This window comes from Entelurus aequoreus, linkage group LG01 (assembly GCF_033978785.1).
Source record: "Entelurus aequoreus isolate RoL-2023_Sb linkage group LG01, RoL_Eaeq_v1.1, whole genome shotgun sequence".
NCBI lineage: Eukaryota > Metazoa > Chordata > Actinopteri > Syngnathiformes > Syngnathidae > Entelurus > Entelurus aequoreus.
In genome coordinates this window covers 26,789,129-26,904,164 of record NC_084731.1, presented here as the reverse complement: position 1 = coordinate 26,904,164, position 115,036 = coordinate 26,789,129, and the positions used below count along the sequence as shown (strand labels likewise).

Genomic DNA, 115,036 nt, shown 5'->3' with positions numbered 1-115,036 from the left:
CTGTTTTTAAATCTCTCTTAAAAACATACTTTTATTCCATGGCTTTTAACACTGAGTGATATCCATCCTGCGATGGCGCCCCATAATACACCTGCTGTAAACCTGTTTTTATGTTTTATTTATTTATTTTTTATCGTGTTCTGTTTGTGTTGGGTTGTGTTTGCTCGGTACTAGTATTATCTTTTAACCTGCCCATTGTACAGCACTTTGGCTACCCCTGTGGTAAATTTTAAATGTGCTTTATAAATAAAGTTGATTTGATTTGATTTGATTTGATCTGGTGTTTTGTTTTGCAATATTATGCAAAAGCAACGTTTCTTACCTTCTGGTACCTGCTGATCTGTATTTGGGATCTGCATAAGTCCTGAAAAGTTGTAGTCTGTGCCAACGCCGTAGTCGATAAGCTTCTTCTTTTTCTCTATCTTCTTGTTATGGGACATTCATCCTTTGCTGTTGCCATTTCTAATATAAAGTAGTGTAAAGTTCTTACTTATATGCAGTGTTGGGACTAACGCGTTACAAAGTAACGTTACTATAACACCGTTAGTTTCGGCGGTAACTAGTAATCTAACGCGTTATTTTTTATATTCAGTAACTCAGTTACCGTTACTACATGATGCGTTACTGCGTTATTTTACGTTATTTTTTATGTAGTATCGGCTAGAAACAGAAGATCTGAGTGTGTTTTATTGGAGCGCTGCAGTGTCATCCTTCTGTGTCACAAGGAAAAGAAGAGGCGTACAGATAAGAGGCGTGCTTTGTGTGGGTGGGGGTGAGTGGGGGGGCACCCAGACCGTAGTTGAGGAGCGCAGGGGAGAAGTTCCTCCAGGGCCTATGTACGTTTGTACTTCGGGGCTAACAACCTTCACTTTACCCGGCAGTGGGTCTTTACAGCTCCGGACTCGAGGGTGAATGACAAGGCCGGCGGTTTGTTGCAACTTTGTGACTTTATTGGTGTCTTGCACGCAACCATCCACCAAGCTAGAGCACCTGCACGCACTCACTGTTGCGCTCCCTCACCTCTCTCGCCCACTCACTCACTGACGTCACTCACCTCACATGCTGTCATATCTTAAAGGGCCACACACACACACACACACACACACATACGCTACTCTCATAACAACTAACAAAACATCATGGCGAAGCCAGAAGTCGAGTTTCTTAACATGGAGACATTCTCAATACTTTTCTATTGTCGAGCACAAAGAAAATAACATTTTAGTTAAATGTAAGTTGTGTCTTGGATCCAAGATCCTATCTACTTAATGTTAAAGTTAAAGTGCCAATGATTGTCACACATACGCTAGGTGTGGCGAAATTATTCTCTGCATTTGACCCATCACCCTTGATCACCCCCTGGGAGGTGAGGGGAGCAGTGAGCAGCAGCAGTGACCGCGCCCGGGAATACTGCCCAAAACAGCAATTCAAATCTGCTGAAACAGCTACAAAAGCAACATGCTTCGACGAAGCTAGTAAAGAGAGACACAGACTCCAATGCAACTTCAGCTCCACTTAAGGATTTTAACGTAGGGACTGCTAGCCAGGACAACATTGATAGAGCCATTGCAGTATGTGCTAGAAGACATGCAGGCTATTTCTACAGTGGAGTCACCCACTTTCAGGCAACTAATTAGCATGATACCGGCGTCAAACAGCTAATGGCACGGAAAACATGTTCCAAGTACCAAGTGTGTTTCTGTATAGTATTTTTCAAGCCGTGGTCATGTGGCGACATAAATGATTGCATTTTGAGAGGTGTTTATTGAAGTTGGACTAAGTAGGACATCACTGAAGGCCGAGGTGGGAAACGCACGGCCCGCTACTGGTAAATTGACTGCATTACCATAACCCACCCTTTTAAAGGAATAAAACAAAAATCGGTATGGATCTAAAAAAAAATGGCCATTTCTTGAAAGAGCCATCAACTTGACTCTGAGGAGCATTTGATGAAAAAACAATCAACTATATCTGCATAAATGGACAAAACCACCATTTGAAACCACTATGTAGAATTACACTGTAAAATACATTTACAAACCCAGAATTAGGTTAGAGAATTAGGTTACAGATGCATAGCCTATACTTTATTTTTCATGTAGACCTCTTACTACAAATCAATGTTGAATTGATGCTTTTTTTGACTCTTTAGGTCAGGGGTCAGCAACCCGTGGCTCTCGAGCCGCATGTGGCTCTTTAGCGCTGCCCGAGTGGTTCCCTGGAGCATTTTTTAAAACAAATTTTTATGGTTTTAGTATGTTTTTTGTTTGAGGACAAACATGACACAAACCTTCCCAATTGTTAGAAAGTCCACTGTTTAATTAATTGTGTATGCTTCACTGATGAGAGCATTTGGTGAACATCGTTTTGTCCTACTAATTTTGGCGGTTCTTGAACTCACCATAGTGTGGACTGTGACGCAACAGTTTGTTTCCATGTAAAATCTTCCACTCCTTCTTAGTCTCATTTTGTCCACCAAATGTTTTACACTGTGTGTGAATGCACAAAGGTGCACTTTGTTGATGTTATTGACTTGTTGGAGTGCTAATCAGGCATATTTGGTCAGTGCATGACTGCAAGCAAATCAATGCTAGCATGCTATTTAGGCCAGCTGTATGTACATATTGCATCATTATGCCTCATTTGTAGCTATATTTGAGCTCATTTAATATCCTTTACTTTTATCCTCTTCGTATATAATTTTGTGTTGCATGTCACATGACACATATGTATGTAATATTGGCTGCATTTCTGATAGTTGTCTGTGTGCCATGTTGTTCCAGACCACAGCAAACGTTACCCAGCTTGCAAAGATTGTAATAAATCCATTAGAAGCCTGCCGTTTCCTTTAACTTGGACACACACATCTATACCTTTGGCCATTAAAAGCCAGTAATTTACAGGAGTTATCTCACCTTCTGAGTAGCCTCTGATTTACTCATGTTTTCTAATGTTGTAAAAATGTGTAGAATAAATATTACATTTCAACATTTCTGTCAACAAAGATTTGCTTCAGCCTGCAACAAATTGTCATTTTGATAGTAGGCTATTATAGCTAATATAGACACTTACATCATGTGTTGCCTTCATTATAAGACTTGTGTATATGGCTTTTCATTTTTTGCGGCTCCAGACAGATTTGTTTTTTTGTATTTTTGGTCCAATATGACTCTTTCCATGTTTTGGATTGCTGACCCCTGCTTTAGGTCAAATGCACAACTGCAATTGAGGGAAGTGTTTATTTTTAATTTTTTTTCATGTTTTTTATCTATTTATTTATTTATTCATCATTATCATTATTATCATTATTATTATTATCATTATTATTATTGTTGTTATTATTATTATTATTATTATTATTATTATTTTAGGGAGCTGTTTCATGTGTGGAAATAAATTCTTTAACCAAGAACAATACCACCCCCTTGTGTAGATCTTTGTACATTTTCCACTTGCTGCAGTCTGTGGAGTAGCCATTGGGAGGGCCTGCCTGATTTATGTTGTGTTTTATGTTGGTTGTTTACAAAATGGGAAGACAGTAAGGGTTGAATACAACTCAATGCCAGTTGAGACATAATCACTCATGCTTTAGTTATCTAATGGGAGGAACTTACCTATATGCTTAGTTAAATCCATTTTAAATCATTAATAACATTAGTGTTGTTGTATCAGAACCCTTTGAATGCCCATTTGACCTAAATATGTCCGTTTTTATTTAGAAACAAATTATAGAGCTGGGGTAAAAAACAGTATACCAATATATGTAAGATTTGTTGCATTGTTGCCGTTTCTAATTTAGGGTGGTCATTTTGGAGAAAAATAGTACAATTTATTAATTGGAATAACGTGGACTCAAATATTTATGGCAGACAAATGACTTTACTAGTGGTTTCTAACAGGTGATTAATTATCTGTGTGTAATTACATACATGGTTCCAGAATGTATTGTTTTTTTTTCCAGAGGAACAGAGTCAAACATAAAAGAGCCAAATAAAAAGCAAATATAAGATGACCTTTGATTTAAACTCTGGACTTTGTTTTTAGAACATTTTCCCAAAACTTTTTGGCCAGTCTACCCCTGGGGTACCTTGTTTCTTTTACCCATACACTTAAATATCATGAAGTCAGGGAGGTCCTTTAAAAAGTATTTTATCCCGAATGCCGTTACCATTCTTAAAGTGAACAAATCCACATTGGACCTGAACCGCTTTACTTTCATGTTTTATTAGATCCAAACTCATAGTTACTTTTATTCCTGTTTTTACCGAACCTCTGTTCTTATTGTCTGTTACATGTTTTATAAATGACATTGTTTGTGTTTCAGTACTGTCTGTTGCCTGTGTTGGTGAGCCAAAAACAATTTTCCACCTCGGTGGGCAACAAAGATTTATTCTTCCTCTCACACCCCCACAGAAGTCCAAAAAGTCAATTGAAACTGATTTCTCCACACGCAAAGTACTGATAGGAGAGTCAATTTATCTTTGCATTATTTTTACATTATAATCTCCTGCCCTTCATCCCAGAATATATTCTTTATAGCTCTTTCTGTCAATGGCATGTTTTTTCAAATAGCACTGAAAATGACCCCATCAGTTAGCACAAGCTTGTAACCATGGCGACTGTATCCACTGTATCAGAAGGGCTTCTGCAGAACACATACAACAATGAGCATGACTTACTGACATACTTTCATAATGTCATATTTTCATATTTGCACAATTGGCCATGATGCGGTCAAAAGTTGACATACACTTGTAAAGAACATAATGTCATGGCTGTTTTGAGTTTCCAATCATTTCTACAACTCTTGTTTTTTTGTGATAGAGTGATTGGAGCACATACTTGTTGGTCACAAAAAACATTCATGAAGTTTGGTTCTTTTATGAATTTATTATGGGTCTACTGAAAATGTGACCAAATCTGCTGGGTCAAAAGTATACATACAGCAATGTTGACAAAATTGGTGCAGTTCCGCTAAATCTGTTGGTTTTCTGACATGGACTTGTTTCTTCAGCATTGTCCACACGTTTAAGTAAGGACTTTGGGAAGGCTATTCTAAAACCTTAATTCTAGCCTGATTTAGCCATTCCTTTACCACTTTTAACGTGTGTTTGGGGTCATTGTCCTGTTGGAACACCCAACTGCGCCAACACATTTAGCTGAACTGCACCAATTTTGTCAAGAGGAGTGGTCAAAAATTCAACCAGAAGCTTGTGGATGGCTACCAAAAGCGCCTTATTGCAGTGAAACTTGCCAAGGGACATGTAACCAAATATTAACATTGCTGTATGTATACTTTTGACCCAGCAGATTTGCTCACATTTTCAGTAGACCCATAATAAATTCATAAAAGAACCAAACTTCATGAATGTTTTTTGTGACCAACAAGCCTGTTTTCATCCCTACAAGCCTGTTTCGCAGGTGTCCCTGCTCTTCAGGCAATTTTATAACGGATTGTATAACAGATAAACCACAGAAACCTCGACTATATATGTATTAGGGCTGCAACAACTAATCGATTAAATTGATTAAAATCGATTATAAAAATAGTTGGTGATTAATTTAGTAATCGATTCGTTGGATCTATGTTATGCGCATGCGCAGAGGCAATTTATTTTATTTTATTTTTTTATATATTATTTTTTGTATAAACCTTTATTTATAAACTGCAACATGTACAAACAGCTGAGAAACAATAATCAAAGAAAGTAAGTATGGTGCCAGTATGCTGTTTTTTTCAATAAATTACTGGAAAGGATAGAAATGTAGTTTGTCTCTTTTATCCGATTATTAATCGATTAATCGAAGTAATAATCGACAGATTAATCGATTATCAAATCGTTAGTTGCAGCCCTAATATGTATATATATATATATATATATATATATTATATATATATATATATATATATATATATATATATATATATATATATATATATATATATATATATACATATACCGTTGTTATTATTAGTTATTTGTATCAACATTTTAGCTTTTTCATATTCCGTCACGCCTTTTTGGCCCTATTATGTAATTTTTGTTGTTTTTTTGTTTGTTATTTTAGTTCCACAATGCTCCACCCCACCCCACTCCCCAAAATAAAAATCTTTGGACTGCTTTGTGTATTTCACTGGGAAGACAAAGTGTAGTGTTTTCAGTACTATGACTATGACTATGACTTCCTGGCTACAAGCGTAGCCAGGAAGTCAACGGCTACGCTTGTGGAGTTTGTGCGGCACGATTCCACACCTCACCTTTTACATCCGTGTCCCAGGGCTTGTGGAGGTGCTCGAATGTATGGATCTCCACTCCTGTTGTCTTTACAGTACTACTACTAGTCATGACTCCCGCTAGTCAATGGCTAAGCTTGTGGAGTTTGTTCGGCACGCTTCCACACCTCACCTTTTACATCCGTGTCCCAGGGCTTGTGGAGGTGCCTTGAATGTACTTTCACTTTTCGTGATCGCTTGTATTTGATTCAACACCTTCTGTTTTTCCCTTTTAATGTGAATGGCGTGGGAGTTACAATGCAAACCGCCACCTAACACGCAGCGCCCAAATCAATTTGTGGAAGTTAGAATTTGTCCTCTTTATTTAATTCTTTTTCTTCTACTGCTGCTTCATTGTTCACTCGTATGCCTCGACGTTACCCCCTGCAGACCGGAGGAAGTACTGCATGAGTGAGCACTTATTTCATGAGACAGAACGGTGTCATTATTTGGTTGATGTTTGGCGGGCCAAATAATTGAGAGCCCCCAAAGAACTTGAGGTCTTTTCATTCACACACATTATTAGTTACAGTCTTTGCAATGCATCAAGTTGCCGTACACCTGACTTGGTCCAGCTGGTTTGTTGAATGCCTGTCCAGAACTGTAAAGCTTGAAGTTCTGCTTTTATCCGGATAAGATCTTCTTCAGTCCTTCCAGAACACAATGTGCAGATCGCTGATTAAAAGTTCACAAAGTGGCCAATGCATAATCATTTTGATTTGGAATGGTCACAACTGAAATAGAGACGCGGTATCTGATCCAAACAGTAATGTTTAATCCAGTTCAAGTATTCCTTAGTGCAGTGTTTTTCAACCTCTAAAGAGCCAAGGCACATTTTTTTTGCTTAGAAAAAATCCAGAGGTACACCACCAGCAGAAATCATTAAACAACGAAACTCAGTTGACAGTAAAAAGTCGTTGCCGCAATTGTTGAATATGACTTTAAACCATAACCAACCATGCATCACTATAGCTCTTGTCTCAAAGTAGGTGTACTGTCACCACCTGTCACATCACACCCTGACTTATTTGGAGTTTGTTTTGCTGTTTTCCTGTGTGTAGTGTTTTAGTTCTTGTCTTGCGCTCCTATTTTGGTGGCTTTTTGTCTTTTTTTGGTATTTTCCTTTAGCAGTTTCATGTCTTCCTTTGAGCGATATTTCTCGCATCTACTTTGTTTTAGCAATCAGGAATATTTCAGTTTTTATTCTTCTTTGTGGGGACATATTTGATTGTCATGTCATGTTCGGATGTACATTGTGGACGCCGTCTTTGCTCCACAGTAAGTCTTTGCTGTCGTCCAGCATTCCGTTTTTGTTTACTTGGTAGCCAGTTCAGTTTTAGTTTCGTTCTGCATAGCCTTTCCTACACTTCAATACCTTTTCTAAGGGACACTCACCTTTTGTTTATTTTTGGTTTAAGCATTAGATACCTTTTTACCTGCACGCTGCCTCCCGCAGTTTCCGACATCTCCAAAGCAAATAGCTACTGGCTGCCACCTACTGATTTGGAGGAGTATTACACGGTTACTCTGCCGAGCTCTAGACAGCACAGACACTCAACAACAACACATCATTTGCAGACTATAATTACTGGTTTGCAAAAAGTATTTTTAACCCGAATAGGTGAAATTAGATAATCTCCCACGGCACACCAGACAATATCTCACAGTGGTTGAAAAACACTGCCTTAGTGCATATTTCCAAGTTGCTCTGAAGAAGGCAAAAATAGACAGAATAAACAAAGCATTTTGAGTAAACAGTGGTTCTAATTGCTCAGCTCCAGGTCATAAATACAGTCTCATATATAAAAGCCGAAACTGCGACAGGTAGTAAATCATTTCTTGTCTCTAGGTCCTCCACTTTCTTCTTCTTGAAAAAACCTTGCGTTAGAAATGACCTCGTACAACGGACGAGCAGCTGTCAGTGGCAGCCACAGGATCTGACCACCATGTTGCGGTACTTCTTGAGGATGACGTTGGAACTGTCGTCAAAGTAGAGCACGGAGATCCCGTGGAGCTGTGTGGGAGCACAGCAGGGCTTAGGCACTGTTCCCGGGTTGATAAAGTGCACCTGCGGTTGGAAAAAGTATAAATCAGCAGACACACTCGTCACAGACCATGAAGTCTGCATAAAAAAAATGGCTTCTGCAGGACTTACCAGAGTTTGCACAATAGCGTGATTCGTGGCATTCATGTAGGAGTTGAGAGGGAAGGCGCACTCTCCCTCGCAGTAGTATGCTGCATAGCCCTCTGGTGCGATGATCCAGTCCTAAGCAGACAAACTCAGTTTTACTTGTCAACTCAAGTACATAATAGTTTGATATTATGTAAAGAAAATAACAAATATTCAACATACCTGCCATCCTAAATCTCTGAAACTGACATACAGCTCGCGTTTTTTGCATCCATCCCTAGAAATGCCCAGAGTTTCTGAAATTGAAACAAATACTAAGAATTAAAAGTGTGTAGGACTAGTTCCAGTCCTTATTAGGTTATATTTGATTCTAAAATATTAGAGCAACACTGAAAAAATTAGTTATAGGTCATATACTTCTGATAAAATATTGGTAACATAATAAGGTCGAAAAAAAGAACACAAATATAATTTGAATATTAATAATTCTGCTATACATATCATGAGAGTAATGTGGTGGTTCTAATTACGAGAAATAAAATAGAATAATAACATTTAAAAAAATGAAATAAATAAAAAAAAAAAATATATATATATATATATACATATATATATATATATATATATATATATCTGTGTGTGTATATGTATATGTATATGTATGTATATACAGTATATATATATATATATATGTGTGTATATGTATATGTATATATATACAGTATATATATATATGTATATATATATATATATATATATATATATATATATATATATATATATATATATATATATATATATATATATATATATATATATATATATATATATATATATATATATATATATATATATATATATATATAGTCAAGCTTTCTGTGGTTTATCCGTTATACAGTGCTCAACACCGGGGCAGAGCGGAATATACGTTAGGTCAGGAAAAAACAAAGAGGCTATTTCATCCCTACAAGCCTGTTTCGCAGGTTTCCCTGACAAATCCCTGACAAATCCCCTGAAGAGCAGGGAAACCTGCGAAAAAGGCTTGTAAGGATGAAATAGACTCTTTGTTTTTTTCCTGACCTAACGTATATTCCGCTCTACCCCGGTATTGAGCACTGTATAACGCAGGGGTCCCCAAACTTTTTGACTCGGGGGCCGCATTGGGTTAAAACAATTTGGCCGGGGGCCGGGCTGTATGTATATATATATATATATATATATATATATATATATATATATATATATATATATATATATATATATATATATATATATATATATATATATATATATATATATATATATATATATATATATATATATATATATATATATATATATATATATATATATATATATATATATATATAGTATATATATATATACACTACCGTTCAAAAGTTTGGGGTCACATTGAAATGTCCTTATTTTTGAAGGAAAAGCTCTTTAAACTAGTCTTAACTTTAAAGAAATACACTCTATACATTGCTAATGTGGTAAATGACTATTCTAGCTGCAATTGTCTGGTTTTTGGTGCAATATCTACATAGGTGTATAGAGGCCCATTTCCAGCAACTATCACTCCAGTGTTCTAATGGTACAATGTGTTTGCTCATTGGCTCAGAAGGCTAATTGATGATTAGAAAACCCTTGTGCAATCATGTTCACACATCTGAAAACAGTTTAGCTCGTTACAGAAGCTACAAAACTGACCTTCCTTTGAGCAGATTGAGTTTCTGGAGCATCACATTTGTGGGGTCAATTAAACGCTCAAAATGGCCAGAAAAAGAGAACTTTCATCTGAAACTCGACAGTCTATTCTTGTTCTTAGAAATGAAGGCTATTCCACAAAATTGTTTGGGTGACCCCAAACTTTTGAACGGTAGTGTATATATGCATATATATATCTATATCTATATATCTATCTATATATATATATATATATATATATATATATATATATATATATATATATATATATATATATATATATATATATATATATATATATATATATATATATATATATATTAGCTATATATAGCGCGATGATGTCACGTTATCGATGAGAAAATGCATTTTTAGACAATATGATTTGCCTGAGCGGCTAGGAGACACCGTGAGTAGCAAGCGGTACAAAGTGGATAAGAAAAGACAGGGGGGGGAAAAAATGATTTTATTCATTTATTATTGATTTCCTGATATATATATATATATATATATATATATATATATATATATATATATATATATATATATATATATATATATATATATATATATATATATATATATACATGGGAATCACTTAAAAGTTACTATCGGAAGGTTGTATTCTTAAGAAAAATATAGGGTTTTAAGGCATGCACAACATAAGCAAGAAGATTATGTAATCGTTGCAGTCAGTCAGTTAGTTTCCCGATGTTTTTTACCAAGTTACCCTAAGATTACGCTATGAGCCTCAACTGTGACGCAATAGATAACTCAAAAACTTATGGCCGGATTGTAATATAACTTTCAGGAAACGTCAGAAATTAGACAAGGAAAAGTCACTATGTTTGCGGCTGATCAGTATCTTTTCTGCTATGTTGCCTTAAGTTTACATTACGAGCCTCAACCATAACTGTCAACATTTGCATTTCAAAATATTGAACTAATACAAGGGAATTTCATTTTCATCAAAAATCTCTATTGAATAAATACAAAATAAATGGACCCGATCACTGTAGTAGCGGTCAATCTGGTGTGGCTCGGTTGGTAGAGCGGCTGTGTCAGCAGCTTGAGGGTTCCAGGTTTGAGCCCCGCTTTCGCTATCCTAGTCACTGCCGTTGTGTCCTTGGGCAAGATACTTTACCCACTTGCTCCCAGTGTCACGCACACTGGTTTATATGTAACTTAGATCATGGATTTCACTATGTAAAGCGCTTTGAGTCACTAGAGAAAAGTGCTTTATAAAATATAATTCACTACACTAAAGATTTTTTTTCATTTAGAGCAAAATCTGTAAAAAGTTTTTAAAAAATACAGGACTGGGAAGTTGCCTGGAAAGAATAACAAAAAACTGATTCCCCAGCAAAAACGGTTGACAAATATGGCCTCAACTTCTGATGCCTGACTAGAGGGTTTACTCCATTTCTTTCATTCTGATACAAGTAGCTCAAAAAGTTCAAATCCAATTCAGATTACCATCTGGATTCAGGACTTTTTTTCTTTTCTGTGTGAATTTTGTAGGCCACAACCGTTACAGGTAAAAAAAAAACATTAAAAGTGGTCACCTGTGGCGGCCTCGACTGCCTTGAGTGCATCCTGGACGGTCCTCTGTGGTTTTGAGCGGCTCGAATGGCGCCCCTTGTGGCCGTGAGCGGAGCGGGTGTTGCGAAAGCGAACCTCGTTGGATTTGAAGAAGGAAACCAGGAAGGGCTGCTTGTCTCGCGCCCCGCTGCCTGTTGACAGTCCCGCCAGTCGGGGGTTCCTCCTGTGGCCTGCAGTGGGATAGAGTGATGCATCAAAAATTCATTCAATGCGTTTTCTTTATTTTCATGACTATTTACACTGTAGATTGTCACTGAAGGCATCAAAACTATGAATGAACACATGTGGAGTTATGTACCAGTACTTAACAAAAAAAGGTGAAATAACTGAAAACATGTTTTATATTCTAGTTTCTACAAAATAGCCTCCCTTTGCTGTGATTATTTTTTTTACACACTCTTGGCATTCTCTGGATGAAATCCCTATGAGCAGAACTCACTCTTCCAGAGGCCCGTTCGGGACATTGTTTGTTACTGATACGGACTGACCTGTAGATGCTTTTGCAATATTGATACCAAAGCTGTAACTTCTACCTCTAACAGTTTTTGAATACATTTTGTTATAATCTACCTGTCGACTTGACCTTTGACTGTTCAACAAAATAATATAGAAATATATATATATATATATATATATATATATATATATATATATATATATATATATATATATATATATATATATATGTATTAGGGCTGCAACAACTAATCGATTAAATCGATTAAAATCGATTATAAAAATAGTTGGCGAATAATTTAGTCATCGATTCGTTGGATCTATGCTATGCGCATGCGCAGAGGCAATTTTTTATTTTTATTTTTTTTAAAACTTTTTTTAATTTTTTTTTATAAACCTTTATTTATAAACTGCAACGTGTACAAACAGCTGAGAAACAATAACCAAAATAAGTATGGTGCCAGTATGCTGGGGTTTTTTTTCAATAAAATACTGGAAAAGATAGACATGTAGTTTGTCTCTTTTATCCGATTATTAATCGATTAATCGAAGTAATAATCGACAGATTAATCGATTATCAAATTAATCATTAGTTGCAGCCCTAATATGTATGTATGTATATATATATATATATATATATATATATATATATATATATATATATATATATATATATATATATATATATATATATATATATATACAGTGGGGCAAAAAAGTATTCAGTCAGCCACCCATTGACAATCAATGGGTGGCTGACTAAATACTTTTTTGCCCCATATATATATATATATATATATATATATATATATATATATATATATATATATATATATATATATATATATATATATATATATATATATATATATACATATATATATATATATATATATATATATATATATATATATATATATATATATATATATATATATATATATATATATATATATATATATATATATATATATATATATATATATATATATATATATATATATATATATATATGTATATATATATATATATATATATATGGGGCAAAAAAGTATTTAGTCAGCCACCCATTGATTGTCAATGGGTGGCTGACTGAATACTTTTTTGCCCCACTGTAAAACACAGAGGCTATTTCATCCCAATACAAGCCTGCAGGGAAACCTGTGAAACAGGCTTGTAGGGATGAAATAGCCTTGGTGTTTTTTCCTGACCTAACGTAAATTCCGCTCCACCCCGGTATTGAGTACTGTATAACAGCATTCTCTGGATGAGCTTCGAGAGGTGGTCACCTGAAATGGTTTTCACTTCACAGGTGTGCTTGAAGCTCATCTAGAGAATGCCAAGAGTGTGCAAAGCAGTAATCAGAGCAAAGGGTGGCTATTTTGAAAAAAATAGAATATAAAACATGTTTTCAGTTATTTTACCTGTTAAGTACATAACTCCACATGTGTTCATTCATAGTTTTGATGCCTTCGGTGACAATCTACAATGTAAATAGTCATGAAAATAAAGAAAACGCATTAAATGAGGCGTGTCCAAACTTTTGGCCTGTACTGTATATTGACCTGATTTTTTATGATGCGCTGGTAAGGTTTACATGATTTTCTCATTACATTTTGGTCACATATTGATCACATGCTTTTTTTGTTTTTTTAATGTTTGTATCTAATTTATGAAGTTCTGCCCTCTTTGGTCTTGTTCATGTAGATAAGACGTAATAAACACGGTAAACTTTTTTAAGAAGTTGTTATCTTTGGAGGTTAATTAATGTCGTATACTAACTGACCATGGCTGTCTTCCAGGACCAGATGCAGGCCAAAGTTGTGCTCAGGGTTGGCCAGCCAAAGATTACTGGTGGCAGTGAGGTCAAAGATAAGCCAGCCCTCCTCTGCAGTCCACACTTCTCTTTGGTCCACCAGCAGCAGATCCCCTTCACTGGGGGTTGGGGGTGGGAGATAACACAAAGGTAATGTATCAGACTGATAATGTTCCATAGGAAATTCACCAGTAGAAAAACTTGTAATTATTGTATTCCTGTAAAGACAACATCAGGGAAAATAGCAACTGTCTTTCTAATCACTGTCACCGCCTGGGTAAACTGAAATTAAAATATTCAAAGAATATATATTTCCTGTATTGAACAACTTTGGAAGAATAACTTAATTGATTCACTTCATCATTAACTCCTGCCTCATCAATAACACATCTTCGTGGAAATGTGTTTACCAAGGTCATGCCTGGAACTAATTGGGAGGACTGTACCAAAGAGGTGTGTGGTCTCCCTGCAACAACGAGTGTTTGTCATCTTAAAGGCAAATTTCACCAACAATAGCTTTGTTTACAGAAACGATTTTTAGACGTCTGTCTTTTGTCCTGACGCCTTCTCGTCTGTGCCGAGTCTGTGTGTCTGAGTGGGTCTTTGAATGACAATGGTCTTGCCCTCATCAGGGTCATCAGCCCTACTGTCACCGTTGAAGGACCCCTCCTCCATATCTCACCGACACATACTGTAAGTAAACCAACAGTGGAGTAGTTTTAAATGTGGGTAATCATTTAAAAAAAAAAGATTGTTTCCATTTCGTACAGCTCAAATCTTGTTTGGAATTACAAAAACCCAAAACCAGGGAAGTTGGCAATGTTGTGTAAATCGTAAATAAAAACAGAATACAATGATTTGCAAATCCTTTTGGACCTATATTCAATTGGATAGACTGCAAAGACAAGATACTTAACCTTCGAACTGGTAAACTTTGTTATTTTTTCTGAAAATATTAGCTCATTTGGAATTTGATGCCTGCAACATGATTCAAAAAAAGCTGGCACAAGTAGCAAAAAAGACGAAGAAAGTTGAGGAATGCTCATCAAACACTGTAAATAATTAATTTCGCAACGTATCTGTGGCTAACAGTCCAGTGTGGCTAATATATGGAATAAAAAAGTTTTATAAAATTTTGTGGGTGCGGCTTATATACCGGTACGCTCTATAGTCTGTAAAATAAGGCTTTTTTTTTTATTTTAGCAAAAAAAAGGTTTAACATTATATTTACATGATTAGATTCTACAAACCCTGTTTCCATATGAGTTGGGAAATTGTGTTAGATGTAAATATAAACAGAATGCAATGATTTGCAAATCATTTTCAACCCATATTCAGTTGAATATGCTACAAAGACAACATATTTGATGTTCAAACTGATAAACATTTTTTTTTTTTGCAAATAATGATTAACTTTGGAATTTGATGCCAGCAACACGTGACAAAGAAGTTGGGAAAGGTGGCAATAAATACTGATAAAGTTGAGGAATGCTCATCAAACACTTATTTGGAACATCCCACAGGTGAACAGACTAATTTGGAACAGGTAAGTGCCATGATTGGGTATAAAAGCAGCTTCCATGAAATTCTCAGTCATTCACAATCAAGGATGGGGCGAGGGTCCCCACTTTGTGAACAAATGCGTGAGCAAATTGTTGAACAGTTTAAGAACAACATTTCTCAACCAGCTATCGCAAGGAATTTAGGGATTTCACCATCTACGGTCCGTAATATCATCAAAATGTTCAGAGAATCTGGAGAAAACACTGCACGTAAGCGGCAAGGCTGAAGAATTCGACCCCACAGGCGGTACTGCATCAAAAACCGTCATCAATGTGTAAAGGATATCACCACATGGGCTCAGGAACACTTCAGAAAACCACTGTCAGTAACTACAGTTGCTCGCTACATCTGTAAATGCAAGTTAAAACTCTCCTATGCAAGGCGAAAACCGTTTATCAACAACACCCAGAAACGCTGTCGGCTTCGCTGGGCCTGAGCTCATATAAGATGGACTGATGCAGAGTGTAACAGTGTTCTGTGGTCTGACGAGTCCACATTTAAAATTGTTTTTGGAAACTGTGGACGTCGTGTTGTCCGGAAAAGGACCATCCGGACTGTTATAGGCGCAAAGTTGAAAAGCCAGCATCTGTGATGGTATGGGGGTGTATTAGTGCCCAAAGCATGGGTAACTTACACATCTGTGAAGGCACCATTAATGCTGAAATGTACATACAGGTTTTGGAGCAACTTATGTTGCCATCCAAGCAACGTTACCATGGACGCCCCTGCTTATTTCAGCAAGACAATGCCAAGCCACGTGTTACAACAGCGTGGCTTCATAGTAAAAGAGTGCGGGTATGGGACGGCGTGGCGAAGTTGGTAGAGTGGCTGTGCCAGTAATCGGAGTGTTGCTGGTTACTGGGGTTCAACTCCCACCTTCTACCTTCCTAGTCACGTCCGTTGTGTCCTTGGGCAAGACACTTCACCCTTTGCCTCTGATGGCTGCTGGTTAGCGCCTTGCATGGCAGCTCCCGCCATCAGTGTGTGAATGTGTGTGTGAATGGGTAAATGTGGAAATACTGTCAAAGCGCTTTGAGTACCTTGAAGGTAGAAAAGCGATATACAAGTAAAACCCATTTATCATTTATTTACTAGACTGGCCTGCCTGTAGTCCAGACCTGTCTCCCATTGAAAATGTGTGGCGCAATATGAAGTGTAAAATACCACAACGGAGACCACGGACTGTTGAACAACTTAAGCTGTACATCAAGCAATAATGGGAACGAATTCCACCTGAAAAGCTACAAAAATTGGTCTCCTTGTTCCCAAACGTTTACGGAGTGTTGTTAAAAGGAAAGGCCATGTAACACAGTGGTAAAAATGCCCCCTGTGCCAACATTTTTGCAATGCGTTGCTGCCATTAAATTATAAGTTAATGATTGTTTGCAAACAAAAATTAAGATTCTCAGTTAGAACATTAAATATCTTGTCTATTCAATTGAATATAGGTTGAAAAGGATTTGCAAATCATTGTATTCTGTTTTTATTTACAATTTACACAACGTGCCAACTTCACTGGTTTTGGGTTTTGTACATATTGAACAATTATGAGAAGCTCCTTCCGCCCGAGTGCAGCTGGGATAGGCTCCAGCACCCCTCGCGACCCCAAAAGGGACAAGCGGTAGAAAATGGATGCATGGATGGATGGGTGTCTCGGACATCATGGACACATAGCCAGAACAGTTATATTTGATAACCAAGAAGTAACACGTCTATCTCATACATATTGATCTCATTTTGGCACAGCAGATGGAACAGTAGTTGCATTATGCAGATACAGTCAAACCTTGGTCTTCGTTCGTAATCCGTTACAAAAAGTAAAAAGTTACGAAGCGATTTACCCCAGCACACCAAAAATTGTAAATCTAACGAATCTGTTTCAAACAACGAAAAATATTTTTTAACACACTTTTGAATTTAGACTAATCACAATCACTTGCATAATTTTAAATTAACTTAAAAAAAGACCCTAGTATTTGGACAAAAATTATATTGTCAGAATGTCACACAGGAATATATTTTTTTAACTTTTAACTTGAATACATGTCGATTATTTGCTCTAAACTTGGTAAAGGTTTTATTAAAAGTCCAGTCAGGGTGTATTTTGAAGTGAAATTTTCCAGCTCGCACAACAGTTGAAGTCTCCTCACTAATCTTTGCACTGATGTGATCACGGGCCGTATAACAACCCACAGGTAACCATCAAAGCAGTGCTTCTCTATTCATTTATGTTACCCCTCGTCCCCCAAAATGAAGGAAACATTGTTTGATTGTCTAAAAAAGTTCTTATAAGTACACCTCTGCATAACATTGTATCCTTAATAACATTAAAGACAACAACAAAATAAATTCAGATTGACATACAAAAAATAACATTATTAACATTTTTTTTTAGACTGTAACAGAAAATATATTTTAAAAAAGTATCCTTTAAACTAGAATTTTTTTGACCAACTTGAACAATTTGATACTGAAAAATAAAATTAAATAAACTCAATAAGTAATACTGGTAACACTTTAGTATGGGGAACACATATTCACCATTAATTAGTTGCTTATTAACATGCAAATTAGTAACATATTGGCTCTTAATTAGTCATTATTAAGTACTTATTAATGCCTTATTCTGCATGGCCTTATTATACAACCAGTAAGCCATTAACTAAGAGTCTTCCCTCAATAACCTCAGAATTATTGCTTATTAGTAACCCTAACCCTAACCCTTACCCTTATATGTTCCCCTAGTTTCCAAATAACTCTAAATTAAGTCTTTGTTACTTTAATAAGCAACTAATTAATGGTGAATATGTTCCCCATACTAAAGTGTTACCGTAATAATAAATTTAAAAAAATTGTCAGCAACATTAATTCAGGAGCCCAATGTATAAAACACTTTAACCTCCACAACAAAAATTAATAAAACCATTTGTGCCTCACTATTTGAGAAGAACTGGGTTCAACATAAATTGCATAAGTAATCTGCATTACTGATGTAATATTTTCTTTGTGGTTAATCACATGAGTTAACTAGTTATTTTTGATAGCTCTACAAAAAACATATTTTAATGAGAATGATTATAATTTAACATGGCACGCAAATCCATCTATCTTCTTCTGTTTTCATCCAAGGTCGGGTCGCGGCGGCAGCAACTTAAGCAGAGAAGCCCAGACTTCCCTCTCCACAGCTACCTCGAATAGCTCCTCCCGGGGGATCCCGAGGCGTTCCCAGGCCAGCTGGGAGACATAGTCTCTCCAACATGTCCGGGTCTTCCCCGTGGCCTCCTACAGGTCAGACCTCCCCAAGGAGCATTCTGACGACATGCTCAATCCACCTCAACTGGCTCCTCTCGATGTGGAGGAGCTTTACTTTGACCTCCTCTCGAATGACAGAGCTTCTCACCCTATCTCTAAGGGAGAGCCCCGCCACCCGATGGAGGAAACTCCTTTCGGCCGCTTGTACCCGTGATCTTGTCCTTTCGGTCATAACCCAAAGCTCATGGCCATAGGTAAGAACGAAGATCTACCGGTAAATTGAGAGCTCAGCTCCTTTTTTACCACAACGGACCAATGCAGGGTCCGCTTCACTGCAGACGCCGCACCAATCCGCCTGTCGATCTCACGATCCACTCTTTCTTCACTAGTGAACAAGACCCTGAGGTACTTCAACTCCTCCACCTAGGGCAGGATCTCCTCCCCAACCCTGAGATGACACTTCACCATTTTCCGTGCTAGAAACATGGACTCCGATTTGGAAGTGCTGATTTTCATCCCAGTCGCTTCACACTCAGCTGCGAACCGATCCAATGAGAGCTGAGCATCCTGGCCAAATGAAGCCAGAAGGACCACATCATCTGCAAAAAGCAGAGACCTAATCCTGAAGCCACCAAACTGGATCCCCTCAACGCCCTGACTGCGCCTAGACATTCTGTCCATAACAGTTGTAATCAGAACCGGTGACAAAGGGGAGGGGAGGCCTGGCGGAGTCCAACCCTCACTGGAAACAGGTGGACCAAGCTCGGACACTGATCAAATAGGGAGCGGACTGCCACAATCAGGCGGTCGGACACAACCCACTCTCTGAGCACTCCCCACAGGATTTCTCGAGGGACACGGTCGAATGCCTTCTCCAAGTCCACAAAGCACATGTAGACTGGTTGGTCAAACTGCCATGCACCCTCAAGGACCCTGCCTAGAGTCTAGAGCTGGTCCCCAGTTCCACGACCAGGACGAAAGCCACACTGTTTGGCCACCTGTTTCTATGGAATGATAAACAGGCAAATTGATGAGTTTGTTATTTATTCAAGTTTAATGTTTGGCTGTATGATAACTAAGACAGTTAACGAATGATAACTGATACAAAAACTGGGGTTAAATTATGTCGAAAACCAAGATGTATCTGATGAGTGAGGAGATTCCAACTGGTGTGCTCGCTGGCAAATTTCACTCTAAAATCCACCGCGATTGGACTTTAGTACAACTGTCAACATGTTTTGGGGGAAAAAAGATTTGTATTCAAGTAAAACATTTAAAAATGTACCTGTATCATATTCTGACAATAAATTGCATTGTCTCAATAATAATGGGGTCTTTTTCAGAAGTTAATTTAAATTATGCAAGCAAGTGATTTACTGCAATTAATCTCTAATAATCAAAAATCACAAGTGTGATTAGTCGCAATTCATCAAAAATCACAAGTGTGATATATCATGATTCATCAAAAAGCACAGGAGTGATTAGTCATGATTAATCAAAAATCACAAGCCTGTTTAAAACATTTAATCGTTTGACAGCTCTAATTCAAATATTTCTACGGACAAGATGCTGTCCAATAAGAAGCTTTAAAGTACCAGTAGAGTGGAAAAACAAGTTGCCTTCTTATTGAAGTTATTATCATACATATCTGATGTATGACACCGAAAGACTTACAAAGTTTGTGAGTAAATAGATATGATCAAAATAGTATCAATCTTGCAGAGATTCCAGAGCCAGTCATGTGACGTATAGGTAGGAACCGCAGATCCCTTCCCTACCAACAACAATGCAAATCATGCAGACTTTGTGACAGCCAACAACAATTAATTTGGGAAAAATGATGATCCAGAAACATATATTGTTGGTCTTGAATAAAAGGATGAGCTACAAGTTTTAATAGCTCTGCTAAACAGATCTAGCCTGAGTGAAACACCAGGCATCAAGTAGCAGTATTGTTAAGTGCTAAACAAGAAGTACAAACTACAAATGTCTGCTCTTACTTTGATGATGACTGATAGGATGTCCGTATCTTCCCGTTTATATGACAACGAAATCATGATGCACATGAAGGGTTAACAAGGAAAAGTCTCCCTGTAGACACCGTCTTTGGTTGTGTGTGTTTGTCTCCATCTCCGGGTTTGAATTGAATGTCACAGATGAACAATGTCCAGATTCATGGCTAAATCTGCCTAATGTTCAGATGAGAGGCATGATTTATCAACTCGAATAACTTTGAAGAGTCGAGACGGAATGATGCAGGAGCAGCAGGACTTTGCGGACAGCTCACAGTAAAGCAGCAGAGGGCTAAAAAATAGTTTCTTTGCGTTACCGCTTATAACAACAACATTACTAATATTTGGTTAATATTCAGGCCACGATATGTATAAAGCATATTGTTGGCGAATTGTGGATGTTTTTTTAGAGGCTTTCGTGGGCGAAATAGAGAGCCCCCATTGACTACACTGTTAGCTGACTTTTTATGTATTTATTTATTTACGACTTAGAATACAAGAAAAAAAGAAAAACGTATGTGTTCAGGATTGTGAATGATAGACATCACATCTCTCAAATTTTTGCGTATTTTCAGTATGAATGATCTGATATTATGGTCAGAGTGCAGAAGCGTTACTCCAGTGACGTCAATCTATAGAAATTACAGAAGAGGTTCGAAAATGCGGAATATTCACAATGGTTGACTGAATTTGTGGCATTTTCTCATACTTTGCGGATTGTAAATACAATTGGATGTCGTGTAATGGATACAACGAAACACAATTAAGCATATAATGTCAACTTGTTTTTCCACTCCACTGGTACTTAAACCAAGACGATGGAAGGAAAACTGTTTACCTGTTTGCTGCCTCCTGCAAGGCCTGGTAGATGCTGACTCGGAATGTCTCATTCTCGTAGCGCTCCTGGATAAAATCCTTAAAAATCCTGAACTCTGCCGCCGTGACAGCCTCTCCCTCTGGAATACGGGAAAGGTCAAATCTGAATTCCCTGTGGTGCTTCTGGTACAGAAGTTCTTTATCCTGGTCCACTGTTAGGACAAGAACAAACAGACAAATTGTGTATTTATTAGCGCTAACTAGGGTTGTACGGTATACCGGTATTAGTATAGTACCTCGATACTAATGAATCCTTTTCGGTACTATACCGTCTCTGAAACGTACCGGTTGAATATGACCAATGTATGATCCTGTTACTACTTGGTATCGGATTGATACCCAAATTTGTGGTATCGTCCAAAACTAATGTAATGTATCAAACAACAGAAGAATAAGTGCTTATTACATTTTAACAGAAGTGTAGACGGAACATGTTAAAAGAGAAAGTAAGCAGATATTAACAGTAAATGAACAAGTAGATTAATAATTCATTTTCTACCACTTGTCCTTAATAATGTTGACAAAATAATAGAATGGAAAATGACACAATATGTTACTGCATATGTCAGCAGATTAATTAGGAGCCTTTGTTTGTTTAGTTACTACTAAAAGACAAGTTGTCTTGTATGTTCACTATTTTATTTAAGGACTTAACTGCAATAAGAAACATATGTTTAATGTACCCTAAGATTTTTTGTTAAAATAAAGCCAATAATGCAATTTTTTGTGATACCCTTTATTTAGAAAAGTACCAAAAAGTACAGAAAAGTATCTAAATAATTTTAGCACTGGTACCGGTAACAAAATATTGGTATTGTTACAACACTAGTGCTAACAAAGGATTAAGAATGGCAAATAGATTAATCACACTTTCATTAAAATGTTTGGTAATTATTTTATCCTTAGTCCAGTCAGGGTGTATTTTGAAGGGAAATTTGTCATGGAGCAACTTTTTCACTAATCTTTGCATTGGCGTATGCATTGACCTGATAAAATATATGAGCCGTTAAAGGCCTACTGAAATGAATTGTTTTTATTTAAACGGGGATAGCGGATCCATTGTATGTGTCATACTTGATCATTTCGCGATATTGCCATATTTTTGCTGAAAGGATTTAGTAGAGAACAACGACAATAAAGGTCGCAACTTTTGGTCGCTGATAAAAAAAAAGCCTTGCCCCTACTGGAAGTAGCGTGACGTCACAAGCTGGAGGGCTGCTCACATTTCCCTATTGTTTACAATGCAGCGAGAGAGATTTGGACCGAGAAAGCAACGATTACCCCATTAATTTGAGCGAGGATGAAAGATTTGTGGATGAGGAACGTAAGAGTGAAGGACTACAGTGCAGTGCAGGACGTATCTTTTTTCGCTCTGACCGTAACTTAGGTACAAGGGTTCATTGGATTCCACACTTTCTCCTTTTTCTATTGTGGATCACGGATTTGTATTTTAAACCACCTCGGATACTATATCCTTTTGAAAATGAGAGTCGAGAACGCGAAATGGACATTCACAGTGACTTTTATCTCCACGACAATACATCGGCGAAACACTTTGGCTACGGAGCTAACGTGATAGCATCGGGCTCAAATGCAGATAGAAACAAAATAAATAAACCCCTGACTGGAAGGATAGACAGAAGATCAACAATACTATTAAACCCTGGACATGTAAATACACGGTTAATGCTTTCCAGCTTGGCGAAGCTTAAAAATGCTGTTGCTAACGACGCCATGGAAGCTAACTTAGCAACGGGACCTCACAGAGCTATGCTAAAAACATTAGCGCTCCACCTACGCCAGCCAGCCCTCATCTGCTCATCAACACCCGTGCTCACCTGCGTTCCAGCGATCGACGGAAGGACGAAGGACTGCACCCGATCATCCGTACGGTCGGCGGCTAGCGTCGGCTAGCGTGTCTGCTATCCAAGTCAAAGTCCTCCTGGTTGTGTTGCTGCAGCCAGCCGCTAATACACCGATCCCACCTAAAGCTTTCTTCTTTGCAGTCTTCATTGTTCATTAAACAAATTGCAAAAGATTCACCAACACAGATGTCCAGAATACTGTGGAATTTTGAGATGAAAACAGAGCCATTTTGTATTGGATTCAATGGTGTGCTAATACTTCCGTTTAGCTAGTGACGTCACGCGCTTACGTCATCATACATAGACATTTTCAACCGGAAGTTTAGCGGGAAATTTAAAATTGCACTTTATAAGTTAACCCGGCCGTATTGGCATGTGTTGCAATGTTAAGATTTCATCATTGATATATAAACTATCAGACTGCGTGGTCGGTAGTAGTGGGTTTCAGTAGGCCTTTAAGGGGATTAAACACATACATATAATATGTATAATGTCTAGCAGGAGGCATAAATCATCGTTTGATCGAGGCTTTTATGTGCCTTAAATACTGTTGTTATAATAAACGGTATTACAATAACAGCAGGATTTGTGGTTAAGTGCTTAAAACCAGTCGCCAGCTGCCATTGTGACTCTCAAAGAAAAAAAAGTCAAGCATTTGAGAGATGGCGAACCAGTCTATGATGTCAAGCGCTGTCAAAACTGTTACAGGCTCGAGCAATTCTCTGATGTGTGTCGCCTCTCACCACATCTCGGAAGCACCACAGCAGGAATAGAAAAACTCTCGCCTCAGACTGCGACACAATTGCTCTAAATATCACTTACGTCTCTCATACAAGCCAATATGGGGGGATAAAACACACCCTGCACCCAGTTTGGCTCGCACATGCGTCGACCACAAGAAAAGGCTCGTTAAGGCACTGCCCGGAAAACCACAGCTGCCAGGGCTGCTTTTACAAACACATTAGAAATCCACACAATTCCTACCCGTGTCAGAATGTGTACCACATACACCTCCCCGCTCATTTTCCCATGTATCACTGCTGCAGGATTTCATTCTGATTGTTGAGGATAGACGTCAAGGCGGTAGTAGTAGTTGGTGGTGTTGTGGTCTTCGCCTTCCCAACACTCAGATTTTCCAAAAGAAAGCTGCTTTAGCAAAGTCCACCGCGCTTCCTGACATTCGCAGAATGGAAAGAGAGTCAAAGGTGTAGATTATATATATATATATGTATGTATATATATACATATATATACATATACAGGCCAAAGGTTTGGACACACCTCATTTCAATGGGTTTTCTTTATTTCCATGACTATTTACGTTGTAACGGTGGCATTGTTGTGTGTGGACACGGATAAGGTTAGGTGAGATTTACCCTTATTGTAATCAGACACAATGGTCGTTTAAAGACCTACTGAAACCCACTACTACCGACCACGCAGTCTGATAGTTTATATATCAATGATGAAATCTTAACATTGCAACACATGCCAATACGGCCGGGTTAACTTATAAAGTGCAATTTTAAATTTACCGCTAAACTTCCGGTTGAAAACGTCTTTGTATGATGACGTATGCGAGTAACGTCACTAGTTAAACGGAAGTATTGGTACACCTTTGAATCCAATACAAAAAAGCTCTGTTTTCATCTCAAAATTCCACAGTATTCTGGACATCTGTGTTGGTGAATCTTTTGCAATTTGTTTAATGAACAATGAAGACTGCAAAGAAGAAAGTTGTAGGTGGGATCAGTGTATTAGCGGCGGACTACAGCAACACAACCAGGAGGACTTTGAGATGGATAGCAGACGCGCTAGCCGCCGACCTCACCTTGACTTCCTCCGTCTCCGGGCCGCCGACCGCATCTATGATCGTCGCTCCGTCGATCGCTGGAACGCAGGTGAGCACGGGTGTTGATGAGCAGATGAGGGCTGGTGGAGTGCTAATGTGTTTATCATAGCTCTGTGAGGTCCCGTTGCTAAGTTAGCTTCAATGGGGTCGTTAGCAACAGCATTGTTAAGCTTCGCCAAGCTGGAAAGCATTAACCGTGTTTAATAGTATTGTTGATTTTCTGTCTATCCTTCCAGTCAGGGGTTTATTTATTTTGTTTCTATCTGCATTTAAGCCCGATGTGCTATCACGTTAGCTCTGTAGCTAAAGAGCTTCGCCGATGTATTGTCGTGGAGATAAAAGTCACTGTGAATGTCCATTTCGCGTTCTCGACTCTCATTTTCAAGAGGATATAGTATCCGAGGTGGTTTAAAATACAAATCCGTGATCCACAATAGAAAAAGGAGAAAGTGTGGAATCCAATGAGCCCTTGTACCTAAGTTACGGTCAGAGCGAAAAAAGATGCGTCCTGCACTGCACTCTAGTCCTTCACTCTCACGTTCCTCATCCACGAATCTTTCATCCTGGCTTTAATTAATGGGGTAATCGTCGCTTTCTCGGTCCGAATCTCTCTCGCTGCTGGTGTAAACAATGGGGAAATGTGAGGAGCCCTTCAACCTGTGACGTCACGCTACTTCCGGTACAGGCAAGGCTTTTTTTATCAGCGACCAAAAGTTGCGAACTTTATCGTCGATGTTCTCTACTAAATCCTTTCAGCAAAAATATGGCAATATCGCGAAATGATCAAGTATGACACATGGATCTGCTATTCCCGTTTAAATAAAAAAAATTCCTTTCAGTAGGCCTTTAAGGTATTCATGTGTGATTTCCACAAGCGTCTGTACATGTAGAAGAATGAGAAACACGGGCATGTCTGGATGAATCATTAGTCGAAATGGCATATAGATACTGAAGTATTAAACCTCCTCATGCTCTCTCAGGGAGAGCATGTCCCAAATTCCAAGCTGCTGTTTTGAGGCATGTTAAAAATAATCATGCACTTTGTGACTGAAATAGTAAATAAATATGGCAGTGCCATGTTGGAATTTTCTTCCATAACTTGAGTTGAAGTTGTTCTCTTATTTTGGAAAACCTTGCTACATTGTTTAATGCATCCAGCGGGGCATCACAACAAAATTAGGCATAATAATGTGTTAATTCCACAACTGTATATATCGATATCGGTTGATATCGGTATCGGTAATTAAGAGTTGGACAATATCGGAATATCGGATATCAGCAAAAAAGCCATTATCGGACATCTCTAGCAAAAGGGTATATAGTCGGAAATATCCCAACAGTGTGCAAAGCCGAGCAGTGCAGCAATCAGCCTGCTTCAAGCAGCCTGTTGACATCATCGTATAGCGTCACACGTTACAATACTATTTTAATGTCACAGCCCGAAAGGTCTCACAGTTGACTCAGTATTCTAAAAACACTTCCAACGGCCACAAAAAAACATGCGGCCCACTCGCTCTTAAGAACCGTGCATTCTGAGCCCTGCTAGTCATTTGTGTGACCGCAATTAAATGCTCGAAAAAGGGAACAGGGGGTATTTTTATGAAAGCAATAATTGCTTGTAAGGACTTGGTGTGTTTATGTTAGGGACCATTAGCTGCAAAGATCAGACCTCAGATATGCAAACTTCCCTCTGGGAGGCATTTCAACACTTCAGCTTGCCCCTGACACCGCAGGGCCACACAGACATGGGGCTTTCATTAACCATTTGTGATTTTATGAGGAGTTTTTTTTCTTGTTTTTTTTTTAAGGATCAGCTTGGGTGGTTTTTAGAGTGTTAAAGTGGCCGTAAGATAGAAGAAAAAAATGTCAATGACTTCTGAAGATATAAAATATCAACTCCATCACTTATAGTTTTTCTCAGCAGGGGTTTGTCCTGTGATGTCTTTTACTCGGCAGAACACTTTGCCTCATTCACACCGTTGCATGCCTGCGTGTTGAGCTGTTTGACAGCATTGCACAGCTCAACTGTTTTCTTATAGATTATCACAGCTACCAAAAGGACCTTGTCTAAACAGATATTACCCTCGTGCTTATGTCTGCCCCAGACAATGTCTGCTTGTTTAGAATTTTTGCAGAGCTTAATAAAGTTTGACAAAAATCTGCAAACTACTGCAAGGATGAAAGCCCACAGTTAAAGCAGGTGTGATCAAGCGTTGTCTCACTTTTTAACAAAATAACAATCGTGTACATTTAAGATGCTGAAACTAGGGCGTTAATACGGTTTAATCCATCATCTTTATTGATAGGGGTGTCCCAATACAACTTTTTCACTTCCGATACGATACCGATATTGGAGCCTTGAGTATTGGTCGACCCCATATTGATCCGGCACGAATCATACATACATATTATTTTGTAGTTAGTGTGGAATGTTACAAAAGGCTTGATCAAGGGAAATTAAACAGAGGACATTGGAAGGTATGAAAAACCCTAACCTATTTATTATTAATAGGGATGTCCGATAATATTGGACTGCCGATATTATCGGCCGATAAATGCTTTAAAATGTTTCAAAATTATCGGAATCGGTTTCAAAAATTAAAATGTATGACTTTTTAAAACGCCGCTGTGTACACGGACGTAGGGAGAAGTACAGAGCGCCAATAAACCTTAAAGGCACTGCCTTTGCGTGCCGGCCCAATCACATAATATCAATGGCTTTTCACACACACAAGTGGATGCAAAGCATACTTGGTCAACAGCCATACAGGTCACACTGAGGGTAGCCGTACAAACAACTTTAACACTGTTACAAATATGCGCCACACTGTGAACCCACACCAAACAAGAATGACAAACACATGTCGAGAGAACATCCGCACCGTAACACAACATAAACACAACAGAACAAATACCCAGAACCCCTTGCAGCACTAACTCTTCCGGGATGCTACAATATTCACCCCCGCTACACCCTACCCCCCCGCCCCACCTCAACCTCCTCATGCTCTCTCAAGGAGAGCATGTCCCAAATTCCAAGCTGCTGTTTTGAGGCATGTTACAAAAAATAATGCACTTTGTGACTTCAATAATAAATATGGCAGTGCCATGTTGGCATTTTTTTCCATAACTTGGGTTGATTTATTTTGGAAAACCTTGTTACATTGTTTAATGCATCCAGCGGGGAATCACAACAAAATTAGGCATAATAATGTGTTAATTCCACGACTGTATATATCGGTATCGGTTGATATCGGAATCGGTAATTAAGAGTTGGACAATATCAGAATATCGGATATCGGCAAAAAAGACATTATCGGACATCTCTAGTTATTAACCCTCTGAAATGCACTCATTCTGTCTTTAATTAGGTTGAAGTGAACTGGTAATGGACGCTTCCGACTTTGCCCGTAAAGACACGCCCCCTTGGTTACTTTTGCTATGTGCCACACACTTTCCTCAAAGATGGCGGAAAATCAGCAATCGCTAGCTGGAATTTCCGACAAAATTAGCATATCTTTCCTTTCCGATGCTGAAAATCTGTCACAGTGATCACTGAAAGGGGCCCAGTCATGCAAAACCAGCTTTTCTTACCTATTGGTAACTGCTGTTGTTCATTTGGGATCTGCATAAGTCCCGCAAATTTGAAATCAAAGCATTGAGAGAAGGATATTTAAAGAGAAACTACATCTTGTGAGACCATCTCGGCCAACTCCGGAAGCTCGAATTTCTACAAATTGTAAGTTCAGATATTTTAATTATTTATTTTGTCACGTTTAATATGTTTTTTGCAGTTTTCATTTTGACAGTACCACATAAGATACGTTTTAATTGCTGATGTGGGTTTATTGATTTTTAAATGCCCCAGAAAATAACCAGTTTTGTACACAGTTGATGTGGTTCAATGCCCAGTAGGGCGTAAATGTGTTCCTGTATACTATTTCTCCAGCAATGGTCATGTGGCGACATAAATTATGGTATTTTGAGAGGTAATCATTGAAGTCGGACATCACTGAAGGCCTAGGTGGGAAACGCACGGCCCGCCACTGAATTTCAATGTTAATAATGTGCATTTATTAGGGAAAAAAATAAAAGGTTATGTCAAGCAAAAAAATCTAACTATTAAACTATTTTAAATAGTTTTCCTAAAATACGCATCAAGGCTATGAAGTGGGTTTTATACGATTACTTGATTAATCAAACAAATTAACCAATAGATTAAAGTAAAGTAAAGTACCAATGATTGTCACACACACACTAGGTGTGGCGAAATGATTCTCTGCATTTGACCCATCACCCTTGATCACCCCCTGGGATGTGAGGGGAGCAGTGGGCAGCAGCGGTGGCCACGCCCGGGAATCATTTTTGGTGATTTAACCCCCAATTCCAACCCTTGATGCTGAGTGGGAGGTAATGGGTCCCATTTTTACAGTCTTTGGTATGACTCCATTAATAACAATAATCGATAGCTTCAGCCCTACTTTTAATGATGTTTAGTAGCTAAACTTTCTGAAATCCTTATTACTAGCTAACAACAAACAAAGCTAACGTGTGTGTGTGTGTTACGTGGGGCGTACTTTACGCCCTCAAAGCCGGATATAATGCCGACAACAGTTTGGAAAGTTACACTGCAAAAAGTCAGTGTTCAAAAACAAGAAAAAAAAATACAAAAATTAGGGGTATTTTACTTGAACTAAGCAAAATTATCTGCCAATAGAACAAGACAATTTGGCTTGTCAAGACTTTCCAAAACAAGTAAAATTAGCTAACCTCAATGAACCCAAAAATACCTTAAAAAAAGTATATTCTCACTAATAACAAGTGCACTTTTCTTGGTAGAAAAAAAACAATAGACCTTTTTGCTCAATATGTTTAAAAATATTCTTAAATAAGTAAATGCTAGTGCCATCATCTTGACATAATGATATGTGCTCGACATCATGATTTTTTTTTCATGCTTGAAGTAAGAAATTATTACTTTGAAAAAGCAGTTTTATACTTGTGAGTGTTAATGACACAGCTTTGCACCAGTTGATATTCTAGTTTCAAGCATGTTTTACTCAATATAGGTCATAAAATCTCATCTACGAGCTGTAATATCTTACTGAGATCATTTTGGACCAAAACCCTTAAAACAAGTAAAACACTCTAACATGAAATCTGCATAATGAGAATAATTATCTTATCAGACAGAAAATAAGCAAATGTCACCCTTATTTGAGATATTTAATCTTACTTACATTTCAGTTTTTGCAGTGTAGCGCATAAAGGTTAGAAACATCCACTTTAATACAAGCACAGTAGATCATGATGATCTGCTTATCGCCTCTAAAATCTCATTGACTGATTGAAAAATACTTCCCTTGAATTGACTGAGGCTAATAAAATGAACACTTGTGAGCACAGCCCACCTGCAGGATATACCTTCATCTGCTGGAAGCTGTGATCTTTGCACGGGAAATACCATAATCCGTTTAAGTCTTGAAGTCGTCATCTGGAGACCACCAACACAATGAGAGGGGCCCCAGCTAAAAAAAAAAAAAAACAACCTCCAAATAAATGTTTAGCAAAAACCCACTAATCATGTCTGCCTTCATGCCTAGTCTTAAATCACACACCTTCTTTCAGACTATATTCACTCAGATGGCCTGAATTTGTAGTTTTCAACTCTTTATTTATTGAAGTTGGAACTGAGTGATGCAAGCAAACAAGAGTATAAACAGTTCATCTTTTGCACAAGTGACCTTTAACCTTTCTCCGTGCCCCCGAGGCAGCATTGCTATACATGATGAAACGGAACATCCGCATAGGCACCAAGCTGTCTATACTCTTCTGTCATATAGACGCCCTTGTAAACGCCACAGAATGTATCCAAATAAATGCGATTAAAAAAAAAATAACTTAAGACAAACACAAGTAACTCACACAGTCTATTGAAATCATACTCCCCTCCAACCTCATATAAAAGCCATTATATATTGTCTATAATCTATATACAATCGCGATCAAAAGTTGACATACACTTGTAAAGAACATAATGTCATGGCTGTCTTGAGTTTCCAATCATTTCTACAACCCTTATTTTTTTGTGATTGGAGCACATACTTGTTGGTCACAAACACATTCAGGAAGTTTTGGTTCTTTTATGAATTGATTATAGGTCTACTGAAAATGTGACCAAATCTGCTGGGTCAAAAGTATACATACAGCAATGTTAATATTTGGTTACATGTCCCTTGGCAAGTTTCACTGCAATAAGGTGCTTTTGGTAGCCATCCACAAACTTCTGGCAAGCTTCTGGTTAAATTTTTGACCACTCCTCTTGACAAAATTGGTGCAGTTCAGCTAAATTTGTTGTTTTTCTGACATGGACTTGTTTCTTCAGCATTGTCCACATGTTTAAAGGCCTACTGAAATGAAATTGTTTTATTTAAACGGGGATAGCAGATCCATTCTATGTGTCATACTTGATCATTTCGCGATATTGCCATATTTTTGCTGAAAGGACTTAGTAGAGAACAACGACGATAAAGTTCGCAACTTTTGGTCGCTGATGAAAAAAAGCCTTGCCTGTACCGGAAGTAGCGTGACGTCACAGGAGGAAGGGCTGCTCACATTTTCCCATTGTTTACAATGCAGCGAGAGCCATTCAGACCGAGAAAGCGACGATTACCCCATTAATTTGGGCGAGGATGAAAGATTTGTGGATGAAGAACGTGAGAGTGAAGGACTAGAGTGCAGTGCAGGACGTATCTTTTTTCGCTCTGACCATAACTTAGGTACAAGGGCTCATTGGATTCCACACTTCTCCTTTTTCTATTGTGGATCACGGATTTGTATTTTAAACCACCTCGGATACTATATCCTCTTGAAAATGAGAGTCAAGAACGCGGAATGGACATTCACAGTGACTTTTATCTCCACGACAATACATCGGCGAAACACTTCAGCTACGGAGCTAACGTGATAGCATCGGGCTCAAATGCAGATAGAAACAAAATAAATAAACCCCTGACTGGAAGGATAGACAGAAAATCAACAATACTATTAAACCATGGACATGTAAATACACGGTTAATGCTTTCCAGCCTGTCAAAGCTTAACAATGCTGTTGCTAACGACGCCATTGAAGCTAACTTAGCAACGGGACCTCACAGAGCTATGCTAAAAACATTAGCTCTCCACCTACGCCAGCCAGCCCTCATCTGCTCATCAACACCCGTGCTCACCTGCGTTCCAGCGATCGACAGAGCGACAAAGGAGTTCACCCGATCACCGATGCGGTCGGCGGCCCAGAGACGGAGGAAGTCAAGGTGAGGTTGGTGGCTAGCACGTCTGCTATCCATCTCAAAGTCCTCCTGGTTGTGTTGCTGTAGTCCGCCGCTAATACACCGATCACACCTACAGCTTTTTTCTTTGCAGTCCCCATTGTTCATTAAACAAATTGCAAAAGATTCACCAACACAGATGTCCAGAATACTGTGGAATTTTGGGATGAAAACAGAGCTTTTTTGTATTGGATTCAATGGGGTCCGAATACTTCCGTTCTCTCCGTGACGTCACGCGCATACGTCATCATATCTAGACGTTTTCAACCGGAAGTGTCGCGGGAAATTTAAAATTGCACTTTATAAGTTAACCCGGCCGTATTGGCATGTGTTGCAATGTGTAAGATTTCATCATTGATATATAAACTATCAGACTGCGTGGTCGGTAGTAGTGGGTTTCAGTAGGCCTTTAAGTCAGGACTTTGGGAAGGCCATTCTAAAACCTTAATTCTAGCCTGATTTAGCCATTCCTTTACCACTTTTGACATGTGTTTGGGGTCATTGTCCTGTTGGAACACCCAACTGCGCCCAAGACTCAACCTCCTTTCTGATGATTTTAGGTTGTCCTGAAGAATTTGGAGGTAATCCTCCTTTTTACTCTTTGTAAAGCACCAGTTCCATTGGCAGAAAAACAGGCCCAGAGCATAATACTACCACCACCATGCTTGACGGTAGGAACCATGCTTGACGGTAGGAATTGGTGTTCCTGGGATTAAAGGCCTCACCTTTTCTCCTCCAAACATATTTCCGGGTATTGTGGCCAAACAGCTCAATTTTTGTTTCATCTGACATCACATGGACAAAGATAAGACCTTCTGGAGGAAAGTTCTGTGGTCAGATGAAAGAAAATTTTTTTACAAGTGTATGTAAACTTTTGATCGCGACTGCATGTGCTCAGGTATATCATAGGAGCAATGACAAGTTGAATTCTTAAAGGGGCAGGACCTATATTTATTTACAGAGAAAGACACAACACAACAAACAAAGAATGATTTGGTCTGAATGAACAATCCACTGCAACCATGCTACAATAATAAAAACATGTATCGGGACACTACAATATTTGTCACCTCCAGAAATAACTGTTTTTACTACATGCAACAACTTAACTAAGAATAATTCAAATACACTTTTTATAACAATATTAAATAACGTACTTCATTAATAATTGGGTGAAAACGCCAAGGCATTCACACATTTGGTTTTCAACACCAAAATTCATCAACTTATTACTATTCTTCTTCTCCAGATTTTGGCGCGCTCTACCTTCCACATTTTTCACCCGATTCAAACCGTTCCAACTTCAAACTGTTCAGCCTATTCGGGAATCGCGGGCTTTTCCTTGACAAATTCCAAAACTTTGCCAGATTTCCCAGAATTCCAGGTTTTCCGGAACATTTTTCCCATTCAAAATGAATTGGCCATTTTTCTAACTTTCACCATTTCCACATTTTTCAACCTATTCAAACTATTCCACCTTCAACACATTCTACCATTTTGGAAATTCAAACTACTCTTTTTCCAAGTTCCAAAAAATTTCAGGATTTTCCAGAATTCCTGGTTTTCCAAAGCCCTATTTTCACCATTTTTTCTGGCGACTACTCCTCCCACATTTTTCCATCCACTTCAACCGTTCTACCGTCAAAACAATTCTCTTAATCAGGAAAAAAAACAAAGTTGTTTTTTAAACAGGAAAAATTCCCGGTTTTCCTGTAATTTTAGGAATTCCGTAATACCATTTCTCAATTGAATATGTTACTACTTCAACATTTCTCAACCCATTTGAAAAAATGTAACAACAACCATTTCAACTCATTCAGACCATTCAAGTGTTTTACCATTTTCAAAAAAATTCCCGCTTTTCCCGAAATTCCCAATTTATTGGGAAATTCCCATTGAAATGAATGGAACATTCTTCAAAGTTCCACAATTCCCAAATTTTTTATCTGTTTCAAACTGTTCCAACTTCAAAATATTCAGCCTGTTTGGGAATTGTGTACCCTAATCAACAATTTCAAATTTTTTTCCAGGATTTCAGTTGAACTTCAGCATTGGAGCATTTACACGCAATTCTTTCAGAAATTGCCTCTTCTAGTTGTCTTATATTATTCGAATTTATATCTGAATGATCATTTTATGTATTATTTTGTATTTATGATTAACAATTTATTTCCGTTTATTCATTACTTTGAGAAAATAACTATTTTATAGTCCTATTTTTAACATTTCACTAACTATACTGTCATTTATTTCAACTTCTAATTACTTACTGGTATTTGTTTCCGCTTTTTTCTTAATATAAATGGTAAAATGTAAGCAAACTAAACATTGTAAGAGTCAACATGGAAAAGTTACGGTGGTTTTAGATTATTTCGATATAGTTACATTGTGATGCACTACTTATTTCCAGTTTCTCATGACATGTCCGAATAGCAGTAGGAAGAAGCAGAATTTATTTAATCCTATACCCCTATTCCATTTCAAAGCAATGTCTTACACATGTGTTGGTTCACTTCCTGCGCTTAATTTGTTACACAAATAAATTAAATACATAAATAATAAAGTTATCATGAATAAACAGTTAAGTTATGGTGTAAATTAGTATGAGTAGATATAGTAGAAGGGGTATAGGTTTAAATAACATGTGCTTTTTACTACTCCTTTTGGGATTTGTTGAGTTGTGGAAATGTAACCAATGGTTCCTAATGCAAATTGTTAAGCATGTCTGAAACAAATAAACTATACAATAGCATCCATTGATTATTATTAATAGGTCAATATTAATAAAGGCATATTATTCTACCTTAATTCCTTTTATAGTATTTATTTATTCAAACTTTTTTCAAATGTATTTACATGCATTATTTCGAGTCACCTTTTTATTCTTCTTGTCTTTTCCTTTATCACTGGATTTTTTTAATTCCCATTTTATTTTATTTATTTTGGATTCTTTCAACACCATTTTCCCATTCCTGGTAAAACTGTAAATGATTTACTGTGTTGTTCAAAGACATGGAGGAAGGGTATAGGCAGAGGCGTAGCACCATGTCCTGGGTCCCCAATACACAAGAGTCTTAAAGGGCCCTCAAGCCCAAACCCAATGACGCCGCCCCATACATACACTTGGTATGTTTACATGCACCTAAAAACTCATTACTGCATGAACCAGCTTTTTAAAACACATGTAAAAAATGGGATTTACATCCATATCTATATTTAAACTAACCCCCCTAAAAAATGTAGTTTAAATAATTGTAGTTAAAAAAAAAAAACAATATATAAAGTGGCCAGAATATGAATCTAAATATTCATATAACAGGAAATTATTCTCTTAAATATTAGTATGAATATAAATCTGTCAAGTTTTCCTTTACACCCGAGTGCACATCATCTGTAAATTATACAAATCATAATAACTAGAGATGTCCGATAATATCGGCAGTCCGATATTATCGGCCGATAAATGCTTTAAAATGTGATATCGGAAATTATCGGTATCGGTTTCAAACAAGTAAAATTTATGACTTTTTAAAACGCAGCTGTACGGAGTGGTACACGGACGTAGGGAGGAGTACAGAGCACCAATAAACCTTAAAGGCACTGCCTTTGCGTGCCGGCCCAATCACATAATATCTACGGCTTTGCTCTGATTAGTTTTTTTGCACACTCTTGGCATTCTCTCGATGAGCTTCAAGAGGTAGTCACCTGAAATGGTTTTCACTTCCCAGGTGTGCTTGAAGCTCATCCAGAGAATGCCAAGAGTGTGCAAAGCATTAGTGCTTGCACACCAGAGGTGGGACCAAGTCATTGCTTTGCAAGTCACAAGTAAGTCTCAAGTCTTTGCCCTCAAGTCTCGAGTCAAGTCCCGAGTCAAGACAGGCAAGTCCCGAGTCAAGTCCAAAGTCAAGACTGGAAAGTCTCAAGTCGAGTCCCAAGTCCTGCATTTTGAGTTTCAAGTCCTTTCAAGTCCTTTTAACCACAGACTAATATTTTTACACATATTGTGTATGCTTTTAAAACGCTGTATGTATTTATTAAAACAAGTGCATTTGAAATTGCAGGAAAAAAAATAGTGCTGACATTGCAATTCCTAATAGCACTATTAACCAGTCATTTTAATAGTTTAAACAATTTTAAACATTTAACTCATTCCTTTACAGAATAAACACATTTGCAAAAACAAACATTAACATACTATTGGTTGTATTTTATGAAAATAACATTACCACAGAGTTGAGAAGGAGCAAAGATCTTCAATATTTGTATGTGAAAATCACAAATAAATCTTCTGGGGGAGGATGACGCCCCTACAGGGGTTTGGTTTACAAACTTTCAGCCCCACCTAAAACAAAATTCACCAGCCGCCACTGATTATGATGCATTCTCATTTTAGGCAAAATATAAGACAAAACTTTCTTAACAGTATATTTGTAACCAGGAATAAGTCTTCAAGTACCAATATTCAAATACTAACATTGTTGGGTAAGACAGCATTTGGTTTTATTCTGAATGTAGTGAAAGAGATTGGTGGTTTTAGCTGATATAAAGACTTTCAGGTGTTTATATATGTTTAAGTATTTGGCAGACGCTTTTATCCAAAGCGACATACATAAAAAATACATACATAACAATCAGTGTAAACATGATCATTTAAGGGAAGAATGTAATACAAAATATCAATACAGTGTCAAGACAGAATAAACTCTCTGCTGCTGCAGCAACAGAGTTACAGTCTATAGGTCCATAAACTATATAGATATCTAATGTATTCATACATTGTTTATGTAGGATATACGCATGTATATATAACCTAATCATATTGTTTCTTCAATTTAAAAATAGCTTACAGTTTTTCCCCCCTACTCTGGGATTATATTCCCAGTTTTGATCTCGGACGTCTGGTCACTTATAGCGTATAAGAATATTATATTACTGTTAAGCAAACTATGAATAATAAAACATGTGTCCGTTATCATAGCTACACGTATGACAAAAAACCGCGTGAAAATCAGTGGTATTCAGTGAGGTAAAATGAATTAAATGCGCTGACAGTTCATTGCTCCTGCCAAATGAATTGCACTGAGTGGAGCGGATCACCACTCCAAGATGGCGGCCCCGCGTCTCGTCTGCGCCAGTAGGCAGTAGCGCTCGATGCTGCGTACCCTTAAAACATGTCTATGGTTATAACGTTAGCAGTGAGTTTACAGCCTCACTGATTTAACTACACAGCAAATAAAAGTCATGTTACTTAGCCAATAAACGTTATCTTACATTCAAAACTTACCCTTCTTTGTGCAACTTCAAATGTCGAACGAAGTTGGAAGTTGTTGCGTCTCCGTCTGTAATATTCAAACTGCGTGATTTGCATACGCAATTCGTTTTTTGTTGACCAAGTCGTAGTTTTTATACCCGAACGAAACCAACTTTGGCATAATTGTTTCTCTCTGCCGCGTTGTTTGACAACTCTTGTTCGGTGGTTGTCCTGCAATTGGATTGGATGAATGCTGTGTGATGAAAACAACGTAGAACTAATTTGATTGGCTGTTGTACTGACAGCACACCAGCTGACAGGCAGCACACACGCTGATAGACACACACGTACAAAATGAAAGATACGGAGCGCTCCCAAATAACTTTTTAAGCTTTGGGTTTTGGGGAAAGTAGCAAGTCATGTCAAGTCAAAAGGCTCAAGTCCAAGTGAAGTCACAAGTCATTGATGTTAAAGTCTAAGTCGAGTTGCAAGTCTCTTTACATTTTGTCAAGTCGAGTCTAAAGTCATCAAATTCATGACTCGAGTCTGACTCGAGTCCAAGTCATGTGACTCGAGTCCACACCTCTGTTGCACACAATATAAAACATGATTTCAGTTATTTAATTTTTTACATAGTACATAACTCCACATGTGTTCATTCATAGTTTTGATGCCTTCAGTGACAATCTACAACAGGGGTCCCCAAACTTTTTGACTTGGGGGCCGCATTGGGTTAAAACAATTTGGCCGGGGGCCGGGCTGTATATATATATATATATATATATATATATATATATATATATATATATATATATATATATATATATATATATATATATATATATATATATATATATATATATATATACATATATACATATATACATATATACATACATACATATATATATATATTTAGTATATATATTATATATATATATATATATATATATATATATATATATATATATATATATATATATATATATATATATATATATATATATATATATATATATACATATATATATATATATATATATATATATATATATATATATATATATATATTAGATACATGTATATATTAATATATATATTAGATACATATATATATATATATATAATTGGTTCACTTCCTGTTCTCAATGTATTCACAATATACTGCATAAGTAATAACAATAAAAATAAACAAATAAATAAATAATTAGTTATATTTCATACGGTGAGATAAATATGATTATCTAGAAAATGAATGGATGGATGAAATAAATTCAGAATATTTATCATGGTTCTTCTTCTTTGTACTTTGTAAACACTTTAAGTTTGAAGAGTTTCTTGAAGTGGATCATATTAGTACATTGTTTGATTTCTTTGCTTAATCCATTCCATAATTGAATTCCACATACTGATATACTGAAGGTTTTAAGTGTTGTACGTGCGTACATACGTTTTAAATTAGAAATGTTTTAAGTTACATTTTTCTCTAAGATTTTTTCTCGAAGAGTTTTTGCAACCTGTAACCTGTTTTGAAAAAGTTTTATTTTGATTTATATACCAAATAATAGCTGTGTCCCAATTCAGGGTCTGCATCCTTCGGAGGGCCAATTCGAAGGCCGCTTACTTTGCAACGCTGCGCGAAGACTGTCCCAATTCATTCAAATTCGAAGACTCCCCCAAATGCAACCGACGAATGCGCCCTCCTTTTCCGTGTATGCGGAGGATGCACTGCGACTATCCTTCGTGGTCTCCCATATCCCAAGATGCTTTGCGCGCCTTTGTTAAACCCGGATCTTTTTGACGACGGCGGCAAACACAAGCAGCGGCACCGGCAGCGGCAGCGAATACACTTTCAAATGTATCCATCCATCCATTTTCTACCGCTTGTCCCTTTCGGAGTCGCGGGGGATGCTGGTGCCTATCTCAGCTGCATTCGGGCGGTAAGGCAGGGTACACCCTGGACAAGTTGCTACCTCATCGCAGGGCCAACACAGATAGACAGACAACATTCACACTCACATTCACAGGGTTCCATGTAAGCTCTGACGGTAGGGCGGTAAACGTCACAAACTTGAGCACCGAGACTACCAAAGTGAATTGGCTCTAATCGTTTACCTGGGTGGCCTAACCCTAACCCTTACTTTCAAATGTAAGTAGCGGATTTTAGGGTTAGGTTTAACCGGATTGTAAATAATGTAAATACAAACCCCGTTTCCATATGAGTTGGGAAATTGTGTTAGATGTAAATATAAACGGAATACAATGATTTGCAAATCATTTTCAACCCATATTCAGTTGAATATGCTACAAAGACAATATATTTGATGTTCAAACTGATAAACATTTTTTTTTTTGCAAATAATCATTAACTTTTAGAATTTGATGCCAGCAACACGTGACAAAGAAGTTGGGAAAGGTGGCAATAAATACTGATAAAGTTGAGGAATGCTCATCAAACACTTATTTGGAACATCCCACAGGTGAACAGGCAAATTGGGAACAGGTGGGTGCCATGATTGGGTATAAAAGTAGATTCCATGAAATGCTCAGTCATTCACAAACAAGGATGGGGCGAGGGTCACCACTTTGTCAAAAAATGCGTGAGCAAATTGTTGAACAGTTTAAGAAAAACCTTTCTCAACCAGCTATTGCAAGGAATTTAGGGATTTCACCATCTACGGTCCGTAATATCATCAAAGGGTTCAGAGAATCTGGAGAAATCACTGCACGTAAGCAGCTAAGCCCGTGACCTTCGATCCGTCAGGCTGTACTGCATCAACAAGCGACACCAGTGTGTAAAGGATATCACCACATGGGCTCAGGAACACTTCAGAAACCCACTGTCAGTAACTACAGTTGGTCGCTACATCTGTAAGTGCAAGTTAAAACTCTCCTATGCAAGGCGAAAACCGTTTAACAACACCCAGAAACGCCGTCGGCTTCGCTGGGCCTGAGCTCAACTAAGATGGACTGATACAGAGTGTAACAGTGTTCTGTGGTCTGACGAGTCCACATTTCAAATTGTTTTTGGAAACTGTGGACGTCGTGTCCTCCGGACCAAAGAGGCAAAGAACCATCCGGATTGTTATAGGTGCAAAGTTGAAAAGCCAGCATCTGTGATGGTATGGGGGTGTATTAGTGCCCAAGACATGGGTAACTTACACATCTGTGAAGGCGCCATTAATGCTGAAAGGTACACACAGGTTTTGGAGCAACATATGTTGCCATCCAAGCAACGTTACCATGGACGCCCCTGCTTATTTCAGCAAGACAATGCCAAGCCACGTGTTACATCAACGTGGCTTCATAGTAAAAGAGTGCGGGTACTAGACTGGCCTGCCTGTAGTCCAGACCTGTCTACCATTGAAAATGTGTGGCGCATTATGAAGCCTAAAATACCACAACGGAGACCCCCGGACTGTTGAACAACTTAAGCTGTACATCAAGCAAGAATGGGAAAGAATTCCACCTGAGAAGCTTAAAAAATGTGTCTCCTCAGTTCCCAAACGTTTACTGAGTGTTGTTATAAGGAAAGACCATGTAACACAGTGGTGAACATGCCCCTTCCCAACTACTTTGGCATGTGTTGCAGCCATGAAATTCTAAGTTAATTATAATTTGCAAAAAAAAAAAAAAAGTTTATGAGTTTGAACATCAAATATATTGTCTTTGTAGTGCATTCAATTGAATATGGGTTGAAAAGGATTTGCAAATCATTGTATTCCGTTTATATTTACATCTAACACAATTTCCCAACTCATATGGAAACGGGGTTTGTAATTCAATGTATATACTCTGATGATTAAAGGCCTACTGAAATGAATTTTTTAAATTTAAACGGGAATAGCAGATCCATTCTATGTGTCATACTTGATCATTTCGCGATATTGCCATATTTTTGCTGAAAGGATTTAGTAGAGAAAATCGACGATAAAGTTTGCAACTTTTGCTCGCTGATAAAAAAAAGCCTTGCCTGTACCGGAAGTAGCGTGACGTCACAGGAGCTAGTATTCCTCACAATTCCCCGTTGTTTACAATGGAGCGAGAGATTCGGAGCGACAAAGCGACGATTACCCCCATTAATTTGAGCGAGGATGAACGATTCGTAGATGACAGTGAAGGACTCGAGAGGCAGTGATGGACGTATCTTTTTTCGCTCTGACCGTAACTTAGGTACAAGCTGGCTCATTGGATTCCACACTCTCTCCTTTTTCTATTGTGGATCACGGATTTTTATTTTAAACCACCTCGGATACTATATCCTCTTGAAAATGAGAGTCGAGCACGTTTAAAGTGACTTTTATCCCCACGACAATACATCGGTGACACACTTAGCTACTGAGCTAACGTGATAGCATCGTTCTCAAATGAAGATAGAAACAAAAGAAATAAACCCCTGACTGGAAGGATAGACAGAAGATCAACAATACTATTAAACCATGTACATGTAACTACACGGTTAAAAATTCTCAGCCTGGTAAGGCTTAACAATGCTGTTGCTAACGACGCTAAGGCTAATTTAGCAACTTAGCAACCGGACCTCACAGAACTATGATAAAAACATTAGCGCCCCACCTACGCCAGCCAGCCCTCATCTTCCCATCAACAGCCGTGCTCACCTGCGTTCCAGCGATCGACGGCGCGACGAAGGACTTCATCCGTGGGTTTGGCGGCAAGCATCGGCTAGGCGTAGTAAGTAGTCCTTGTTGTGTTGCTGTAAGTATTGTACTTAGCCGCTAATACACCGATCGATCCCACCTACAACGTTCTTCTTTGCAGCCTCCATTGTTCATTAAACAAATTGCAAAAGATTCACCAACACAGATGTCCAGAATACTGTGGAATTTTGTCGAAGAAAACAAGAGGCTTTTGTATCGGGTCGATGGGGTCCAACCACTTCCGTGGATTTTGTGACGTCACGTGCATAAATCATATCCAAAGGAGTTTTTCAACCGGAAGTGTGGCGAGAATTTTAAAATTGCACTTTATAAGTTAACCCGGCCGTATTGGCATGTGTTTCAATGTTAAGATTTCATCATTGATATATAAACTATCAGACTGCGTGGTCGGTAGTAGTGGGTTTCAGTAGGCCTTTAACTGTATTATGCTGATAGTATATATTTGTACCATGACATGATTAACGTCGACCCCGACTTAAACAAGTTGAAAAACTTATTGGGGTGTTACCATTTAGTGGTCCATTGTACGGAATATGTACTGTACTGTGCTAAAATAAAATAAATAAAAGTTTAAATCGATCAATGAAGCGGAGGGCCACATTTGGCCCCCCGGCCTTGACTTTGACACGTGTGGTGTATAATAAGATTAAACAAAATCTTATTTTTCCCAATCTTTTTTGGGCAGGTTGAATCTTACAAGTGGGCGAGTGTGGCAAAGACTATGTCTGAAGAAATATCGACATGAAGTACACAAAATAGGCAAACTTGCCTGCATCTCCCAAACTCACCCAGGTTGACGAAGCTCATCACCATATCCGCGTCGTCCAGGAAGCGGCTGTCCTGCAGGGTGACCACGGAGGCCAGGTGAGGGTTGAACCTGGAGTATCTGCTGTGCGGAGCGTCGGCGGCCGCCGTGTTGTACAAGTCCAGCATGAACATCGGGGCGGCGGCGTTGTGTCGGCTGTGGACGTGGGAGGGTCGCGGGCGCTGAGGCAGCCCCAGGATGGAGAGGATCTCCCGCTGCATGTCCCTGCGCTCCTGGCTCCTCAGTCGGCGCTGGATGAAGCTGGAGCGCACCTCGTTGTCCGTGGAGAAGTTGGAGAAAGAGACTCCGTAACTCCAAGTCATTAAGAAAAGCATCATCGTCTCCAAGGCGCCGGAAACCATATCAACCATTTTTTTTTTTTTTTTTTTACGCACGTCTCTGAAAGGTACTACGGAAGTGAAAAGTCATCCATAAATATCAGCGATGTGCAGATATCGAACAGAATATTCCTCCTTCAATGTCTATTAAGTCTGCTGCTACTGTGCTGTTCTGCGTCTTTTCCTTTGGCATTTTTTTTTGGAGCGGGTTTAGAGAGTCGGGGGTGGGTCGATACATATGTCAGTCGTGTCGATACCACGAGAGGCAATAGTATTGGGTCAATACTAGCCTGATAATATCGATACTTTTTACTTGTCTTATACCGGGGGTCAGCAACCCGCGGCTCTGGAGCATTTTTAAAAAGGATTGAAAATGGATAAAAGATGGGGGGGACAATATATATTTTTTTGTTTTAGTATGTTTTTTGTGTGAGGACAAACATGACACAAACCTTCCCGATTGTTAGAAAGCCCACTGTTTAATTTGTTTGTGTGTATGCTTCAATGATGAGAGTATTTGGTGAACATCATTTTGTCCTACTAATTTCGGCGGTTCTTGAACTCACTATAGTGTGGACTGTGAGGCAACAGTTTGCTTACATGTTTGATTGATTGATTGAAACTTTTATTAGTAGATTGCACAGTACAGTACATATTCCGTACAATTGACCACTAAATGGTAACACCCGATTAAGTTTTTCAACTTGTTTAAGTCGGGGTCCACGTTAATCAATTTATGGTAAAATGTAAAAAAATTTAAATCTTCCGCTCCTTCTTTGTCTCATTTTGTCCACCAAAACTTTCATGCTGTGCGTGAATGCACACATCAATATGGAATGCACTCCCAACAGGTGTAAAAGAAAGTGCATCTCTACCCTCCTTCAAAACCGCACTAAAAGAACACCTCCAGGCAACTACAACCCTAGACTAACACCCTCCCCCCACCACATCCCACCTCCCCGAATTGTAAATAATCAAATGTATATACTTGTTCTTGTGCTTTCTGAGCTCACTATGTTCACCGCTCACTGCTCGCTGTACATATCCTACGAAGTGAGACCTGCACTGTTACAATGTCCATTTCTCAGATGATATTATTGTTGATGACTGAAATATGCTGATAGCAACCCAACCTAACCCGACCCCCTCCACATCCCACCCCCCGGATAGTAAATAATTCAATGTATATACTCTGATGATTAACTTGTGTGATGACTGTATTATGCTGATAGGATATATTTGTACCATGAATTGATTAACGTGGACCCCGACTTAAACAAGTTGAAAAACTTATTCGGGTGTTACCATTTAGTGGTCAATTGTACGGAATATGTACTGTACAGTGCAATCTACTAATAAAAGTTTCAATCAATCAATCAAACATGTAAGCAAACTGTTGCCTCACAGTCCACACTATGGTGAGTTCAAGAACCGCCGAAATTAGTAGGACAAAATGATGTTCACCAAATACTCTCATCATTGAAGCATACACACAAACAAATTAACAGTGGGCTTTCTAACAATCGGGAAGGTTTGTGTCATGTTTGTCCTCACACAAAAAACATACTAAAACAAAAAAATGATGGTGAGCTTTGTTGGTGTTATTGACTTGTGTGGAGTGCTAATCAGGCATATTTGGTTCTGTGCATGACTGCAAGCTAATCAATGCTAACATGCTATTTAGGCTAGCTGTATGTACATATTGCATCATTGTGCCTCATTTGTAGGTATATTTGAGATCATTTAATATCCTTTACTTTTGTCCTCTTTGTATATAATTTATATTTGCATGTCTCATACACATTATCTGTATGTAATTTTGGCTGCATTTCTGATAGTTGTTTGTGTGCCAGGTTGTACCAGACCACAGCAAACATCACCTAGCTTGCCAAAGATTGTAATAAATCCATTAGAAAAAGACAGCCTGTGGTTTTCTTTAACTTGGACACACACATCTTTGGCCATTAGAAGCCAGTAATTTCCAGGCGTGATCTCACCTTCGGAGTAGCCTCTGATTTACTAAAGGTTTCTAATGTGTAGAATAAATATTACATTTCAACATTTCTGTCACCGAAGATTTGCTTCAGCCTACGACACATAGTCATTTTGATACTAGGCTAATACAGACATGTACATCATGTGTTGCCTTCATTATAACACTTATATAAGACTTTTAAAGTCATTTTGATAGTAGGCTATTATGGCTAATATAGACACTTACATAATGTGTTGCCTTAATTATAACACTTATATTAAACATTTAAAGTCATTTTGATAGTAGGCTATTATAGTTAATATAGACCAGGGGTCACCAACGCGGTGCCCGCGGGCACCAGGTCGCCCGTAAGGACCAGATGAGTCGCCCGCGGGCCTGTTCTAAAAAAAAAAAATTTCAAAAAAAAATTAAAAACATTTTTTTTTTTTTTTTTTTAAATTAAATCTACATAGAAAAAACACAAGATACACTTTCAATCAGTGCATCAACCCAAACAACCTCCTCCATGCACACTCATCCACACCCACTCACACAAAAGGGGTTATTTCTTTCTGCTACCAATATTCTGGTTCCCACAACATAGACAACACATCTGCGAGGGACACAGTCCCTGAAGCACACATGATTGTATAGGCTGCTGGTCCACTAAAATTTTCATTAATTACTATTTTTTATGTAATTATTTTTATATTGTTTTACTTTCTTTTTTTATCCAAGAAAATGTTTTTTATTTATTTATCTTATTTTATTTTATTTTTTTTAAAAAGGGCCTTATCTTCAACAGACCAGATTGTCAATGAAATTAGATTTGTTTAAAGGGTTTTTTAAACCAGGCCCAGTCCAGATAATGTCCAAGTCGGACTCAGCAACACACACCTTCATTCATGTACACAGAAAAAAATTAGGGAACACAACAGATTGCATATAATTTATAAACAAAATTACATTTTCAAAATAAGCATTTATGTACAGTCCAGATTATGTCCAGGTCACTCAAATTAGGGAACACAACAACAGATATCATATAATCTATAAACATAATTATACTTTCAAAATAAGCCTTTGAGGACTTCTCATCTTTTTTTAAATGTTTTTTGGCATCATTATCGTTTTCAACCATGTAACTTTCTAAAGTTAGAAAATACTGAACAAATGTTTTAAAGAAAGTATAACTAAGTGAATATCTGTTTTTGGCCTTAAAAATAAACATTTTACCGAGTACTATAATTAAATTGACTAAATCATGATTGTCAATGAACTCTCCTAAAATAACAGAAACCACATTAAGCTTCATAAACAAACCAATCCTTAAACAAATTTTTTCAACTTCCACCCAAAACAAAGACACAATATGACAATACCAAAACAAATTCAGGCTCCTGAAAACAAAATCGGCAATCATCTGACTCTGTCATATTCCATAATTTTAACATTTTCCCTGTGGGTAAGAAGTTATAAATAATTTTAATTTGAAAATAACGATTTTGCACATCGATAGTGGTTTTATAGATTAGTTTGAATATGGCATCCCATGGCAACGGGCAGTCAAAAAAGTCCTCCCATTTTCCATATGTGTTGTATGGGGCAGCCTTCAAAGATTTCTTTATTAAATAAAAATTATATATTTTTCTATTTATTTTAGTTCCTTTTTGCCAACTAGAATTTCTTATTAGAGGTTTACAAACTAATCATTTAGTAGTTCCATAATTAATTATTTGTTTCCATCTTTTCCCAATTACTCCAGTTAGTTGATAAAATGAAAAGCTTGAGCAAGCATCACCATACACAGCTCTAAATTCATCATACTTCATAATTTTACCATTCTCATTGATAATATCATTGACAAAAATGATTCCTCTTTCAAACATATTTTTCCAAAAGAAAGGCTTTCCATCTATTACAATATTAGAGTTCATCCATATTAACTGCTGCAAAATATCGTCTCTTTTTTCTGGCACATAAAATTGAAAACACCACTATGAGTGGATTGTTTCCTTTATGAACCCCGTCATGTTTCCCAGCAGACTCTCTGGGAGGGGATCACTTGTAAAAAAGGATACAATTTCTTTTGATACAGTACATGTTTTTTGTCCAACAGGACATTTGTGTACCACTCAATGTTTAAATACATCTTTGGAACAATTGATGCTTTTAAAGACAGACACATAGCTTCAAGGTTGAGAAGTTTCAGGCCCCCATATTCATACTCTTTGTACAAAACCTTTCTTTTAATCTTTTCTGGTTTGCCGTTCCAGACAAAATCGAAGACCCTCCGCTCATAAATCTTAAAAAAGTTTTGTGATGGAGCTGGTAATGACAAAAACAAATAAATAAATTGAGGAATAATTAACGAGTTGGCAATAGACATTTTACCATACAAGGTTAGGGATTCCCCTTTCCATAATTGCATAATTTTGTCCAGCTTTCTTAGTCGATTATCATAATTTACTGAGCCTAGATCTTCCAGATTTTCTGGGACAACAACACCAAGTATGTTAACTGGTCCATCTGTCCACAAAACAGGCACTTTTCATTCCATTCGAAAGGACGTTCCCTTTAGATTTCCGATCCTTAACATTTTACATTTATCATAATTAAGCTTAAGGCCAGATTGCTGTGAAAATATGTCCAAAAGATTAAGAAGGTTCCGCAAACAATGAGGAAAAATCTTATCTTTGTGAATCAGCCTTTTCTGACATGAACTTCATCAAGAACAAACACAGAACACGCCTCACTGATGCACATCTGCAAGACTCACTCAGAGTTGCAGTGTCAAGTTACACACCAGAGTACAACACACTAGTTAACAGCATGCAATGCCAGGCTTCCCACTAACTGACAAAGAAACAGATAACAGATTTGGTGTCCAGTTCAAAGTGTGACAGGATTTAAAAATTTGAGAGTTTACTTTTGTATTTTACATGAGTTATTATTTGTACAAACATGGTGCAAAGTAATTCATGATTTGTTAAAAAATGTTAGTGGCTAGCTAGTTAAAATGGGATATTGTGATTTCACAAGACTGTCTTAGAAGTGATCATTTGAAAATGTTCAATTTGAAAAATGTGCACTTAGAGAAAATATAAAAATAAAGTGTTGCATATTGATGTTTATCTGTTTCTATATATATTTATTGTGAGAAATCATTAAGATGATCAGTGTTTCCACAAAGATAAATATCATTAATTATTAATAATAACAGAGTTAAAGGTAAATTGAGCAAATTGGCTACTTCTGGCAATTTATTTAAGTGTGTATCTAACTGGTAGCCCTTCACATTAATCAGTACCCAAGAAGTAGCCCTTGGTTTCAAAAAGGTTGGTGACCCCTGATATAGACACTTACGTCATGTGTTGCCTTCATTATAACACTTATATAAGACTTTTAAAGTAATTTTGATAGTAGGCTATTATAGCTAATATAGACACTTACGTCATGTGTTGCCTTCATTATAACACTTATATACAGCTTTTCATTTTTTGCGGCTCCAGGCAGAATTTTTTTTGTATTTTTGGTCCAACTCTTTCAAAGTTTTGGGTTGCCGACCCCTGTCTAATACAGTCGTGAATTGTAATAAATTGTTTGTTTTGGTTGTTGTCTTCATTTCATTGCATTGTTGATATTGTTGCATTCATTGTTGTTATATATATTGCACTGTATAATATGTCCATTCATCCATTGACTCGGGGTCGTATTATACTATATGCATGGCTGTCAAAAATATCAAGTTAACGCTTGTGAATAACCACAAAAAAATATCACGTGAATCATGTATCTATGCAGATTAATCGCTTAATTTATTTTGACCGTACATGCTCCTTTACCTTAACCGTGGATGGTTCACATTCTAAGTGTCAAAGTCAAGGCCCGTGGGCCAGATGCGGCCCGCAAATGAATTATCTATGGCCCCCGGGATGATATTTGATTAGTATTAGAACAGGCCCGCAGGCCACAGCCGCCTGCTGCTGTTTTGCACACACCAATACTCCATCAGTGTTGGCGCTAGGAATTTGCTTACTGGGGTCCCAGGGACCCCATCAATTCATAAAAATGGGGTACCACAGTACATTTTTGGGGTCCCACTTTTTTGTAACCGTTTTTTTTTTAAATTATAAATGTAAGCATTATCCTGTTATATCTCACATTCCATATTGTGTTTTGGAAAAAGGTTGTCATAAACGTTACTTAATTCATTAAAAAAAAATAATACAAAAGAAAACAAATGTTTACGCATATGTAAATGTATTCAGTTATAAACATTCATTCACTTTCTTCTTTCCTTCATGGATCTAAACTTTACCGCTGCCGGTATTTTTTTCTGTATTTTTATTGTAATATTTTCAGAATTTGTTTGTTTTATTTTTGGCCAAAGTTAGACAAAGAGAACAATTTGAAGTTGTCTTTATTTTTTAGTTTTAATGCCATGATTTTAATAGCCCGGCCCGCGTGTGCACAGATTTTCCTCCATGCGGCCCCTGAGCTAAAATGAGTGTGACACCCCTGGTTTACATGAAAGGCGGCACAAGATTTTAGATAAAACTGTATACCAAGTTCTAGTAAAACGTTTACAAAATGTTCCCCTATGATATTCTGAGAATTGCATTTGTGTCCAAATATTGAGGTCTTTCTTATGTTAATTTGAATTATGCAAGCAAGTTATAACCTGTGATTATTCATGATTAATCCAATAATCCATAATCCAAATTCAAAAGTATGATTAATCTGATTTTTAAAAATGTGTCATTTGACAGCAGTAATTATTTTTTGTATTTTAATATATTTGTAACCATGCAAACCCTTTAATTAATGTAATTCTATAGTCTTATTACATTTGATCACTTTTGTACAGTTAGTATTGTTTGTGATAGTTTATTCTACTTAATGTTTTCCTCTCTGGAGCTTTTCAGAGTGTTGTTTTTATATGTGCTTCTTGTAACTGAGCTGTTGTGATCAAACAGTTTTCATTGGTGAACAATAAAGTTTGTCTATAGTGTTTATAAACTCAGAGAATACTGTTGTTTGGGACACAGGACGGCCATCGGGGGGAAAAGTGAAAGGATTTGAAAAATAGTATGTTTTTGATTTTGTTGAGTTATGTTGCACTAATGACTTTATTTTGCTCAAACACTCGTATGTAATGAGAAAAAAAACATGTTTATTATTTGGTAGATATTGTTATAGTGTCTGATATAGTTGTGATAATGCAGAGACAGTTTTTCGTAAGTAATCCGGTCCAAAAGGTCTGACGAAAACTGTATTGCATGAAAACCAATGTGATTTTTCCCATAACAAATCATGCTAATCCAATTAATCCAATCACATTTTATAGACTTACACAAACTTTATTGATACTTAAGGGAAATGGTTTATCACAATACCTCATGTAAAAGCAGAAAATATATCCAAAAAAACATTTTCAAAAGCACTAGTAAAAAAGAGGGGAAACAATCAAATGAAATATAATTATATACAATAGCTGCTATTCCTTGGTTGATAATACCAACTATACGAAAATGATAGAATACAATAACAAGATAAGGGAATAGGTAAACTAGAGTAAAATAAATTAAACAGGGTTTGCGTAGTTACGAATACAACAATACTTAATTTAACATACAGGAAACAATACATATACAGTAAAAGAAAAGGTTACCTTTGTACTTTGCTATGACTTCTTTATTGGGTTTCTCACCTTCTTTATCGAAGTGCTGGCACTTGCAACTCTTTTTGGCCCTATGGTCGCCTATTTTGCAGTTTTAGTCAATAAAAAACTCACAGAGCCTAAGTCACCAATTAGTATGGATTCTTTGTTTAAGCAATCGAGTGATACATTGCTAACGAACAAGTTTGTTAAGGGCAGCTTTGGCTGTACGATAACATCTATATCAGTGGTTCTTAACCTGGGTTCGATCGAACCCTAGGGGTTCGGTGAGTCGGCCTCAGGGGTTCGGCGGAGGTCAAAACACACCCGACTCATCGTGTAAATAAAAACTTCTCTCTATCGGCGTATTACGGATACGGAAACAGCAGAAGTCAGACTGATTTGCAGGTGTGTAATTTGTTGTGAGTTTATGCACTATGTTGGTTTTGTTGTTTGAACAAGGTGATGTTCATGCACGGTTCATTTTGTACACCAGTAAAAAAACATGGTAACACTTTAGTATGGGGAACATATTCACCATTAATTATTTGCTTATTAACATGCAAATTAGTAACATATTGGCTCTTAACTAGTCATTATTAAGTACTTATTAATGCCTTATTTGGCATGGCGTTAATATAACCCTAACCCTGGCCCTAACGCTCCAACCCTAACCCTAACTCTAACCAAATAACTCTAAATGAAGTCTCTGTTACTTAGAATATGTTCCCCACATTAAAGTGTTACCAACAACATATAACGTTGTCTTGAATTTGAAAAAAAATGACAATCTACAAGGTTAAAAAAAAAAAAATTCACTAAAGAAGGGTTCGGTGAATGCGCATATGAAACTGGTGGGGTTCGGTACCTCCAACAAGGTTAAGAAACCACTGATCTATATACTAGATTGTCACTGAAGGCATCAAAACTATGAATGAACACATGTGGAGTTATGTACTTAACAAAAAAAGGTTAAATAACTGAAAACATGTTTTATATTCTAGTTTCTTCAAAATAGCCAAACTTTGCTCTGATTACTGCTTCGCAAACTCTTGGCATTCTCTCGATGAGCTTCAAGAGGTAGTCACCTGAAATGGTTTCCACTTCACAGGTGTCATAGTTTGGATGTCTTCAATGACAATATACAATGTAAATAGTCATGACAATAAAGAAAATGCATTGAAATGAGAAGGTGTGTCTTTTGGCCTGTACTGTATATATATATATATATATATATATATATATATATATATATATATATATATATATATATATATATATATATATATATATATATATATATATATATATATATATATATATATATATATATATATATATATATATATGTGTGTGTGTGTGTGTGTGTGTGTGTGTGTGTGTGTGTGGGTGTGTGTATGCATTGTCATTTTTAAAATTGTGATTTTTTTTTAAGATAATGAATCAATTTTAGAATCAAAATGAATAAAAATTGCAATTCGGATGTGATTTTATTAGCACCTCTACACTGTATGCATAAGTGTACATTTATACAAAATATGTACTACTTAAATGTATAAAAATGGGGCCAAATTTTGGTGATTTTTTTTTTTCAATTGGGAACAGAATTATACAAAAATTGGCACAGACAAAAACTGCATCGTTGTATTGCTGGTACACTTTTTTTACACATTTATATTTGTTACCCAAAACCTTTGCCATGCGTTTTATTCTGATTTCAATAAAAAAATGACAAAATCATTCAACAGTCTTGGAAAGTTATAACTTATAAGTAAAAAAAAATCATTGGTTTTGGCAACACTGGTTAATTGGTATCAAATTGATACCGACATTTGCTGTATCGCCCGACACTGTTAGATACCCTATTTGAGGGCTGGGGGAAGCAGAGGGGCGTGGGGGATTAACAAGAGTGGGAAGAGTGGAGATGAAAATGTCTCAAAGACCATGAAAGAGGCGTTTTGAATCCACTGTCATTCCACCATGTTTGTGTGACATGTATCTTATGTTTATTTTAAAAAATGTGAGCATCCAGCATCAAAGTAATGTGTAACATAATTGACATATCATTACATTGTCAATGTACTCTATGGCTATCTCTATAAACTACTCAAAATTATCATTACAAGGTAAATAATGATTTTATTTATTTTAAATCTAATCCCCTCATCAGCCCAGACATCATTGAACTCAGACAATAGACTGGGTCCCACCCTACCTATTTGGGGCTGATCAGCTGCGCTTCAGGGACGTGAAGAGACTTGCCAATGGCCCAAGTGAATTAGAGCAACAATGTGCAAGGCACTCAGTTACTTTAATAGGAGGGGTAATGGCTGAGGGTGAGTGATTAATGACAACAGAGACATTCGGTGCAAGTTAGACATTATTTGAGGGTGGTAATTAAATTAAATACTACTTGTGAACTTGAGTGGCAGCCACACAAATCTAATACAGTATATAGATTCTGTTTTTAGCACATTTACTGAAATGCATGTGTCTTATTTGCCTTAACTGAAATAATAATAATGATTTATCAGAACCATTATTGTTTTTTTGCCGGGTAGAATTTGTCTTGATGTATTGGTGCAAAAACAGCTAGCATAAGAAATAAGGCCAAAATAGCAAAACCCAAAACCAGTGAAGTTGGCACGTTATGTAAATTGTACATAAAAACTAAAGATGTCCGATAATGGCTTTTTTGCCGATATCCGATATTCCGATATTGTCCAACTGTTAATTACCGATTCCGATATCAACCGATACCGATATATATAGTTGTGGAATTAACACATTATTATGCCTAATTTTGTTGTGATGCCCTGCTGGATGCATTACACAATGTAACAAGGTTTTCCAAAATAAATCAACTCAAGTTATGGAAAAAAATGCCAACATGGCACTGCCATATTTATTATTGAAGTCACAAAGTGCATTATTTTTTTTAACATGCCTCAAAACAGCAGCTTGGAATTTGAGACATGCTCTCCCTGAGAGAGCATGAGGAGGTTGACGTGGGCGGGGTTGAGGTGGGGGGGGGGAGGTAGCTGGGGGGTGTATATTGTAGCGTCCCGGAAGAGTTAGTGCTGCAAGGGGTTCTGGGTATTTGTTCTGTTGTATTTATGTTGTGTTACAGTGCGGATGTTCTCCCGAAATGTGTTTGTCATTCTTGTTTGGTGTGGGTTCACAGTGTGACGCATATTTGTAACAGTGTTAAAGTTGTTTATACCGCCACCCTCAGTGTGACCTGTATGGCTGTTGACCAAATATGCATTGCATTCACTTGTGTGTGTGAAAAGCCGTGGATATTATGTGACTGGGCTGGCATGCAAAGGCAGTGCCTTTAAGGTTTATTGGCGCTCTGTACTTCTCCCTACGTCCGTGTACACAGCGGCATTTTAAAAAGTCATACATTTTACTTTTTGAAACCGATACCGATAATTTTGAAACCGATACCGATAATTTCCGATATTACATTTTAAAGCATTTATCGGCCGATAATATCGGTCTGCCGATTTTATCGGACATCTCTAATAAAAACAGAATACAATGATTTGCAAATCCTTTTCAACCTATATTCAATTGAATAGACTGCAAAGACAAGATATTTAACCTTTGAACTGGAAAACTGTGTTATTTTTTGCAAACATTAGCTCATTTGGAATTTGATGCCTGCAACACGTTTCAAAAAAGCTGGCACAAGTGGCGAAAGAGACTAAGAAAGTTGAGGAATGCTCATCAAACACTTATTTGGAACATCCCACAGGTGAACAGGCTAATTGGGAACAGGTGGGTGCCATGATTGGGTACAAAAGCAGCGTCCGTGAAATTCTCAGTCATTCACAAACAAGGATGGGGCGAGGGTCACCACTTTGTGAACAAATGCGTGAGCAAATTGTCAAACGGTTTAAGAACAACATTTCTCAACCAGCTATTGCAAGGAATTTAGGGATTTCACCATCTACGGTCCGTACTATCATCAAAAGGTTCAGAGAATCTGGAGAAATCACTGCAGTAAGCGATGATATTACGGACCTTCGATCCCTCAGGCGGTACTGCATCAAAAAGCGACATCAGAGTGTAAAGGATATCACCACATGGGCTCTGGAACACTTCAGAAAGTTTACTGTCAGTAACTACAGTTGGTCGCTACATCTGTAAGTGCAAGTTAAAACTCTACTATGCAAAGCGAAAGTCATTTATCAACAACACCCAGCAACGTCGCTGGTTGCACTGGGCCCGAGCTCATCTAAGATGGACTGATGCAAAGTGGAAAAGTGTTCTGTGGTCTGATGAGTCCACATTTCAAATAGTTTTTGGAAACTGTGGACGTCGTGTCTTCCGGAACAAAGAGGAAAAGAACCAACATGATTGTTGTAGGCGCAAAGTTGAAAAGCCAGCATCTGTGATGGTATGGGGGTGTATTAGTGCCCAAGGCATGGGTAATTTACACATCTGTGAAGGCACCATTAATGCTGAAAGGTTCAAACAGGTTTTGGAGCAACATATGTTGCCATCCAAACAACGTTATCATGGACGCCCCTGCTTATTTCAGCAAGACAATGCCAAGCCACGTGTTACAACAGCGTGGCTTCATAGTAAAAGAGTGCGGGTACTAGACTGGCCTGCCTGTAGTCCAGACCTGTCTCCCATTGAAAATGTGTGGCGCATTATGAAGCCTAAATTACAACAACGGAGTCCACGGACTGTTGAACAACTTAAGCTGTACATCAAGCAAGAATGGGAAATAATTCCATCTGAAAAGCTTCAAAAATTGTTCCCAAAAGTTCCCAAATGTTACTGAGAGTTGTTAAAAGGAAAGGCCATATAACACAGTGGTAAAATTGCCCCGGTGCCATCCATCCATCCATTTTCTACCGCTTATTCCCTTCGGGGTCGCGGGGGGCGCTGGAGCCTATCTCAGCTTTTTTGCAATGTGTTGCTGCCATTAAATTCTAATTTAATGATTATTTGAAAAAAAAAATAGTTTCTCAGTTTGAACATTAAATATCTTGTCTTTGCAGTCTATTCAATTGAATATAAGTTGAAAAGAATTTGCAAATCATTGTATTCTGTTTTTATTCACAAATTACACAACGTGCCAACTTCACTGTTTTTTTTTGTTTTTTTTATAAAATAACATTGAATTATGTTTATTTATCATATTTATATAGAGCTTTTCCAGTGACTCAAAGCGTGTTACTCTGAGAATCTACAGTCACACCTTGATGATGTTAAGCTCCATTTCCACAGCTGCCCTGGTGAAGACTAACAAAATTAGTTAAACAGTGTGTATGGGTTTACATGACTTTGTTTTTATAGTGTGAGGTGGGCCTCCCGTAGGAGCGTTCAGAGGACCACAGCGGCTTGAGAAAAATTATGAAAAACAACTTGCTAAGGTAACTTGAGTGATGTCAAGGGCAACATTAATAGGGTTTTTTTGTTCCTGGAGAGTGAACGAAAATAAGGTAACAAAAATTATAAAACACTTTTAGCGAACAAATTGATAAAATATGATTCAGGGGCCCTCATTCACTGTACGTACACTTAAAAAAATTACTGTGTAAACTACGGCAAGCAAATGTTAAAGACCAACAACCGTAAAATCCAAAATAGTTTATTAATAGTAAATGCAGTGGATTCCTGCAAACCAAGAAACAGTAGCTAACCTAAATAACTATGGTTATATTATGTAGAAAACTAGAGATGTCCGATAATATCGAACTGCCGATATTATCGGCCGATAAATGCTTTAAAATGTAATATCGGAAATTATCGGTATCGGTTTCAAAAAGTATTTATTTATTTATTTATTTATTTTTGTCCTGTCCAGCTTCTCAGGCAAATCATATAGTTGATGTAGATGCCCATATCGGCTGTTCAGATTGAGCCTAGTTTATAATTTCCTGTCATACAGTATGCCAGGTAGTCTTGCACTAAAGGAGTACTATGTTATTGTTTACTTTATGACTCTAGTATACTCTGGACTGAAGCTGTGTGCCTTCATTGTTTTTGAAGCTATTTTTTTGAGGCATGTTTAAAAAAAAATGTAATTAATGCACTTTGTGAAAGTCAAAGTATAGTATTTCCCATAGTTGTAGGGGGTATCAGGATTATCTCAGGGAGAGCATGTCCCAAATTCCAAGCTGCTGTTTTGAGGCATGTTAAAAAAAAAAGCACTTTGTGACTTCAATAATATTTTATGGCAGTGCCATGTTGGCATTTTTTTCCATAACTTGAGTTGATTTATTTTGGAAAACCTTGTTACATTGTTTAATGCATCCAGCAGGGCATCACAACAAAATTAGGCATAATTATGTGTTAATTCCACGACTGTATATATCGGTAACGGTTGATATCGGAATCGTTAAATAAGAGTTGGACAATATCAGAATATCGGATATCGGCAAAAAAGCCATTATCGGACATCTCTATAGAAAACACATGATTTTACTGTGCAAATAATGAATAATTGTACAATGCATTTGCAAATACTGTAATGTCACACGCATGCAATTACCCTAAAATGTACGGTATTATTCTGTCTAAATTAAAGATTATGCAGATTGTACATTTCACATTTACATCATACCTTAATTGTTTTAGGGGTTTGCATTAAAGCATTAGCCTAATTAACTTTAGGCTAACAACATGTTTTCTTGTATTTTTGTGGCAAGTCGTTTCAAACACTGAGGGCTTATGTCTGTGCTTCATTGTAAACTGCATCCAAATGAACCACGCTGTGTGTTTGAGTGTGTTGGAACTGGTTGCAGGCAGCTATTTAACAGATACGGAGAATTTAAGGCTCAATTTTAATAGCCCACTTGAAGGAACATGTTGTGGAAGGCCATGTTGTGAGCTGTCCAGTCCATTAAAGGTTGAATTCCTGGCAAACACAGTTGCCAGTATTTGAGTGTAAATTCTTTAGGTTTTTTTTGTAAACAGGTTAACAATATATCAGTTTTTTTCATAGCAATTTACCGTAAGCAAAGACAGTTATCAACTGTAAAATTCATGGATTCAACATCAACATACCGTAATGTTCTATACATCGTGACTGTATATTTTTACTGTGAATTTCTGGCAACCACGGCTGCCAGTATTTTACCGTGAATTGTGCAGATCCGTGGGTTTTTTCAGAAAGAAGTGCACGTAAAATGGCAATCCAATTTTCAGCCCCTTCCTGCTCCATCACTGATGAGAATATAATGTTACATTTCCCCAGATATTCCACTGATTGCCGTGGTGTGCGCAGCGTTTGAAATACATTTTTGAACAATTTCTTTCCCCATTAATTAATTTCAGTAAAAAAATTAAAAAAAAACATGTATCGAATTAAAATGTAATATACTGTTGATTGAGACTTTTATTAGTAGGTTATGTATATGTACATGTATATGTATATGTATATGTATATGTATATGTACATATAATAATATACATTCACTGTACAAACATACATATACACATACTGTACATATACAAGTACATATACATACATACACTCATGCATATAATCACGTTTCATCAAACATATATTAACGTTGTTGCCCTAGGGGAAACTGGGTAACACATGGCACACTGACAAAGCTTAACCTATTTACACTATAACAATCTACAAGGTTAATATAGTTGGCTTCTCTTTCTTCCCCTCCATTTATCTGCTTTCTTTTGTATTTCAAGTTATCATTACATATATGTATTGTTGCATTTCAAACAACTGTATTGTTGATAATAGAGGTAATTATTGTTATTATTCATCATCAATAGTGCTATTTCTATTGGCATTTGTATTGCTCCATTTGTAGTGTCCATCCATCCATCCATTTTCTACCGCTTGTCCCTTATGGGGTGGCGGGGGTGCTGCAGCCTATCCTAGCTGCACACGGGCGGAAGGCAGGGTACACCCTGGACAAGTCGCCACCTCATCGCACCATGTGTAGTGTAATAATGGTTATTGTCATTTCTGTATTATTAAGTTTTATTTCTGCTTCTTTGCTATCACTTTTACCATCAAATTTGTATAAATCCTATTTGCTGATGTTGTTCTGTTGTTGTTGTTGTTGTTGTTGTTCTGTTTGCTGTTGTTGTTGTCTCTCTGTCTTATCCCCCTCTTGTCCCCCTCTGTCTTCCATTTTTTCCTCTTTCTATCCCCTCCTGCTCCGGCCCGGCTGCACCAAATGATAATATAAATCCATTTAATAAAGTCAAATACAAATAAGGCAACAAGAGAAGTATCCCACACTTCTCTGTTGTAAAGTAAATCTGTACAGCCGATACGGGCATCTACATCAACAATATGATTTGCCTGAGTAGCTGAACAGGACAAACAATTAAAATAATAATAATAAAAAATAAAAAAAAATAATTTGATTTAAAAAACTATAAAAACTATTTCACATAAATAAATAGGTGTGAAAATCAATTGTAATCTGGAGGCACCCAATCAAATCCTGCTAAGAGCCTCAATTTAGCCTTGCTGAGTATAACTTTGGAAACCCCTGATTTCAAATAACGAACGAGTCGGTTTGCTGTCGTTGTGCCGTTTTTATTGAGTACGACAGCAACATAGCCAGCCATGGCATCAAAAAAAGTTGCAAGTGCCAGCACTTTGATTAAAAAAAATTGTGATAAACACTATTGAATTGAAGGAATAACTTGTACCAAAGAATAAAAAGTATGGCATCCGCGTGGCTCCACCTCTCGCACCCTCCTCCCTGTGCTCCGCCAACAAATGTTCATTGAACTATTTCATAAGTATTTTGCATTTTTTTCTGCATGTATTTTGTGTTAAAATGTTTGCCCATTGATTGGATTTACATAGTTTGATATAAAGTGAATGCTAACCAAAAGCACCACTGGTAATATTGGTGATTATGACTAGAAATGTCCGATAATGGCTTTTTTGCCGATATCCGATATTCCGATATTGTCCAACTCTTAATTACCGATTCCGATATCAACCGATACCGATACATACAGTCGTGGAATTAACACATTGTTATGCCTAATTTTGTTGTGATGCCCCGCTGGATGCATTAAACAATGTAACAAGGTATTAAAAAATAAGAGAACAACTTCAACTCAAGTTATGGAAAAAAGTGCCAACATGGCACTGCCATATTTATTATTGAAGTCACAAAGTGCATTATTTTTTTTAACATGCCTCAAAACAGCAGCTTGGAATTTGGGATATGCTCTCCCTGAGATAATCCTGATACCCACTACTACTATGGGAAATACTACGCCCGTGTACCACTCCGTACAGCGGCGTTTTAAAAAGTCATACATTTTACTTTTTGAAACTGATACCGATCATTTCCGATATCACATTTTAAAGCATTTATCGGCCAATAATATCTGCAGTCCGATATTATCGGACAGCTCTAGTAAGTAGCATTACTTCTCGGCTCTCCATAGTAGCCTGAGGCAGTGTGAGCTAAGCGCTGTGTCCCTACGCCTGAAAAGTAGTTCCCCTGTGTTAGCGCTTACAATAACAATGCCGTGAAAGCTTAGTTAATACGCAGGTCACGGCCATTACTTGTATTGTTAGCCGCCTCATGCTAGCAGTTTTTACTATCTAGAATGCACAGAAAAGGGAAAGACATGTGTGTCTAATAAAAGGGTGTCCAAAGTGAGGCCATTAGTGTTATTCTTGAACAAATCTGGTTGATTTTAAAAGTAATGTATTTGTGTCCTGTCCTCACTTTGTTGCGCTGTACTGTGTGTTCTGTGTTTTGGCAAGGAAACAACAACTGGGCCACGCATTTTTGTAGTTGTTATTGTCTTGTGAGTAATCCTGCAGGCTGGTGCAAAATTAAAATGAAACTGTCTCCCAAATTCCATTTCAATTCCATGAATTGAATTTGGATTGAGGTTGCAAACAGAAAGTATTATTGCAATTTCAATTTCAATTAAAATTTTATGAAGTTTGAAAAAGCTCTAAAAGATCATTGTGCTGTATTTTAGAATCATGCTTCACGGCAAGGGTGTCAAACTTGTTTTCATCAAGGGCCACATTGTAGTTAAAATATATACTTGCCTCATAATTTTATTACACAATTGCCTATGCATTTGATTATTAGATTTTTTTTATGTACAAACTGACAGATAACTTGCTTTGAAATAAGTTAGAGTGACAAGCAAATACTTAAGTATTTATTTGAAAATGTTTTCCCTAAAAATTATATAGTAATTTGTTGCATGATCAGATTTTAAAATGTAAAAATTTGCACTTTAATGCAGTACATATATGTTTTCTGTCAAAATGAAAACAACGAGTACATTTAGTAAGAAAGTACTTAATTGACGCAATTTATTTACAGGCTTTTGTGGGCCATGAGTTTGAAACCTTTACAATATGCGATGAAAACTGTTCAGTTGGTATATGATGCTTATTTTTGTCTATCTATTTGTATCTAACATGAGGTACACTTCCTCAAATATAGTCAGATTACACAATAGTTGTATCATAAATTCTGACTGTACTATTAGATAGATAGATAGATAGATAGATAGATAGATAGATAGATAGATAGATAGATAGATAGATAGATAGATAGATAGATAGATAGATAGATAGATAGATAGATAGATAGATAGATAGATAGATAGATAGATAGATAGATAGATAGATAGTACTTTATTGATTCCTTTAGGAGAGTTCCCTCAGGAAAATTAAAATATTATAATAATAATAATAATTTAATAGAATATTAAATTGACTCCTGCAAGACCTTTTTCAATAGTCTATAAATGCAGGGAACTTATATACTATTGCAAACTAGTTACAATATTAACCATTTTTAAATAAATACATTACTTTATATCATGTGTATTTTGGATCACAATAGATTACAGAAGTGTGCCAAATAAAGATTGCAATCATTACTGCTAAAGTCTTATTATCTGCCTTACCATAATGTGTCAAATATAGCATAATGATTTATTTCATCAGACGATTTTTATTTTTTTATTGAATAGCTGAAGACACAAACCGCATATATTACCACTATACAAACAAATCAAGGCACTTTAAACACATTTCAACATCACAGACATTCACAGGGTTAAAGCAATCATAATCTTTATACAAACAAAAATGTTAGAGATGTAAAAGACAATACCAAAAGATAAAAAGATAAAAAGATTTAAAAAAATAATAATAATAATTTAATTAATAAATAATAAAAATGGGCTTCTCTTACACCAGTGTTTATCAACCTTTTTTGAGCCAAGGCACATTTTTTGTGTTGAAAAAATCCAGAGGCACACCACCAGCAGAAATCATTAAAAAACGAGTTGACAGTAAAGAGTCGTTGTCGCAATTGTTGGATATAACTTTAAAGCATAACCAACCATGCATCAATATAGCTCTTGTCTCAAAGTAGGTGTGCTGTCACCACCTCTCACATCCCGTCGTGATTTATTTTAAGTTTTTTCTGTTTTCCTGTGTGTAGTGTTTTACTTCTTGTCTTGCGCTCCTCGTTTGGTGGCTTTTTCTCTTTTTTTTTGGTATTTTCCTGTAGCAGTTTCATGTCTTCCTTTGAGTGATATTTCCCGTATCTACTTTGTTTTAACAATCAAGAATATTTCAGTTGTTTGTATCCTTCTTTGTGGGGACATTGTCGATTGTCATGTCATGTTCGGATGTACATTGTGGACGCCGTCTTTGCTCCACAGAAAGTCTTTGCTGTCGTCCAGCATTCTGTTTTTGTTGACTTTGTAGCCAGTTCAGTTTTAGTTTTGTTCTGCATAGCCATCCCTAAACATCAATGCTTTTTCTTAGGGGCACTCACCTTTTGTTTATTTTTGGTTTAAGCATTCCGACATCTACAAAGCATTTAGCTGCCGGCTGTCACCTACTGATATGGAAGAGTATTACACGGTTACTCTGCCGAGCTCTAGACAGCACCAACACTCAACAACAACACATAATTGTTTTACTACTTACGTATAAAATACTACACGGTCTAGCTCCAGCCTATCTTGCCGATTGTATTGTACCATATGTCCTGGCAAGAAATCTGTGTTCAAAGAACTCAGGCTTATTAGTGATTCCCAGAGCCCAAAAAAAGTCTGCGGGCTATAGAGCGTTTTCTATTCGGGCTCCAGTACTATGGAATGCCCTCCCAGTAACATTTAAGTCCCATCTTAAAACTCATTTGTACACTCTGGCCTTTAAATAGACCCCCCTTTTTAGACCAGTTGATCTGCCGTTTCTTTTCTTTTCTCTTCTGCCCCCCTCTCGCTTGTGGAGGGGGGGGCACAGGTCCGGTGGCCATGGATGAAGTGCTGGCTGTCCAGAGTCGGGACCCGGGGTGGACCACTTGCCTGTGCATCGGTTGAGGAAATCTCTGCGCTGCTGACCCGTCTCCGCTTAGGATGGTTTCCTGCTGGCCCCACTATGGACCGGACTCTCACTATTATGTTAGATCCACTATGGCCTGGACTTTCACAATATTATGTCAGACCCACTCGACATCCATTGCTTTCGGTCTCCCCTAGGGGGGGGGTTACCCACATATGCGGTCCTCTCCAAGGTTTCTCATAGTCATTTACATCGACGTCCCACTGGGGTGAGTTTTCCTTGCCCTTATGTGGGCTCTGTACCGCGGATGTCGTTGTGGCTTGTGCAGCCCTTTGAGACACTTGTGATTTAGGGCTATATAAATAAACATTGATTGATTGATTGATCATTTGCAGACTATAATTACTGGTTTGCAAAAAATATTTTTAACCCTAATGGGGGAAATTAGATCATCTCATCTCCCACGGCACACCAGAATGTATCTCACAGTGGTTGAAAAACACTGTCTTACACAACTTGAATTCTTCTTCTAAAGATTTTTTTTATTTTTTTTTAAAGTGGATTTTAAACAATTTTTGAAGATATTATTAATAATTTTAAGTTAATAATCCAATGGGATAATTTAGGTTTCCTTTTCAGAAATCGACTTTCATTTAATTATTTTTATTGGAATATATCTTAATACTGTCAGCTTCAGATTCTGTAACCACCATTCTGTCCTACACCGCCCCCAAGTGTCAGATCCGCAAAGCGCACCCTGGCCCCCCAGTGGTTTCTACGTCACCAAAGTGCGACGCATAGCAAAAACAGCGCCACATTTTTTTCTAGCGCCGAATAATTTCCGACATATTCACATCAGTACATCTGTCAAGTCGGAGACTAACAAACACAGGGTATGTATATTACTCGAAAAATATGTATGGCGTACCGATAAATGTTGTCTTTTGATAGAATTGCCCGCGGGAAACTAACCGGTTGCGTGGAAGATTCCCCAACACTAAGCTAGCTAACGTTAGCCAGCGCTGTATTTCTTTCTTTCTTTCTTTCTTTAGTTTATTTCGAACATGAACACACTTTACAGCATAATACATCACACAATTTCATATCATTCATTTTACATCATGTCCGAAAAGGAGTAGGAAGAAGCAAAACTTAAATCCTACCCCTTTCCCACTTCAGAGCGTTTACAAATATATACATAATGTACTGACCTTTTTATAATAGAATGACATCTGGGAATTAGTACATACAACATTTTTGTAATATGTAATTAATTAATTCAGACATTATTAACATGTGACATTTATCGTGATATAATGCGTCATAAACTCACATTTCGTTGTGCGCACGCATACAACCCACGCATGGCATGTAATTAATCATAATAGAGTATTAAAGTCGTCGTTGTTGTTAAACATTTGTTCAAATGCACTTTACGAAAGAAGATTTCTACATGCAACAAGAATGACCGGGGGCCGAGTGAAAGTGAAAATAGAAGTCTGTGGCAATGTGTACCGTGTATCTCTGCTCGCTGTACATATCCTACCAAGTGAGACCTACACTGTTTCAATGTCTATTACTCTGATACTCTGATTATGCAATTGTTGATGACTGAAGTGCTGATATCCCCATCCCACCCCCGGATTGTAAATAATTTAATGTATATACGCTGATGATTAACTTGTGTGATGACTGTATTATTCTGATAGTATATATTTGTACCATGAATTTATGTACTTGGACCCCGACTTAAACAAGGTGAAAAACTTATTCGGGTGTTACCATTTAGTGGTCAATTGTACGGAATATGTACTATACTGTGCAATCTACTAATAAAAGTTTTAATCAATCAAACAATCTCTTACCAGGCATAGATCGGGAATTACGGTAATGCACCATGAGTTTATTTGGCACAAACTCCGGGTTTGGAACAACAGGTACTGGTGTTTTTGGAAGCACAGCGGCTGACACACATAATCCCATGAAGGTAAACATCATAAACTGTTTTTTTAAATGTAATTATTGTTGTTATTGTGGCAGACAGCTCAACACCTGACAATATGAAACTCAGTGGGTTTTTTTTTATGTCTGTTAGGATGTTGAAGTGACTTCCCCACCAGATGACAGCATTAGCTGCCTGGCTTTCAGTCCAAACACCATGCCAGGAAACTTTCTGATTGGAGGATCCTGGGCTAACGATGTAAGTAGAGATGTCCAATAATGGCTTTTTTGCCGATATTCCGATATTGTCCAACTCCTAATTACCGATTCCGATATCAACCGATACGGATATATACAGTCGTGGAATTAACACATTATTATGCCTAATTTTGTTGTGATGCCCCGCTGGATGCATTAAACAATGTAACAAGGTTTTCCAAAATAAATCAACTCAAGTTATGGAAAAAAAGATGCCAACATGGCAATGCCATATTTATTATTGAAGTCACAAAGTGCATTATTTTTTTTTAACATGCCTCAAAACAGCAGCTTGGAATTTGGGACATGCTCTCCCTGAGAGAGCATGAGGAGGTTGGGGTGGGGGGGACAGCGGGGGGTGTATATTGTAGCGTCCCGGAAGAGTTAGTGCTGCAAGGGGTTCTGGGTATTTGTTATGTTGTGTTACGGTGCGGATGTTCTCCCGAAATGTGTTTGTCATTCTTGTTTGGTGTGGGTTCACAGTGTGGCGCATATTTGTAACCGTGTTAAAGTTGTTTATACGGCAACCCTCAGTGTGACCTGTATGGCTGTTGACCAAGTATGCCTTGCATTTACTTGTGTGTGTGAAAAGCCGTAGATATTATGTGATTGGGCCGGCACGCAAAGGCAGTGCCTTTAAGGTTTATTGGCGCTCTCTACTTCTCCCTACGTCCGTGTACCACTCCGTACAGCGGCGTTTTAAAAAGTCATAAATTTTACTTTTTTAAAACCGATACCAATAATTTCCAATATTCCATTTTAAAGCATTTATCGGTCGATAATATCGGCAGTCCGATATTATCGGACATCTCTAGATGTAAGTATATTTAGGCACAAAAAGCGTTATATTTGAGGTGTGAGGCCGGTTTTGACCACCGGCACTATTGTTGTCGCAGTCATCCCCTCGCCACATCCATCCATCCATTTTCTACCGCTTGTCTCTTTCGGGGTCGCAGGGGGGTGCTGGAGCCTATCTCAGCTGTTTTCGGGCGGTAGGCAGGGTACACCCTGGACAAGTCACCACCTCATCACAGGGCCAACACAGATAGACAACATTCACACTCACATTCACACTGTAGGGATCATTTAGTGTTGCCAATCAACCTATCCCCAGGTGCATGTCTTTGGCATACTTGCCAACCTTCCCGATTTTCCCGGGAGACTACCGAATTTCAGTGCCACTCCGGAAAATCTCCCAGGGCAACCATTCTCCCGAATTTCTCCCGATTTCCACCCGGACAACAATATTGGGGGCATGCCTTAAAGGTACTGCCTTTAGCGTCCTCTCTCACCTGATAAGGAGACTATTATATATGTCTCTGTTATCAATTGGTTTATTTATAACCCATAAAGTAGGCAGGCATGGAGCTATTTCTCAGCGTGTGTTTAGTCCAGCCAGCATGTTAAAGGCCTACTGAAATGATTTTTTTTTATTTAAACGGGGATAGCAGATCTATTCTATGTGTCATACTTGATCATTTCGCGATATTGCCATATTTTTGCTGAAAGGATTTAGTATAGAACAACGACGATAAAGATTGCAACTTTTGGTATCTGATAAAAAAAAGGCTTGCCCCTACCGGAAGTAGCGTGACGTAGTCAGTTGAACATATACGCAAAGTTCCCTATTGTTTACAATGATGGCCGCATGAAGTGAGAGAGATTCGGACCGAGAAAGCGACAATTTCCCCATTAATTTGAGCGAGGATGAAAGATTTGTGGATGAGTAAAGTGCAAGTGAAGGACTAGTGGGGAGTTGAAGCTATTCAGATAGGGAAGATGCTGTGAGAGCCGGGGGTGACCTGATATTCAGCTGGGAATGACTACAACAGTAAATAAACACAAGACATATATATACTCTATTAGCCACAACACAACCAGGCTTATATTTAATATGCCACAAATTAATCCTGCATAAAAACACCTGCGTGTTTGTTACGCTAGCTCCTAGCTCCTCTGCTAGCTCCTAGCTCCATAGAACACGCCAATACAATTCAAACACCTGATCAACACACACAATCACTCAGCCCAAAAGACCGTTCACCTAACCCAAGGTTCATAAAGCTTATATATTTTGAAAAAGTTACGTACGTGACGCGCACATACGGTCAAGCTATCAAATGTTTAGCAGCCAAGGCTGCATACTCACGGTACCTGATATTCAGCTGGGAATGACTACAACAGTAAATAAACACAAGACATATATATATATTATATATATATATTAGCCACAACACAACCAGGCTTATATTTAATATGCCACAAATTAATCCTGCATAAAAACACCTGCGTGTTTGTTATGCTAGCTCCTAGCTCCTCTGCTAGCTCCTAGCTCCATAGAACACGCCAATACAATTCAAACACCTGATCAACACACACAATCACTCAGCCCAAAAGACCGTTCACCGAACCCAAGGTTCATAAAGCTTATATATTTTAAAAAAGTTACGTACATACGCAAAAAAAAGTTGCGCACATACGGTCAAGCGATCAAATGTTTAGAAGCCAAAGCTGCATACTCACAGTAGCACGTCTGCGTCTTTGTCATCCAAATCAAAGTAATCCTGGTAAGAGTCTGTGTTGTCCCAGTTTTCTACAGGCGTCTGTGTATCGAAGTCAAAAGTCCTCCTGGTTAGAGTCTCTGTTATCCGAGTTCTTCCATCTTGACTGCATCTTTCGGGAATGTAAACAAAGAAGCGCCGGCTGTGTACTGTTGTTGCTGACTACGTTCGAAAAATACGTCCATTTCGCACCGACAACTTTCTTCTTTGCTTGCTCAGCTTCCTTCTCCATAATGCAATGAACATGATTGCAACAGATTCACGAACACAGATGTCCAGAATACTGTGGAATTATGAAATGAAAACAGAGCTTTTTCGTATTGGCTTCAATGTGGAAGACATACCCGTGTTCGCCGGTCTACGTCACGCGCATACGTCATCCTCGAACCGGAAGTTTAGCGGCAAATTTAAAATGTCACTTTATAAGTTAACCCGGCCGTATTGGCATGTGTTATAATGTTAAGATTTCATCATTGATATATAAACTATCAGACTGCGTGGTCGGTAGTAGTGGGTTTCAGTAGGCCTTTAATACACTGACACACAACATCCGAATTCCCATCATGCATTGCTTCAAAACTACGGCAAGTAGTAATGTCCAAAAACATAACAGAGACGACAGAAGAACGAAGAAAAGACATGGCGACAACGAGTAAGAAGAAGAAGTACGCTTGCAAGTTCCAAAATGATTGGAAAAAATAATTTCAGTTCATCCAGGACAGCTCGAAGGGGAAGGGGTATGCTGCCTGCACATTTTGTAGATCAGACTTCTCCATTGAACACGGTGGCCGAACAACGGATTATTTATATATATATATATATATATATATTACTTGAAAATATATTCACCCCATCTCCCGAATTCGGAGGTCTCAAGGTTGGCAAGTATGCCGGCACTATTGTTGTCGCATTCATTTTCTACCGCTTGTCCCTTTCTGGGTCGCTGGGGGTGCTGGAGCCTATCTCAGCTGCATTCGGGCGGTAGGCAGGGAACAATCTGGACAAGTCGCCACCTCATCACCCTGAGAGGGACAAGCGCTAGAAAAAGAATGGATGGATTTTGGTTGACATTTACTGTAATTCATTCGTAAAATTTTGAGGAATTTAGTCGACTAAAACTAAATCAATTTAGATGACTAAAATACATATTCTTCAACAGACTATGACTAAAACGGAATTAAAAAACACTGTAAAAAATTAACACTGTTGATAATACAGCAAGCTAGCGTCTAATCACAATATGAAGCTGCTTCTTAATCAGTAATTCTCCTCCTTGGTGGCATATAAACTGCATTTCTAACAAGTAACTATCAGTAGGGAAATAGAGGACAACAAATAGCTAAACAAGCTACACTACACTAAAAGCAAATCAAACCACTTAGAGCTCTCTTGAATGTAAACAAGGGCGAACGGAACAAATATTGTCAGTAATAATACAAAGTATAGTTTTTTTTGTCAGTAATAATACAAAGCATAGTATCAGTTAATGGTCAATACTACTTGTGATAATATTTTTTATTATCACAAAATGTTCTTGTTTTTTTTTGTTGTACTTGTTATTGTTTACAGACAGCAACATAAGAGCCATTAGTATTTTTTACCTTTAAATATGTTGCACTGTTGACTTGATTATATATTTTGTATGTGCAGAAATCATTGGAATATTTAATTTATATTGTTGTGTTATTTTTGTGTAACTGTAACTGTGATCAAAAACTGATTCATTCAAGGATCTTGGAAAAAATATCAGCATTAGTATGGTCAATACTGGCCCCATAGCTACTTGGTATTGGTTCAGTACCGCTCAAAATGAATATAAAGTAGTCAAACAACTGAAAAAAATGTTTTATTACATTTTAACATAAGTGTAGATTAATTTGCATTACAGCAGAAAGTAATCAACATTTACCAGTAAATTAACAAGTATAATAATAATAGTTTTGGGGAAATAATACAACTGGAAATGACCAAATATGTTACCGCATGTGTCAGCGGCTAAATTAGGAGCCTTTTTACCGGTAACCTTTTTTGAAATGGTTCTATTATCATTTATATGCCAAATAATATGATATATATCAGTATTGAACGAGGCTGCAATATATATCCCGATATACGTTTCAGCTACAACTGTAACATGTGATATAGCAATAAGAAAATTAACTTTTGTTATCTACATCAGGTGCGGTGCTGGGAAGTACAAGATAATGGGCAAACTGTGCCCAAAGCCCAACAGATGCACACAGGCCCAGTGTTAGACGCATGCTGGAGTGATGTAAGCCTCATCATACAATATGCTGAGTACATGTACTGTAAAATACTTTCATGGGTAACATAATGGTCCCCTTTTCCAGGATGGGAGTAAAGTTTTTACAGCTTCATGTGACAAGACAGCCAAGATGTGGGACCTTAACAGTAATCAAGCGATGCAGATTGCACAGGTAGTTTGAGAACATTTGGACTCAATATGTAGGCAGTTTTTAAAATATATTTTTCATTTTGGTTCACAGCACGATGGCCCAATCAAATCAATCCACTGGATAAAAGCCCCTAACTACAGCTGTATCATGACTGGCAGCTGGGACAAAACACTGAAGGTACTTGTGTCAGCATGCAGTACATTTTAGACATAATGGACATGGCGTCATATGTGACATCATTTTCCTTTTTTTTATTCCAGTTCTGGGACACCCGCTCTCCCAATCCTATGATGTCTCTACAGATGCCAGAGAGATGTTATTGTGCAGATGTTGTACGTAGGGTTTTGCAATATATTTCTAACTCCCACCTGTTGAGAAGGATTGTCATATTAATACCGTGGTTATTTGGTTTTGCAGGTGTATCCCATGGCAGTGGTGGCCACAGCTGAGCGAGGCCTGATTGTGTACCAGTTGGAGAACCAGCCCTCTGAATTCACCAGACTTGAATCGCCCCTTAAACATCAGGTGAATACTTGGAATGTATTTTTTTGTCATATTAATATCCCACTGTTGAAAGTATTTTGATGTTCAGTATTTCTTCAATTTCAAAATGTAGTGTTATGAACACACAATTCTCTTTCAATCTAATGTGGATTGTAGCACCGCTGTGTAGCCATATTCAAAGATAAACAGAACAAGCCAACTGGATTTGCACTGGGAAGCATCGAAGGTCGTGTTGCCATCCATTATATAAACCCCCCAAACCCGTAAGCATCAAAATAAAAACGATATCATTATTAATGAATTGAAGCATTCTTAATGCTGACTTACTGTTTATCTTTTATTTTCTTTCAGAGCCAAGGATAACTTCACCTTCAAGTGCCACAGGTCTAATGGGACCAACACAACCACTCCACAGGACATCTATGCTGTAAGATTTCAACTTTTTTGTGTATTTTCTTGTGTCTTATATATCATAGAGTGCTGTTTCTTAACCCATGTTCAGAGCCGTCTATAGAGTACGGCCAACTTAGTTTAAAAGTTGGCCCCAATCATGGCGCCCTGTAGTCACATGAGGGGATTTTGACCAATCATTTAGGAGATTGTCTGGCCATACTGTTTCTGATTGGTCAAAAGCCCCTCACGTGACTACAGGGAGCCATGTTTGTGACTAAATCTAAAACCAGGTTGTCCATACTCTCTCTATACACAGCTCTGCAATAGTTGGGCCGCGAGCGCTCCCTAGAGCAGTGTTTTTCAACCTTTTTTGAGCCAAGGCACATTTTCTGCATTGAAAAAATCTGGAGGCACACCACCAGCAGAAATCACTAAAAAAACGAAACTCAGTTGACAGTAAAAAGTCGTTGTCGCAATTGTTGGATATGACTTAAAATCATAACCAAGCATGCATTACTATAGCCTTTGTCTCAAAATAGGTGTACTGTCACGACGTGTCACACCACGCCGTATGACTTTTTTTGCTGTTTTCCTGTGTGTAGTGTTTTAGTTCTTGTCTTGCGCTCCTATTTTGGTGGCTTTTCCTCTTTTTTTGGTATTTTCCTGTAGAAGTTTCATCCTTTGAGCGATATTTCCCGCATCTACTTTGTTTTAACAATCAAGAATATTTCAGTTGTTTTTATCCTTCTTTGTGGGGACATTGTTGATTGTCATGTCATGTACGGCGTACATTGTGGACGCCGTCTTTGCTCCGCAGTAAGTCTTTGCTGTCGTCCAGCATTCTGTTTTTGTTTACTTTGTAGCCAGTTCAGTTTTAGTTTTGTTCTGCATAGCCATCCCTAAACTTCAATGCCTTTTCTTAGGGGCACTCAACTTTTGTTTATTTTTGGTTTAAGCATTAGATACCTTTTTACCTGCACGCTGCCTCCCGCTGTTTCCGACATCTACAAAGCAATTAGCTACCGGCTGCCACCTACTGATAGGGAAGAGTATTACACAGTGACTCTGCCGAGCTCTAGACAGCACCGACACTCAACAACAACAACAACACATCATTTGCAGACTATAATTACTGGTTTGCAAAAAATATTTTTAACCCAAATAGGTGAATTTAGATCATCTCTCACGGCACACCAGACTGTATCTCTCGGCACACTAGTGTGCAAAAACACTGCCCTAGAGGGCCACAAAAAATATCTGTTTTTCAGCCGTGGTCTCTTTGGGCCGCAGCAGTACTCAGTTGTAATACACTTTTCTACCACTTGTGGCAATAATCACTATAAAACAAACAGAAGAAGTCTGGAGCTAAAGTCATACAGAAGTTTATTAAACGCAAAATTTATGACTAAAGTGGCAAAGCTGTATTTTCATTTGCACTTAAATTAAATTATGAAACATATATTTATGTTAATATTTATTAATTTAGTTAGCTGAGATAGGCTCCAGCGCCCCTCGCGACCCTGAAGGGAATAAGCGGTAGAAAATGGATGGATGGATGGAAGAATGTATTTATTTTACCTCTATGTAATTGCATCTACATTTATTTGTCATGAGTTTTTGAGTCGTTTCTTTTGCAGAATATTTGATTAGTATTTATTTTTGTAATCAGCCTGTGTTCATATTTGAGTGGGCCCCAGGCCTCTCTGTTGTGGAAAATTTGGGCCCCAAAGTCTGAAAGGTTTGGAACCCCTGTCATAAAGTGACTGTCTTTCAATTTGTGCATCCAACCCGAAAAGTTAAATGAGCTGAGCATCACCTTTTATACACATTATCTACAGTAAGCCCTATTATAGAGACACCTTTGCACTCCAATGAAAGCTAGCCCTCTTTGTACTTAGTACTTTGAGGGCAAAAATTATTTCAACAAATAATAGATGGTTTTAAGTTTTATTTTGTTTTAGTTATTGTGTACAATTGACTTTGTTTTGCTCACACAGTGGTATGAAATACAAAAGAAGGAACTAATTTAAATATTGTTAATGTTGTTAAACTGACAATAGCACGTACCATAGAGGAATTGAAACATTTACGGTTGATACATGTGATTAGTATCGGCCAACCTCACTAATGGATGATAGAAATCCGCAGCAACAATTCCTGATCGAACATTCATAATGAATACCTCTCACATTCTAAAAGCAAAGCTCCATGAATGGGAATGTTGACTGGATGGTCAGTCTACTAGCCCGAAAATTAAAAACAATGTATTGTTTGGGTTTTGTTATTTTCTTTTGCCAGGTCAACGCCATCTCCTTTCATCCTGTTCACGGAACTTTGGCAACTGTAGGCTCAGATGGACGCTTCAGCTTTTGGGACAAAGATGCCCGCACCAAGTTGAAGACATCAGAGCAGCTTGATCAGCCCATTACAGCCTGCTGCTTCAACCACAATGGCAACATCTTTGCATATGCTTCTAGCTATGACTGGTCTAAGGTAAGATGTTTTGAACCGACTAAAAGGAAAATTCTAGGAAAACTGCACTTTTTGGGGGGGATTTTGCCCATCATCCACAATCCCTATGCGAGGCATGAACATGTGTCTTTCTCTTTTTTGTGTGTTCTAAATAGTTTAAAAAAACCTAGTATGAAGCGGCTCACAATGCAGATAATTGGGATTATTCTATTCAACCTATATGTTAATGTTAACAATGTTATAGCAACCTTATTATTGTAAGAACTAACAACAAAAAACTACTTTTCTGGTGCCAAGACACATCACCTTGCTCACACTGCTCCTCTAACCACTGGATAGTAGCCAGCTACTAGCTAGCTTGAGCTGCTAATAACGTTTGCGACCTACCATGAAATAAAGAAGATGAAGCTTGAGCTGCTTCTGTTGCTGCTGTGTTGTTTTTGAGTTAGTAAAAAATAATGCTAGATTATAAATCATGCATTTTACTTGCAGTAGCACTAAACTGAGATGTTGGTCAACTTTTAAAATCCACACGCTATCAACTAGATACTACTGTATATGGCTCTCAACAAATGGAACTCATCATAAGATCCAATACTGTCACATTTTTTATCTGAGGAGTGAGGATTATTCTGAATTTAACAGCTTAAGGAGAGCAAAAGCGCATCCCAGTGAGAGCGGACTGAAAGTCACAGATTTTAGTTCTTCTGTGAAACGTTTAGCGATAGTGCTACATGATAACGCGCCAAAGCTCTCACAAAGTCTTCCATTAGTGGTAGCAAACACAGAAAGTAGTGTCTTCGATGTTGTATTTGACGGACGTAGCGTCAGTTTCTAGCGCCCTGGAAATAAGTTACGGTAAAATGACAAATACTGCAAATATTACATGTTATCATGAATGTGCCTGTTACTGCATAACATACATACTTAATGTGTATACAAAAAATTGGGGGGATTTTTTGATGTTTTAAAGGTCTTTATAGGCGAAATAGATAGTATCCCCTTGGAGTGTAAAAAAAAAAAAAATCAGTTCAAGTGCGATTTTTATTTGTAACAATTCTTAATCGATTCAAAAAAATCTAAAATATTTTTTTTCTATCTGTCCTGTCCAACCATTATATTGTTGATGTAGATGCCCATATTTGCTGTACAGATTTACTTTAGAAAAGAGAAGTGTTGGATACTTCTCCTGTTGCCTCATTTGTATTTCCATCCATCCATTGTCTACTGCTTGTCTATTTGACTTCATTACTAAATGTTTGGGAAGCATTTTATTTAAAAAAAACGTGTTCTTTTAATTAATGTAAAAATGTATCAGATGTGTTTATCTCTTTTATGAATGGATGTTAATCCTTGAACTGGCATCCAATGTTATTAAAGGTTATAGATTTTGAATCGAGAATCGTTTTGAATGGAGAATCGATTCTGAATATAATCGTTACTCCAAAGAATCAAATCGTGTCGTGCACAAAGATTCACGCAGTAATATCCCCATCACCTGCATTGTTAGGCAGCTCATACCATATATTTTTTTAGTTTTTACTGTTTAGACCGCACAGACATGGGAAAGACATATACTGTATGTTTATATATATATATGTATATACACATATACAGTGGGGCAAAAAAGTATTTAGTCAGCCACCCATTGATTGTCAATGGGTGGCTGACTAAATACTTTTTTGCCCCACTGTATGTGTATATATATATATATATATATATATATGTGTATATATATATATATATATATGTATATATATATATATATATATATATGTATGTATATATATATATATATATATATATATATATATATATATATATATATATATATATATATATATATATATATATATATATATATATATATATATGTATATATATATATATATATATGTATGTGTGTGTGTGTTAGGGCTGGGCGATATACTCGATATATCGCGGGTTTGTCTTTTCGAGTATACGTCCTCACGCAGTTGCTTTTAGCTGCGGGGCATTAAACTGCATGCGTTTCTCACTCTTTCATGTCTCTCCTTCTCACAGAGACTTAAAACAAGCGCACCTTCTTACATACGTCACATACTGTCACGCAGCGTGATGCTAACAGCTAACGGTGTGGTTTGAGTAGTAATACGAGAGAAAGAAGGTGCGAATCTGGTAACAAATGGAGGAATAATTAATTCCCAAGAAAAACAGCACGGGGGCCATCGTCTGACGGTGGTTTGGCTTCAAGCTGGAATATGTCTTTACATGTCAACATCTCCGTTCGGTGCCACACCAACTAAATGCCGAAGCAACTATTTCCACATCAACACCGTAGGACATATATTATTTGATATGCAGCTCATTTTTATGTGACACTTATTGAAATGTCTTGTGTGACATCATGCACAAAAGTGCGCTTTATTTGTTTTAAACTGTTGTAGTGGCGTTCTGTACAAAAAGTGTACTTTAATTTAGTGTAGTTTTGAAATGTCATCTTAGTGACATCATTCACAAAAGTGCACTTATAGCTTGTTTTAAAATGTCTCTGACAATCTTGCACTTTCTGTTTTGGAAATGACATGAATGTTTGTGCCACTGCTTAATAACTGTTTAATAAATACAGTTTTGCTAAGTTGACTTAGTTGTGATTTCCCTCTCTGCATGAAAGTTTAAAATGAGCATATATTAATGCAGTATTAACAAGAATGTTTTAATGTAGACACATAGAATCATCATGCTGCTGTGATTATATGTATCAAGTGTTCATTCAAGGCTAAGGCAAAATATCGAGATATATATTGTGTATCGCGATATAGCCTAAAAATATCGAGATATTAAAAAAAGGCCATATTGCGCAGCCCTAGTGTGTGTGTGTGTGTGTATATATATATATAAATGTGTGTGTGTGTGTGTGTATATACATACATATATATATATATATATATATATATATATATATATATATATATATATATATATATATATATATATATATGTATGTGTGTGTGTGTGTGTGTGTGTGTATATATATATATATATATATATATATATATATATATATATATATATGTGTGTGTGTGTATATACATATGTATATGTGTGTATATATGTATATATATATTTGTGTGTGTATATATACAGTATATATATATACATACATATATATACACACATACATATACATATATATATATATATATATATATATATATATATATATATATATATATATATATATATATATATATATATATATATATATGCATTTGTTTTTAGTGCAGTTTTCCTCTAACATGGTTTTTTACTAATGTCACTAATGGGCACTTTCTCAGGGCCACGAGTACTACAACCCCCAGAAGAAGAATTACATCTTTTTGAGGAATGCTGCAGAGGAGCTGAAGCCTCGGAACAAGAAATGGTGAGAGACAGAAAAATGATTGTCCATTAGCCGGGAAACGAAGTTCACCAAATGGGATCCGCAGTTCCTCGACGCACCTGTGGCTTACACTGGGCCTTTGCGAGCACCTAGTAGCCACTAGCGTGCATGGATATGGAAAGACACAAGTCCCAGCTTGTACAAGTAGAGGTTTCTAGCGAACCTGTTTAGTGGGAATGGTTCTTTACTGAAGTGAGCTTAGTCACTTTAATGGCTTGTGTGATTTCTGATGCTGCAGTCATAAAGCCTGCAGTTGTTTTTTTAAACTGTCTTTTCAGTGAGCCTTAGCCTAGTGTGCTAAATGTTCAACAGCTATTTATTCAAGCAAATGCCTAGGATGTTAGATTTATAAAATCGTTGGAACATGGGCAAGCAATTATGTAGGGCTGCACGATTTGGAGAAAAAACCTAATCGCGATTTTTCACTACAAAATTGCGATTGCGATTTAATTTGCGATTTTTATATTTTATACATAAAAATGCATAAAACTGTGAAAATAAAGAGTGAAGGAAGACATGTTACTTTTAGACTCATAATCAACGTATTCTAGTCTCAAGGTGCCACACATTAGAACAATCTGCAATAATTTACTTTAAAACATATTTGGCTTCATGCAGACAGAGCTTTTGTCTACATCATGCTCCTAAACTGAATAATAAAAGCATTAAAAACTAAACAGTGTTTATATATAAGGTAATCATGATATGTTATAATATTGCAAACAACCATTTAAAAGGATATCAACTTTTATTTCTCATAACTGTAGAATTGTTTACCATTGTGGTATTTGGAAAGTAAATAATTTTTTTTATCCTAAACAAATAAACAAACAAAAAATAAAATGGACTCATTTCTGTAGGCAAACATTTAACTTAAATATTGAACATCGTAAAGTGCTTTTTTTCCCAGTTTAAAAAATTAGATTAGAAGGTGTCTTTGTTTATTTCCATAATGTGATCACAAGGGCATTTTTGCTCGTTCATCCTTGTTGATGGGCTCATATTGCCCATCTGATTTGAAGCTGAAATATTCCCGCAACGGGACATTTGGCTTTGCAATCAAATTTTTTTCCTCCTAATTTGTCTTACTTTGGGGCACTTCTCAGTGGCGAGTCACGAGGCTCTCTGTACTGTGAGTGTGTTGGCGGCAGCGCTCCGCTCTAGTCTCCACCGAGACAAAGATTATAAATGACTGAAAAGAGTGGTCACTCTGTTCAGTTAATTCCACTGTTAGATAAACGCGCTCAGGTGCTGGAAGCGATGCACAAGGTAAGACGTCTTTCTTCCTGTTTGAAATAGGAAATGAACAAACGCTAGGCTCTACAATTCTAAATTGGCAAACAGGTCTGTCACTTAACTGCCGGTGACGGCAGGGGAAAATTATTATTATTTACTGCACTAATTAAAATCTCGATTTTGTTTCCATTTCGATTAATCGTGCAGCTCTGTAGTTATATATTATTTAGAGTTGTCAAAATTAACGAGTTAGCTCATTTAATTAGTCACAAAAAATGATCGCAATTATGAGCGCACTTAGATTATTCTTTCAATTTATTTTGACCGTACAAGCTCTTTTACCCCAAAGGGGAGCTGCACTTTTTATGGAATTTTGCATATCGTTTACAATCATTTTGAGAGACAAGGTCACATGTCTTTTATTTTTATTAGGATTTTAAAGATGATAAAAAATGCTTGGAAGATGCGACAAATGGGAGTCACCATTGTAGCCTTTAAAGTCCTTTAAGACAACTTCAAAACCCTCCATCAACGTTTCGTATACACACTGCAAGTCTATATATAATGTAGTAACAGACACGTTCATAACAATATGTAATAGGTTCAATATTTACCGTATTTTGGTCATTTTAATCAATGCCGAAACTGACTTCTTTCGCGCATTGATTTCCATTTCCATAGTAGCGTGCGTCCGTCTTCCAGTGTGTTCCTACTTCCGGATACAAAACACTTGTGTGTGTGCTAATCATGGCAGACTTGGTAACAAAAAACAAAGACGACTGTTTTTGGACAAAAAGAGGATTCACAACCATATCTTTTTGAAGCTGAATAAACGGAGGATTAACTACTACTTCTAGAAGCTGCAAAATGTGGAATTTGGAGATAAGCTATTGCGACATAAATGGCGTGCTCACCCCAAATAAACGAGAAAAGATATCCCTGACCAGCTGGACCCAGAAGACAACAGTCCATCGAGTAAGTCACACTTTATATTGATCATGATACACGCGGCACGTCATGTGTGCATCATGACAGACAACAAACAACATGAAATGTGGGCTAATACTTTACACTGTAATATGATTGTTCATGTTTTTCAGTCAGTACAGATTGGTGTCTTATCACATTGTGTTGTGTATTACAAACTCAAACGCGGTTTGCGCTTATGTAGAAGCTAGCTTATCTCTTGCCGTAGTTAGCTTTTACGGCCTATGTGTTACTACGCTAGAAAGAAAGTTCCTCAGTGTTCGCTCTTACAATAGCAATGTCACAACAGTTTGGTTATTATACAGGTTATGGAACGTAAATTAAGTATTGTTGACGTTTTTTGAATACTGTGGAAGTTGCTTCCTAGCAGTTCCACTGTAAACACGGCACAGGAGCCAAGCGTGCAGTTTTTAACAAAGTTTTGATGCACATAGGTTTTATCAAAGTCTTTCTCCCGCAGAACGTGACTTTTCAGTCACGTCCGTATCCTCTCTCCCCCTCCTGCTCTCGGCCGCTCACTGTTAAAGACAACAGATGATTAGATTAACACGTACCACCTAGGAAATCTAATCACCTGTCTGCTGTGTTTCGCCGTCAGCACATGCCCCGCCCCCATCCGATGGTGCTCGCCCTCAGCACCATAGACAGAGGCGGTGACCTTTGCTCCTGCAGGCGCGCTGGCCACACCTCCCTCCACAAATGCATTTTGAAAGTGATTTAGCGGTAGAATAGATTGCTCCCATCAGCCGCATTGCTAGCTACCTAGAACGAGCCGATTTTTACATGTGATAATGCAAAAAAAACAACTTTTGTCTTTTTGTCTCATAATGGTTGTGAACGCAAATTTTTAAAAAAAAAGTTCAGTTCCCCTTTAACCGCTATGTGGTCAGTGATCATATCAATGCATACGTCAGTACAAAAATTAGTGAAGAGACTGGTGTGTTTGCTGGCAAAGTTCACTCCAAAATACAGCCTTAGATAAAACTGTTACCAAGTTTTGTGCAAATCAATGACATGCATTCAAGTAAAACGTTTAAAAACGTTCCTGGATGACATTCTGACAATAAAATTGCATTTTTGTAAAAATATTGGGGTCTTTTCTTTAGCAAATTTGTAGTTATGCAAGCGAGTAATTACCTGTGAATTAATCCATATTCTAAAATGTGATTACCGTGATCTTAATTTTTATTTAAAACAATCATTTGAAAGCCCTAATATAAAAAAAGTCAAATAATGAATCCACTGTTATTTGCAACTTCAAACTGTAAAGAGTAATATTGTATTGTCTTTGCTGTGCAAATTGAGACATCTATTCTCAAATAAACAGCCTACCCAAACTGTTATCTTTGACTGATTGCTTTTCTTCTCCTTTTTTTTCTTTCCTTTTTTAGATTTATCGTGCCAAGTCAGGTCTAGTGTGACGACCAGCTGCTTTAGTGTATGTAAACTCTTAAGAGAGACTCCTTCCCTCCGACAAACGCCTGGACCAGCTGCTGTGAGACTGCTTCCTGCGCATGGACCAATCAGAAAGAAGCTCACCCAACCTGGCACTGATGACAGCTGCTTGGTAACTGGTCGTATATGTTATCATTCACATGGACGGTTTATCATTCATTTAGATCTGGGTGGTTTTGTTAAATGTCTATTTTTTTTTACACATCTCCAAAGACTTTTAATTTGATGTCACTCTGTGGTTTAGCTCCATGAATCCAATTTGAATGTAAAATAAACAATTAATGAAAGAGCACATGTTTGAACATGTTTATTGTAAACAAAGCCTATATTAGCTCCTAAGCGGCCTCATATTACAGACATCGGATCATTTATTTTTGTTTTCGGTGCTTGTTTTAGTTAACCAGCAGATGGAGCATTTTGTCTTTTTTTAGCTGTCAACTGAAAAGTGTCAGCTGAAGTTAAAGACCCTAGGAATAGGAAATGAGATCAAAGATATGTGATACATGTTAGAAGTCCTTTCTACCTAGAGATACACCGCTGGAAAAGGGGGGTGGGGATTGCCAAGAGGATATGAACAAGGTCATGGTGGCAGGCAACAAAGGCCATGTGTGAAAAGTGAACCAGTTCATTGAGCAGAGGGTGTGAATTAAATGCCATTTTATTGAGGTTATTAGTGTAACACCTCACTGTTAGCCTGACCCTTGGTACTTAGCAGTAGAACTCCAAGGCACCGAGGACGAGAAGGTTTACTTCAGTGTCTCCTATACATCCATGAAAGCGGCTCACGCCATTTACTTACACAACTTTCCTTTTTTCAGTGGATTCCCAAATATGTTTTTATGTAAACTCCTTACTGCAATACTCCCTTTGTGTGTTTGATGCAGCCCATTTAAAGTTGTGTACACTAAACAAGGCCACGTTCATACCCTCGAGAGGGGCAACGCCACGACAATAAGGGTTATTATATAAACTAGATTGTTGGATGTATGCAAAACATTGTATCTCTCTTAACCCAATTATGGCTGAGGACAAAATTTGAACATTGCTGTGTTAAGCGTGTTCCAAATAAACTAAACCGTTACAATTACCGGTTGTAAAATTCACTCCGTGGGGATTGTACTCAATGTAATACCAAGTATTTCTCTAAAGAGTACATATCCACGCTTTTCAATTTCCTTTGTAAGCTTTATAAGCTTCCTCATGAGAGTATAACAATGGCATATGAGGCAGAGTAAAATAGTCTCCTAGGAAAATACAAATTGAAATTGCCTTTTTTTTATTTAATAATTGTCTTGGGTAAAAAAAACCAATATGGCACAATATTTTTTTGATGTCAGAAGATGTTCATTTTTTATTAAATTTACTAGTGCCCAATGAATGATTACTTTTATTGCCTATATTTTTAAGGATTAAGATTCTATTTATTGATATAACGTGCATAAAAAATACAGAGTAACAAAATGTGGTTTAGTAACAAATCAATAAGTGCTTTAATTTGTATCCAGTGTTTATATATCTATATGCAGAATAAATACAGCAATATAAAAAAACTAACTTAAAAAAATCTACTCAGTGGCCTAGTGGTTAGAGTGTCCGCCTTGAGATCGACCTTGAGTTCAAACCCCCGGCCGAGTCATACCAAAGACTATAAAAATGGGACCCATTACCTCCCTGCTTGGCACTCAGCATCAAGGGTTGGAATCGGGGGTTAAATCACCAAAATGATTCCCGAGCGCGGCCACCGGTGCTGCTCACTGCTCACTGTGTGTGACTATCATTGGTACTTTAACTTTAACTTTAATGCAGCTGAGATAGGCTCCAGCGACCCCGAAAGGGACAAGCGGCAGAAAATGGATGGATGGATAGATGTAATGGAAATAAAGTACCGGTAATGAATAGATATACACTTAGACCACACGTGTCAAACTCAAGGCCCGGGGGCCAGATCCGGCCCGACACATCATTTAATGTGGCCCGCGACAGCCTGGGAATAATGTGGATACTTCATCTTTCTTGTTTCCATTTTGACAGAAAAAAATGTATATGAAATGTCATATGTTTTAATCTTTGATATATATACAAATATGAAATTGTCATTGGTGTGATCTTTGGGCACCTGGCCATTCGATTCCGATTCTTGGGGTGACGATTTGATTCATGATCGATACTCGATTCAACACGATTCTTGAGTCAAACCGATTTTTGCAATGTATTATTTGGTATAATAATAACAACACCTTAACAAAACAGCTTACAGGTTACAAAACCTCATTTTGGTTGCTGACGTATGACACATAAGTGCACCAAGTAAGCATAGAGATGGCCTAAAAAATTTTGTTTTTAAAAAAAATTAATTTGTACAAAAAGAAAATTATATTTTTGAAAATTACAAAAAAAAAATCGGGATTCGAATGTGGTAAAAAAAAACATTTTTTAGCACCACTAATTCTAAGTACCAATGATTGTTACACACACTAGGTGTGGCGAAATTATTCTCTGCATTTGACCCATCACCCTTGATCACCCCCTGGGAGGTGAGGGGAGCAGTGGGCAGCAGCGGTGGCCACGCCTGGGAATCATTTTTAAGTTAAAGTACCAATGATTGTCACACACACACACTAGGTGTGGTGAAATTTGTCCTCTGCATTTGACCCATCCCCTTGATCACCCCCTGGGAGGTGAGGGGAGCAGTGGGCAGCAGCGTAGCCGCGCCCGGGAATCATTTTTTGGTGATTTAACCCCCAATTCCAACCCTTGATGCTGAGTGCCAAGCAGGGAGGTAATGGGTCCCATTTTTATAGTCTTTGGTATGACCCGGCCGGGGTTTGAACTCACAACCTACCGATCTCAGGGCGGACACTCTAACCACTAGGCCACTTGGTGATTTAATCCCCAATTCCAACCCTTAATGCTGAGTGCCAAGCAGGGAGGTAATGTGAAGTGAATTATATTTATATAGCGCTTTTTCTCTAGTGACTCAAAGCGCTTTACATAGTGAAACCCAATATCTAAGTTACATTTAAACCAGTGTGGGTGGCACTTGGAGCAGGTTGGTAAAGTGTCTTGCCCAAGGACACAACGGCAGTGACTAGGATGGCGGAAGCGGGATCGAACCAGGAACCCTCAAGTTGCTGGCACGGCCACTCTACCAACCGAGCTATACCGCTAGGTAATGGGTCCCATTTGTATAGTCTTTGGTATGACTCGGCCGGGGTTTGAACTCACAACCTACCGATCTCAGGGCGGACACTCTAACCACTACGCCACTGAGTTATTATACACCGTATGATAGTTTGTAAAAAATAATAAATACAAAAATATCTACTTGTCACCTTGACTTACGATTTCAAAGCAAGCTATCCATCAATTTGTACGTACAAAAATCAAATAGCCAAATGCATAGGCAATAATATAATCCAATCCAATCCACTTTATTATATAGCACATTTAAACAACAAAATGTTTCCAAAGTGCTGCACAACAATATAATGAGGCGATTATACTTTTATATTCTTACATTCGCTGTTACAAGCGGCCCTCTGAGGGCAGCCATGACTGCGATGTGGCCCTCGATGAAAACAAGTTCCACACCCCTGACTTAGACCAACTTTAATGATATGAACATATCATTATCTTCCATGTCTTCATTTTTATTAACATTGTACATGAAAAAAAACATTGGCAACTGTTGAATTTTTCTTTGTATGTATGTAAAAATATAAATAATACTGCAAAAAGCATTTTTTCTTGATTACGCACATGCATTTATGCATTTTCATTAATTTTTTTGCATCGACTATCTTTAATATTTTATAATTATGAAGAAATCGTAGGAAGTCAACCGCAGAGGATGTAAGACAGGGGTGTCCAAAATGCGGCCCGGGGGCCATTTGCGGCCCGCAGCTAATTGTTTTCCGGCCCGCCACACATTCTGGAAATACTATTGTAAAAATAAAAAAGAACATTAGTGGAATGGGGTGAAATCTACCGAGAAAAAGTTGCAATGTTGACACAAAAGCTGCCATGCAGGCTGTTTTTTTTTTCTTTTGTCTTTCTTAATTTTTCTTTTTTTGCCATTGCTCAAAAAAAAAAAAATGACAAAAAATCCATGGTATAATGAATTATTTTCAGGGCTCCAATTACTTCAAATATTTCACTTTAAAATGTTTTATGTGGTAAATATGGCATATATTGTCTAGTAGCCATATAAAAACATCAAAGTTTTCTTTGACAAAAGCGCATAAAACAAACAAAATAATAGTTCCAGCATAAAATCGATAGATATATCTGAAGTTGATCTCGTAACTTAAGTGTTGAAAGTAAAAGAAACCCCTAATAAAAATGTATCACTTTATGAGTGGGGCACCTTTTGGATCCCAAATATATTTAGTGATTTTTTATTTATCTTTTCACTGTGATTACTCAAAAACATGAAAGAATTAAAATCAATGGTGTCCTGCATTATTGATCTTTTAGGGCTCTAATTACTAAATACTGTATATTTCAGTTTTACTATAAAAAAACTAAGTTGTTTTTGACAGAAAAGCCATAAAACATTTTTTTAATTTGTATTACTTTATATCAACTTGAAGTTGATATAGAGATTTACTGTAAGCGTTAAATAATTTTAAAAAAATTATAATCTGACTTATTTTTAACATTTTAATGACTAAAACCCTTTATGGTCCCCGGGACCCCTAAAGGTAAAATAAATAAAAAATGCATATATCAAAATGGCCCCCACATGCTTTAATTTTTCCATGTGCGGCCCTCAGTGGAAAAAGTTTGGACACCCCTGATGTAAGACGTTCAGTTCAGTTTCAGTTTATTTCCAACATGCATACCATACAATGTTTAGCGTTATGGTGAGGGGATTTTTCATGCTCTTTTTTTTTTTTTTTTCCCCTGTTTTTATCTGCCACACGTGGAAAGCCGGTCCGTGAAAAATAATGCATACATTAAACCAGTCCCCGGTGGAAAAAAAGGTTGGGGAACCCTGGGTTAAAGGACGAAAGCAGGTGCAGCAATCGTGTCTGGGTGGGCGGGACCATCGAGGGTAAACACAAAGAAGTTGGCAGTCAGGGTCTAATCTCATTGGCTGCGTGTTGTGTAGGGGCGTGGCCACGTCTCCAGACGTATATAAACAGTCGCCAGCACGCCTCATTGTGGCTGTGAAGTAAAGCAGTGGTGTGCGACACCGGTGGACTCAACTACGGTTGTAAACTAGCTAGCCGATGCTACCGGTTTGTTGAACTTTTTTACGACGACACATTGACTTTTGTTGTAGTGTTTTATTCGACCCGCTAATGCCGAGTCGCCACTAAAAAAAAAAGCTCAGTGCTTTTTTTGACTTGGCGTGTGTGGCGTTTGAGGCGGCCCGCCAATGCTTTTACATCAGTTCATGAACGGAGCCCTGGAAGCTGCCATGCATCCCACGTCGCTACAGAAAGACACCACTTTCACCAAGATCTTCGTCGGCGGGCTGCCGTACCACACCAACGACGCCTCGCTGAGAAAGTACTTCGAGGCGTTCGGGGACATTGACGAGGCGGTGGTGATAACGGACAGGCAGACCGGTAAATCCCGAGGATACGGCTTTGTAAGTAGAACACACCCAAAAAGGCACGCATCGTTTACGGAACGCCCATGGGAGTTCCAACGTTCTGTTACCCCTTTCATTCTGTCCCCATAATGACTGAACGTGTGCCCAACTGGTTCCATGTCAACTTTGCTCCCCGAATAACTTGTTTCTCCAGCATAATAAGGATAAGGGATCAAACAAGTTGATGGGTGACTAAGAAGATTATATTTTCCCACATATGTCTACACCCCCTCCCATTCACCCCCTGAAAAACCTGGCTTATGGCTTAAGACTGTCTGCACTTTGTTTCTTTAATATCAGTGTTTTTCAACCTTTTCTGAGCCGAGGCACATTTTTTTGTCATAGAAAAAATTCAGAGGCACACCACCAGCAGAAAACATTTAAAAAAATGCAACTCAGCACTAAAAAGTTGTTCTCGCAATTGTTTGATATGAATTCAAACCATAACCAAGCATGCATCACTATATAGCTCTTGTCTCAAAGTATTTACTTATTTTGAGTTTTTGCTGTTTTCCTGTGTGTAGTGTTTTAGATCTTGTCTCGCGCTCCTATTTTGGTGGTGATTGTCATGTCATTTACAGTAGTACTTTGTGGACGCCGTCCGCTCCGCACACTAAGTCTTTGCTGTCGTCCAGCATTCTGTTTTTGTTTACTTTGTAGCCAGTTCTGTTTTAGTTTTGCTTCAATGCCTTTTCTTAGCAGCACTCGCCTTTTGTTTATTTTTTGGTTTAAACATAAGATACCTTTTTTACCTGCAAACCATCGTCGTTCCCGACATCTACAAAGTAATTAGCTACCTGCTGCCACCTACAGATATGGAAGAGTATTACACGGTTACTCTGCCGAGCTCTAGACAGTACAGACACTCAACAACGCCACGTTTGCGGATTATAATTACTGGTTTGCAAAAAATATTTTTAATCCATCCATCCATTTTCTACCGCTTATTCCCTAACTCCCACGGCACACCAAACAATATCTCACGGCACAGTGGTTGAAGAACACTGCTTTATATGGTTATTTTGTAGCAGCACTCTGCCTGACCATGCATTTACACCGCAGCAAAGCCGCTTTTGAAGACATGGTCTCATCCTGGGAATGTGTGATAAACTTCAAAACAAGCTTATCACCCCGTCTTGAATTTATGGCCTACAATGTCTGCCGCATATTTAAAAAAGTCCAGTGAGCCTCTGGCATTCTCCTCACTAATAAGTAACTTATCCCAGCCAGTCTCCCTTTTGACACAAAGCACAGAAGCCACGAACGCAATGCAAATATTTACCAGAACTTTGGAAAGCACTGATGTTTCTGTCAGGCCAAAGAAGGAATGGAAAACGGTTCTAACGCGTGTGTGTTTATAGGCACAATGTAGGACAATTGCTTGGTGTTTACACATCAGCTCAACAAGACAAAAACTGTCCTGCAAGTCTTGCTGCTAACGGTTGAATCTCGAGACCGGTGTTTCCGGTTAAACAGGCTTGTTGGGATGCGGGTGCTGTCGTTAATGTACACAATGGGGCGAACGGCATGCCAAAATGGCACATTTTTTGTTGCGTGGTAGCCAGAGCTGGAAGCAAGACTCAGCAAAAGCGGAGAATTGAGATGGCACCACCTTTCTACGCACCATGTTCAAGGCCATCTGCTTTTATAGAAAATTTACAGTTTTTTATTGTTATCATAAACACCTCAATGTTGTACTTTAAATAAACTTTGCATGGTCTTTCATGTAAGTCAGTGTTTATACTTTTAATAATAATACTAGATTTTATTAGTAATCAATAGGGATTTAACGGTATCAAATCTCACGGTGCGATATCACGGTATTAAGGCCACAGTATATTATTTCGGTATATGTCCAAAAAGTATGAACACCCTTCATTTTCTTTCATGTTAGTCAATGTTTATACTTTTTATAATAATAATAATAGATTTTATTTGTAATCAATAGGGACGTAACGATATCAAATCTCACTGTACGATATTATAACGGTATGATATTCTTTCGATATATTTTCCAAAAAGTATGAACACACTTCATTTCCTGCTTACAGAGTTCCACGCCCCCACCGTGCCGTTTTCCGCGCTGCCCAGAGAGTTCTGGGAGATGCCGTTTATTTACAGACCCCGGCCAACGCTAAAACGGCAGAAAAAAAACTACACTCGCCAAGTTTTCGTTTCATACGGTCACACGCCACAGTATTATTGTGAAGACTTTTAAACCGAAATACTGCCCTATTTATAATACCGCTACATCCCAAATAATCAAACTTGAATTGAATTGAATGCATGTTTAGTAATAAAAACTTATCAAAGGTAAATTGTTAAATTGATATACCGTATTTTCCGCACTATAAGGCGCACCGGATTATAAGGCGCACCTTCAATGAATGGCCTATTTTAAAACTTTGTTCATATATAAGGCGCACCGCATTATAAGGTGCATAGAATAGACGCTACAGTAGAGGCTGGGGTTACGTTATGCATCCATTAGATGGAGCTGCGCTAAAGTGAATGTCAACAAAACAAATAGTGATTGTACTGACACTTTTACTTGCTGCTCTCTGTTCAACAACCCACTGTTCGAGTTTGTCCTCCAACTGTAGCCATCTCGCTTTGTTCCCTCGGAAACTCTGATTAGTCTTCTTTACTTGGCGCAGGTCATCATGTTGCTTCCTCCACTTCCGCACCATTGATTCGTTAATGTTAAATTCTCTCGCTGCTGCTCTATTCCCGTGTTCTACTGCGTGACTGATCGCCTTGAGTTTAAACTCTGCGTTGTAAGCGTGTCTCTTAATAGGTTCATTTTTGGGTCTTTACATAAAGTTTAGGTCTCGCAACTACGGTAAGCAGCCGCCAACTTCATTTTCCCCCGTAGAAGAACAAGCGCTTCTTCTTCTACGGTAAGCAGCCACCAACTTCATTTTCCCCCGTAGAAGAACAAGCGTGTCTTCTTCTACGGTAAGCAGCCGCCAACTTCATTTTCCCCATTGAAGAAGAAGCGTGTCTTCTTCTACGGTAAGCAGCCGCCAACTTCATTTTCCCCATTGAAGAAGAAGCGTGTCTTCTTCTACGGTAAGCAGCCGCTAACTTCATTTTCCCCTGTAGAAGAACAAGCGCGTCTTCTTCTACGATAAACAGCCGCCAACTTCATTTTCCCCCGTTGAAGAAGCGCTTCTTGTTCTACAGTAAGCAGCAGCCGGCGACTTCATTTTCCCCCGTTGAAGAAGAAGAAGCGCGTCTTCTTCTACGGTAAGCAGTCGCCGACTTCATTTTCCCCCGTAGAAGAAGCGCAGGGGATAATGAAGTCGGCCTAGTTACCATAGTTGCGAGACCTGTTGTGGCTCAATATTGGTCCATATATAAGGCGCACCGGATTATAAGACGCACTGTCAGCTTTTGAGGAAATTGGAGGTTTTTAGGTGCGCTTTATAGTGCGGAAAATACAGTATGTAAAAAAAAAAAATTATATTGCAAAATTACACATCTAAAGGGCTGTTTACTACTTCCTCACAGTTACATTTTTCAGAGCAATAAAAACAAGAACACCTCTGTCTAGCTTACGTTACCATTAGTGGTCTAACGGAAAATATTTGTTTTAAACCGTCTATATTTTTCACAAGTACTAAAAAAAATTTCCCCCCGAAAAAAATAATTGGTGTTTACGCCGGTCCTTCACCCTTCACCTCATCAACATGTCCTCGAGGGGAGTGCCTGCACACATATAAGCGAAGCAACGAACGATTTGCAGTCACGTTGTTGTTATGATAGAATATACATTTAGTGACAGCTGATGCTAACTATCCAAATTACTATCATTAGCTAACAACACTCAAAGTTAATGCGCTTGCACGTGTTACGTACGTAGTTACGTCATTGCGTTCTCGAAGCCGTAAGAGGGCGGGATATACTGCCTAAAATACATTGGAAAGTTGGCATGTTACCATGGATCGCGAGGTGCTACGCACAGCACTTGATGTGGATATATTGAGGGGCACCCCTGCATAGTGAAACTGTTAAAGGTGTGGATATATTGAGGGGCACCCCTGCATAGTGAAACTGTTAAAGGTGTGGATATATTGAGGGGCACCCCTGCATAGTGAAACTGTTAAAGGGTACGTTTCAAATAGAAATGGACAAAGAAATGTTTTTTTAATGTAAAAAGACTTACATACTTTTGTAATTTCATGTGTGTTTGTAATAAAACAATTTAACGGTAAATTAATTAAACAAAAAATATATAAAAACATTTTAGGGCGAGATAACAAATTTAACTAAACTAAAAAATACATTTGCATACATTACTCACACCTCCCCGGCCGAGATTCCATCCTTGTTCGACCAGACTTACCGTATTTTTCGGACTACAAGTCGCAGTTTTTTTCATAGTGCGACTTATACTCAGGAGCGACTTATGTGTGAAATTATTAACACATTAACGTAAAATATCAAATAATATTATTTAGCTCATTCACGTAAGAGACTAGACATATAAGATTTCATGGGATTTAGCGATTAGGAGTGACAGATTGTTTGGTAAACGTATAGCATGTTCTATATCTTATAGTTATTTGAATGACTCCATCCATCCATCCATTTTTTACCCATTGTCCCTTTTGGGGTTATTTGAATGACTCTTACCATAATATGTTACGTTAACATACCAGGCACGTTCTCAGTTGGTTATTTATGCGTCATATAACGTACACTTATTCAGCCTGTTGTTCACTATTCTTTATTTATTTTAAATTGCCTTTCAATGTCTATTCTTGGTGTTGGGTTTTATCAAATAAATTTCCCCAAAAAATGCGACTTATACTCCAGTGCGACATATATATGTTTTTGTCCTTCTTTATTATGCATTTTCGGCCGGTGCAACTTATACCCGAGAGCAACTTATACTCCGAAAAATACGGAAACTAGACCAGAACTAACACTATTTGCCACACGGTAAACAATAAGGATATTTGATGACATTTTCCATGATATTCTTATCAGTGACGGAGCAGGAAGTGGCTAGGAGTAAGTATGTGGTAACATTTCATATGACTCCCTGTCATTCATTAATGGACACCTATTCTCGCAAAATGGGGCCCTACGCAACGCTTGTGATCTGCGTCGTAAAACACTTAGGGGGGGACATTTCGGATAGAAAAGAATAGTCCAAACAATCCGGGTCAAAAAAACATGGCATGCTCTTTCATGCCACAATTACATTCATGCAAGTCAAAAGAAAAGTGAATGAATTGCTTGACCCACAAGTTGATGAATGATAGCAAACTACCTGGCCAGGGCAAGTTGACTTCGCTACCCTGGCCTTTGAGACACTGGATTATGAGTACTTGGGTAGAGTGGCAGTGTTTGTTTGCGATACAGCTCGTTAAGTAGAAACAATTTAAATATTTAAGAAATTAGATTGCATGCTTGTGTGATTTGTGATTTCATTTTTTTTTTTAATTTCATGTGGGAGTGCGAGGGGTTGTTCATCCCTAGTTCCGGCCGGGTGTAAAGCTGGCAGAAGGGGAGGGAGGTGCCCCAAAGCTGAGCTCACCTTTTATCCAAACACACTTCAGAGGTGGATTAGTGGAACCCCCCACAGAAAGGCTCCACACAGTGTAAACAAAGCCGTGGTCCTTCCTGTGTGTTCACAACACAGACACTGGAGTGGGCTTTGTCGCCTAAAGAGACATACAGCGTTTTAAAATCTTTTTTTTTTTTTTTTTAAACAATGCTTGCCATGGCCTACATTCACGTCGCTGTCTGCACACTGAGGTGATGGAAGCCACTGAGTTGGCAGAACATGGCAATCAAAACCGAAGGGCTTGTGTAAAGCCAGGAGGGAGAAAAGAGGGCGTGGACTAAGACTATGTTTTTAATATTCCATCCCTAATTGAATAAAGCTCTTTAATTGTTACTCTGCTCTGATCCATATTCCATAAGGTGTTGCCAGGATGCTACAAAGGGACTGCTTTAAATGCATAATTATGGGCCTTTTTGTATTTTTAACATGATTTGCATGGTAAAACTCATGAAAAAATAGCTTTTGTTTTAGCTTTAATGCTTACATATTAAGTAATCGAGCATTTCACTTAAATGACTTTTTTTATAGGCACCTGTTTGTGTATTTGAGCTCTGCGCGAGTCTGCCATTTTTATTTAGTTGTAGTCCAAAGTTGTTAAGAAGTTCCTTCTTTTATCCTTTTGTTAGGATGGGAAATGATGGACTTTATCCCACAATGGGGGAAATTGTGTGTTTGCAGTGCAGATACAAAAAGTCCTCCAATAAGGTAAAAACACATGAAACAAGAGGGAAACATATCAAAGAACACAAACAACGTAAAATACATTAAAGGAACACAAAGCTATACAACCAACTGCCACTTCTGCGGCGCCATTTGAACATACAGCTACAAAAGTAAAACAATGAAAAACCCAAAAAATTGCACATACTACATATTGTGCACATATGATTGCACCAACACTAAACACACTACAAACACTCACAATATGACTGATAGAAGGCTAAACATATGACAGACTACCTCAAAAAACTGAATGGAGTTTTACAGCCTTTTCGTTGAATAAAAGTATGTACATGAAAATGAATAATGTGGGATTTGTTATATTAACTATGAACGATAAAACAGTGAATATTAACAACAAATGAACGTCTCTCCACCTCTTTAGTTCCCAGACGACTGTCTTGAGATTGAGATTTTACAATAAAGCAAATTAGGCAACAAATACGGTGAAACATAAACGCAAAGGACAAAAAACACCTACGGACCCAAATCACTTTGTTGTAGAAATCTGCTTCCGTGTCCCTCCCTGACACTCACGTCTCAGACTGGCTGCTCTGTAAACAAACCACTCTTGCTTCTGGCCTCGTCTGCTCGGCTGTGATGTAAATTACCCTAATAACCTGTACATCACTCAAAAGCACAGATTCCAGCCATTAGAATACTCTCTATAGTTAAAGATTTATGGTAATTTGAAAAATGCACTGCACATCATATTGGCGGCTCCAGTTTCGATGGTATAGGTTTAAAAAAAAATAATAATAATAATTTAGAGACAAAAGGCGGTTCGAGTTGAAAAGCTTGAAAAGCCAAACGTTGACCCTGCCTGGTCCAGGGAGACCATCTCTACGCTCAACGCTAGCTCCGCAGCCCCATCTCTTCCTCCTTTGTCCTCCAGTGTCTTCACGCGGACTCCGGTGTGACATAGAGAGCTAGCAGCTGGTCTCCAGCGCAAACATGGCCATGGCCAAAAGGTTCCCCTGAGGCAGATCCAAAAGTTCACACAAGTGCCACACCTTGTTGCGCAGTCCCTAAAGGGGCCTGATCCAAAACGCATGAAAACAAGAGGGGAAACCCTAAGAACACATAATGAGGACGCACAAGACCAGCAGCCACTACAGCAGCGTACATGCACACGCATACTAAAATCCTTCACTGTTGCCATTTCTATTGTGAAGTAGCGTATAGTTCTAACCTATATCTGTCAGTAGACTCCATATGGAAACGGTTAAAACTTCAACATGGCTGCGGGGCTGGAAACACAGTCCAAGGTGGCTTGACCTGGAGGACTTCGGCACATAATTAAGACCGCCCACATATCGGCACATTCTACATAGACGATCAAAAATGCGGCTTGAGGATGGTCTGTAAAACATAATTTATGCAAAATTTGGACCACGATTACATGTTATGTAGACCGCAAAGAAGAGTTTTTTTGTTTGTTTTTAAACTATACGATTTACTGTCCTTGATCTGGGGCTAAATCAGTTTTTAAATATTTTTGCATCAGAGGTTTGCATGGATACATACATATACTCCTGAGAACCTGTTTCCTCCGCAGTGGACATTTGTTTTTGATCTATTTCTTCTGCTGTGTGAAACACAAATGTCCAATGTACAGGACGCTGGCTCGCCTGAGGTCACAACCTTTCATAGTGGATGCCACGTTGTTACTCGTTAGACTGCAATCTTAATTGAATAGACAGCGCCCCTGCTTGTTGCAGGCTTATCTTAACGCTCAGTTAATGTATTATTGCGACCATTTCCGTTTCCCCCCCACCAGGTAACGATGACAGACCGAGGAGCCGCAGAGAGAGCCTGCAAAGATCCCAATCCTATCATTGACGGCAGAAAGGCGAATGTCAACCTGGCCTACCTCGGAGCCAAACCCCGCAGCATACAGACAGGTGAGAACTTTGTTTCATTTAAAAAAATCAGTGTTTACATCCTGATCGACCAGTTCTATTTAGTTACTGAAATAAAAGCATACATCTGTTACAAAACATGCATTATTATCAATAAGGCTTAAAAAGGTAATCAAGCATTTTAAATAAATACTGCAGTTAGGCCTGGGCGATATATCGATTTTATCGATAAATACAAGGATTTTTTGTTGCAGATGATTTAAAAAAAATAACAAATCTGTTTTTCTCCTCTTGCTCCAGCATACTTTTCGCTCCCATTAGCTTCTGTAGCCCTCGCCAGTCCTTTACTTCCTTAGCAGAGCTCCACAAGCCAGGCAAAACGTGGCTACTGCTAACGAGAGCAAGACGTTTGGTACAAACAAAAGAAAAGTGTCGTCAGTGCTTTTAGAGTTGCAGCAACAGTCGTAAAATAAATAACTGCACGCTGCAAAGTTTCTTTAAATAGGAAAGCAGCCCAGCAAACTTAACCAAGCATCTGAAACAGCATTAAGACGAGTGGGGGAAAATGCAGCTCTATACGAGGCAAACAAAACCGCGACAACAACAAACTATATAAACTATACAATATCCTACCCTAATTACCCTACTGTGCAACATTACCCTTCGAGTGCAATACATCCGACACTGATTGTTATTTATTACTCCGGTACTCTTGTCTTGTTCTGTATTTTGTATAGTGTTTTGTATATTGTACAGGATTGCTTATTATTTTTATTGGATAGTAGTCTGTTTATTTCAATTCTTAGTTTTATCTTTATTACCTCTTGTGTAATTTATTTTTATCCCATATTTGTTTCCACTACCGCACCTTAAATTGGAGTCCTTAATCTCGTTATATGCAAATATGATGACACAATAAAGTCCATTCTATTCTATTCTAACTACAGCTAAGAAGCAACTTTCTGTAGTGGAATCATTTACACAAGGTTGCATGTGGAACAATTTCCCTTGTGGATCATTAAAGTTAGTCTAAGTTTAAGTCTAAGTATGATGAAAAAGGAGAACAATACACAGCGATAACTAAAGCAGTTATGTACATCCAAACTGGACAGCTCGTACGCGTGTGCTGCAAATCTCATGGAATTATAACTGAATAAATCATCAATATAGTGACATATTACATGTGAAATGAAATGTACATTGTCTTTAACATCAGTATACACTAACAAGGAGCCCAGGATACTTTATGGAAAAGCCTGCGTTTAGCCACTCACTAAAACTATATAAAGTCATCGCAATGTTTTACTTCTTATTTATTTGTATACATTGTACAATACTACATTTCTATTTATATAATTACTTTATTACACACATATGTGTTAAGATTACACTTCATTGTTCTGATTGATTTTGATTACTATTTAATCATTATTGGTATTTGTATTATTTATTAATCTATATGTATTTGCAATGTCACATTTTTATTTACAAAATTATTATTTTCAAGACAGAAGTATTGCCTCTGAGAGGAAGCTATTAATTTAGTTCTTTAGAAATTATTGCATACAAAGTACAATTTATATCTGGTCTGAAAAGAATAACAATGTACAAAATGGAATTTTGCTTAAAAGATGCAGTGACATTTCAAATAACTAGTTTTTGATTTTAATTTTTTTTAAATAGAAAAAAAGAAAAACTTGTTTTGAATGATCTGTGTCATTAGTTTTTACTGGTTCCCTTAAAAAAAAATCAAATCAAATTTTTTGTGATAAAATCTGACATTTTATTTTCAGGCGGGCTGTAGTGGGAATCCCACACATCTGCTTACATGTCCCAAAGGATGAAACTCTTTAAATTATTGTTCTCTAACAAATCAGTCATGTTTGTGCTGTGTTGCACATTGATTGCGCAAAGCCTTAACAGGCCCTGCCTCTGTCTCCAAAAGCCCGCTTGTTCATTGTTCTCTAGCCCTCCTCTGTAAATGCAAATGTGTGCGTTTTTGTGTACGTGTGTCCTGACAGTCAGCCTCATATCTTGCAGGCATATCCATTGGAGTGCAGCCCATTCACCCAGCATTCATCCAGAGGCAGTATGGGTAAGCGAACGGGAGTGGGCGCTTGTTGTGTGCTCTTGTGTTAGACCCTTTGTGCGATGCCACCAGGCTACTACAGTATTTCGTGGACAAAAAGGGCCTCTGGAAAGTACATGTTAGTTTCTGGGTCTGTGTGCAATTCCAGAGCGAGTCTATTGGTATATTAGGAGGGTTTTCTAGACCAGGGAGGTTGCTCACATATCTGTGGTAATGGAGGAGTAGTGCAGAGGTGAATGTGTGACTCACTTGCTAAGTTTTTGTCAGGAGCTTATTGACTTGTGTCTCGAGTGGGCTTTGCATCCTGTAAGTAGTGGTGTTGTAGAAACAGCCTGTCTGGCGTCTCATAGATGTGGTCTGCTGCACGGCTAATGAGCCAATGTCATCCAAATAGTACAAATGTAACTTCATCTTTACCCTCCTCCTACATCTTTCATATAATATCAAACATTTTGTCTGATTTTAATACAAGTTTTCTCTCAGGGATCCACCAATGGATGCCAACCAAACATTAGCTCCCATAGCTCTAACGTAAATTGTAATAGCTTGGGTAATTTTCTAGGCAGCAGCAGTATCATCATGTTTGTGGAGTGGATAGCACTTTGTTGAAGTGTGTGTGTGGCAGGTGTTCATACATGAACACAGAGTCCGTGCGGGCACAGAGATTGAGATGTTGGAGGACCAGTTTAAAAATAATGTACATAGTACCTCAACTTACGAGCTTATTTGGTTCTCTGACGGAGCGTTTAAGTCAAAAAGCTTGTATCTCAAAGCTTGCGCCCCCCGCCCCCCTCCAAACAGCCCAATTTTTTATCATGTAACATGCCTTTTAGATTGATTGATTGATTGATTGATTGATTGAGACTTTTATTAGTAGGTTGCACAGTGAAGTACATATTCCGTACAATTGACCACTAAATGGTAACACCCGAATAAGTTTTTTAACTTGTTTAAGTCGGGGTCCACTTAAATTGATTCATGATACAGATATATACTATCATATATACTATCATCATAATACAGTCATCACACAAGATAATCACATTGAATTATTTACATTATTTACAATCAGGGGTGTGGAGGGAGGGGGGGGATATGGACATCAAGTAGTGGACATAGAGAGAGAGATCAGAAGGCATAAGAAAAAGAAAAAGTATCTGCATTTGATTGTTTACATTTGATTATTAGCAATCCGGGGAGGGTGTTAGTTTAGGGTTGTAGCTGCCTGGAGGTGAACTTATATTGCGGTTTTGAAGGAGGATAGAGATGCCCTTTCTTTTATACCTGTTGGGAGCGCATTCCACATTGATGTGGCATAGAAAGAGAATGAGTTAAGACCTTTGTTAGTTCGGAATCTGGGTTTAACGTGGTTAGTGGAGCACCCCCTGGTGTTGTGGTTATGGCGGTCATTTACGTTAAGGAAGTAGTTTGACATGTACTTCGGTATCAGGGAGGTGTAGCGGATTTTATAGACTAGGCTCAGTGCAAGTTGTTTAACTCTGTCCTCCACCTTGAGCCAGCCCACTTTAGAGAAGTGGGTAGGAGTGAGGTGGGATCTGGGGTGGAGGTCTAGAAGTAACCTGACTAGCTTGTTCTGAGATGTTTGGAGTTTAGATTTGAGGGTTTTGGAGGTGCTAGGGTACCAGGAGGTGCATGCGTAATCGAAAAAGGGTTGAACGAGAGTTCCCGCCAGAATCCTCAAGGTGCTTTTGTTGACCAGAGAGGAAATTCTGTAGAGAAATCTCGTTCGTTGGTTAACCTTTTTGATAACCTTGGTTGCCATTTTATCACAGGAAAGGTTAGCCTCTAGAATGGAACCTAGGTAGGTGACCTCATCTTTCCTGGTGATGACACTGTCACCTACTTTTTATATGAATATATGCAGGTCGGGCTTCTTAAAGGGACACAACACTGTCCTTCGCACTCACTTTCTTCCTTCCCATGGTTGGAAAATCAAAGTTATGTCCATCTCTAGCTATAAGCTAATACTTACGAGTAAGAACACATGTTTTGGGCGGATCTTACGCGGTTCACTCTGACATTTGCTATGCCAACTAATGGAAGGAATGCTTGTCACTCACATTTTTGCTTGTTACTTAAAATAAACAATTAGCTGAGTGACCGCTCGACTTCCAAACACTTAAGTCGAGGCACTCTCAAGTTGAGGTGCAATTCTATTGATTAAAAATGTATCATATCCTGATTCTTATAGGATATACTTTATTTAGCCCGCAATGGGGAAATTATGTGGTTGCAGTGCAAATACAAAAAGGTAAAAATGTATGAAAACGAGAGAGAAACAGTAAAGGACATTAAAAAAAAGCACAGGGCTGATATAACCAGCTGCCACTTCAGTGAGGAAATTAAAACACAACGAAAAAATATCAATGAGTAATACAAATTGCACACATATGGTTGCACCATGAATACACAAACACAACGAATCAAAAACACCTCTGCAGTGCTCCTCACCATTGTCTGCTGGGCAGCACGGCCAGAGACCGGAACAAAGCAACCAAGAGAGCCGACTCCGTCCTCGGCTGCCCACTAGCTCTCGGCCAATGTCCATGGATGAGCGAAAATCCGTCCAGTGTCCGATACATGCGCATTCAACCAGGGCTCTGTAAAGCTTGTCTATTCCAACGCTCAACGCTAGCTCCACAGGCCTGCCTCTTCGTCTGCATTTCCTCTGGTCTCTTCACATAGACTGCCGTGTGAGAGAGAGCCAGCGGCTATCCGGCGCAAACACAACCATGGCAAAAAGGCTCCCAGGGGAAAATGTAAAAGTTTATTAAAAAAGCGGCACAGAAGATGTCCTGTTCAAACGCTGATGACATCTTTGGACGACAGACGAGAAGCAAGGAATCATGCAGAGACAGAGTTAAATTTTGCTCAATTGAGGAAAGACGTTATTTGGACTGTACTCTCGTTACAGATCCAAAAAAACGCTCTAAAGTCTAGCCCATGTGCTTCCTCTATTTATTTGGGAGGTCCCTGGTTACATCACTGAAGCTGTCTCTGAGGGAAGAGGGTAATCTCGACAGCTCCAGTTAGACACAATATATGACTATGCAAATGTGCTGACCGTCGTGATATCGCCTTGTCTCTGCTCTGTCTGCGTCACGGTACTCGATGTTCGGCCTTGGCAGTCAGCAGGCCGATTCTGGAAACAAACAATGATACGAGACTGGCTTGCAATCTTTTGGATTGCCAGCTTTGCACAGACAAAAGAAAAATACAATTTCAGCACAATTGATAATAACTATAGCAATGGCCCTTAAGCATAAGAGTTGTGTGATAATATGTACATAATTATTCTAACAAAGTCCCAAAAGTGCCACCCCTTGTTGCGCAGTCCAGAAAGGGTCTCAACCAAATGGCAAAAAACAAATGAAAACAAGAAGTAGACCTCAAGAACACAAAGGAGGACAAGGGCACAGAGCTCCTGCAACCAGCAGCCATTACAGTGGCACCATCTTTGGAAAAAAGTATGTATGTCTTATGTAAAATACATTAAATTGGTTATATCTAAAAAGTCATATCAACTGATTTTCATTTCACACAATCCCCTACATCATAAAACGGATCTTAGCAGTAATAATTGTACTTAATAACTATATTCGGAATATTGCTAAAATAAAATATACATAATTTGGTTAATCAACGGGCAGCACGGTGGAAGAGGGGTTCGTGCGTCTGCCTCACAATACGAAGGTCCTGGGTTCGATCCTGCGCTCGGGAACTTTCTGTGTGGAGTTTGTATGTCCTCCCCGTGACTGCGTGGGTTCCCTCCGGGTACTCAGGCTTCCTCCCACCTCCAAAGACATGCACCTGAGGATAAGTTGATTGGCAACACTAAATTGGCCCTAGTGTGTGAATGTGAGTGTGAATGTTGTCCGTCTATCTGTGTTGCCCCTGCGATGAGGTGACTACTTGTCCAGGGTGTACCCCGCCTTCCGCCCGATTGTAGCTGAGATAGGCTCCCGCGACCCCGAAGGGAATAAGCGGTAGAAAATGGATGGGTGGATGGTTAATCAATCATTGTCTATTTTGCTCATCAACAAACTAAATTTGTGACTTTTGTAGGGGATCTAACTATTTGTCAGACAATAATAGTAACGAGAATGCATATTCCATACAGATCATGGCTTAAGCACTGTAATGAAACCAAAAAAACAGATTCATCACTCATGAAAGTGATGCTCTTCCAGATACAGCAGAGCAGTGATGGTCGGTGTCTTATTCATCTTCTGGCAGTCTACCCTCCGCCGGGACAATGACAAAATAGCATGTGGTAGCTTTGGAGGTTGCTGAACTCCACCTCCCCCTCCAAAAATAACACATTTGAACTGATAGTGATTCGCCACTCATGTGCCGTTTTTAGTCAACCCATTCTGGGTTTGAATGATCCACTGGGAATATGTCCCATCTTGTTCAGAGAAACCTTAGGAAAATAACATGCTCATGCTTCTGTTGCCATGGCGATCCTTGGTTGTACAAGAAGCCGTCAAGGAATTAAAATGTGGAACTCTGTGGTGTTTTGGGGTATGGGCCCGACAGGTGCTGGCTCATATTACAGCTTTACACCCCTTAATCACCCATGACCGCCACCCTAGAGACACGTAGGGCCAAGCAAAGCACCTGTCCCCCTCCCTCGGAGTCTTTTGGATGGTGAGTGACAGACGCAGGCCTCCCTAAGACGCACAGCGTACAAGTGGCTTTTCTTTCAGCCTAGTCTCCCCCCCCAACCCCTTGACAACATATGGTGGGCTTGTAAGAAAAACCGGAGTATTACATAGTGTGTGTGTATGTTGTAAATGTGGTCAGCAGACGCTCTGGACCGTAAGGGTCAATGAGGTTGGGCTGAGCGAGGTAAGAACATTGTTTTAACAATGATAACCTCCGCTACAGTTGCAGACTTTCCCGGACTGTCTTTTAAATGGTGGTACTCGTTCCTTTGCGTTTGTACTTTTATCTGAAACCATCTCTTACCTGTCTGCCAATAACAGTGTGAAAGCTGACACCTCAGCGAGACTGGGTGGGAGTTAGGGCGTGTGGGGGGTTTAGTTAAAGTGGTGCTTTGCTTTATTGTGATGCTGATGTTTAATGAGGCAGCATGCTTCCTAGGAAACACACCAATAAGTGTGAAATATCCCTCCTCCAGCCACAGCCTGTTATTCATTCTACGTGAAAAGGGAAGGATATTATAGGGGACATGTAAAAAAAAAACACATGGCCGATCATGTATGCATCAACAGCATGTGAACGTGTGACACATGAATGTTACTGAATTTGATTAGACATGCATAAACTGTAGTGCGATACAGCAAGGGCCTGATCTACTATAGTTTTGTGTGGATTAAAACATGTGCAAACATGCTTTCAACATATAAGGACAGTGAAAAATAAAATAAAAATAGTAAACCTATTGTCTATTCAGCAATATGATAAATAATGATAAATGGGTTATACTTGTATAGCGCTTTTCTACCTTCAAGGTACTCAAAGCGCTTTGACAGTATTTCCACATTTACCCATTCACACACACATTCACACACTGATGGCGGGAGCTGCCATGCAAGGCGCTAACCAGCAGCCATCAGAGGCAAAGGGTGAAGTGTCTTGCCCAAGGACACAACGGACGTGACTAGGAAGGTAGAAGGTGGGAATTAAACCCCAGTAACCAGCAACACTCCGATTGCTGGCACAGCCACTCTACCAACTTCGCCACGCCGTCCCTAATATCATTGTTTTTATTTCATAGCTGTTGGAAGACTTAAAGGGGAACTGCACTTTTTGGGGGAATAATTCACAATCATTATGATAGTAAACCTATTGTCTATTCAGCAGTATCATTGTTTTTATTTCATAGCTGTTGGATGACTTAAAGGGGAACTGCACTTTTTTGGGGAATTATTCACAATCATTATGACAGACAAAAACACACACTTTTTTTTTTAGGATTTTAAAGATGATAAACGCTTGGAAGATGTGGCTAATGGGAGTCACCGTTGTAGCTTTCAAAGTCCTCTAAAACAACTTCAAAACCCTCCGTTTTATATACACAATGTAAGTCTATATATAATGTAGTGCCAGACACTTTCATAACAATATGTAATATGTGCAATATTTACTGTATTTTTGATCATTTTAATAATTTCTGGGACTGATTTCTTTCGCGCATTGATTTCTGTTTCCAAAGCAGCGCACGTTTGACTTCTGGCAACATGTGTGTTCCTACTTTTGGAGTGTGTGTTCTAATTACAGATGTCCGATAATGGCTTTTTTGCCGATATTCCGATATTGTCCGACTCTTAATTACCGATTCCGATATCAACCGATACATACAGTCGTGGAATTAACACATTAATATGCCTAATTTTGTTGTGATGCCCCGCTGGATGCATTAAACAATGTAACAAGGTTTTCCAAAATAAATCAACTCAAGTTATGGAAAATAATGCCAACATGGCACTGCCATATTTATTATTGAAGTCACAAAGTGCATTATTTTTTTTAACATGCCTCAAAACAGCAGCTTGGAATTTGGGACAGACTCTCCCTGAGAGAGCATGAGGAGGTTGACGTGGGCGGGGTTGGGGGGCGGGGTTTAGGAGTAGGGCGTAGCAGGGGGTGTATATTGTAGCGTCCCGGAAGAGTTAGTGCTGCAAGGGGTTCTGGGTATTTGTTCTGTTGTGTTATGGTGCGGATGTTCTCCCGAAATGTGTTTGTTATTCTTGTTTGGTGTGGGTTCACAGTGTGGCACATATTTGTAACAGTTTTAAAGTTGTTTATACGGCCACCCTCAGTGTGACCTGTATGGCTGTTGACCAAGTATGCATGGCATTCACTTGTGTGTGTGAAAAGCTGTAGATATTATGTGACTGGGCCGGCACGCAAAGGCAATGCCTTTAAGGTTTATTGGCGCTCTGTACTTCTCCCTACGTCCGTGTACACAGCAGCGTTTTAAAAAGTCATGAATTTTACTTTTTGAAACCGATACCGATAATTTTGAAACCGATACCGATAATTTCCGGTATTACATTTTAAAGCATTTATCGGCCGATAATATCGGCAGTCCGATATTATCGGACATCCTTAGTTGTAAACATGGCAAACTTGGTAACAGACAACAAAGACGACTATTTTTGGACAAAAAAGAATTCACAACCTTAAGCTTTTGAAGCTCAATATACGAAGGATGAACTAGTGCTTATAGAAGCTAGCACGAAAGAAGAGTGAGACGACTGAGAAGACGTAAACCGGGAAAGTGAGGTGAAAGCGACGACGCTATAGATGTGGAACTTGGAGACAAGCTATTTCGACATAAATGGCGTGCTTACCCAAAATCAACAGTAAACGTCCCCGCCCAGCTGGACCAAACAAACAACTGTCCATCGTCATGCGTGTATCATGATCGATACAGTACATCCACTCTCTGGCTCACTGTGTACAAACAACAACAAACTAATACTATACAGACGCTGTAATATGATTGGCCCTGTTTTTTAAGTCTGTACAGGTTATTGTCCTATCGCAGTGTTGTGCATTAGAAACTCAAACTTGTTTCATGTTGACATAGAAGCTAGCTTATCTCTTGCCGTAGTTAGCTTTTACGGCTAATACCGTAACACACCGATGTGTTACTACGCTAGAAAAGGAGCCCCTCAGTTTTCGCTCTTACAATAACAATGTTGCTACAGCTTGGTTATTATACTGGTTACGGAAATAATAAGTATTAACGATTTTTAATGCATTTTAAAAGCGATTTAGAGGTGGAATTGATTGCTCCCATTAGCTGCATTGCTAGCCACCTAGAACGAGTCGATTTTTACATGTTAGAAAGCCAAAAAAAGTCATTTTTGTCTTCTTGTCTCTCATGATTGTGAATGATAGGCAAAATTCCTGTTCCAAAACATCCTGCAATATGCATTTTCTTGCGTCTGGAACATTCAAACACACGCTCGCAGTTTGTGCCTCCCAGGTCGCCGAGCCTTCAACGGGCTAAAAACATGGGTTCTGTTGTAGAGTCACTGCAGGGCTGCCTTTTTAAAATGGCCATAAAAAGTGGTCCATGTCTGCTACATGTTTCAAAACATAGCAAAACACCACAGATAGGCGCATGATAACATGAATGTGCAATAAATGAGTGTTTCTATTGTGAAATCACATGCAAAAACCTCTTGTAAATAATGCAGTCTGCACCACTTTTGCACATATCAAGTGTCTAATTTTCCTGAGGGAACTCTCCTGAAGGAATCAATAAAGTACTATCTATCTATCTATCTACACGCAGTCTTAGTAGATCAGATTTGTATTATGATGATAGTATATATTTGTACCATGAATTGATTTACGTGGACCCCGACTTAAACAAGTTGAAAAACTTATTCGGGTGTTACCATTTAGTGGTCAATTGTACGGAATATGTACTGTACTGTGCAATCTACTAATAAGTTTCAATCAATCAAAAAAAAAACTGATGCAACACGCCCATTAATAGTCCACACAATTGTATAGTTTGCACAGGCTATTTAGCGTGTGGTATTTGGATCTTAATAGATCAGGCCCAAAGTATAATAACTTTTCTTGAAAAAACATTTGTTTGACGTACACATTTTTTCTATTTTTTTGTTAATGTCAATATGTGGAACTTTTTAAAAATGGAAAAACTACCATTTTTATTAACCCTTCTTTGATGTGGCCTAACAAATGGCTTGTGTAGTCCATATGTTTACTTGCTTATTTATTTTACACTTGTACTTCTACTGAGATAAGCTGTTTGTGTGCGTCTTTAAAATAAACATATTTTAACTACCGGCCTTTTGCACTGTAGTGTCATCCTTGTAGGTCCTCAATTTTATGTAAGCTTACTCTAAATCCTACTACCCCTATAGAAGGTGTTGATTAGGTGTGTCCCCAAAACAATATTAATATCAGCAAAAATACAAGTATTGGATTATATCAGCAAGCATCTAAAATCTTCGATATACTGTAAAGTGTAAACTCCGATACAAGCAGTCCTGCAGTGTGTTCTGGACAGCCAGTTAACGTCTCAATGTCCTCCAAAAAGCACACACGTTTGATCCTTCTTTGTATTTTAGTGAAGTCATTTAGAAAAATTAACAAGGGAAGGGATTAGGCTACTATGAGCTGGCAGTTAACAACAGCTAATTACACAATGGCACGCAAATGATGTGTAATAGGTGTTCTTAATTGAACAATATTGCAGTCTAAACAAGTTTAAACAAGTATCAAACAATTATGGTTGCATACTACTTACATATACAAAGTCTCCAAAGTAGAAGTGCATCAACTTACTGCATCATGCGTTTAATTTGATAAATTATTGTGAGCACTCGGTGTCACCAACCAAAAATGAAGTATAAATCTGTCATATGGTTAGTCCTTTTCACACCTACTGTTGTTCTGAGTTATTTCACTTGGTCAAGCCTTCTAATATTCCACACGACAAAACAAGTATGTAATGCCGATGATATATCGGTATCAGCCAATACTCAGGGCTCCTATATCGTATGAGAAGTTAAGGAGTCCCTTCTTGCTCAGACCTTATCAATTTATTTGAAACTAGACCGTAGTCTGATTAACATACTTGGAATATGTGATTGGAAATCCATCTTACATGTTTACGTTACCATCAAGTGGTCATCCGAACGCGCGCCAATATAACCCGGAAGTGGATCCCACTCCATTCACAACACAGGCAGACGTTATTTTTCAACATGTTGCTCCGGTAACTGAAAGAGCTCAACATCCTAGAGTTAATTATTTGTGAATAGCTGCGCAGATGTCTTGTTTGGATGTCACGTCATAGGTCGACCAGAAAAGCAACACATTTAGAACTCTGGTTTGTAATATATTATTAAAGTTTGACTGACCTATCTGACTGTTTTTTTGACATTCCCTTTAGCGTAGCGTAGGTGCGGCTAATAACACGGGGCGGCTAATAGGTAAACACATTTTTGAAATATGCCATTCATTGAAGGTGCGGCTTACAACACGGGGCGGCTTATGGTGCGGAAAATACGGTACTCGATCGGTGCGGGTGGTAATACGAGAGAGAGAAGGTGCGAATCTGGTAACAAATAAAGGAAGAATTAATTCCCAAGAAAAACAGCACGGGGTCCGTTGTCTGGTGGTGGTTTGGCTTCAAGCGGGAAGATGTTGAACAATTATGCGGCAAAAGCGTTGCTACAAAAAGTAGCACCACTGCTAATGTAGCATCGTTTGAAAAGTCACCCGCTTGAGAATGACGAGTGCTTGAAACTCTGCATGTCAACATCTCCGTTCGGTGCCACACCAACAAAATGCCGAAGCAACTATTTCCACATCAACACCGTATGAAAAAAAATAGTCAACAACAGAAGGAGATAACGTCCGCAGGAACCTACCACATAGCGAAGGACATACACTGTTTGATTTCCTATTATGCAGTTAATTTTTATTTCACAGTTGTTGAAATATCTTGTGTGACATCATGAACAAAAGTGCACTTTATTTGTTTTAAACTATTGTAGTGGCGTTCTGTACAAGAAGTGCACTTTAATTTAGTGTTTTGATATGTCATCTTAGTGACTTCATGCACAAAAGTGCACTAATAGCTTGTTTTAAAATGTCTGACAGTCTTGCACTTTCTATTTTGGAAATGACATGAATGTTTGTGCCACTGCTTAATAACTAGGGGTGTGGGGAAAAATCGATTCGAATCGCGATTCTCACGTTGTGCGATTCAGAATCTATTCTCATTTTTTAAAAATCGATTTTTAATTTTTATTTTATTATTATTTTTAATTTTTATTTTTTTAATTAATTAATCAATCCAACAAAACTATACACAGCAATACCATAACAATGCAATCCAATTCCAAACCCGACCCAGCAACACTCAGAACAGCAATAAACAGAGCAATTGAGAGGAGACACAAACACGACACAGAACAAACCAAAAGTAGTGAAACAAAAATGAATATTATCAACAACAGTATCAATATTAGTTACAATTTCAACATAGCAGTGATTAAAAATCCCTCATTGACATTATCATTAGACATTTATAAAATTTTAAAAAAAGAATAGTGTCACAGTGGCTTACACTTGCATCGCATCTCATAAGCTTGACAACACACTTTGTCCAATATTTTCAAAAAGATAACATAAGTCATATTTTTGGTTAATTTAAAAGTTAAAACAAATGTACATTATTACAATCAGTTGATAAAACATTGTCCTTTACAATTATAAAAGCTTTTTACAAAAATCTACTACTCTGCTTGCATGTCAGCAGACTGGGGTAGATCCTGCTGAAATCCTATGTATTAAATGAATAGAGAATCGCGTTGAATCGAAAAAAATCTATTTTGAATCGAATCGTGACCCCAAGAATCGATATTGAATCGAATCGTGGGACACCCAAAGAGTCGCAGCCCTATTAATAACTGTTTAATAAATACACTTTTGGTCAATTGACTTAGTTGTGATTTCCCTCTCTGCATGAAAGTTTAAAATGAGCATATATTAATGAAGTATGAACAAGAATGTTTTAATATAGATACATAGAATCATCATACTGCTGTGATTATATGCATCAAGTGTTCATTCAAGGCTAAGGCAAAATATTGAGATATATATCGTGTATCGTGACATGGCCTAAAAATATTGAGATATTAATAAAAGGCCATCGCCCAGCCCTAGTGCATGTACAGTAAACAAGTCCAGTTGATTTCTAGAATATATAGCAACTGTAAGTGGCCATCATTATCCATTGTGTCACCGGCGCCCCCGCCTGTATAGAGTATGTGTTTCTGTCCAGCCGAGGCATTGTGTCAAACACACACAGGCTGGCCGTCAGCTCAAAACCAGCTGACCTCGGGATTTTCTGGCCAGTGTCCACATTCCCCTGTCACTGGCTCACAGTCTGCCACGCCTGTGTCCCAGGGCCTCTCGACATCCTCTCACTGCTTATCTCATTAGATAGACGCTAAAATTAAAGCCGACACCTCTCTGCGACACACCCCATTAAAGAGACGCCTTTTTTTAACTTTGCTTATCTTCCCTTCCGTATTCCGTTTCGAGGGCGCATGATCTGTTCGGGTTCGGATGTGTAGATTTACATCAGCGACCTCCGGCCAAGGCCAGAGACGAGGGGGTGAAGAAACCCAGTAGTAATGTATGCTCATTGCGCAACACTACTTCTGTGTTCTAATTGGCCACCATGTGCGTGTTTATTATCAATGTGTGACCACTGAGGACGTGTGCGTGCTCCCACATGACACCCCACTGTCTTGATGTAACGATACTATCAGTTGTAGTCTTTTTGTTTTGCCTGACAATAATCCTCCTCCTGTCCAGCTGATGATCAGAAGACCTATTTGAGGAGGGCTTTGACAGCACATGTCCCACCCCCACATTCCCTCTCTCTGCAAGGTGCCAGTGATGGCTTGAGAGTGCAGTGCGGTGTGCTGTGATGGATTGGAGTGTCTTTTTATTTTTTATCTTTTACCCCCCGTGTTGTGTGCGAGTGATATGAAGTGAAGAGGTTGCACTGATTGCGGTGTGACTCTTTCCCTATTATGGCATGGTTTGGGGTTTGCGGTGGTTACTGGTGTGTGGGAGGGTGCAGTGTGTGTGTGTGTGTGTGTGTGTGTGTGTCTGGGAGCGTGATGACATCCCTATCCTTGCATGCTTCCATCGCTTGCTGTGTTGATCCATCCGTGGCAGTCTCTCATCATTGATAACACAAGACTAAAGCTGCAATACATGGGACGCTTTTATCAGCACTGAGAGGCTGCTGAAGAGTGTGTGACATTTGTTGTGATGCTCTTGTCTTTTGTCTGTAAATGTTTTCCCAATCAAAAGTGTTATGTCAAGAGTTATATTTACAGCACCTGTCTTTTAGTACTGCTCCGGCACCCTGAACCTAAAACAAATACAGTTCTTCTTGGATGGATGGGCAATGGAAGAAGCCTTTTTCTTATGATCCGCAACGGCTTAGTTTTGTTCAGTCATATACACTACCGTTCAAAAGTTTGGGGTCACCCAAACAATTTTGTGGAATAGCCTTCATTTTTAAGAACAAGAATAGACTGTCGAGTTTCAGATGAAAGTTCTCTTTTTCTGGCCATTTTGAGCGTTTAATTGACCCCACACATGTGATGTTCCAGAAACTCAATCTGCTCAAAGGAAGGTCAGTTTTGTAGCTTCTGTAACGAGCTAAACTGTTTTCAGATGTGTGAACATGATCGCACAAGGGTTTTCTAATCATCAATTAGCCTTCTGAGCCAATGAGCAAACACATTGTACCATTAGAACACTGGAGTGATAGTTGCTGGAAATGGGCCTCTATACACCTATGTAGATATTGCACCAAAAACCAGACATTTGCAGCTAGAATAGTCATTTACCACATTAGCAATGTATAGAGTGTATTTCTTTAAAGTTAAGACTAGTTAAAAGTTATCTTCATTGAAGAGTACAGTGCTTTTTAGTGATGGGTTGATGAGGCCTCATGAAGCGTTTCGACACATTGCAAAACTGTATTGATACTGTGTCGATACTGTGTCACTAAATACTGACATCTGCTGGACATTAAAAATCCCTACAGGCAACCTATGGACCGACTCAACTGACACTGATTTTATGACCTAGTATATACAATAATATAAACCAAGTCATTGTATTTCATTTAGGATTATTTCATATATTCATTTAAATAAAAATATATTTTTATCTTTTTTAGATACAGTCAAATAATGTGAACATGTATCGTGACTAGGATGGTAGAAGGTGGGGATTGAACCCCAGTAACCAGCAACCCTCCGATTGCTGGCACGGCCACTCTACCAACTTCGCCACGCCGTCATTCCTGTACCTTCTCTAGTAACAGTAGTGATGGGTCCTGCAACACAGATGCATCGGCGCATGCGTCGAGCTCATAGAGCGAAACCCTGTGTCGGTGCGCGTACCGCTTTTAGAAAGTCACGTGACCGATCATGAGCTGCTTTGGTCACGTGACCGATATGCGAACTGTATCGCACTGACGCCTCCTCTGTGCCCTGTGAGCAACGTTCCCTCTAAGGTGCGCGCCTGCACAATTGCGCACTGCTCAAGCGTCCTCCGCGCACACCGTGCGCCGCACAGCCAATATATGCCGCGCACCAAATCAAACCCATCTGAATTCTAAACAAAATAAAGACATTTATTCTGTGTAATTTTGAAATGCAACTTTGAGTGACAGTGACAACAAGCGGCCCTAACGGTGTTCGTCAACAACACGCGTTGCGCCGCTTCCTAATAAACACAGTTTGGCGCGCAGGCGTCAGTGCGATACAGTTCATGAGCGGTCACGTGACCAGAACAGCTCATGAGCGGTCACGTGACCAAAACAGCTCGTGTTCGGTCACGTGACTTTCTAAAAGCGATACGCGCACCGACACAGGGTATCGCTCTATGAGCTCGACTCATGCGCCGATGCATCGGTGTTGCCGGACCCATCACTAGTGCTTTTCCTTCAAAAATAAGGACATTTCAATGTGACCCCAAACTTTTGAATGGTAGTGTATGTGTGCATGTATATAAATTAATGCTGTGCACACTCTCTTCCAAAAATGATATATGATGCAAATTTATAATACACTGTGTATTGATACATAATATAGTAATATATACAATATCATGATTAAGGATGCTTGAATAATAGCCCCTGAATCATGAGGTGACAAAAAATGTCCACCTCCTAGTTTTTGATGAACTTATGGGGAAAAACTGTAAATCGTATATATAGTTAAACATTAAATTGTACGACCAATTAAAACTTAAATATTTAGTGAGCATCTGGATAAAAAGGCACATTCAACACAAACATGTGATACCGTTCTGTTATTGTATTTGTAAATGCATTTTGCACACTGAACGGAACAGTCCAGTCAGGTGGGAACTTAGCTTTGTTGATTATATGACCCCCCCCTTCAACACACACCCACACACCTTTAATCACCTGTAAGAGCCACCCCATGAGGCAAGGGCGCCGTCTTGACACCATCGTCGATAAGCTCCCTCGCCATTATTACTCCCCCCCCCCCCCCCCACCCCGGCACGCCTCCTCACATCTGTGCACTAGATGGATAGTACCATGTTGACACACCACCTGAGAACAAGGCTACTTCTGCTCTGCCCTCATGCACTTCCCTTTTCTTCATCCGTGTGTGTGTGTGTGTGTGTGTGTGTGTGTGTGTGTGTGTGTGTGTGTGTGTGTGTGTGTGTGTGTGTGTGTGTGTGTGTGTGTGTGTGTGTGTGTGTGTGTGTGTGTGTGTGTGTGTGTGTGTGTGTGTGTGTTGTTAGCACGTGAAAAGCAGCAGCTGTTAAAACACTCTGCTGGTGCCTGAGCTTGAAAACCTGCCAGTAACGGCTGCCTCTATCATTCACCCGCCCCTCCCCAGTCTCGGTGCTGAGGACCTAACGTGTTTGGTAGGTTTCTGCTAACTGACACGGGCTCCTAACCTCAGCCTCTCTCGTCCTGGCAGTGCTTGAATAGTGGCGGAGATCTGCGTGAGAGTCCCTCCCCCCCCACCCCCCCAAGTCGCCCCGTTTTTTTTTTCTCACATGATTTCTTCCGCCTTTTTGTATGTGTGCAGGTTGGCGCAGCCCTACGTGTACCCGCAAACGTACGTGCAGCCCAGCCTGGTGCTGCCCAGCCAGCTGTCCAGCTCGGTGAGCAGCAGCCCGTACCTGGACTACAGCGCGGCCTACACCCAGTACGCCCAGGCCGCCTTTGAGCAGCAGTATCCCTACGCCGCGTCCCCGGCCGGCTTCCTGGGTTACAGCTACGCCGCCAGCCCCGGCGGCACCGCGGGGCCGGCCGCCGCCGCCACGGCGCCGGCCGCCGTCCACGCCGCCCTGCCCTCGGCCGCCGGCCCCACCCCGGCCTTCCTGCACTACGCTCAGCAGCAGCAGCAGATCCAGCCGGACCGCATGCAGTGAGAGGGCGAGGAGAAGCGGGGGACTTTATGAACAGTGGAAGGCCAAAATACCCTTTTTGGGGGGTGGGGGGGGTGACCCTGCTTACTTTAAGTGCAGGTTTCAGGAAAAGGGGTGGGACTATTGCACTGTACGCTATATATCAGGAGCCCCTTTGCTCATTGGTTAAAAAGGGTAAAGGTGTTTGAGGGGAGGGACAGGCGGAGAAGCTTTAACGTATACGATCGCTTCCAACGGCTTCTAGAAGCTGACTCTTCATTTATTATATTATTATTATTATTCTTTGTATTGTTCTGTATTGTATTGATGTTAGCCATTGCTATTCCTAGTCGCGTTGCCTCAGTGGAATGACACGTCTGTGGTACATATTTCACGCCCCAAAGCATCTCCGCTGGATGGGAGGGTGACTGCTGCTTTCGGACACTGGGGGGGGGGGGGGGGGCCGCCACGGACAAAGTCGCGGTTCAGAGCGCCACCTCGGCGGACGCAATGTTTCACCTCAGAGAGACAAAACAAAAACTTGAAGCTGCGATTTATCCATCCCGGGGGAGGGGGACGGGGGGTGTATCAGGAAGATTTTATTATTTTCATTAAAGGGGCCTTAATAAATAAAAAGTACGCCTTACTTAATCTCCTGATTTCCAAGAAAGATCACCGACTGCAGGTTTTGTGACTGTTCGGTTTTCATTTGCCGGACCCCCGCGAGTGTCTTTTGTTTCTTACAGATGGACGCATGTTGTATTCCCTGGTAGCTGACACTGTCTCAGACACCAGTGCTTTTGTTTTTTCCTCCTCCCCCCATCTCACGCTCACCACTTGTCCAAGCACTGCTTTCAAGATATTCAGTCCTCAAGTACATTTACAATATTTATATTTAGGTATTTATAAAACATGTCTTTTCTTTATTATTATTTTTTTTTTTAATACTATGACTGTAGTTGTAGCACTGATGCCATTTAACCTGCAGAAGCACACCCGACCAGCGTTTTGTCGCCGTGTCGGTGGGTTTGCGTGGCTGCGGCTACAGACGATGCGTATTTGTAGATCTCGATCTGACCTTGTCAGCAAAATGTCTTTTATAGTCCCTTTAAGGAAAGTCGTACGACAAAAAAAAAAAAAAATGAGAATAAAGACTTTGTACTTGGGCAAATGACTCCAGGCTTTTATTTTGGTAAGTCGTGCACTGCAGAAACTGAAATCTAAGTAAGATTAAATATCTCAAATAAGGGTGATATTTGCTTATTTTCTGTCTGATAAGATCATTCTTCTCACTAAGCAGATTTTATGTTAGGGTGTTTTACTTGTTTTACGGGTTTTGGTCCTAAATGAACTCAGTAAGATATTACAGCTTGTTGCTGAGATTTGATGACCTATATTGAGTAAAACATGCTTGAAACTAGAATATCAACTGATGCAAAGCTGTGTCATCAACACTCACAAGTATAAAACTACTTTTTTAAAGTACTAATTTCTTAGTTCAAGCATGAAAAAATAAATAAAATCATTATGTCAAGTTAATGGCACTAGCATTTAAAGTTCAAGTACCAATGATTGTCACACACACACACACTAGGTGTGGTGAAATTATTCTCTGCATTTGACCCATCACCCTTGATCACCCCCTGGGAGGTGAGGGGAGCAGTGGGCAGCAGCGGTGGCCGCGCCCGGGAATTATTTTTGGTGATTTAACCCCCAAATCCAACCCTTGATGCTGAGTGCCAAGCAGGGAGGTAATGGGTCCCATTTTTATAGTCTTTGGTATGACTCGGCCGGGGTTTGAACTCACAACCTACCGA

At 38.4% G+C, this 115,036-nt stretch overlaps 3 protein-coding genes across 7 annotated transcripts; 2 read left to right on the top strand and 1 right to left on the bottom strand.

Moving 5' to 3' along the window:
* Positions 1 to 7,045: 7,045 nt before the first annotated feature.
* LOC133658687 (bone morphogenetic protein 7-like) lies at positions 7,046 to 44,020 on the bottom strand. Of its 2 annotated transcripts, none has more exons than XM_062061025.1 (7): positions 43,456 to 44,020; positions 21,655 to 21,844; positions 13,960 to 14,108; positions 11,681 to 11,887; positions 8,628 to 8,701; positions 8,430 to 8,540; positions 7,046 to 8,342 (listed from the first exon to the last, which is right to left on the bottom strand). In XM_062061025.1, exons 1-7 carry the CDS (start codon positions 43,841 to 43,843, stop codon positions 8,193 to 8,195), a joined length of 1,269 nt encoding a protein of 422 aa, XP_061917009.1. In that variant the 5' UTR covers positions 43,844 to 44,020; the 3' UTR covers positions 7,046 to 8,192. The 2 variants fall into 2 exon arrangements, with proteins under 2 accessions (XP_061917009.1, XP_061917075.1); XM_062061091.1 differs by having other exon boundaries at positions 21,655 to 21,772.
* A 20,469-nt stretch (positions 44,021 to 64,489) lies between these two features.
* On the top strand, positions 64,490 to 81,685 carry rae1 (ribonucleic acid export 1). Of its 2 annotated transcripts, XM_062046753.1 has the most exons (13): positions 64,490 to 64,644; positions 65,620 to 65,738; positions 65,847 to 65,951; positions 70,691 to 70,783; positions 70,863 to 70,949; positions 71,019 to 71,105; positions 71,189 to 71,260; positions 71,346 to 71,453; positions 71,589 to 71,695; positions 71,784 to 71,859; positions 74,124 to 74,318; positions 77,615 to 77,700; positions 81,333 to 81,685. In XM_062046753.1, coding segments are annotated over exons 2-13 (1,107 nt in total). In that variant the 5' UTR covers positions 64,490 to 64,644; positions 65,620 to 65,648; the 3' UTR covers positions 81,334 to 81,685. The 2 variants fall into 2 exon arrangements, with proteins under 2 accessions (XP_061902737.1, XP_061902728.1); XM_062046744.1 differs by lacking the exon at positions 81,333 to 81,685 and having other exon boundaries at positions 77,615 to 77,704.
* Positions 81,686 to 86,547: 4,862 nt separating this feature from the next.
* LOC133649996 (RNA-binding protein 38-like) lies at positions 86,548 to 114,190 on the top strand. Of its 3 annotated transcripts, none has more exons than XR_009826173.1 (5): positions 86,548 to 86,995; positions 95,077 to 95,200; positions 97,199 to 97,253; positions 109,617 to 109,691; positions 112,898 to 113,007. XR_009826173.1 is itself a non-coding variant. In XM_062046725.1 (5 exons), the coding sequence occupies exons 2-5, from the start codon at positions 93,204 to 93,206 to the stop codon at positions 113,241 to 113,243; spliced, it is 603 nt and encodes a 200-aa protein (XP_061902709.1). In that variant the 5' UTR covers positions 86,850 to 86,995; position 93,203; the 3' UTR covers positions 113,244 to 114,190. The 3 variants fall into 3 exon arrangements, 2 of the variants coding, with proteins under 2 accessions (XP_061902699.1, XP_061902709.1); XM_062046725.1 differs by lacking the exon at positions 109,617 to 109,691 and adding an exon at positions 93,203 to 93,281 and having other exon boundaries at positions 86,850 to 86,995; positions 112,898 to 114,190; XM_062046715.1 differs by lacking the exon at positions 109,617 to 109,691 and having other exon boundaries at positions 112,898 to 114,190.
* Positions 114,191 to 115,036: the final 846 nt, after the last annotated feature.

Coding starts and splice junctions, on each gene's coding strand:
- LOC133658687 (XM_062061025.1), bottom strand. CDS start 43,843: ATGGTTGATATGGTTTCCGGCGCCTTGGAGACGATGATGCTTTTCTTA. Junction 14,109..21,654: donor TTGCAGGAGGCAGCAAACAG/GTAAACAGTTTT, acceptor CCCAACCCCCAG/TGAAGGGGATCTGCTGCTGG. Junction 8,541..8,627: donor TCAGAGATTTAGGATGGCAG/GTATGTTGAATA, acceptor TTGTCTGCTTAG/GACTGGATCATCGCACCAGA.
- rae1 (XM_062046744.1), top strand. CDS start 65,649: ATGAGTTTATTTGGCACAAACTCCGGGTTTGGAACAACAGGTACTGGT. Junction 65,952..70,690: donor GAGGATCCTGGGCTAACGAT/GTAAGTAGAGAT, acceptor TATCTACATCAG/GTGCGGTGCTGGGAAGTACA. Junction 71,261..71,345: donor GATGTTATTGTGCAGATGTT/GTACGTAGGGTT, acceptor TTGGTTTTGCAG/GTGTATCCCATGGCAGTGGT.
- LOC133649996 (XM_062046715.1), top strand. CDS start 86,780: ATGCTTTTACATCAGTTCATGAACGGAGCCCTGGAAGCTGCCATGCAT. Junction 86,996..95,076: donor AATCCCGAGGATACGGCTTT/GTAAGTAGAACA, acceptor CCCCCCCACCAG/GTAACGATGACAGACCGAGG. Junction 97,254..112,897: donor TTCATCCAGAGGCAGTATGG/GTAAGCGAACGG, acceptor GTATGTGTGCAG/GTTGGCGCAGCCCTACGTGT.